This window comes from Lepisosteus oculatus, chromosome 10, assembly GCF_040954835.1.
Source record: "Lepisosteus oculatus isolate fLepOcu1 chromosome 10, fLepOcu1.hap2, whole genome shotgun sequence".
Classification (NCBI taxonomy): domain Eukaryota; kingdom Metazoa; phylum Chordata; class Actinopteri; order Semionotiformes; family Lepisosteidae; genus Lepisosteus; species Lepisosteus oculatus.
In genome coordinates this window covers 38,872,631-38,980,400 of record NC_090705.1, presented here as the reverse complement: position 1 = coordinate 38,980,400, position 107,770 = coordinate 38,872,631, and the positions used below count along the sequence as shown (strand labels likewise).

The 107,770-nt window shown below is 36.6% G+C and overlaps 1 protein-coding gene across 1 annotated transcript; it reads right to left on the bottom strand.

Annotated features, from left to right (window-relative positions):
- Nucleotides 1-45,279: 45,279 nt before the first annotated feature.
- On the bottom strand, nt 45,280-87,857 carry emc2 (ER membrane protein complex subunit 2). Its single transcript, XM_006635562.3, has 11 exons — nt 87,766-87,857; nt 85,434-85,547; nt 79,594-79,658; nt 75,168-75,253; nt 73,981-74,038; nt 62,823-62,908; nt 62,616-62,675; nt 59,878-59,959; nt 59,280-59,390; nt 55,918-56,022; nt 45,280-45,696 (listed from the first exon to the last, which is right to left on the bottom strand). The coding sequence occupies exons 1-11, from the start codon at nt 87,803-87,805 to the stop codon at nt 45,610-45,612; spliced, it is 894 nt and encodes a 297-aa protein (XP_006635625.1). The 5' UTR covers nt 87,806-87,857; the 3' UTR covers nt 45,280-45,609.
- Nucleotides 87,858-107,770: the final 19,913 nt, after the last annotated feature.

The window sequence follows — 107,770 nt, the reverse complement described above, 5'->3', positions numbered from 1 at the left end:
TGTCTGGCACCTGATCACATCTTCTCTGTTGCCATGGTTTCGCATGAGTACTGTAGAATTTGGCTCATCATCAGATAATATACATAGTTCATAGCCATATTTGCCACCATGTGTTTCATTTGCTGTCCCATAAGCGCAGACTTTGAACTGTGTAGTAACCAGCCTTCTGGTTTAAAATTAAAAACCATCGTAGTAAACAAAGTGGTTTGATTGTCGTTGAGCCGCTAAACACTTTGGCTGGAAATCTAAAAACTGTTTATTTTTCCATTGTAATATTTTTATTATATATTTGGAAGTTTCATGCTCTCCAGTTATTTGGATGGTTATGCATTGGGTAAAACTTGCAGCTGAAACTAGTACATTCTATCAATAGATATTGTTGGGTTAGTTCTGAAGCAGTACCACGTGAAAGAGGTTGTTTGGGGATACCAGACAGTAGCCCATCACTCCCTGTAAAACCTCAATAAATTACTAGTTACTCAGATATGATGACAAAATTACAGCCCAGAAGGTGTCCAGGGACTGAACATTGGATGGACCACACTTTTTGAAGTTACACTGAAAAAGAACAGCATATCCCTATTAACATCAAAGTACTTGAGGCTCTTCAGATGCTCATTGCTTTATTTTCTCCATTTACAGGATACAATTCCACCCTAGATGATTCTAGAGAGATCCCAGATTGTCTTAAAACATTTTTCCTTTCTGTTTTGTACACATATTTTCTAAATTGATGTTTTCCTGGATGAAATGAGATTAATCCCTCCTGGAGTCAAAATTATTTATTCTATATTTTAAAGACATCAGTCAGATCTGCTCTCAGTCATAGATTACATTTTTGCAATATGTCATCACGACCAGTACTCTACAGCCCTGAAGTAAATCTAGATATCCTTTATTTGTACTTCTGTACAGTATGTCATTATTGTGATGTAGCGACCAAAAATTAATTCAACCCTCCAAATGAGGTACTCCTCATAACCTCTGTGGACTTGAAACTTTCTGCGCTCTCTCACATACTGTACACTAATAAGAGCGTCAGTTCAGTCCACACATTCAGCCCATGTTGCTTGGTACTTTGAGAGCTAGGTGAGTCAGAAATGTATTCCAGCCATCTAGAATCAGAGCCTCAGCCACCTAAGTCTATTTCAAATACCTACAGATTTGTGTAATGAAAACTTTCCTATCCACCTTCCTAAATGAATTCCATTTTATTTTCGCAGTCCAAAAAAAGTGAAACATTAATTTGAAAAATGGAAAAGAAGTGGTTGCAGAAGTATTTGTTGTGGTTAATTAATGTTCTAATTTTGTCATATTCTTTGTGATCATGCTACTCAAAACTCAACACAATATTCTAAATAATGTCTTACTTGTGCATTTAAATTTTGTTACACTTTTCACCACACACTCAAGCATTTTTTGACAGGGTTCTACCAGGGATCACAGTCAAAATTGTTAATAATAATGAGGAATAGCAATGGAGCCAAAATGGATCTTTACAGAACAGGGATCAATAAAGGTACTTTTTTTGGTGAGAACTAAACATGACCAGGGTGCCGTTTTTCTCATCTTCCTTAATGTTATCAATAACATAAACAACTAAATCTAAGCTGCAAGATGTCCTTGCTTTGTGAGGGAAAAACTGTTCCATTATTTAATGTTCTGATCCAAGCATGACTCTTATTTTTCAAAATTGTAGAATAAGTTCTACAAGAAGGTTGAGATTTACAAATGTCTTTGTTAAAGCATTGCTTATTAAACTAATCACACACTAGAGAAAAGGACTACAGTCTTGCATTGATGAACCAAAACAAATGTATTTCATTACTCTGCTTTCTTTTTCTTTTGATGTACCTTTTCTTCCTTTAATAGAGATAAAAATGAAATAACAAAAATGATATGATGATAAAGATTATTATGATGGGTAGAACTGGATGGATAGATGGATAAATGCTTTTATACAGTATGTTCACATGTCTACTGTTTCATCTTTTTAACAAAAGTTCCCTTTCATAATAAAACATTAAGGTAGCTTAAAGACTCGCTGGTTGAAACACAAATAGTCCATTGGTTTTGTTTAATGGCATAAAGTATCTGTCAAATCTAAAATCAATCAGAAAGGGTGAAGCGGGGCTTTGTACAAAAGTGACTGCTCTGATCATATTTTCAATATTCTATGTGATACTTAAAGAGTTCACTGTACACAACACAATTGCTGATCAGTTTTCAATTTTTCTTCCAGATACAAGGTCTGCAAGGAGAAATACTGTATGTCTGCAAGAAATGTTGAGGATATAAATATTTGCACAGGGAAAGAAACTTTGATCATAGTTCATTACATTGTTATTTTCAAAATCAGGAATGGCCACCAACAGTACAGAATTTCAGTTGTTGATGTTATGTGGAATTAAATGAAATGTTAGAAATGATATTGCATGTGCAATATCCAGATTTATTACACACACTTCACAAATAACCTTTATGCAGACTTATCATGTTACATAAAAGATTTACTGTTATCTTTAAGATATAAGATATGCATTCTTTTGCAACTGAAGACCTGCAATCTATATTCAGACAGCCTCTTACTTGCACTTTTTTCAGCAATCAATTATGCTAAAAGCAAAAGAGAAATGGTCTTTTTTTATTTATGCATAGTATGAGGTAAAAGCCATCAAGAGCACAATAAAACTTAGATAATGCTTAATGCCAAGTCATTAGAAAGCCAGGGTAGTTGTCGACAACTATGAGGTCATTTTGACTGAAAAAGAGATTATCATAAAACAAAAAACTTGTCAGCAGCCTTCACACGGGGCAACAAAATAATCATAATAATGTAGCAGAGTAGCAATGAGGTCTGGACTGTCATTTCCTCTTGACAGAGTACTGTGCTCTAAAACTATGAACTTCACTGAGAGTCTGTAATTAATTGTGATTGCACACCAGTCTCAGACTCAGAGGACTGTGGCACAGTTTGATGCAATTCTAACTTGTGGCACAGTTTGATGCAATTCTAACTTGTGGCACAGTTTGAAGTAATTCTAGATCTTGAATGAATTTATGAAGGATGTGGGGTAGGGGGTAGCTTCCAAGAAAGTGTGTTCAAGAGTGAAGGGACTACAACCTGGAATGAACAAACCATCTGCCATATACTTCATATATTTCTGCCACGTATGTATGTATGACTGGTAGAAATTAATTGCAGTTTGGAATATGCCCTGACTGGTTCTCTGGGGTAGTATCATGGTGAAGATTCCATCTGGGGTTTAAAAGCCAAACCCTGTATGCAAATGTTTTCATTATGTACACGAAGGCCATCATTTGTGTGCTGATCTGGTTGAATGTTATAGGTACTGTATTTATTTAGGTACTGTGTGATTATGAAGATATTAAAAAAATATTGGGCCAACAAATGATCCCGCACTCCCCACCATTAGTAGGGCTAACAAAATGTTGCACATCGGTCTAATGATGGCCCAGCACCGTGGGTCAATGTATCATGCTGCTATCAGGCTACTATAGAATTTCATGTACCAAAACATATGTGATTATGGAAATACACCATGGGTCCAATCCTCTGACTCCACTGCAAATGTTTGTCTAAAATACATTACATACAACTTATCTTTAAATCACCCTCGAAACCTCTTTGCTGTTTAATGTATTAATCCCAACATTAATGCATATAAAAAAGAACAGACTCAAAAAGAGACCTACAGTAATTAGCCTGTCCATCGAAAACGGACTTTTCATAGTAGCCAAAAATTATATGATGCAGGTCAGCAATGAGCCCTTGTTGGCACAGCAGCAGCTCCACAACTGTATTCAATTTCCAACCTGAAAGACTTGCTGCCATTTTTGATTCGCTGTTTGCTGGCTATCTGTGGGGAATGGTTATGGTTTTCTGCAGATACAATGCTAAAAAAATGGATCAGGTAGAACAGATAATAAAAATACGAATCCTGTGACTGGTACAAAACACACAAGGCAGCCATAACAGGGAATATTGTGGTCATGATTTAATAAGCCTGAAACAGCTCGGCCACATTTTCATATCTTGTTAAAATATAACTTCTGGGACGTATATTTGTTTTCGTTTTTAAAGCGCACTTTGTAATATAATTGGCTCCACCAGCACCTGAGCTCTAGCACCCAGATGGTGGAAATTCAAGGCTGGGACATGTTGGTAGCCAACTGATTGTGACTGCGGCTGCCCAGACAGTGACACCCAATCAGCACAGCATGGCCAAGGTTCTAATGGGCTGCCCAGGGCTTTCTCAGTCCTCAGAGAATAAGCAACTCCTGTGTCTTTATGAGACACACTCTGCTCGTGCGATCAATGCTAAAACCTTCTATACGATATTGTGGTGATTGGACCATGTCAAGAGAGAAATTAATTAATGGATAGATGGGTGGGAAAAGCTTGTCTGGCCATCCTCTTCCTCCCCTTCCAGTACAGACAGTCAGTACTCTGAATTGAGATTTAAAGTACTGTAGGTCATAAGTAACAGTAAGGATTATTACATTTAGGCTTAAGTTATTTAGAGATCTTACTAATAGTTTGAAGACAGGGGCGTTTATAATGGAATCGGGGAAAAAATAAAAATATGGTTGATTGCTACATATTTAGTTTAACATTTAATATGCTTTAACATGGTTAGGTTAAAAAAGGAAACACTTTTGATTATTCTTCTACACATCAGTAGGTGTGACAGAAGGTACTTCATAAAGAAGGCACGCCGACAGAAAATGAGAGCTGTTCTCTCAGTTCTGCACTGGTCAGTTCCTGTCTTGTTTCAAGAGGGCAGGGGATTCCCTGATTGGGGCTAAATTTAATGGACCAAATATCAGGATGGCATAAAACAAATGAATTGGAAAATATGAACCTCCTTTCTTTGTGACATTTCCTTTTTTCAATTGATTACTGGTTTTGGGTTCATTTAAACACAAGGATTAATTTGGAGCACTATGCTAACATTATCCAACCCTTGCATGTGGGCACCAGATCATTTTCCAACACCAGGACAATTACAGATAGACCCAAATGTATTTATTGAGACGTCTGCACAAAACTTAGAATTTTTTAAAAACATATTTCAGTGTCTCTACTATTTTGAAAGACAAAGCGAATTTCTATGTGTGTTTTTTAGACAATTTGATCAACCTGCATGGTGTTTACACTATGTATACATATCCAATACTCATCTCTACAAAGTTGTGACTGCCAATAGCGCTCACTTCCAGTTATTTGCCCTTTCGGAGGAATAAACCACTTTTGTTGGGCACTTTAATTCAGAACCAGATCATCTTGCATAGCTAAATGTACTTTCCACACCTGTCAACTCCAATTATCTTTGCTTGATGCCACAGCTAGATGATTCCCTCATATTTACCACTTTTTACTATTAGTAGTATTATTATTTTCATTCAACATGTGAATATGAGTAGCACTCTGTCTGAATTGTCACAGGAGTTGCTATTTGAAACATAGGAGACCAACACCCATTGGATTGAATTGCAACTTGTCTTGTTTGATTGCCCACAGACTTTCCAACAGATTTCCAACTGTCTAGATTCTTGCAGCAATTAAAATATTTCTTTCATTCCCCGTTTCTTTCTTCTTGGTCCTCTGGCACACAGAATAACCAAGCTGGTCAAGTCAGCTCAGGGCACATGAGCCCATACTGACAAAATCAATTTCAAAAGGCAATGTTGATTTAACAAACAAAAGAACAGATTATTATGAAGGGGACATGGATAGTTCAGATGTAGTGAGAAATCTCATAGGGTGTGCCACTGACTGTTAACCGCCAGCTATATTCAGAAAAACATTGCATTTTTTAACAGAAAACTAAATGTCTTATTCAGTGTTTAACAAAAAAAAATAGTTCTAGGTCTTGAATTAATTTGTGAAGGATGTGGTGTAGGGTGTACCTTGCAAGAAAGTGTGTTCAAGAGTGAAGAGGATACAACCTAGAATGAAAAAACAGATATATATTACCATCTGCCTTATACAGTATTTCATATACAGTATTTCTGCCACATACTGTATATGTAGCTATGCCACCGTTATAGCTATTTCTGAAGCACCTCTGTTTGGGATAACAGTGTCCACTGGTGTGCTACACAAGAAATTAATACATTAAACTTTAAGGACTTTGAAACTTTCATGTAATTTTATACAGTATGTCAGCAATTTTTTAGTCTGCTGATTTCAGGTGTGCGCTATAAATCCACCTCTATTTGGAGTTTACAATCAACATTAGGGAGCGATAACAGTAGGCACAGTCAATTGACATCAGTTGTCCGAAATTGTAATGATTCCTGATGTAATTTCCTCAAGTTTGAAACCTATTAATACTATAGATAAGGTCTTTCACTCCTTTACCTTCATCTTTTGCATCCCTTCTCCACCGATTCTCCATGTTTGCAGCTACAGTACCCCTAGGTCAGTCCTTACTCTGCATGGAGGGCCCTTCTTCCTCGTCCTCTGGCCAGGAGGTTTTATACTTTTCTGAGAATGAAGAATGAAATCACAGTTTATCTGGTCCTATGCAAATGTGTGAATCATATTATACTCATATATAACTTATGTAAGTATACTTATAAATAAGTACTTACAGTATAAAAAACGAATAATGTTTTAAAAAATAATTGCATATTTCTGTCACACTTCCAATTTCCAGACTGCACTTAGTACGGGGGCCTCTGTCCCAATATATTGAGTTAAGATTAATCTTCCTATTGATAGCTAGTTGGTTAAGGCTGAATAATAGTGATTTAACCTTTAAAATGTCCTTTAAAAAGAAGGCAGAAGAAAAGCAGATACAAACAAATGTTTAACTGATGTTCTTAAAGAGTTGGGTATTTTGACCTCTACCTGAACAGAGTGAAAGTAATGAGATATATGAAAAAGACACACTTTGTCAATAACGTCTGTGTCTATTAGTCAGGAGATCCAGGACAGGGAGAGCAATGGTAATACATATGGGTTATGTCATACACTTTTTAATATTGTTAACTGTGTCCTTTTCTGTCAGCTGAAGACAGGAGGGCATGGAAGAAAAGGAAAGCCTGCACAATACAGATGGGAACTTGAGGATTCGTATTTCCAATGGTTATTTAAGGCAGGCACAGCTTTTTTCTAGTTCTCTTTGATCCTCTCTCAATGACAGCTAAACAACAAGTATAGTATTGATTCATTCTGATTTTTTACTTATAGTAGGACTGCCATCACGATTGAAAACAATATTTTAAAAATATTTTAATGTAACAAATACAAGTGCATACTTGGTCCAAAACTCCAAGTTAAATTACTAAAATATCTGTCCTTCATAATTAAGTTATAAAATCATGCATTCTTTCACATTTTCCTTTGGTTATAAAACCTATAAAAAAGTTGTTTTTCTCCATAGTTTTCAGACTTTACTGACTGGTCTATTTTTCATATTAATACTGTTCATAGCATACAGTACTTCCCATGCAAGGAAAACATTATAAAATGTATTTATTAATCAAAACAATGAATGAATACAGCCTTTATTGTACAGAAACCAGTATTCCCTCATAAAACTGCTGTGTCCTGTACAGTAGTGAGAGGACTGAGAGGACAACTGAAAGAAGTTTCTTACAGAAAGTAGATGATGAAAAAGAGGTAAAATGGGAAACTACCAACTTGGAGAGATCTTTAATAATCACTGCTCTGTTCCCCATTTTCTGATGTTTCTTATGTCCCCAATTTATCTCTAACTGTGTCTGTCTTTTCACTTGGTGTATTGATAAACTAATGTCTTTTTTTAAATCTTTCCAAGTATGTATAGATGTTGGGTATTCTTCTCCCAGACTACAATTTCTCCAGACACACTTCCTCAGCTTTCATTGTATTATTGATGTCAAATAGGAAAACCTGAAATTAGAATTCATCATTATTTGCTGTCTTTGTTAATGAAGGTATCATAAGAACATGTACAGTTAAGTCTTACTTGTTTAAATATTTAATACGCATTTTCTTACAAAAATAACTTTGGATTTACTCTTAAATGCACTCTTAAGTTACTGATTAAATGAAAGGTATGGAGAATGTGGTATTTTGGTATACATTTATGTAAGTACTTAAGTCTCTCTTCTTCAATCATAAAGGTAACTTTGTTTGACCTCTAAAGTAAATATGAACACTGTGACTCTTACCAGGAAAGTGGTCAAAAAATGGATTATTGGATGAGTGGAAGTAAGGATAAAATCTGGACCCAACTCCTAAGTTTTAAAACATACAGAGTAATTTAGAAAAAAAATCATGACAAAGATGAGGTATATTTTGAATAGGTGATTTTCTTATTGGAATTACTTGCCTTGTTAAGGAGAATGAAAAGCCAAACGGAAGAACCAGCCTCTTCCCACTTCAGAGAGGAAGCTGCTGTAAAGGAGAAGATGAGGTGGAGGGAAAGATATGAAATGAAAAGCAAATGTGAGGAACTTAGAAATGCAATATTTATTTGTAGGTAGTCGGAAGTGGGGGGGAATATAAACTCCTCCCAAACCTTGCCTGAATTAAATTTAACCTCTAACCTTGTAGATCATTACAATATGTTGATAGTACATTTGCAACACATGGCCTGTTCTGTGTATTGTGTGCTATTTTGCTTATTTCCCAGTTACTGATGTAAATTATTGTGTTATTCTGTCATAATACCTTCTTAAATGGGATGTAAAACAACATTTAACAGGACAAAAGTATCAGGAAAAAAAAGATCTACAATCAGACAGACTGTAGGGTGTGGGGTGTAATACTCTGAAGAATATTGTTTTAAACAAGGCTGATGAAGGGGTAGCTGGTGTCACGCCCTCTGCAGCCAGAGGGCGCTCCTTCTCTGTCCTGTCCCTAGTTTCCGGTCTGCTGTCCTTCCTGTCCCTCTCTTTCCCTTGGGCTATATATTTCCGGGTCTTGCACTCTGTCCTCGCTCAGCATTGACGTTCGGATGTCCTGAGACCCGCCTAGCACCAGGGCGCCCCACGTCCGCTCCCTGAGGGCATAGGTTTCTATACGGCATTCCTGAACTCTTTGCACTATGAGCCCGGGCCTTTTTCCCGCCTCGCCGCTACGCATATGGGTCTTTTTCTGCTCTCCTGCTCCCCACGGTTAGTCCCTTTGGACGTCCGTGACAGCTGGAGTATAACGTGCGAGCAAGGTGTCAGCGTTCATACTTAATCTCTTCCAGAGTTTGGCTCCAAAGATCCCACCCTAAAAATGATTCTATTGATGCAGATCACAAAGTGCTTCTGAGAGTCCACAAAGGGAATTGATGATATCTCAGCCAAGAGGCTGCAAGACCTTTCTTCTGCAGCTGGGTTTCTCGGGGAATGGGAAGACGGGCGGAGGCAACGGGTGGAAAATGATGGTAGAGAAAGGCAGGGGACAGCACCATGCCAGATAGGAGACCAGCAATAAAAGAAAGGGAGGCCGACCAGTTGCATAAAAAGGTGGAGAAGGGAAGGGAAAGAAAACACAGAAGACTTTGCTATGACCACAGGTGGGTAGGATGCCCACGATGAAGATGGGACGGGAAAGGGAAAACAGGAAAAGGGAAAGAGTGAACCAAGTGGGAGCCCCAGAAGAACCAAGAGAAAGTTAAGGAGGGAGCAAAAGGAAGGGCGTAGAGGATGCAATGCAAGGTGGCCCTAGAAGCACTGTTGCACTGGAGTTCCATGAAGGGGCAACATTCTCGGAACGGGCTTATGGAGAAAGAACGATGTCATGGGGACTGTGGGGCACATATTGCTCTCCACGACATGTGAAGAGGTCTGAGAGGTGTGGCTGGTTTGGAGAATCAACACAGCACCAAAGACAAATACTGATACTACAATATTGGTCAATGCAGTATCACCCTGGTTTCATGGTCATCCGTTTCTCCATCTCCCACATCCTGACCCTTCGTCGTGCCCCCTCTCTAGCCAGAGCCACTGGTCCTCCCTCTTCCTTCCTCCTTTCCTCTATCTCCTCCGGCCCACTGGTCTTTCACTATCTATCAATCTGTCCATGACAAAGCTAATCACAGAGTTGTACGTAAATATAGCTGACTTGACAGTGTAGAGCTGCACAATCTATACTGCCCAATAATTTCTAATGAGAGATATGGGATTTCTGAAAATACTCTATCCTAGTTACTCCCCAGATTTGGGAAAATTATGTGATGTTTGATTATTTAGATAGAATAAATACCCAAAATGGGACTTTTATATTTATATTACACCACTGCTATGATGAAAAATAATAGAGCTATAGTGACTGCTGAAACAGATCTTTAAGAATCTAGAAACAATGGGTAACACCTGGCCTGTGAAACCATTTCCAAGATGTTGTGAGCATCAAAGCAAGGAGATGTTAACTGAGATGTACTGTAAGGTTGGGATATTAAGTGATCAAAGCAATCGTAAAGTTTTCCTTGGTTTACGTTAGTTAATTTAGTCCTTGGTAAAGTATTAAAACTGTCATCAACAGTCTAGGAACACAGCATAAAAACAAGCAGGTACAGAAACACACAGAGGAGACAGAAGGACACAGAAAATAAAGTGTGTGTCGGGCAATTGGGTGCATTTATTGAATAGGGAGATGGGTTTCCCGTTAATTTTTGTAGCATCTTTGTAGCATCCAGATTTGTAGAGAGAGATTTAATTGTAGGTCATAGTTTGTTTAGTTTAGGTGTCAGCTTTATCTTATTTTGGCCTTTGTAGGCGTTATAAGAGTTGAATACTTGGTAGCAGCCTGGGGATTTTCTGGGTGGTCAGGATGTAGACCTCTGGAACGCCTTGTCTGTAAGCTTGTAAACAGTATAACATGTATGTTGTATGTTTATGTTGTTGTTTGGTGTGTCATTGTTATTGGTATCACCCAGTGTGCCCAAATTATTACTCTTTTCACAAAAGCTGTGAGAACAAAGAACTCAGGACAGTATATTAACCATTCTAGTATATTCTTAGTAGAATCTTTACAATTTGGGGGTTTTAATTATTTAATTGACTTATTAATCCATTTGGTCATTTTCTGATATTCACCATTTTCGTAACCCCTATATGTAACAATTTTTATACTGTTTGAATTTTACTGGTAGCTCATTTTCTTATCATACTTTTTGACAAATGGTACTGGAGCTTGTAAATATCAAAATGTATAGGTGTATCATGTCAAGGTACTGCTCAAAAATAATCTTGCAGTTTCATTGTTAATCAACTTTTTAATATCCATGAGGACTTTTCCATAGTTTAATGTATTCCTGTTTTTCAAAAATGTTTTTTGCTAAATCATTTGTCTGGTTTACAGTTAAGTGGAGGGGTTTAAAAGCACTATAAGGAGTTAAACATTGCCAATAACAATTCACCACAGCCTAGTCAATATAGTTTCAAAGTTATAAAGCTTTAAGTGAATGTAAAGGTTCCATTATGTCTCTTGATGGCCACAAAAGTACAAAATGCTGATATGCAACCAACAATTAAAAAAACAACAACTTTGGCTTCATGTCAATATTCTACTAATAACAATAACAATCATTCCTCTATCATTTTTATCGTATATAGGATGTAATCATTTATCATGTTCCAAATTGTATGTGACCAATTTCGGCCTACATATTTCTAATTTAGTAATGGTGAGAGCACTTTCCAAACACATCTCCACACATTTAGTCCATCAGCTCTGCCTTTATACAGAAGCCAGTATCTGATTGTGCATGTCCAAGCTGTCAGAATTTGACAAAAACTGATGTAGAAGGCATACGCACATTGAGGCTAGATATTTTCTTGGAAACTCAGTTTGACTAATGCCCTCAGTTCTTGCTGGCTAGGATAATACCTCATAATACTGCATTTTGAAAGATATGCATTCCCTTTCCAGATGTGTCTGTACTACTAATGATGTACATGAGACCTTTGAGGGCATGGAACAGGGGTTGTGAATATATTTTTTCCTGTATCCTTTACACAGATCCTATTCTTTCGTTGAAAACACACCCCTCTTTTAGTTAAAAACATGTCTAATCATAGCAGACGTACAGTATATCCTAACTAAGAATTTGCTATAGAAGCAAGGCTGATAGATTGAAGGGAAAAAAAAGATGTTCTAACTGCAGATTCTGTAGGCGTGACCAATCAAAATGGAATAATTTGCACAGCTGGCTTACCAGGAACGCTACACAGTTTTTTGCTCTGAGTGCCTGATTTGACAATGTCATCCCAAGTGTCTAAAGCTATTAAAGTAAAATAAAACAAAAACACAGGAGCTACAGAAAGCCCTGTTTAAACATTCTTGCAACTCCATTGCATGCTGTAATTTGACTGAAGGCATAAATTGTTTCCATTGTGGCGTATTTATACAGGTTTACACTCAGCGCTGAGGATTTCTTTTTACTGAAACTCTTTAATAAATGGACATATCGGACATAAAGTAAAATAGTTAGATAACTGTTGCAGCTTCTGTTAAACAATATAATATCAATAATATTCAACATATATTAATCGTTGAGTGAGGTGAGTAGCTGCATCAGCATGCGTGGTCTGCAAAGGTTGTTTATTCCATGGTGAAAAGAGAAGAGAGTAAACAATGTTTTGGCTGTGAAGCCTTCTTCAGGTGTGAGGGATATATATATACAGATATTCACTGTGTTTAATAAAGAGACATGGGGGTGCAAAAACTCAAACACAGAAGCTCCCTTTTCCCTCCTTTCAATGCCTACACGTGTTTCCTGTAACAGAGAATTACCTTGTATGTTCTATTTATGATAAACTATAAAATTATAAAAAAACAACAAAAACTTAGCTTGTTTGGTTTATAGTGCTAAATTGATCTGAGCATTTTATCTACCTGTTTCCTGGAAGAGAGAAATTTATGTACTTTCTTCTTATCATGCACTATATAATATATATATAAATGTGAAATCCTACATAAGGCATGTCTCCAAAATCATATTGCAATACAAATAATGCTCAGCCCAAGATAAACCAGCAAGTAGGCCTTTGATTTCTTTTTCCTTTGTTTTGCCTTCCTAATGTGGTTTAGATCGAGTTCTTTCACCTTGTATTCTAGTCTGCCTTTTATGGGATAAAGTTAGGATTTGAGTTGTACTCATAAAGGTGAAATCAGGTTAGCTTATTTATTTTTAGACCATGTTGTATGTTCAGCAAAGAAAATTCTGTTGCATTTGCCAGGGTTATGAAGCCAGGGGTAAAACAAAGAAGTCACAAGTTTCTTTCTCAGTTTTTCTTTTTACAACTGGAACATTTTCAGCAAACCGGGATAGGCTTTCTGAATTTCTTGAGGTCTGGAATTAGTGCTAAAATGGCCATAGACTATTACATTGTTGTAGACATCTTAAAATGCTAACGTTATATTAACATAATTATATTTCTCTCCATCTGCAATATGCCTGCTGAAGCATATTCATTCAATATATAATTTAACATCTATCACATACTTCAGATATGCAATATGTTTAAGGTTAGAAAGTTAAATATTTATATGTTCTCAATTTTATATTTATGTGATTAGTCCTACAAAGCAACATTGTTTTTCCTATGTTAACTAAAAGACTACAGCTGCCCCACAGCCACATTTCCCCTTTGAAAGATATATCAAACTAACCATAAATGCACCACACTCTATGCTCTGTGTTGTGTGTTGAAAGAACAAATTGGTAAGGCAAGAGCTACATGTTCTAATTTCATGTTGACTATTCCCTGGAATATTATTTCCATATACTGTAGGTGATCCTCTAGTTTAGTTCCATTGAGATGGAAAAAGGGAAAGGCAGTATCTGTAATTGTGGGCAAGGCCACAATTTTATCAAGAGGCCAGATTACATTTAATAAAGCCTGTCTTATTGTGGTAAATTTGGTCATATGAACCTCTAGCTGCAAACAGCTTAGTTCCAGACCAAAAGACAGGAAGATATTAGAGTCTATGTAGTGTAGTGTTATTCAACAAACACCTATAAAACAGAAGTATTAACAGGTCTATGAAAAGGGCTTTGCTCATCAGTCCTATATACAGTATAATGTCAAGCAAGAGAACCTAACTGGAGCTAAAAAATATGGTCAAATTCTGGACAGACCAAGAGCTTCACCCTTTATCTCCTGCATTTACTGTTATAGCTTAAAGTAGAAGGCTATAATAGGTGCTTTTACAACTCTAATGACAGAAATATGAGCAAAATGTTCATTTCTGCAGCATCTCTGAACTATTAAATGTTTGGGTGGACTGTGTTTATAGGACTGTCTATAGGAAATTCTGAATAATTGTTTTTACTGAGTTCATTTCCAATGCTGTGGGCTCAGAAAGCACGAGTTGTTATATAGCATTCTATAGGAAAAAGCCAACTCAGTTTCCAAATGAGCAATTCCAATAAGACGAGACATAGACAATTATCAGGCAAACACGGAATTTGTCTTTAATGAAGTCTTTGACTGCTTCCCATAAAATGTGATGGTCATTGATGTAGCCATGGACATTCCTCCAAATTAGCTTGAAAGTGCACCTAAAACATCTCTTTTTGTAGCAGTGTAGTAAAATACAAACAGAATCCAGTCAATCTGGGAGTATAAATTTAAGTCCACAAGCAAAAAGTAAGCACTTTGGTTAAGTACTACAGTACATCCAGATCATATATGCACTTTCTCAGAGCTGTAGGTGGTTCAGAAGATGGGGGTGAAATATTCCGCTCACAATGTACTGTAAATAGCAGAATATATACTGCTATGGTAGAATTACATGTAAAATATTCGTAAATATAGTAATGAACCAAAGCATTAAAATTTCCTTCACTGTCACCAAATTTAATTTGTGTTGGTCTGCACATTTGTAAGTTTAACCACCAGCTACTTATTTGCTACGAATCTAAACTAGTTACAATATATACAATTAATGTTAGCAGCTGGAGATTGTGTGCCACACAACCTTGTCAAAAACGGACATGTTCCTTAATAATATGAGAAAAGAACCACAGGAAAGTCCTAAGTAGTCCAAAGAAAGTGCAAAGCATTAAAAAAGTCACAGTGATGATTGCTTGCAGTTAAGATGTAGAATCTTGGATATTGAGGATATACAGACTCTCTAATGTATATTTTGTCTTGAGGAGCCAATTAATGGGTCACCCCATCATTTTCAAAACCACACTAGGAAATTAAGCACTCATTGGGAAACCAGTTGCATATTTCAAAAACAAGGTTAGCAAATTTTAAATGACAGCAGTAGATTATGACTCAATGCATACTACTCGGCCAAAGTGCTATGAAGGATTTAATCTTGTGTCACTAAATGTAAGAAACCACACACTTTTTAGGGAAACTTTGATTTTCCCTGCTGCTGTGGACATTCATGAAGTAATGTTTGGCAATGAGCAAGCACATAAAGTCAAATGTGTCCCATTCTCCAACAGCACAGTTTCAAGATTGATTTATAAAATATCATTTGATGTCAAGACACAACTAATTGAGAAATAGGAAAATGGTTAATAATACACTCCTGGCTGACAAATCTGTAGACATGGGGAATCAAGCTGAACTGTTAGTTTGCACTGTCTTTGGGAAAAACAATTGAGTATGTTTTGTTTGTCTTAAGATAAAAAAAAATCATCAACTGTAGGAGCAATTTGTGAATTATTCAATCAAGTACTTTTTGTGGGAGAACTGTATCCGCATTTGCACCAGTGAGGTGAAGGCTATGATGGGCAGCAGAGTGGATTAGTAGCTAGGATCAAGCAGGTTGCATCTAATGTAGTGTCACCTTATTGTTCTCTGAACAGAGAAGCTCTCACATTAAATGAATTGTGTCCAGATTTACATGATGTGTGCTTGTAGTGCAACAATCTATCATGACAATTGTGAATTTCATGAAGATGAGACCTTTGAACACATCCAGTCTTACAGCTGTTTGTACTGGAATACATGCACACTGTCATGGATTTCTCCTTCACACCAACAAACCAACAACAAAATCATTAGTTGGTGCCTCGGGTTAATTCTGGAGTTTGCAGAGGCAGAGTTATCGGAGACATTACAGTCTCCCGTTATACATGAGGTATTCATCTCTGTGTCTTCAAACTGTCAGTATATGTTTTGTTACAGAGAATAAAACTGAATAAAAAAATTAAAGTTTTTTTAACTGAAATACTACTTAAGCTTTCAGATATGTGAATCCCCCAGGAGGCTGATAAAATGCATACTTATTAGTATATTTACAAAACTATAAGTAGATTTATTTACTTACAATTAGTATGTTTACTCCTATATTATATATAATATATATCTCCTATATTATATCATCACTTCTCCTTCACAGCAAATTAAAACAACTAGAATGATTGAGAATTTACCCACATATATGTAAAAACAGGAACAAGAATCCAGAGAAAATACCCCCTGAGTCCCACTGGGAGTCCCTATTCCACCCAGAATATGCCTGTCAGCATGTGGGGCACACCAGGAAAGACTTGCTCATTTCTGCAGAGGTGTGTTTGTGTTGGGCTGTGGCTAGACAGTAAATACAGCTGGAGGCAGGATAACACAAATCATTCACTGGGCAATTATGAATGTACAGCCTGATTTCTTTGAAAAAATCTATGTTTTTCTTGAGAAACTGGAAGTTAAATACCTGGAGCTTGAAGAATCAGGGCCAGATTACCGGTTTGGTTTCAAAAGCAATTGTCTATCACAGAGGTTTAAGAATAAACTTTTGGGGCCTTGTTGCTGCCTCCAGAAGAGCAACCTCCATATGGTGTGTTCTTTATCCAACCTCTAATTTCAATGTGCCAGAGTTGGAAACTACATACTGATTTCTTTATTTTTTTATTCGACTGGATTATCTCATTCACTTTCCTTGCCAACCACACTATGCAGGGCTTGTAATGCTGGAGCAGTCTACTTGCTTTACCACCTAGTATTTCACTATTCCGGGCCTTTCTTTGCACAAATCTAAGTCTTGATTCGAGAATAGTTTCTGAATAGTCGACATGTGAGTTTCTAAAACCCACATTAGCAAATTGTTCATTCTTGGGACTCAACCTCTGTCAAACCCTTGGTAATATAGTTTGCAGTACAATTAAAGAACAAGAATTGATCCAATGAATCCAAAAATATGAGGTGGCACAGTAACACACACATAAGGGAAAACTACAAAAATGCAACAAAGACTGCAGGCAACAAGAGCTCTACATCTGATCTACCATTCCAGATACTGATCCCATTATTTCATCAAGCAATTTCATGAAGAGTTTTAGAGTTTATTCCATAAATACTCCATATTTTTGCATATAAAAACCTTTGTATTATAATATATATATATATTTTCCTTAGAATTATGCAGCATAAACTAAATAGGTCTAAGCAAAAAAACTTGATCATTCATTTTTTGTCCCTGATTCAGCGCTTTAGGAAAGGGACTTGATTGAGTCACATTTTTACAAAAAAGTAAATTCACTGAGTTAACAGAGCAGAAATACTATTTTTAATTCAATCTCTAATTGACAGCGCACGTCATTAGTTTATCATTAAAAAATTGTCCTCACATTATTATTGCCTTAAAAAATCTTTTCCCAAAATGTTATCATCTCCCTAAAGTATAATTAGTCATGTATCGAGATTCTCTATGGGTAACCCACAGCAAAGAGGAGCAAATTAGCCATGTTCAATTACACCTGTTTCTAATCCCTATGGCAGAATTATAACAATTATATACTGAATCAAAGAATGGTTCTTAGAAGCACATGAAGTTGTTTATGTAAAATGCCCATCAATTAAGGGGAATATATACAAAGCTACTTTTTCATCCCAAGACAGCCATTGCCGTAAAAAACCTAAGTCTATTCTTAAAACTGGATAAATACATTATTAGACTGGAGACCATTACTAATGAATGATCTCCATTATCATATCATTAAACTAGTACTCCAATGCCCCCAGTCTGTTCATTTACTCTTGCTCACATCCCTGAAAGTAAAGTCCTCACTTCAAATGAAATTATAAGAGTGATGCAAAGGATTAATAATGAGTAGCTAGCAGCTGTTCTTTCTAATGAATACAGTGCTTAATGAGAATATTTCCTGCACTGTTTACCTCAAATGTCCAGATGAGGTATGCCGACAATTGTCTGAATGCCAAGTATGTTCATTTTTGGATGGGAACAAATGTTCAATTAATATAATAAAGAGATTGAAAATGAATGACCGATTAAATATTGATTCAATATCTTAGGTGAAGATGTAGTAAAGATAGTCCCAACATGACTTCCATATCTATATTACTCACACTGTTTCATGTACCGGAATTATCCCAATGGATTGTATTATTAATGCACAGTAAGGCTGTTTTTACAGCGATGGTGAGCCATAATGTAAATTTATATAGTTCGGTCTTATTATGAAGGCATATTAAATTAAATTGCCTTAAGAGAATCAACAAAAGGGAACAGTTAAACTACAGTTCCAACATTCCAGTTTAAACTCACTAAAGAGATCAAACTATCCATAACCAGACATAAGACTGCTCAAGAAACTTTAAATAAACCAATTCCATCACTAGCAAAGACCACAAAAGATGTAAAAAAAAACGAAATGGGGGCATTTAAATTGTATTTATAATGAGATTACATTAAAATATATTCAAAATTATCAAGAGATGCAGGAAAAGCGGACTGGTCTGGACTCTTTGATAGTTAAAGTGTGAAGGTGTTTTTAAAGGGTATAAAGCCATAAACAGCTTGTGTTGTTGTGACACCACAGCCACAAGAAAAGATTAACATTGAGGATTGAGTGTAATTAGACAAATTAATGTATGTAAGTTTAAAATACCGAGTATCATAAATCTCTTATGACATTGTAACAAAGAGGTACTATTTTCCTGTTCGATCATAATATTTTTCAAGGTTTTGCATGCAGGAGTTGAAACCTGTGCAGTTTTTATAAGTAGGACATAAGTAGAGTTTTTAACTTTAAGAGGAAAATAAATTGTAATCTAATCCTTGTGCTTTTGCACAAAAATATTTCCACACGCTCAGTATCTTTCACAGCATCTTTTCTTGTATTTGGAATTTTGATCACGTCTTTCAGTGTTACTAGACAGCTAGACGTTTTCCTCAATCAGATGAATTAACACCAAATATTATAGTATAAGTATTCTAACCAATTATATTCATTACCTCATCACAATAATGCGACTTTGACCAAACTACTGAATTGTCCCACAGGTCAGTTTGGGCAAAAGAAAACAATATGATAAGGTTGCTAAACTATCTTTGGTTAAAGGTCAAGTGATTTTAAAAGCTTTCATAAACTTGTTAAGGTTAAAGTCTTTGTAGTTTTTCATGAAGAAAATTTGATCTGACATATGTTAAAGCCGAGGATTTTCACTTGGCCATTCAGTATCGATGGTTGTTTCCAAAGCTGCTGTCAAAACTATGGCAGAATTATTGGATCAGGATTGGGTTCAGTCTTAAGTGAACTGACAACAACAGTTTTCAAAGAAGCTACACAAAGTAGTTGGTTCACTTGTTGTCATTGTGAACCAAATGTCTGCTCCAATCAATGTCAACTCCCCTGTAGAGCTGTTGGGCACAGCACACTGTAAAATGACAAAATAAAATAATAAAAATAAAGTAAAATAATGCAAGGAAAATGTGTAGGAAAATGTGCTCTGCCCACATGCCAGACTCCGTGCTAATATGAGGTTTGTGTGTAAAATTAACATTTGGTAATTCCGAATTTGGTAAGTGCAAAAAAGAAAAATGATAGCACTTGCATTACTTGTTCGAAGTTGAAGGTGGAATCGGGATTCTTTGTTAGGTAACCATATCTGATACAGATAAAGTAAGTGAAGTTTATCTGATTGAATGAAAGCCTGGTAAATGAGAAACAGACCAGAAGGCAGACCACTGCCAAGCTGTCTAAAGATGCTGGAGAGCAAGAGCATTAAGTTCAACCCAGTCTTTCTTTGAGTCTGTACGTAAATTCCAGTATGACAACAATCTTTAAAGTTTGATGCTAGACCATACGAATACCAATCACGGGCTATGTTTGTTTTACTATACCACTATGAACAGCATTATATTGTTTATGGTCTAAGTACATTTTGAAGATGGTGGACTAAAACATTTCACCAGGCTCATAACAAAACGTTCATTGAGATAAAATGCTAAAATGCAGTTTTGAGAGAAAATTTGACAGTTTATGGAACGAAACAAAAGGGAAAAGAGCCATCTGCCCGGGAATATAAGCAAAACCTGGAAGACAATTCTGGAATGTGATTGGAGGAGAAACCTTTATAATTTGGAAAGAAATTAAAAAAGTGGTTGTGCCAGATGAAAACAATGTCGTCTTTTGCTAAAGTCACACTTTGCACTCCTTTTTTGACAAAAAAGAAATGTCATGTTTTAAAGCAATGAGAACTAGCTCCCAATAGGACTAATGAGGGCTTATGCTAAGCTTTGTAGAGGGTCTTAACCTTTAAAAACAATTTACATCATTTGTGCTGATTGCTTTTAAAGGTGCCGTGTGAAATGTATATTTGAATGGAATTCCACTATTCTGTAAACTTTGGCTTTGAGAACTACTATACAGTATATACTTAGCCTCCCTTTATTATACCAACACTGCCTCTCTTTCAACTACAGTATGCTTTTCCACAGCTAAAAATAATAAGATATGTATTATTATTGTTGATGTTTTTAATTTCATAAAATAATTTAACATTTATTACATATACCCTCATTTATAATAAAACCTAATTTAATGTGACTGTTTATGAAGTAGAAAAATTATTTCTCATGCAATATACATGGATGTGCATTAGGTGTAAGACTATTTTCATTGTTATTTCTTCCCATTATTTCCCATATAATGCATGGATTACAGCTACGTATACTAACCGTACCTGCTAGTCTTATGTGAAATGCCCTTGTGTTGCAACATTATTTCCTGAATATATCACTTCAGCTCAAGGGAAAGTCCACTACAGAAGCACAAGGATAGCAAAATAGATCCGACAGAGCAAGCACAAAAGTCAAACTAAATGATCATGTATTGATGGAATTATTCCCAAAATTTAAAAACTAAAGTGATCGAAAATAATACTTTTTAGATTAAAAGCTCACGCTTATTTAAATATTATTTGCTTTGGTAAACTCCTTACTCTGACATGCACACACATACTGTAGCATCTCACAGGGGTTTCCAGATATTTTGTTCTATCCGTTCCTCTATTTTTCAGATGACTCCCTGCTGAAATGAAGAAAACGTGTAGACCTATAGACAGCAAACCCTGGAATTAAATTAATTCTTTGCTCTTTCAGTTCTCACATCACTTTAACTGCCTATGCAGTATGAGGGATGAGAATTTTTCTTTTCCTGCACAGGCTGTTCCATGAAATCCTGAATCCTCTTCATGTGAAAATAAAATAAAGCAAGTCACCTTTCATTAGTGGAAAAACAATATTCTCCTTTAGAACATCCAGTACAGATCGGATATATTTAGCAAGGAACCAGGTTGTTTGCTGCTGCTCCCATTAAGCTTTTCTTGCAAAATGTTTATTTCAATGTTTTCTACAATTTCCAAAACGGTTCTATAGTGTCATCTGATAGAATATAAAACATCTGCCATTTTGTTTTCTCTCTCCTGTGTAATGCTTTTGTTTTTAATGGAATGTGAGTGGATACTGTACTGTTACTGTCCTGGGTGCTAGATTTAGATTTCAAACTGGTGCATCTTCTGTAGGGAGCTTATACATTTTACCTTGTGGGTATTTTGTAAGGGTGGTGATTTTCTTTCACCATCCAAAGACGTGATGGTTTCAATCACAGTGTAAGTGTGTGCATGCCCCGTGAAAGACTGGCTTTCCATCAAGAGCATAGTTCCGTCTTTAATGATAGACTTCGAGTTGCCACAGCCCTTACCATGACTAAGAAGCTTTATGATAATACATGGAGGATATGTACTGCATGTAAATCATATTGCAAGGCTCACAGAGAAAATAAATCATATCACTGGAAAAAGTACATCAGATCATTTAAGAGATTCTGTGAGCTAAATGACCTCTCTCTTTTTTGTGAGAATAGTTTCATGGTGAATATTTCACATACTCCGAAGATAACACTGCCCAATTGTAAAAGTCATGGTCGCTGCAGTGTCTTGGCATTTGTTGTTGGAAAACAGATGGAAGTGATTGTGATACAGCGCTCTATGGCAAGTATACAAGCCATTTTGTCAGTGTTTGGAGCTGCCAAGCAGGTGCGAGTTAAGCAGAAGCAATGCTGATCAAAGTAAATAAATTAATAACTGACATTTAATGGCAAACCGAGAAACCAAGTCTTTGCAGTAGTTTGGAAGTCTTTGCTGGTTTGGACGGCTTCGCTAAAAACATGGTACATTATGTGTCTGAAGTGATAATTGCCTGAAGATGAAGATGTGAGCTACTATATACTTTAAAAAAATACTTTATTTTTCAGTGTAAAAAAAACACATTCAATCTCTGTCAGAATGCAATTTGTCTAACAAAGTGTTAGTATATTATTAACTGCTGCTATCCTTTAGATTGAGAATATAAATTACATAGAAGTAATGTTTAAATGTGACAAAAAGCCCATATTTCCTGAACATATATCATAAAGGCATTTTTTCAGATGTGGTCTCCACAGCTTTCCTAATAACAAGGACATGCCGAGGTGCCAGAACACTTAAAAAATAATGTTGAAGATGTTTTGAAGTCAGGTGGAGTCTCCTTAGGCCTGCAAAAACGTGAGAAATGAACAACTTGTGCTTACTCCCCGTTTTGCTCATTTTAACCACTGCTTCCACCCTTTTTAACCTGTTGTGTGTAAATCATGGGAGACCAGCCACACCGTCTGGTTTTGTAAGAAGCTGATAAGGCAGACAGTTGAGGTGGTCAGATGGAATGAGGGAGAGCTGAGAAACTGGCACAGGAGAGCTGGTCTATCCTCCCCCTCCATCTGCTCACACCCGAAAAACCTCCTTTTAGGAAAGACAATGTTTCTGATCACTGGGTCGCCATCTTCAGGGGGGGCAGAACGTTTTTTTCCTCCCATTTTATTTACCCCAATACACCCAAAGTGTTTCAGTCAAAAACAACTGGAGGTTTGAAAGCCATCGCTGAGGTTTGAGCTCAAAGGGAATATGAAACGTAAGATTGCAATGAGCCCAGAAGTGCTTTGGGAGAGGATTACCATTGTATTTATAAAAAGCTGGACGTGCTGCTATAGTTGTGTGACAGAACTAATGTTCTTATCAAATAGAGGATGACAATGAGAGAAGAGCATCAGGGCTGTTTAGCTTGTTTGGTTGCTGGTAGATGATTGAGTCAAAGATTCCAGAATTACACTTGGTGTAAAGAAATGGCTCAGTGCAATATTTCAATGGTGTTAAATTCCAGCAAAACCTTTTGATTTGCATTTTATATTGCGTTACATTTTTTTCTGTTTAATAATTTTAATATAATGTTATATTATAATATGATGTTTTTTAAGATACTCATTTTTTCCTTTTGCTTAAGTTTGTCTAACTGTGCCCATGATGTTCTTTTCTGTGTGTGTTTATGTTTTGTTAGGAATTATTGTTGTAAACTAAGATCGCCGCTTGTAATAAATCAGAGGAGCTTTTGTTAAATGTAAAACTAAAACTCCTGACACCAATTTAAAACACCCCCTGCAGTCAGGATTAGAAACCAACCAAGCGTATCATGTGGTTTCCCTTTTGTTTCTTTGGTTCTGTGTGATGAGGAGACACAAACTTAAAAGGCAACATAATGACCCTGGTTACTGGCTTGTATTGGAAAATGGTACAGAATGTTGAATTGCAATCACAATCTATATTTGTAGAATTAATATACCCCCACAGCATGCAACAATATGTCATCTCCAAACAATACCATCGCTCAATAAGAAAATCCAATTAAAAATGTTTATTAAGGAGTACAGGCTTAACCCAGCTGGCTGAGGGCCACGCATCTGGCCACAGGACGTGGGCAACCATACCCCCATACAAAGAGAAATGTTAACCAGGGGTAACTGCAAAGGTGGACACAGGGTGGAGGAGAGAAACAGAAAGATAAATGAGATGGAAGCTCACATTAATATTAAATGTTTTTAAGAAGTGATGTGATGAAGAATCACACATTAGAATAGCACAGGTCATCTGCCTCATACTTGTGTTGAAAAACTCCATGGAAAAGGCAATGCCTTCCAAAAGTATTCAGCCCACTTTTCCTATTTTGTGGCTTGAAAGATTTGCATGACACTTGGAAGTGTTTGTATAATCAACTTACTCCCCATATCCAAATAAGAAAAGCAAGAAACGAAGTCAAAAAGTAATATGAATGAAAAACGGAAAAGTTCTGACTGCACAAGTATTCAAACCCTTTGTTGTGGCAAACCTGAATTAATTTTGGGGCACAAAATTACCTTAACACTCCACACAATTAATTGAGTGAAATAATATTGGTTCACATGATTTCAAAATACTTGCAACTATTTCTGTAAGGTCTGTCAGTCAGGTAATGAACCCAGCTGCCCAGCCAGGAGGAAACTGGTTAGGCCAACTGTGAGACAAGCAGTGACTTGGAAAGTACTACAGTTTTTAATGGCTTAGAAGGGAGAAAATGTGCATGAGTCAACAAGATCCCAGTCACTCCATGAAGCTGGTTTGTATGGCACAGTGGAAAACCCATTTCAGACCTTGCATGCAGCTTTCAACAAAGCATTTAAGGGATACGGCAAACATGTGGTGAAATGTTCTGTGGTCAGACGAAACAAAATTAGAATCTTTGGGTTTTAATGCAATGCATTACATCTTACTCAAACCGAAAACACTGCAGCACTCAGTCAACACCAACTCATTGTCAAGCATGGAGGTGTCAGCATCGTTACGCCTCTGCTTCTCATCAGCAAAGAAAGCTTGTCGAGGCGGGTAGGAGCATAGATGGAGAACATTATTGCTAATCTTTGAGAGAAAACCTTCTTCAGATCAAAAACTTGGACAAAACTTCACTTTTCAGTAGCGCAATAGCCCAAAACACAAGGCCAAAGCTATGCTGGAGTTCTTTAAAAATAAAAATAAAACGTCAATGGCCTTGACTGCTGTCAAACATGCTTCCACCAGATATTGAGTTCATGGACCTGAATCCTCATGTAATCACCATATTTCAGATTTTCTATATTTTGGCTGATATTAACTAAAAACATGAGCATACAGGTTTTGAATATTGTATTAAGCCTAAAAAATGGTTATGCATCATTTTATAATTTCACACAAAATGAACACCATAGGAAGAGTCTGAATACTTTTTCAGGGGACTACATGTGAACGAGAGATATACGCAACCACTTCGTATGTTGAACATGTTTTCGAACAGTGTACTACACATGTCCTGCTTTGTCTTATCAAACTAAAGCATGTAAAACGCTAAAACACCACATACTGTGTCACAACCTCTGAAACTCACCTTATTCATTCACCCATTCACCTCCAATGTTTTGCACGAGCTGATTATAGCTTCTGCTAGCACCGGTGTTTGCATTCAAAAATAATGAAAATTGGGGGAGGATGAAAAAAAATAGTAAGACAGGAGTATAAATTCCTCAAGACCATTCATATACACTAGACGTGCAAAAGGAACTACAATGTTGTCTATTGGTTTTAATCGAGTATTTTTTTGAGCATGGATACCAACCAAAAGCTCACGGAATGTGAAGACAAATACACAATCACGACTCCTATCAAAGAATCATGATTAGTGTTCAGTATAAAATGTGGCACTTTGGTACATAAACCTGAGCAGGCTGCTGTGGGATGTTCCTCTATTCTTCCTGTGCAGCTGCGGCCAACTGGCAAAGCTTGGCTGACTGTGGTTGTCCCCTGTTGAAGGCATGTCCTGCAGATGTTCAGTTGGATTCAAGACAGAACTAAAAAAAAAACTTGATGTGGCGAGAGTCTGGTATTGTTTTCTTGAAGTCGTTCCACTGTAATCCTTGCACCGTGCGTAGTGCCGTTTTGCACAGCATTGTAATGCTGACACTTCCGAAATCGGAGTGCAGAAATGGAAAAACCGCTGGCTCCAGAACTTCGGCAGTGTACTGTGTCGCTGAGCTGTAACCTTGCTCTTGTGGTGACGCACCACAGCCGTTGTTGTGTAAAAGGAGGCTTGAACAAAGCAACAGTCGGCAATGACATCTCCGCCCTCCTTCAATATAATAGTCCTTCCACAAAATATATGTTAAATATATGGATACATAATGAAACTCTCCATTTAATCCAATAGATCATTGGTGCAGCGTGGACATTATCACCCTCCATAGGCCACAATTTTGAAGCAGATTCAAGAAGCAGCTGGGTGGGGTCTTTGGATCGATAGGCAACTAGCAAACAGTCAAGGTTTCTTTTGTTTTCAACTTCTCTTACACTTTGCGTGTCATGACCGACAGAGCCATTTTCCAGATTTTTCAGATTGGTGGTGCAGATGAATATTTTTCGTAAGAAAAGTGAACTCCTATGAACCGGATAGACTGCTTCTAAAACCTGATCAAACCCACACATGAAGAGATGGAGGGAGAGTATAATTGTACTATATAGTTCCCTTCATTAGTGCTACTCTATATGCTGTGCGTAACTACGGTTACAATAAGTTTTTTTTTGTTCAACCTAAAATATTTATTGTTTTATCTAAATCAAATGGTTCTTCAGTTGCTCTAAATTACTGCTTTTTTACAAGTGTAGATAGTTTTTTGAGGGAGTCTCTGCAAGGGGTGTCATGACAATATCTTGTGAATATGCTGTAACTCCTATCACGGACGTCCAAAGGCACTAACCGTGGAGAGGCAGGAGAGCGGAAAAAGACCCATCTGCGTAGCGGCGAGACGGGAAAAAGGCCCGGGCTCGTTCGTGCAAAGAGTTCAGGAGTGCCGTATAGAAACCTGTGCCCTCAGGCAGCGGATGTGGGGCGACCTGGTGCTAGGCGGGTCTCAGGACATCCGAACGTCAATGCTGAGCCAGGGCAGAGTGCTAGACCCGGAAATATATAGCCCAAGGGAAAGAGAGGGACCGGAAGGACAGCAGGCAGGAAACTAGGGACAGGACATGAACATGAGTCATTGATATGCCAGTAATATCCCTCTAATATCTAATAAGATATCTCTAAAATCTAATTTCATATCTACTTCTAATAGATATTAGATATTCTAATAAGATTAGAAATAAGAGTCTAATTCATGATGTATTGCTTTTATTAATATGCAGTTGTTGTGATTTGCATTACTAGCCAAATACTTAGAATAATCAATTTTAACTTAGTAAGATTCCTGTTGGCAAGAAGCCTTTATTCCTGGATTTTTTCCACATCTTTTTAGATTTTTTTTTTTGTTGTGTTGTTTTTTGTTTTGACTCCTTTCTCAGTTATGAAGCTTATTATCATCTGTTATCGTAAAAATGTACTGGGCTGAATCTAAGCATTCAGATGATTTCTCTCACACTTAAGAACAGTATTCGTGCAGATAGTAATCTGTCCTCAGCTTCACAATAACCTGCCTCCTGCTGTTCTGTTTCTGCTAAAGTAATTGTTTCATGGCCATGTCATTGTTTGGAAATTCAATCCATTCCTCTTCATCCAATACTTCTTGAGTGCCAGACTTCACTGGCCAATAAACTGTGGAAAAAAACAGTTTGTGAAGATTCCCCTGGATTCATGCATCTCCTGATGATTTAAAACTGACAATAAAAGAGTAAAAGTATAGCTAAATTTAAAAAAAATCCTAATTGAAGATAATGATTATTTGAACTGTGTTTAGGACCCAAGCTGATTAGTCTAGGAATCACAATATGGAAGGAGATTTAGGGGGATAATACTGGTGTTAGGTTAGCATTGCTACCTTGTAGGACTGGGGTCCTGGGTTCAATTCTGGAACTGGGGTGCTGTCTGAGTGGATTTCCTTTGGGTGCTCTGGTTTCCTCTCATAGTCTACAAACATAGTGGTAGGGCAATTGGCTTCTGGGAGAATTGGCCATAGGTGTGAGTGTGTGTGTGTGTTTGTGAGTTTGTGTGTCAGCCCTGTAAGGGACTGGAGCCCTGTCCAGAGTATACCCTGTCTTGTGCCCGTTGCTTGCTGGGATAGGCTCTGGCTCTGCAGGAATCCTGAATTGGAAGAAGGAATGAGAAAATTGATGGATGGATGGTATTGATGTTATGCAATAATATAGTTAGAAAGGGTCTTGGTTTTTATTTTTGCTACTCAGACAATGTTCCAATTATTTATTTCCTGCAGGGAAATTGAAATGGAAATCTGACAATGATCGTTTTCTTGTTTTATAATTAACGAAAGGATTTATTAAGAGCGCACGTTGATGAAGTTAGGAATGTTGATTATATCACAGCATCTTGCAGAATTGTACATGTTGTTCATGTACTGTGGGAATTCAGTAACAGAAACATAGACGGACATTCAGAGATAAATGCTATGTTATGATGGCTTGGCCTAGAGCGTATTTAATAATGGATATATGGTACAAATGTATACTTTATAGTATACGATCATTTTACTCGCTAATGGACATTCATACCCAGGGTCAGCCTGCGACATACTGTAACAATAGTCAATTTATTTATAATAAAGTTAAGCATTCACTCTCTACATGTGTACAGAGAATATCTTGGCATGTAGTATATTTATGCTTGATAAAAAAGAGGCCCATAAGGAATGGACTGGCCAAGTCCAAGACAGCCTGTCCAAGTTCAAATTCAAGTTTCTGTTCTCTGCAGAGCTACTGTATTCTTCAGCCAAGTCCCTGCCTTTACTGCCAAATTGACATTCTGTTCTATACACCCTGCAGAAAAATATTTCCGAATTTTGTCTTTGTTTTACATAATTGTTTCTTTCGATAAAACGCCAGACAATAAAGTCAAGTGCAAAGGAAAAATAGTGAGGCGTCCAGTGTAAACTGAAATACAAACAAGCAGTTGTTGAATTTGGGAAAAGTCATTGTCTCGGGTTTTAGCTTTGTTCTCTGTCTCTAATGGAGGGAATGCAATACCATTGGAATGCATAACTCCTCTTGCCCCCTTGATACTAAGAGATTGTGCAAACTTCTTTGTCCCTCTCAATGATAATTGACTCTCCCTCCAACAGTAAAACTAGTGCACCACACCCCCCATAGCTAGAAAATATCTAAAAATAAATTCAGAGGTGATAAACATTATTTCACTGGTAATTCACTGAACTAAAACTAACTTACAATACTGTATCTCAACTCCTTTTGTGACCAGTGCAGAAAAAAAAAAACATTGAATGCAGAACTGACTTGATATTACTCCTGTATTCTAAAGTGTAGTATCATGTGCAACTAATCAAAAAACATTTATTAAAATGTTTACATATTTTAAATTGTGGTTTGAAACGTAAGACATTGTTTTCAATTCTTGTCCAAACCAGACCACTTGTAAGCCACGACTATTCAAATGGGTAGTCTTCATGTAACGGAAGTTTCATTGGACCATGCAGAATTTGAAACATGTAAGGATAATATAATCTTTTCCTTTTCTTATCCTCTCTTCAACAAACAAACAACACATAAACACGGAACTTAATCAAGCAAATCCTTTTGTTGACTAATGTGGTAACGTCTTCATTCCATGAGATGTGCTGAATATACTAGTTCCATATATAGAATTGTTTTACACAAATAATTTTATCTGTAGGTAGTACAAAAATTTTACTCACAAATACTGTATGACATTACTAAATTAAATTTTAATTTTGTATGATTCATAGGGATTTATTTTGATCATATTTCATGCTTAAAGGATAGCTTAAAGGGGCACAAAAACTATAAAGTTATAAGCATAATAGAGTGATCTGCACGAAATTGTCTAGAACAATTACACATTACATTGGTTCAAACATTATGCTAATAACACAGTATTGTAAGGAGAATGAATAAGGAGCTGGTTTGAATTTGAAATGAAAAAGTGTTTGTTATCCTTGTAACTGAATGAAAAAGGGATGCTATACATTTTTCCAGAATCTCTGGCAGATGTGAACATCTGCCTAATTTACATTATCTGGGAAAGATTTAATTCAATCAAATTAAATATGTTTTGCATATTTAGCTGTCATCTAGTCCAAAAGTCTCACGCAGACATTAAAGTACAGTAAATGCTATGATATAAACAGAATGAATGCAGTTAGGAAGTGGGTAGTGAATATTTGGACTTCATCTAAAAACAATGTATTTCAGAACTGAACTTTTATGTTAAGTTCAGAAAACTAGCACCCACTGTTTTATAACTGTGAGATCATTAGTTATTGTACCATGACAGTAATAGAAAAATTCTATAAATGCAGCATCATTAAATCCATTCTTAGCTGTTAATAATTTTATCATGGCTATCTAAGCTGAGCTCCTCATTTCACTCTGGTAAAAACATCCAAATAGGATATTGGTTTTTGGAGTGGAATTGAGTATAATTTTAAAATTCCCTTTCTAATGCAATAGGAAGCAAACATACTGCTTAAACCTGGTATGAGGCAATGTTTATGAGAAATTCAAAGGTGCTAACACATTTCCTCAAAATTGCAATCCAGAGAAAGTGTGATAAACTGTCGCCCGTACTCGAGTTTAGTGGAATAATGTGCTTTTACCTTAACATATGGCAAATATGGCATTCTTTCCAGCGTTAGGCTGTGAGTCTGTCTACTGTTGAGTGGTTACTACCTGCCTCCCAGCTGTCAGAAACAATAAGAGGTATTTCTGACAAAGTGCTTGTTTCAACAAGATCATGCTGCAATACCATAAAGATCTCTCAGATTACCCAAGAAATATTTCAAAATCTCAGCCAGTGTCTCGGGAAGATACCGAAATGCTCTTCCACACACTTCCGTTCAACTGCAAGTAACTGTAGCTCTTCATTTTGTTCCTGAATTTAACAGTTGTTCTCTCAAGATTAAGTTTAACTACTTCAAAATTCAGCAGCAACAGTTTTCAGCAGGGGGTGAATGAAGTATATCATCTTCTGCCTTGAAGTATTTTTAAAGAGCTCTGGTGAAGCCTTGCATTTACTTCAAAATTCATCTGTTGGCGTGAAAATCTTTGCAGAGTCTGGTCTCTTCCTGACTGTCTAACGCTAATTTTCAAGACCACACCACGTACTGTACTTGTCTAGTGCTCGTCATGCACAGGAGGCTTTACACGTCCACCTTGAATTACTGTTCTGCAGGCCCTTGCTGCAGTTTTGCTGATGGTTGAAATGTCTTCCCTAAAAAAAAGACACGTTTGGAGTTGCTTTTTCAGCTTGATGTATGGGACCTGAACAAAGAGCATTATTTCACAAGAAGGAAGTTTGAAAGTATAATATACATTAATCGATTAACAAAGAAAAATCATTTGACACCTGAAGAAGGCTCCACGGCCGAAACGTTGTGTTCTCTTTCTTCTTTTTTTCAGCATGGAATAAACCTATTACTTGTTCCTTTGCAGCCTACGCATGCTGACGCAGCTACCCACCTGAAAAATCATTATGTTGATTATTAACAGTTATAGATATTTTTGACTAAATGATTAAGGACATATTATTGGCAGCTCCAGTTTTGAACTCCTACGTGATATGCATTTTCCTCATATATGAAGCTTATGTTATTTCATTCTTCTGGATATTCTGTTCTGTTGTGTAGCTGTCATCTTGTCCAAAGGTCTTGACTTAGTATGAGTGGAATTTTGACAGGAGTGTAAATTCAACAGTGCTGTTGATCTTGTCGGATTCCTCATTTCTAATGCGTGTGATCTCTGCAAAAAGGGAATCTCTGACTTTACTTTAACAATCTGACAAGGGTTGTGGGATCAGAATATTAGCTAGTTTTAGCAATTGTTTTTCCATTTGAAAAACTCTGACATGGACACAACTGGGCTTTGAATTAAAAAAACAATTAGCCTGATGGAAGTGCCTGGGAATTGCCTCATTTTTAAAATTATTTAATTATATCGCCAGTTGTTTGCACTGCACTCAGTCAATGTCTAAAAATTAAAGCATTACAGATGGAATAAATTGATAGTACGTGTAATAGATCCACAGTTTCTCTCTAGTTGGTGTTGCAGCATGCCAAAAAGTGACATAGTAGCGTACATTCTGTACGTTAATTGGACTAATGGGATTCCAGTTCCCAGACGTCAAGAACACATATACCTACATTAAATTAATGTAATGCCCAGAGCAGACTGGTGGAATAGTTAGTCACACTGGTTTTCTTCAATGCACGCCAAAGGGAAACTATTGTTATGTTATTGGATACTGTTCTGAGGTTCGGGGACTGCCATAAAAGAGGGTAGTCAGTGTTGTGGTTGTGGAGGAAACAGGAACTTAGTACAAGTCATGAGAGTAAAACATGGGCTGGGTGAGGCAGTGTACAAGCAAATAAACAGCCTCTATGGTCAGAAAACACAGTGGTTAGCGTTGACATCTCTCAGCGATGAGGCATTGGGTACAATTCTGGACCTGGGGTGTTACTGTGTTGAGTTTGTTTGTTCCATTTTCTCTAAGTGCTCCGGCTTCCTCCATCCTTTTTCTAACGGCTTTATCCAATACATAGTCTGCAAGGGAGCCAGAGCCTATCCCAGGAGCAACAGGCACAAAGCAGGATACACCCTGGATGGGACGCCTGTTCATCACGGGGCACAGTACACACATTCACACCAGGGCCAAATTTCCCTGAAGCCAATTAACCAACCAGCATATCGTATTTTGTTGAAATATGTCAATTTAATATGTTGGTTTTCCTAGATTCTTAAATGCTGCTGATTTAATCTTTTATTGGACTGTTTCAGTTTTACTGGGAACTTTCCAACACATCAACATGACCGTGTAATAGACTTAATCAGTTCTTGAGGTGCTGACATTACCTCCTCCAGTCATGACAACCAATGAATTTTCGCTGTTTTCTTAATTTGTGTTTTATTCAATGTACTGCTGTTCATCCTGCCTGTGCACAGTAGCAGAGTTAGTTGCAAAATTGAAACCTATTACATATTACTATATCAGGAGCATTTGGAGCCCTATTCCTATGCTCTTAGTAAAAGCTAGCTTCCAGCTAAATCCCTAACACTAAATCTCTAGATCTCTAAAGCCCCCTGTACCTCACTAACACTCACAATGGATTGCTAAAGATGTCCATTTTCCAGAACCAAATCAACATGCAACAGGGAGATGTACTGTGGGAATGGATATCCTTAAGACTCAGTGTTTCCAAGAGGATTCTTAAAATAATGCTTATAAAAACATATTTGCAGACAACAGTTCATAAAGTTACTGTAAATGATAATCACTGGGAGTTCCTTTTTTCTACTGTTCCCCATGGTTGGTTCACTTTAGGTAAAAGTACAACAAAGCAGATGTTGTAATTAAACTAGACTAGACATAATTATATTTTTTTTCTTTCCTGTTTTAAAAATAAACCCATTTCGTTTTAGCCACTGATGATTATGGACAATTCCATGGAAAAAAAGTTCATTGATGTTATTTTTCATTTGAGGCTGTGGAACTGTGCTATTTATGTATTTCTCTGTTTGATCACTGTCAATCTTAATGGAAATATTCAAGTTTAGTGAAAGAAAGTGGGGTGATGGAGAGGCAGTACCAATATCCAACCAATATTGAACAACACTGGCATTGCAGCAATGACTGTTACAGTATCTTTAGGTTTATCACATTCTTTTGTCTTTAAAATAGAGGCTTTTATACATTTTAAATAAAACTGAACTATAGACGCCTATGTAAAAACAAGCAAACTGGCAAAGCTTTCTGTGATTTCTTAGTGATTCTTTTAAGCGACGGGTATTGTCGACTTACATAATGGATTTTTCACTTTCTTGCACCAAGCAGAATTGCATGTAACAAATGTGAACGCATTGCCTCAACAAGCAGTACCAATTACTGCTGGCATCGCAAGAACAATACTTCACTGTCACATGAAACATACAGTAGACATCTTCACATTCTCCTTCAAAGTGTGTCCCCTGAGAACACCCCCCCCCCCTTTTTGCTCTACACATTGTTTCTTTGTTACCTTGTTAGTGGGGGGTTTCCTACAGGCCCAATTAACTTTATGTCACACACAGACTTTACCTTAATTCTTTATCTTTTGTATTCATTTTCAAATACATAAACTATGTGTGATTCTTTGTCTTCCAATATAATGTTGCTTTGTGCTGCAAACTGTCCTTGATCTGGAAGGCTTCCATGTGTTGTTATGTCTTGCAGACATGAAAAAACATAGACGTTCAGCTCAAGAATCTGAATGTTACAGAAAGGTGGTTCAAATGCACATAAGTTAAAAGAAGTTTATAATTGAATGTACAGTATATTGGTGTTTTGATTGGGTTCAGTATCTCTTCTTGTTTTTATTTTTCAGAATGAAAATTACAGAGATCCAAGAAACTCTAATGATATTTCTAATGATATTTACAAAAGAAATTCCATTTATTTCCATGAAAAAGTAGTACTATCATATATTGTACCCTTTGCCTATAACATAAATAAGTTTGGATAATCTAGAGTTTCCTCACATTCATACAGTATAAGGTAAAAATACATATATTTGATCAAATAAATAAAAATATATAGTACAATCACACCAACCTTTAAAATATAAGAATAAAATAGTGTGATTTTGTTGCTTGTAAGATGAGTGACAATAGGAGGCATAGAATTCAGTCATTAAAAAGAAAACTTGTTGAAAATCAGATCTGTTGTACATAGCTGCAATATCATATGGACCAATTACAGATTTGAAAAAATGTATGTGTGGGTCCTGAGCACAGATAATGACATTATCAGCTAAACCCCAAGTTGGAAAAAAAAAAGGATTAAACACAAAGAAATGCCACTGAAACAGAGGATGTTGTTGCTGGCTGAATAACTGACATTTCTTTGTCTTTTCAACAGAATGACAACATTGTTACTGTAAGAACAAAAAAAGGGTCTCCACAGTGGAATGCGATCACCATCGTCGGGTTTGAAAAAGTAAACACACGGGGGAAAAAACAAAACAAACGGCAGAAAAGATGGCTCTTGGCATGTAAAAGCTTGAATGCCATTCATAGAGTTTCAAAGTCGAGTGGGAGGTTACCAAAGTCCTTGTTCAAAATCCTGACGGAACCAGCCTGAGTAAAAAATATCCTTTGTGGTTGCCAATGATGCTCACCCAGGAAGCTCAATCAGTAGCCATTCCCTGCTTTGTGTAATTAGGTTTCAGGCCTTGTGTGGGGTAAGCCACATGCCTCCTGGCCGCGAAGATGATCTGCAAAGGGATTTGTGGTTTCTGAAAGTAGGGTAGAAAAACAACCATCTATTGAAGTTGGTAACTTGCTTTTCATCCCAGCTTGCTCCCCCCTATAATTTGACACACGCCATATTACAAGTGAAGAGGCAGACAGGATGCTGCTTCACTGAGAGACTTGTTGCCACAGTCAAACGCCAAAGCACAACCATCCTCACTCAGTCTTGCACTTGAACCCGGAAGCTGCTTGATTCAAGGGCTGATGAAGCCAAACGCTTTTTTGCCTAATTGCCTGGACTACGGCCCCGTTCGAAGTGATTGACCACTTCCTGGTTGGGTACGCTTGGCGCTGTCAGTGTTCACTCACGTCCTGGGTCAGCACGTCCTGTGCAGGAAGCCGCGTCGTGTGACCTTCCAAAACGGCTTTGTTCACTATTCCATGTGTTTGGTAATCTTGCTTTGCCACATTTTAATCTACCAGCCCTTCCACAAAAACGGAATTCACAACTAAACCTCGCAAATGACTTGGGAGCGATGTAAGTGCTGCGGTGTTTTAAAGCTCCATTATATTTTTACAGCTCTCCCTTGAGTGAAAAAGCATAAACAAAACAAATACTTTGCTTCACAATACCTCTCTAGGTTTCATGTTGTTTTTTTCCAAACCTCATAGTCATTGTTTCAAATCCAATGTGCTGGTGTAAAAATATAGTTCTTAACTACACTTTACACTGTTTTAACACGATTTTGGTTAAAATGAGGTATAAAAAGGGGAAAATAAGAATGCAGTTAAGTTATACAGTGCAGGTTTGAAAGCAAGATTGTAAATGATGAAAAATGCCACAGAACCAGTGACCCAGAGCTTGCTTCTACACTATAGACAGGACTAAGAGAAGCTGAGTATCCTTCACGCCCAACAGGCTCCCCTTGGATGAACTTAAAAAGTAAGAGAATGAAAAACAGCTGTTGGAATACCTTAACAGTTTGTGGAACTCCTTTATAGTACCTTGAGAATAGTAGTTCTGGACTTTAAAATATGGAGCACAATTGTTGAAGCCAAAGGGAGTTTTACGATGAAAGCATTAGACTGACCTTTTGAAAGTATAATAAAGTTAGATGGCTTTTCTATGTTATTAGTCATTTAAAATTCATGTTGAACGAGCCACATCCACCTACTTTACTGCTATTGAAAACACATAATTTACTGTAATTGATGATTTACAGTTTTTCAGAGTTTCACACTTGAACCATGTTTTATATTGAGGTTGAGAATTCAAACAGTATTATTTTTACATAAAGAAGTATGCAGAAGCTGAAATATTATCATTATTCATATTCCAAGTAGCCTCCCTTCTTTAGGTGATACAGTATATAAGGTTCTTCTTTGTTTTTTACACAGATTTTAATTCAGAAAAGTCCAAGCAAAATCTGAATCCTACATACTTTTTTTTTTTCCTTTTCAAGTGATGTTCAGTGCAGGAGATACATGTCTAGACCATTTGTGCCTTCATGATAGTACTGCATTCTCATTCAAACTTCTCCTTCAAGTTCAAAATTCTCTAGCTTCAGTGGACAGGCACCAAAAGAACTGACTCAGATATTTCAGTACCGAATGTCCTCAGCAGTAGGTATAATTCATTCCTCCATCACTATGACCTCAGGGTCTAGATTCAGTATGCTCTTCGACACACCGTCCGACTATGGAATTAGTGTCAACCAGTAAGCAGCAAGGGATTTTGCTGTCTCAGATGATTTACAGGTCATTTTTACTTCATTTCTCAGGGATAACCACCATTCAGGTCTGCTAGACATTAATGAGTTACCTTAAGGGCCAATTGAAGCACCGGAATAATGTGGTGAAAGTATACAAGGGCAGAATATGTTTAAACGCTGTATTGATTTCTCATTTCATTATTTTGTTTTTTTTTTATCAAATGAGTACTCCGTGCTAAGGTATTTTTCGGCCTGTGGTGTCTGTTTTTCTCCGATTCCAATGTTTTGTCAATTTTGCTTTGAACGTAATCATGCCCAGACCCAGACTAAAATAATCCTTCATCAAGGAGCTTTTCAACTTACAATTTATCTTTACTTTCCAATAACAGCAGTAACTGAGGTGTCCGTTTTTCGCCACTTCCATTCAAAACAACATACAGTATAGTGATTAATTCATTGGGATCAACCACAGTCCAGCAGTTTATACAGGTTTCTTTAAATTATCAATAGCTTATGACTGAGGTCATGATAAATTATAATTGATCTATACCTTCTCCAAAGTGTAGAAGTGTTCATAAGACAACAATGCCTTATAGTAGAAAAAACAGGTCCTGACTACTTTTTTTTTTTTACTTTTTGAAAATCAAAATAATTTACTCTGATTTGTCCAGTTTAAAGGTAGAAGCAGGGGAAGAGGCATTAGGTCATAATATTAGCTCATACCAGACTTTCTTCATCTTGTTTTCGTTGAACATAAATCTTTTAACATGTATTTTCTTCATGTGCTAAATTTGCACAAAGTCATGTTTTCTATGAGTAACAGGAGTCTGAGGACAACCATCTGCTGTGGAACTTTTAATTGTTATATTTTAATATGGTGTATTTTTAGAGCTTGTAAAAGGTGCTGGACAAATATCACAGGAGTAACAAACATCATCTGCCTTTTTTTCTAGCTAATTCGCTTTATGTTCCATGTTCTAATGTGTTTTAGAGGTTCTCTGGTTTTATTTTTTTTTACTTTTCATGTGAAGCTTCTCAGACTATCACTTTCTCTTCTAGAAAATCCTTCCTTTTCAAGAGTTTTATTGTTAAGAAAACTAATAAATTGTCCAGGGATTCACAGATTTATTTTGTTAAAAAGGGAAACATAATCTTTTAAAACTGTGATGGCAGAGTGTGCAGATGAGAGATGATGTGATTCATAACAACATTTTTCCTTTTTATGTAACTGCTGAGTATTACAAGATATATAAAAAATCATGCACAAATATTATCTTTCTCTCACCTTTAGTTCATTTGAGTATGTATGGGTTCATATTTCTTGAACCACTGAGCCATAGTAGAATTGCAAACTACATTAGGTCAGCTTGTATGATTAGTTGTATTTGTGACTATCTATCTTTTCTTGGATGAAGGAACTGAACCATTTTAGTCTTGAAAAGAAAAGTCTAGAAAGGGATGTGATCAAAATATTCAAAATTTGGAAAGACACTGACAAAGTCAACCCACTGTAGTTCTTCAGAATGATCAGCAAAACACAAACTTGAGGCATTTAATCATAATCCCACAGACAGTATCTTCACACCATTGGCTCCTCAGCTGAACACAAACACCAAATGTATGAACTTGAGGTTCCTCTCGTACGGAGCCATGTTGTCGATGGCGATACTACTTTCAAGAAACAGCCAGATTAGATTGAATATTGGATTAATTAACGTCTAACTTCCAAAGAGGCTTATTAGAAGGCTTATTAGGCTGAATCACCTCTTCTGGTTCATATCATTTTTTTTTTTGGAATATTTAAGGGAAATTCTGATATTTTAAAATCAAATTTCTCACAAATGTGCAAAAGGACCATATCAGAGAGTGGATACTTTTGCATTCACTGTCTACAGCTAGCATCATTATTTTGTTTAACCATTTACTACTTGAAAGTTAAAATTCTGAAATTTAACTGACCGGTATCCTAGATTCCCTCCACCTCTTACCTTTGGTTCACAATTTGAACTGCTGCCTAAAACTGTCCTAAAAACTCTTTTTCTCTGTGAAAAGACCAGCATTCCACTGCTAGGTGTCAGGCGTGGTTTAAGTAATCCGTTATCATTCTCAGTGTCCCATTCCAAGAAAGAAACGAGCTTGCTTTGGTTATAATACAAACACTACCCAATCACTTCATCATTTAACGAAGTCTTGACTCAGCGGATAGATTTGAACACTTCAGACGTGTTTATGGTTCAGGTTTGCCTTACACTACTGGTTGTGTATCATTTTTTAAACAAGCATGGAGAGATCATTTCACTTCATCTGGGCAATCTCTCTACCTAAGAATTGAAAATATATTTGCACAGGAGGCACCAAGAGTTGACCCATGAGCCCCTTTCATCCAGAGAATCACATAGTTTCTTCATTCTTTCATTTAGTATATTTTTCAGGAACTAGAGTTAGAATAGTGCTATTTTCATGAACCATTCATTTTTGCTGAATCATTTTCTGCTTACCCCTTTAATCTGCAGTATTTTACTAAATGTATTTTACTATCATGTTTAAATGAGACATTTAGTATTTTTGGTGTTATGCTGGTGAGAATTAAAAGGTGCAGGAATGTACTGTCATCGAGGAACTCAGATGTTAGTGTCCAGTAATTCCTCCTAGAACAAGAGCAGAAATGAAAACTTCCAGTAAAACTCAAAGAGACTTGCTACGATGGCCTGTTCCTTTTCAGAAGCTTGCTTTGAACTTTTCCAGAAGCATTCTGGTGATCATGTGGTAGTTACTATATTTACAATGGTAAATTTATAGCAAAGCCAATGAGAATGCAATTATGAATAGCTGTGCTATTTAAAGCGTTCAGGATATCAATATGTCACATTATTAGGAAATAGATAAATTTGATATTAGTGGTGAATCAGACATGAGCAGTGGTTTAGACTGTTAAACAATGAACATATACTAGGTTCATTTCTGCAAACATTTCTTTTTCCATGTTTTTAATTCATAAATATTAAAGAACAAAGTGGGTGAAATGTTTATGATGTGGATAGGATGTTACAAAACACTTTTTTTTTTAATTTTGCACATTTCTTTCTCGTGTTTCATTGGTTTGGTGTTTTCTGTCACAGTTAACTTACTCCCCCAAACCCAAATGCTGTTTCAACTGCATTTTCCCCGAGAACACTGCATACCAAGGTTTGTCTAATTTTTAGTTTATTTTTATCTGTGTAAAACCCAGCTGTGTGAAACAGTTTTTTAGCATATTAGGTTCTTTCACGCTTCCTGTTTTTATGCTGGCACGGTTTTCCTGACTCTTCTAAGTCTGTATTCCAAAGGAGCTGTATTCCAAAGTTAGGGCAGCCCGGTGGTGAGGTTTTTAGTGGTTGTTGCCTCACAACACTGGGGCCCTGGGTTCAATTCCAAACCTGGGGTGCTATCAGCTTGGGTGTTTGTGTTGTCCCTGTGTTTGTGTTGGTTTCCTCTGGGTTCTTCTGTTTCCTCCCACAGACCAAAGACATAGTGGTAGGATAATTGGCTTCTGGGAAAATTGTCCCTAGGGTGTGAGTGTTTGTGTGTGTGTTCACTGCAATGGACTAGTGCGTTGTCCAGAGTGTACCCTGTCTCGGGCTCCAGCTCCCTATGTATTTAGACAAGAAAAGTCGTTTGTTGGACGCGACGGCTAGAGAGTTTCACTTCACAGGAGGCCTGCTGAATCACATGGACAATTTTAGGTTTTCCACAGAATTACTCACATTAGCAAACATGACCTCTTTTTGGTCTAGTGGGTCATTTCCTGATGTAAAGAACTTGGTATGGTTTTCTTTGAAACAAAAGTTTTTTTTTTAACAAAAGGGGAAAAAAACGTATAACCTTTTCGGTTCGGGAACAATTTCACAATTAGCACTTTTTCTACACTATTTCTAAGATAAATCTGCTTTGAAAGATCCTTAAGTGCATTTCCTTGTAGAAGTGATTGGGCAGATTTTTAAGATGCTTAATTGTTTCCTGAAAACTGAAGCAAAAGTTATATTTATATAGATTTATTTTTATAGTTCCAAAACTCCATCCTGAGATGACATTTTAATTTCCTGGGTTCTTTTGTTTCCTAAAAATACCAGTGTCTGTTTAGTTTTACAATGCTTAGTTCTTTGGAAGGAACACATTTTCATTATTTGCCACCATTTGAAAATCTACACCTTTACAATCGGTTGAAAGAAGAAAATCAGTTAATTTAGCTCATAATGAAATTATAATGATAATGTCAATGTTAAACAGTGATAATGATCCAGATAATGAATCCATGAAGAAAAAACATGTAATATGTGTATTTGATGGGGGTTTTTTATGATGAAGAATTCAGGTTACTCTTCTAATACGAATATAGACACTTTTTCTTTATGGTCAGATAAACAGTGACAGAATATTGTTTTTGAAGCAAAAGCCCATGTGGGATTTGAGTTTTATTTAGTCCCATACAAGCCCTTTTGGAGTAATTGGGATATTGTTGACCCACAGACATTTTCTCCCATCTCAGCCACTGAACTCTGTATCTCTTTGAAAATTGCCATTGGCCTCACAGTTGAATCCCTAAAAAGTTTCCTAATTGCCTGACTGCTCTGTTTGGAGAGACAGCCTGATCTAGGCAGTGTCTGGGTGTCTTCCAGTTCTTAACGATGGATTTCACCATGCTAAGGTTTTAAGGGTCTTTGAAATGTCACACAGGGTTTTTAGACCCTGTGTGTACAGTGCACTTATACAACTTCTCCATAGTTACATCTTTGCTTAAAATGCACCACCTTATTCCAGGACCTTTCAGAAATAGGTGTATTTATTTGAGCCACTATTATTACACAAAGATTCAATTCAGCTACTAGTGTCATTTGTTAAGGTAACTTTGTCCACCTAAAGAACTGTAGGTTTGTCACCACAAACTGTTTGAACACTTATGCTATTGCAATTTAAACTTTTTCTTTCATATTCTATTTACTGCTATCTTTGTGTTTTTTTGCTTTGAGTATTCCTACTTTAAAGTGTCGTGACTAATATGACTAAAATATGAAAAATGTGAAGTATTTGAAAACTTTTGCAAGGCTAGACACTTGAATTGGAGTCTGTTACTAATCCCACAACATGAAGTAGCTTTTGAGCCATTTTGAGCCAGAAGACATGCAAGAAATTGTGGTTGTTTGATTCCAGAAAGAGTTTAAATACACCTGTTAAAAAGGTCTACTTAGAAGTAGTAAACTTTCAGAATACTGATATTTTTTAGATTTGCAGTCCTGTTGTATTTATGACTCATCATTGCTAATAGATCAAGCCACATCAACTAAAAATAATGATACAGAAAAGAAGTGATAAATCCACTTAAAGATACTATGCAAACTACTTCAGCTTTCAAGTTTGATAGGGATTTAATATCTAGCTGCTTTTGATGAGAAAATATATTTGGCTCCACAGGTCGTGAGGTATTCGTGACATTTCTTGACTTGAGAAGCACCAGCATTCTTAACATTTTTTGTCATTGTCATTTTCGGAAATCTCACAACTCTAAGTACACTATATCTATATCTTTTTAATGTTATTAACCTGCAATTAATGACAGGATGGGCTGAAACAGAAAAAGAAAGGACTTAACTGTAATTGCATGGTTTATAAACTTAAATTTACCAGCTGCTAAAGCTGATTAAATTTGTTCTCCACCTGATGAACAGTATATCATTATTTATGGTTCTGAGCCGATTTTTTGTTTGAAAGTGCATTGTATTGCCTAAACATATATTTATATTATTTAGTTTGCACTGCGCCGGTTTTGCAATCGAACCTCATCTAATTTATCACTTAAACAGTAATGTTTGCATTCAAATGTGAAAATGAAATTTTCATTTCCCATGAAACAGAGCTGATAGCTGAAACATTGGTAATGCATTGGGTTTTCTCTTCACTGTCTGTCTAATAAAGAATATTGAAGTGAAAATAATTGACCGTTTGATGAAAGGCCAAGAAGTGTGTTGCTTTATATATAGACCGCACTACAAATGAAGTGGAGTGCAGAACTCCCAAATTAGACAGCAAGAGCTTGCAAAAAACACGGCAATGAACCTTAATGAAGAACAGCCATCTTTGGTTTTTCACGTCAGCTTTTCTTCTGGGTATATTTAGTCCTGCAAAATTAAAACATGAGAACTGACTGTTTCTCACTTCCAACCACAAAGCGCAGATGCTGTCAAACAATGCTTTAAATGTGTGGCCTAATTCCAGCTTTGAAGTCTGACGCTGTGTCCAATGGTCTATTTTAATCGAAAAGTTACAATTGTTTTTTTTGCCCCATGTATGATTCTTATGGACACACTTTGCAACTTGGAATGACGAAGAGGAGTTTAAATAAGCAAAAGTGCTACCTATGAACTACAGATGGCACTATTGTATCAGGTTGAAACAGCGATTAAACATGAGTGAGAGGCAGGCTGTTGTAACACAGCATCTGCAAGCAAGTAATAATCTTTACAAACTGCGCACTTTGATTTGTTTGACTGAGGGGCCACAAATTACCTCTCAAATCAAACCTCTTGCATTCTCCAAAGATTTGGTTTGGTGGCTCCTATTCACATAACACAAGCTGTCAGTCGCTAAGCAAAACACGTTGGTTCATACCAGCACCTCCGTGAAAAACAGATGCCTGCAAACCATTTCATTACAAGCAGCAATTAAATTGGTTTTCCCTTATTTAAAACAAATCACATTTTTCCCCAGAATCCATATGTTCAGCCATCAGAATTTCTCACTGAAGTGTAACAGCAGTAAAAAAAAATTAACCAACATGACTGGACCCAATAAACAAACCCAATGGATCTAACAGCTCTTGTGAGAGTGCAAATGATATAGGATGTTAATTAGACATACTAATTATACAATGAGATATAATACAGTAAGAAACCAGACATTTCTTTTGGTTACCATTTTTTGCTTCTAATGAGTGGCAATATGCTATTCATTACTAACTAACTTAAATTACAGACCTTTCCTCATTCATGTAAAATGTATTTGATACAACTTTTTTTTTTTAATTGAAGGGTGTGACTTAAAGCTGGAAACTGTGTGAAGAGGACTTTTATATGCTGGCTGGATATCTGTGTTTTAATGAGACTTTTTTTTCTTCTGAATTATTTAAGCAGATTCTGTTTCTGCCCATTTAGAGTAGCTGAGTGGCAGTTACATTGGTTCATATGTGGAACAAACTGAAGAGAAATTTCCAACTTGCTTATGGAAGAATAAGATGACTGGAAATCTACCCAGAGCTCAGTGATCAGAACCTTCTTCCCTTTGAAAACACAAAGGCCTTCTATATAACTATACTTTATATATAAACTCCAAGTAGGTGCTCTCTTGAAGCACAGCTCGAGACCCATATCCTCGATTTCTCTTGTTATATTGCATTAGGTGACTAACCAAGTCTGTATTGCCTAGCTGTTTATTGGAACTAAAAATGCATTTCTCAAGTGTTCACTAGATTTGAGAGTACCTGATATTTCTGAAAAAGGCTTTCACACAGTCCTGAAGATATTTAGTTTCCGTTGTGCTGGGGTTTCCAAAATCCAGCAGGTTTTCTACATCTTTAAACAAACAACTTAAAGCTGAGAAGGAATAAACTGGTCTAATTAAAACTGAAGTGGATTAATTTAACTCAAGTTCCAAGTGAAAAGCTGTCTTTTCGCAGAAAGACAGAAAACCTGTTGACTTACAGACTTCCAGGATTTGCATTGGGAACCCACTGTGTGTCCTTACATTAGTGCCTGATACATCATGCCCAGCAGGTTAACAAAAAAAGACTAAGGTCTTTTAAAAACACGAATGATAATAAGGTTCCACAGACAGACAGAACTCACAACTGTGATGGGGGAACCTGGGATAGGTGGCTGCCCTGTACTTTTCATATAAAAAAGGGCACTTCCCTAATTGGTCATGTGCTTCCGCGGCTGGGTTTGCTGAAATCGACATACCTTTCCCCAGCTGACGGTACAACACTGACTGTGTGGATCTACTCAGTGTGTTAGTTTACAGTGACGCCAGGAAAATGCTTGCTTGTCCTTCGATCTTTGGTAACGTTCCCATAAAACCCTGGGGTTATACAGCATGCCATACAGCAAATGGCTCTGAAGAGCAATATTGGAAGCAATAGTGGTATAGGGGCTGATGTAGTACAGTATGTTACATGTACGTATGTGTAGACGTGTCTATCAAATAGTTTATTCCAACTGCATTGAAAATAGAAGGCTGAAGGACTCCCTTTGGACCTTAACAATGTGTGAATTTATTGTTATATCTGCAACAAAACATAAATTAATTCACAAATATACTCAATGTCAGGTCTAGAAGCAGCTCCAAGAGGACAACATTGAGTCGGAAACGGAACAAAGGCAGATACCGTCTACATGCTGTTCACACAAATGCATTCTGATCTATGGTCTTTTTTCCATTTAATTTTCATTATTAAAAAAAAAATAGAAACATTACGACGACAACAATGAGCCGACGTAGCTCCGAAAAGAAAAGACATTGCGTACGATCCTGAAGCTGGAGTCCAGCTCTTCATGCTTGTGAAGAGTCTGATGGGGCTTTAGGATTGTGTAATCTGCATGGTTTCCAGCATCTCCTCCACCGCCTTCAGAGAACACTTGGTCTCCTTTGTTCCTCGTCCCGCCAACTGAAAAGAGGGAAAAAAAAACTTTAACAGGGCCAAGATCGTCATAAACGTCTCTTGGTAGTGGATTTCCATTTTGACACGTTCATTCCCAAGGGAAAATGAGATGACACTGTCGTATGGTCAGAACATGAGAACAATCGAGTGTTCTTGCTGGAACTTCACTGCTGGATCCTGTTTGAATTTTAAGTACCAAAGACAAACGGATAAACCAAGATCAATTTCAGTTTTCTTCTGAATGCTCAAAAAATGTACAATGCTGTGGAAATGCTCATTTCAATAGTATTTCAATAGGGTTTTTCAATAACATTTTCAATAGAACTGCCTTACATAAGATGTGATACATTAAAGAGCATTGTAGGAAATTACACCCCTTTATTTTCATTTATAAGTGCACCAACTGTAATACTCCCCTTTTTGAGTTTAACAGACAGTATTCAAAAATGTCTTTCAGAAGCAGTCTTCAAATAAACTTCCAGCCTGTTCCAGTCTTTCATTTATGGTAATTATACTTGATAAAATTAAACAACATGAACATAATACATGCCAATTTGCATAGTGTATGAGGATATTTAAACGTACAACACAAAATGTGAAACACAAACTTCTAAAACTGGTTTAAAATAATGGCATACTTATACTAGAAATTCACAATTTGTACAATCAATATCTTTTCCCTTTATAAAAAAGGGAAAGAGTCATTTTCAACTGGAATATTATGGAAGATGTTATCTAGGGTTAAGGATTCTGTTGCCTACACCTTTCTGGTAACTTAGAGTTTATTCCATTCATGCACACCAGTGAAAAAAACCAAACACTCCACTCCTGGATATAAATGTTTCCATATTTTAATCTTGTTTTAATTATTTCTTTAAACAAGCTTTTTCACAATGTGCATGGAAGCTTCACGAAGCTCGGAATAATAGAGTGGGAGGACTGGGAGGTCACTGCAGTCCCTGTAGCCCAGAACAGAACTCAAATCAAATACGAAGAGAAGGGAAGCTATTCTGCACATCAGAAGAAATAGGTTTTAGGCAACACAAAGATGGTAAGAAAAGAACCTGATTATGCATCGGCTAATTAAATGCGGTACAATAATCTTTGTAAAAGAGCCTAGTCCAAATGAGTCACCGCATAAAGTCTTGGCCTTCCACCACATGCTCTGGGCTCAGTCCCAGCTCCTTTGCTTTCCATCTCAGTAGCTCGCTTTCCGCCTCTGTCCAGATAGAGGGTGTGACGCACTTTGACTATGCCTTCAAGACAGGGCTCAATTAAAGCACCCATTTACAATGAAATCCAATCCCCTCAGTCCCTCGATCTCTACCAGGGCTACTTTGAACCGAGTAAACTGGAGATCAACAGAAGATATCTGAACAAATGATTTTTCGAGCTAGGCTAGAACTTGGCTAGAACTTTTTCTCCCCTGAAAGGGAACCTGACATTAGCCTGGAAAATATGTCATGCAAATGGCAGTCAAGTCGGTTGTGATTACCGTTTCACCACGACAGCTTTTGGGTAGGTGGAGTGTTTAACTCCGTCAGATTGAAGGATGGCCAATTGTAACATGTGTGCATCAAAAGAGGCATCTGCACTTAAGTAAAAGAAAGCACTTTGTATCTTGAAATTGATTTTAGCATAATAAATTAATACACTGAGAAAAGAGGATTAGAACCTGAAACTACAAAAACCAAATATTCACATAGTGAACTATGGGTTTCTGGCACTCCAAAGGGGGAATTTATGAACATTCTTCCACAGAAAAGTCCTTTAAATCCTTTGGTTTCCATAACTGAATTGCCATTTTGAGTTAGAATCACAAGTGATATGTAATTTTTTTTTGTTATGTGAGGTTTATTGTTCCTATTTCACCAGGGACAAGTAATAAATGTATATTTGGGAGCTCTTTTCTCTGTACTATCTCTCAAACCTACCTCTACTTAACACCTAAGAACAATAGGGAAGGTTACCCACATCAAGAGGCCCATTTAACCCATCTACTTCATTTCATTATTTTTACCTCCTTGATCCAAGGATCTCATCTGGCTGTTCCTTGAAAGAAGTCAAGGTATCAGCTTCAACATCATGGCTGGCTTAGCTTGTTCGGCTCCCCTAACCCTTTAAGCAAAAGCAGTAAGTACCTCCTGTTCTGTTTTTAAATGCACAAATGCAGTCCTGTAAAATGGTCTACATTTTAAACTGTAGAGTCTGAAGATGATCACTGAGTTGACATCATCAGTAACTTTTGAGAATGTCTGAATCAGATCGTCCTGTAGCATTCACTGTGCAGGAATAAAAGAACATCTCAAATCTTTTAGCCTTTCAGAGTAGGACATTCCTTTGAGTCCAGAAAGGTATCATGCCGTTTTTCCTGAGTAGCGATACGTTTTTCGTAACGTGCAAACCAAACTATTCTAATTGAGGTCCTATAAGTGTTGGTGTTAAATGACAAGAAGGGATGTGAAACGGAGTTGAATACCTATCAGCATACTACAAATAGATTGGTAGTTAGTTCCCTGCTACAACCTGCAGGACATGTATCCTATGTCACCATATGGAATCATCGGGAAATGATTAAACCTTTGAAATAAGAGATCCCATGTGGGCTCCTTCTCAGCTCATAGCTGTTGCACTGCACCATAACCATTGAAACCAGCAGGTCTAGGGGACGGGACGGGACGTGCAGGACAGCACAAACGGGGACAACTCAGTGACTGGTGATACAGAAACACTATAGAATGTCTCCCATTTGGTTTATGGAAGATGTAGTTCGCACAGGTAGTGAAACGTCTCTGAGTCAACTTAACCTATACCAGGCAGTTTTCTGAACCCAGCTCTCTGAAATGTATGTAAATTTGTGCGCCGAGGCAGGCAGTGTATAGGAACAACTATTGCCTGCTAAGTGACAATCACTAGGAAAGAGTTACACCAGCAGATCAGACATTTTTAACATGACATCGCTTTGTGATGTCTTGACTACTTTGTCTAGTTTGCTAACTACATAAGTACCTAGGACACTGATAAAAGTTAAGCAGAACAGTAGTTGAAATACAGATCCCTGTGGTACATCACTGATTACACAGCCCCAATCTGAACATTCATACTTATTTCTACCCATTAACCAGTTTCCATCTTTTATGTGGACTGGAGCTTTATAAAAAAGCCTTTGAAAATTCAAAATATATCATATGCTTTATATGTATTAATTATTGCTGTTGCTTATTCAAATAATTTTAGTGAAAACAAACATGCTGACTATCCACTATGATCCCATAGCTACACAGTGCTCTAGTTCTAATTAATATTTCCATAAGCTTACATGTAGTATAACCACAGGTCTTTTTAACTACCTGGCTCAGTTCTGTCACCCTTTTTATGGATGGGTGCTCTTAGTAATTTTCCAGTCAATGGGCATTACCCCTGTCCTGACTGACTGTTGGAAAAGTTTTGTTAACAGTCTACAAAGAGCATCTCGTTCCCTTAAGTACAACTGACAGAAGTCAGACCCTTGAGATTTATCTTAAGTGCTTTCAAGACCTGTAACACTTCTTCTCCTATGCTAATACTATTTAATATAGAAGTCTGATTTTGCCAACCCCAAATCACATTATCATCTTCTCTGGTAAACACCCAAGTGAAATCTTAATGTATTAATCTTTTCCCTTTTGATGTGTTTCCCAATTTCATCTGAGATCCTTCTTCATTCTTTACTGATCTGCTGTTAATAGTGATTCTTTTTACCTATATTGCAATGTTATTCTCTCTCTGTCTCCCTTTTTAATTTCTTACCCATAATTGCAATTTATGCTACTCCATTTTTAAAGTTGCTCAAGAATGCCAAAAATTTCACAAGACATTTCAGGCCACTTCTTTTGTAGTCTATGATGTCCAGAATTCCGTAGTTTGCATGTCAACTAAAAGTACTTCACATCTCCACATAACTCCAATTCTTTATAGTACCTCTACATTACAAAACATCCAAGTGAAATTTAGAGGTAACTTCATGGAGATTTTAAAAACACCTGCACATTTTTAAGACATGGCCGAGCACCAGATTACTTTAAGGATTTACTGCATGAATACAGCCCAACACTTAACCTAAGATTTCCTGATTTAGACCTTCATACTATGTAATAAAATTGTATTATTTATACTGGAGATGAATCTGTTCTGTGCATCAAGCAGAATTTCTTAAAAATTCTACCCAGCACTCTCTACCGATTTCACATCTATGCCATTATCCTCTTAAAATTTCACAATTCTAGGAAAGTAGAGTATTGATATGTAAGACAAACTGCACAATTTCCAATCATACCGTATAATGATCCCCATTCCCTAATAACTCTCTCATGTTGGTTTTCCTCATTCATTCTTGATTGTCTGAAAATGACAAGATCAATACAAGCTTTGCCTTTATTAAGGTTATCGGACGACCTGAATAAGGTACTAAAAGTAAGCCAGGTCAGTCATTTCAGGTTCAGCTGCGGACACCCCTGAAGGCTTTCCTCAATCCATACAAGGCAAATGAAATTGTCCCACAACTACCAATTCTTTCTTCATGCACACATTCCTGATTTTGTTCAATAAGACTTATTATTGATAACTGAATTTGATGGTCTGTAGCATAAACTACGCAGGCTGAATTCCACTGTGGATTTTTCTGGCCTTCCAAAAATTCTTAATGTGGGCTCCCTCCTCTATATTGAATGCTTTGTAATTTTTTGATAAAATGTACCTTATGCATGCAAGGGATTACTAATCATTATGATCAGCAATCAGTCGAATCAAGCAGTTCATAGGTTCTTTAAATAGTTTGTTCCACCAACACAACATGCAATATGACACACTGAACACTTTATTCATTTTACTGTCCAAAATGATTCTGCAACAATTTGGTAATTTTGTACTTGCATGATTTAAAATGAAGAAGTATCTATTCATAAGACCCAGGATCAGGATCAGGAAGCATTGAAGTTTAATTTTCCATCCTCTTGCTTAGAAAAAGGAAAGCGTGTTCTGGGTCTGTGACTGATCCCTACAATGCTGCACCATCCGTTGCTTAAGTATAATTTTAAATGAATGATGTATACGCACATATGTGAACATGCTATATATTTTCATCTTGTTGCTATGGCTATAACTGTATACGGTTGTTTTTAATAAGGAATTTCCTACAGCCTTAGTGAAAGTAAATGGCTGGCAGCATAATTATAGTATGTGATTCATCCACACCATTAAAGGATGATAGGCACTGTATTTCTGACTCCTGCTGTAAGCACATTTTTATGTAATTATTTAATCTGCCCTAGGTAGGCATGACCAAGTTATTTTAAACTTGTGTAATACATCAATTGGCCTGTCTCAAAATCACTAAATGGTTGAGAAAGGCATTGATAAATTCAAGAACATTTAAAAATGTTCTAATGTACAAACAGATTCTATTGAGAATCAAACTTGAGACAATTATAATTCAGATTTTTTCAAAAACTGTTGATTTTTATTTTGGAAAATATAAAAATGTTTAATTAGTAAGTTTCCTGGCTAGATTCTACATGGCTGTTGTGCTATAGTTTCTCTTCAGAAACGAGCCAAAAATAAATCAAACTTATTATTGAGATTCATATTAAGTCAAGTATACAGATACTAAATGAGGAAGTTGTACCAGTCAATGGTGACTGTGCTGAGGCATGAAAAAAGACGCGATCAAGAATTAATAGTCCATTCTTATGGTGGGGAGGAACAAAAGAACTGAAGCTAGAAAAGCAAAAGTATGCAACCATTTCAACACTAGATAACATTCTTTTCTGATGTCCACCTAGGGTCTTTCAATGACAAGGTGACGCAAGGTTTGAATGACAAGACATGCCACAACAAATAACTTTCCATACCTGTTTGAAATCCAGGCACCGTAGTGCCAAAGATCCTCGCTTTCGCAGCTCTGTTAAGAGAGTAAACAACTCCTTCCATTATAGTGCTGATCTGCATTTATACCCTGAAGGCAATGTCTTTCAAGCAACGTAGCACACAATGTCATACCTCAAAATACAATAGCATATGTATTAATGTAAATAATTACACACAACAGAAATGATACCACTTTTTTCAAGCAAGGCCTTCTATGGCTGTTTGGTATTCAGTGGTATATAAGTTAGATGTAGTGTAATGAACCCCAGGACTTAAGATACAAACGTCATACAATCCCTCAAGAATTTAAGTATCTCATCAGAAAGAAACCACCAAAAGACAGCTAAATGAGACCAAATAACACAGACCTGTATGCCTCAAGCCTGTGGTCATCTTGACAAGTTTGTATTAAAGACTTTCCCAAGCAGCTATGACCTCTGCCTGACCTCTGTGCGCAGACCTATCCACTCCTGCTTAGCGTACAATTTTTCTCACATTAAGGTATGATAACCACCAGGTACTGCAATGCAATAAAGTTAAGTACTGGGAAACTGCTACCTTTAATGTTAAACATCAATCAGTAAAATATCCCAAAGCAACAAGTTGTCCTGAGCAAAAAATTTGTACAATGGTACTTGCTTAAAGCCTAGAGGCACCAAGATCATACCCTTTAATTTAAAAAAAAAAATTTAACCAGAAGGTATAATCTATCTACCTTTTCAGGCACACAGTAGGTTCCCATAACTGCCTGGTGTGATTAACAAAAAAAAAAGGTAAAACAAACAAAAAAGCTCAACATCTTTTAAGCAGTAGCAGAGACTACTTATTACTTCCTTTCCCCAGCTGATAAAGAAAGTTATGCCTGTGACTTGAAGGGAACAGAAGGTCTTTTCTTTTATGGTCCTTATTCCCAGGCACACAGAAATGGTCCTAATCAGATGTTTAGGGAGTTCCAATTCCTCAAGAATGAGCTTTGATGCAGGGGGAGCTTAAATTCCATTATGGTTCTTGGGAACCTCAAGATAAAAATCATCGAAGCTTGAAAACACAGAGGTCAAACGTCCTTGCCTTAACAGCTAAAAGTGAGAACTTACTACTTAAAAAATTAAGGTTTACCTTGTAAAATATTAGCTAGGTGAGAGAGAATGCATGAAAAACAAAACAGCAAGCTAAACTTTTCCCAGACTACCCTGGAACATGCTGACTGATTCTCAATATTCACTGTATTTTTCTTCCCTTACATCACAATACCATACTGTATTGTAACCGCTGTGAATATTATTACCCAATTGTCTACTCTCTTGCCACAGAAATTAATTAAGGATTTTTTTGTTTCTATTATTTAAGAATGGATTTTAAAAAAACATCTGGATCAGGTGCTGGGCTTGTTTGTCATGACATTCCCAATCTTCAGAACTAGGACTCCCGTCCGAGCAAGAAAAATCTCTCTCTATCATTAATCTTTAAACAATGTAAAATCTGACTCAGTCCATGTCTGGAGGCCCCATGCTTGCCTTTTCCTTAAAATAAAAAAAAAATAGACACCTATCGCCAATAAATAATAATTAAAAAAATCCTGCATTTACATGTAAAAATAAAAAAAATGTTAAAAGATGTAGGCAATCGTTAAAAAGATGGGCTTTTTATGTGACATTTTTTAGAACACCTCTTTAAACTTTTCAGGAAGTAAACGGCAAGCAAACCATGAATCCAACAAATATGGAAAATACAAGTCAGCACGAACATTTTCCAAAGATCCTCCAAAGACTGACAGAATTCTTAATTGAATGTGCCCTCTCATTAAAATTTTAAAACCGGTCTTAAAATAATTAAACCCGAGATCAAGCTCTTCCTATACACAGACCGAGTGGTGTACACACTCAGTGAAGACCGAGTAATGGAAACTTATCAGTTCCACATTTTGTTTGGCTTAAGCGCGAATTGGTGTGCTTATACACAAAGCCAGAAGTGCTCAGTGTGTGGCAAATCTCATCTGTTAAATGTTCTGATGGTTTGGTACAACGTTAAGAGCGCACTTGCTGAGTAAGGAACCACTTATTACATATTTAACTCTAAATGCCTAAATAAGCAATGTATATTCAATACTAGTAGTTAAGATTTCTATTAAATACTAATTTATGCCCAGCATGCCATAGCAACACTGTAAACTACTTTAGTGATACCATCTGAATATTGTTTCATTTTTTCCTCTTACTACCACATAGCAGTGGTAGATCTAAATAGTTTCCCCTTGGGATTTAATGAAACTTTTTTTCAACTACATGAATCATGAACTGATAGAACTGATAGAATTACATTAACATATAAACCATCTGTGTGAAACGCAACCTTTTCAACAAACAAAATAGCTTTGTGGAACTGAAATTCTACACTATTTTTCTAATAAATTAGTGTATTACCAATTAAGTGCAATGTTGTATCATTCCAAAATGTATTTATAGATCAAGCTATGTTACAATTTGCATTTGAACCTTTAAAAAGGTTCAAAGAGCAAGAAGGCTGCATTTTAACTTCCTTTTTTAAGTTCATTTATCTCACAAGCTCATGAGTAGTGGGTTAAAGTTATTTCTTAGTTTAAAAAATTTAAATTATTAATCCAATCTAGAATATTTCTAGAGCATAGCAACAAATGAAATAGCACTGAAATTGAAGCATGGCTCACACCAGACCCTACTCCAGAGCCTTAAATGTATGAAGGATTTATACAAAAAGGGTATAACATAAAAGCTACTGAGTGCATTGAAAAAGGTTTATTTTTTAGAGACGGATACTTCAGTTGACATGTTTGTCAAATTGAATGAGTTTTTTTAACTTCATGTTTAAGATATTGTTCTAGAAACCAGCAATCAATCTTATCACTGGGTGTGGTTTTTTTTAAACAACTTTTGTCTTCTAAATTAAATGTCAATTATCCCCAATCATTAAGAATTTTAATTTCGTAAAAGATAAAATGGAACGACACAAAGTAGAATTTCACTGTTCGCTTTTATGAAGCGAAATATAATTTTAAAACTCAAGGGTAAGGAATTAACTTGCATGTTAATTCAAGTAGACAAACTGATTTAAAATGCAGCAATACAGCCAACATAGTTCTTTGTAACTTTTTTGTCTAGCTATTACTGGTTAATTATTAGCAATTTTAATATTGGTTATAATAAACAGACATTTCAGAGAACAGTATAGTTTGTTTTAAGCAAGTGTTCAATACATGTACTTCAGCCTCACTTGTATCTCTACGGCAATGAAGTAAAATCACATCCATCAATGTGAATATATTGCAAATATTAAAAACAGATCGCTTGAAACAGATTTTTAATACAATAATGGAAGAGAACTAAAATTCAACCCAGATGAAGATGATGCGATGACCATAATACACAGTAATTTTGTATTTTGCAAAATACGTGGAAGCACATATAAAACTAAGATCAGGAGGCACTTTTATACAAGGGGTTGTGGAAGTATGGAACAAGCTACCCAGCCACGCTGCTGAAGCCAAAACCCTGGCTTCTTTCAAGAAACAGCTGAAAGAAATTCCCAAAGCAATTAGCTGCTAAGAACCGAACAGCCTAGATGGGCCAAATGGCCATCTCTTCTTTTGCAACCTGTTAGGCTCTTATAAATTACAATCTAGTGAAAAACTAATCATGACTTTCATAAACACTTCAGGCACTGTGTAGAGCTGTGCATGTACGAGTTCACTGGCTCTTTTTCAAAAGAGCTTGATACTGGCTCCGGTGTGTTAGAGAAAAAAAAAAATGTTTTTAGCACAGACTGCTTAAATGAATGAATATTCCAACTAATTCTGTCAGTGTTCCCAAACATGTTCTTATTTCGCCCCTCCTGCTTTCTCCTGATCAAAACTGAAATGTAAAACGTGACCAGAAATATATAAAAAAGTAAAGAAGCGTACCATTCGTTTTAACTACACCTTTAAAGGGTGTTGTAAGGAAAGGTGAACTCCCACTTCAGAACTATTATTTGGCAATTGGCCTAACGGCACAACAACAGCAAGGCTGCTTGCAGAGGTTATTGATATTGGAGAGACTACTGGCATTTATTATGTACACACTGTAACCATTATTTAAAAAAAAAATCATTTCTGGTTTTACTTGAATCACTGAAGGCCCAAGTGGAAAAATCTGCAAAAAATATTTTCCCAGTTTAAGAAGATCTTGCAACAGCGATAGACTTTAAGTGCAATAAACGTCTTAAGACAGGCCAAGCACAAAGATACCCAGGCGATGAAGCAGAACGGTTCGCAAGAAAACATGGGGATGGGTTAGGGTCCTAAATACTAACCTGGTAGGCTCTGTTGATCTGGCTAGCAGCCCAGGCAGCATACTTCACATTGTCCTTTTTCACTTTTGCACTCACTTTAGGGTTAGCAGCAATATGGCTTGCAGACTGTAGAAAGAGATGGCACAGAGATTGAAACCAGTTTTTGAAAGTCAAATCAAGCTTATGCACACTTGGTTTACAAACGCGTGGACTGTCACTCCGGACAATTGGTTATGTAATGCAAACTGATGGACCGAAGAATGTTACGGCTCACATGAACTTTTCAGATGATCACATCTTGAGTAAAAAATGATAAAAGGTGTGGCAACAAACACATGGCACATGGGAGTCGACTTATCTGGTTCAATGACACTGCAGTGAAAAATAGGAAACATTTAGCTTAAACATCAGAAAATGAGGACATTAGGAAATTCAGTTTCTGTCTTCCAAAATAAATAGGCACTACTAATGAAGCCAACAGACAGGACCAGACCCTGTCAACCACATGAAAAGATTCAGAAAGGACTGTCTGAGGAACATTTTGACACCGAAACAACTGCACCTAACTGCAGTTAACAAAATTAAGAGTCACGTAAGACACACAAACCCAATTTTCAATCAGAACATTCAGAAGTGCCCGTATCAAATAGAGACGCCCTTACAATATTAATCCCATGACTCAACATCGCCTGGCTGCACTACTGCACGTTGTGCAACAACATAGAGAACTCCTCCCAAGATGTTGGCAAAGATGGTGCATCCTGATGAATTCTGGTTCTGTCTCCCATTTGCCAGTGGTAAAGCCCATTTACACAGCAGAGGTAGGCAGAAGCTTTAATGGAACATTTTGGTAGTGGCAGTAAAATGGCGTGCCAGTTCAGCAAAGAAAACCTCCAGTGTTCTACATCGCAATTTTACTGCATAAAAGGTAGGTTAACAATGTGTGGCTGTTTTTTTAAACTGTTTCCTCACATTGGTCAGGCAAACTGGGTAGTCAGGGCTGGTAAAGGACTACGAAGTTTGTCTCCCTAAAGAGCCCTGAAATATTTTTGGGTCCTTTTTTATTTGTAAACTTTTTAAATGACATCTAGGAATATTTATCGTGTTGTAAAATTAAATTCTTCTCAGCCATTTGATTTCCAGAGAAAAATGCATCATATAACAGTAGGTGCTTATCCTCTTCCTTAATTGAAGAAACATCCGAAGAATAACCCTTCATTTCAGATTTGGCTGAACTGTTATAATATTAAACAACTCTTTAGACAACTGTTCTAATGTCCGTTGTGACAATTTCTTATACTGTATATACTATTTTCTTTATGATAGTAATACAAGTTTCCTTATTCATTGATTTACATTGCATTGGACAATTTCTTATGGGCTCAAAATGCAAGCCTGTTCTTGGGGATGTGTCTTGAAATGTTATATTAAATATCTGCGTTCCAAGAAATCCATCGTTTTTTTAATGTTTCATCATGCTCATGTGAAGTTTTCTCATCTGGAATTGAGTTTAATAATGGTTAACACAGAATACCAGTGGTTTTAAACAAAAACATTTCTGTTATTTTCAATGGTTAAAGATTTTTTAATTTGATCACTAATTTTTGCGGAGTATTTAAAATACAAGATTAATATCATACAGGGAACACAAGATATATAAATATTTTCTTGAATTAATACGATTTTTTCCAAAGTAGAACTGATTTATGATAATGGCAGTAAAGAGCAATATTTATTCTAACAATCTGACAAGAAATACGACCCGACTTAATTTGCGATATGGTGAAAATTAAGGACTGTGCAATGTTTGGCTGCTTCTGCTAGTTCCAGCAGTGTATGGAGACGACACTGCTAAACACAGAACCACAGCGAGTCATTTCCTTCTCTGCATGTTCCCGAACGTAAGGACATGAGGTTTTCTTCACGGCATGCACTTCAGCTGCTGGGTGTTGTGGTGCAGACTGTTTATTTTTCCTGACTTCCCTCTGAAACAGCAGCAGTCAGATCTGCACATGTAACTCCCACCTACTGGTATATCCAGCCTTTAGTTTGTGTTGCTTTTATGAGACATTCTGCTCTGGATAAATCTGGACTGCAGGGGGACAAAGGATTTCAGAAGAGCCTACAAACACAAGCTGTGTTGCTGTGCTAGAAAATTCTCTCAGAGATGGTATTAAGCACAGAAAAACTACTGGGGAAACATAACTGATTCTAGTATGGAGTATAGGTTGAAAAGAAATGCCTGAAACAGGTGGTCTTCTTAGGACTGATTTTGCTATGGTTTGATTTGCAGGACTGCGTAGTTATAGTCAAATAAATCAGTATATGCAAAATATGCATACGTTCCTTTTATCACTTCAGCTCACAATCATATACAGTCAGCAGAGGTCCAATTTATTGGTAGTTTTGCCATGACTTAGTTGAGGCCCTAACTACAAAGGAACATACCCTCAATGGTTTGTAACGGTACAGTCAGATCATAATACTTGTAATTATTAGCAACAACACTGCATGATCTCATAATGTACTGGCTATACAGCTGCTTTGAAAAGTTTGTGTTGTACAGGAGAAGGCATATCACCACTTGATGTGCTTTAATTTACAAAACACTACAGATACCAACTGCTGACAAGCTTGACAATTCCTAAAAAACGTGTGGTGAAAGGAGAAAAATGTGAATCATACTCTTCAGCCACAGAACAGCTACACTCTTAACCACAAATCCTATGTCTTTTATATGTTATTGCCATCATCTCTAAGACACAAACCCCAGAAAACTGAAATGGGCAGAACATTAAAGATTTTTCTATGTATCTGCTGAAATATTAAATACAGTAGCATGGCTTTTCCTTTTCTTGCTTCTGGATTTTAGAATAAAAGTTATTTTTTTCTATTCCCTCACTCTGATGACATTTTGCTGAATAGGGATTCTCATTAGATGTCAGAAAATAAAAATACAATAGGTGTAAACAAAGCAGGCACACTAGAAATATTAAAGAAAATCAAACAATTACAATTGAACTTTCTAGCACAACAACAAACGTTTAAATTCTGGATCTTTGACCTATTATTTGCACTACATGTCTTCTATAGTTATGACTTACAAATTAAAAAAAAAGATTTTTATATAGAGAAATTTGCATTTTAATTATATCCAAAAAGTAAAAAAATATAGGGTGTCAATATTATGGAGTTCTAATTAAGCATATGCGATAAAACTATGTATTTATAAGATGTCCAATGTCTCTTCTTCACTTTTACCTCCATTCCTAAATGGACTGAAAATATCTCCACACGCAATAGCCAGCAGATTAGAATAAAACTGTTAACTTGATCAGAACTAATGTTTCAGAGAAGACGCTGTGACTTATATTTGAACTCACCATATAAAGGCCAAACAAAGCTCTCACATTTCTATTGTTTAGCTTCAGCGCCTGCGCAAAATATTTCCGAGATAGTTCCAAATTTTCAATTCCACCTTGAGTGTACTTAACCTAGAAAACAAACAATGAAGAGTTACAATTCACGTTCCCTTAAAAACATACTCTAATACATTCATATGCAAATTGTTGAATATTCGACAAAAATCATCTGCTACTTTTTATGTTTGGAGCGGTGGCTCTGTGGCTAAGGATCTGCGCCCCATCTGCTCCAGGGGCACTGTACAATGGCAGACCCTGCGCTCTGACCCCAGGCTCTCTATCTGTGTGTCTGTGTGTCTCATGGAGAGCAAGCTGGGGTATGCGAAAAGACAAATTCCTAATGCAAGAAATTGTAAAGGGTTAATAAAGTGATATTATTATTATTATTCTCTCAGAAAAGGTCCTCTATCACAATGCGTCAATTTTTGGAACGTTTGTGTGGCATAAACTTAGCACTCAGTTAAAGGTTAACAAAAACATAAATAATATCCTGCAGGGTTCTTTTTCAATCTCAAAATAACATTTCAGAGGTAAAGGACTTTTTTGGTCAAATACGCACCTCTGCATACTGTTCACAGTATAAGTGATTGTGAGGATTTGTCATCATCAGCTCCTCCAAGCAAAATGCAGCTTTCGCATAGCTTGAGCACACAAAAAAAAACGTTAATGTTATTAATTTTTTCAGTTAGAAACTATCCTACTTTTTTACTGTGCAGTGAGAAAGCACAACTAACAGCACAATAACAGTGACACTGATTTTCAATAAAACATCATCCATCCATTTTACTACCATCACCCCTTACAGTTTTTATATGGATATTTTGTTTTCCCAAATTGCTCCTAAAGGTCTTTCTAGTACAACTCCCTAAGGAAACTATAATCTGAAGTGCAGAATTTTAGTTGAGGCTATTTAGAGGTGCCAGGAAAGTCAGTGTTAGTTGACGAGTATAGATGAAGGAAGGAGAAGCCCATTGTGTTTTCTTATTCTCAGGCCATTCCACTGAACGCAGGAATCAGTCATATTAAAGAACTTTAGTCCATATTTGAATTATTATAGCCCACAACTGTAGAACATAACAGCATTGTAACTATCAACTACTGTAGTGTTAAAATTCAAGCAAGTATTCTTAGGCATTTGCATTTAAATAACGCAAAAACATAAATCATTCGAATAACCCGAAAAGTGTATAACTACTGTAATTTAACACAGAACATGATGTTAACACCAAGAAACTACTGTAGCTTTAGAAGAAGATGAAAAAGACAAAACTGGTATGTCAGATTGTACTTCATAAACCCTCTCTTAACCACAATCATTGTGCAAGTATTTAAGTACTGTGTACAAGGTGCATGCAACTCAAATTTTACACAGATAGAGTGCCTGCATATTGCCAGTTCTTATGTGACCTCACATACATGTGAATTTCTAAAACTAAAATGGGACTCAAATATGCAAAGCTAATCCATGTGTAATCTTATCACCGGGCAGTGAAAATTTCAATCCAATGCCCAAGCACTTCAGCAGAACATGAATGTAGACATTATGCTACATGAAATGCAGTGGCTATTAGTCCACTTAATGTCCATTTAACAGACTTCAAAGTTAAGATTGGTTCAAGGGAGCTGATCAGCTCTGACGACTCTGAAGGTCGCAGCCTGCTTACAATTATGGCTTCCTTCTCATAAATACTTTCATATGTTCTCCTGCAGCAGTTTTAGTTGCTCAAAGCTGCTTATCTGTGAAACACCACAGCCAGTGCTGTGCATATTGTCAGGACACTGTACAAATAAAACTTGATATACTAACAGCTTTGTATACTCCAAACTGGTACGTACTAAAAAAGGTAACTCTTTTAACTTGAAGTAAAACTAACTCCACATTTGATGCCACTTAAATACAGTAAAAAGATCATGTATGGTGTTTCAACATACTCTTTCAAGTTAATTTGCAGGCAATCAAATACTGGAGGAAATAAAGTGTCTATGTGATATAAAAGTGCACAGTGTAAACCTTTCATTTAAACTATGTTTAAAACATTCCGATACATTCAGTCCCTTGCACTATTTTACATCATAGCAACACTGTACAATCTTACCATAACTGTTCCTTCACAGTATTTAAAGACATATTTTATGGTAAATTTAACAGGAGTACAAACAAATCATTTTAATTTATTTTCCTTGCTTCCTATAAAACAACTTTTAAATCCTGTTTAACGGTTCAATTATAGCAGACTATAAATAGGGACAAGTTTATATTTAGCGTCCTATGATCTTTTTGCAAGAGTTGACTATTTGTTTCTGTTCTTTCCTTCTCAGCCAGTTTTTTTTTCTGGTTTGGAAAGGGCCTCCACCTTCTCTTGGGAATCTTGCCTGGGCTATTCTCTCCATGGAAAAGGGAGGCAATAATGTGATACAATCTAGAGCAGGAAAGTAAAGATTGCGACACACAAAAAAAAAAATTGACACGCCTTTAGATAGGAGCTGGAATTAATACTGTGATATTAGAAAACCTGAACTAAGCTCTGAGCTAATCCTCTCACACTGGGATTTCCTCCTGCCACTACAGCAATAAAAACCTCTGACAAAAACATTAAATATCCAATAATCAGCTCCTTACTGCAGTCAACATTCCTGGAGTTGTCAATTCCCTACCTGGGTGACCGACTAGGCAGTGCTGAAGGCCTTAAATACTAATTCTTAGCTCTAAACAATTATAAGGGATAAAAAGTGACACATACGAAATGATTTTCTTACCATGCTTGTCTCACAGACAATTCCCCTAGCAACTCAGTTATCAGCAGGACTACAGGAAGTTCTTTCTTACCCTACAAGTATGAGGGGCTTAAACTGAAATCCTATTAAACTCTGATTCCACGAAACAAACACGGACAATCCTCAATATGACTCCAGCAGAGCTTGGCATTTCATGGCCTATTGTGATGTCTAACAACCCGCTTGGATCAAGCTGTTGACCACTGTAGTGGGGTTCAGAAAACAACCTGTAAAAGAAAACTAAGCCATTTTTATGGCTACTTATCTTAAAGTAGGCCTTGCACTACGCTAATCAAAACCCAGATTGTTATCGGAGACATAAGAAAACAAAGACAACTGAAATAACTGAGAATTTTATACAAATGTTCTCGGTATTATCATGTAACAAAATAAAATGAAGTGGGGGCAGAACCGGTTTGTTATTTTATATTTGTGAAATACTGTAATATCATAAAGACACAATCTGAAATTTTCAGTGCAAGCCCAACATATGAATCGTATGGGGGAAAAAAAAATAAGTACTCGTGCTCATTGATGTAAAGTTCTGCAAGTTCGTGCCATGCCTCCTGGTCTCCAACAAACCTGCAAGAGAGAAAAAAATATGTCATACATAAACGAAGGGAGGAGGTGGTGGGGGGGGGAGGGGATTATAAATAAAATGCAAATTTCATTTTAATTAAAAAAGGTTTATCAGAAATACACAGCTCAATCCTCTTGTAAAACACTCACTGCTCCAGATACTCATTCAACTCCCGGATGGCTTCTGTGCTTCTCCCTTGTGCTTTGAGAATGGCAATCTTGCGTTTTCTAGCAGCCTGTGGATTGACATTAGTCGAGGATTAAGGTCTCAATTCCTCAAGTGTTTGTTAAAGAGGGGTAAAAAGAAGGTAATTTGACTGAGCAAATTATTATCTCAATGTTAGTGGAATTCCACGGCTTGGGTTTAGAAGCATTTCCCCATGACATCCCTCAGAGTCACAAAATCTCCCTTCTGCAATCATGTTACATGTGCTATGCCTTCGATGCAAACGCTGCATGCATCACTTCATCCTCATAAATGATCTCTCAGATTCCAATAATTAGAAAGCAGCAGGGGGGCCTAATCTTTATCCATCCCCAATGTCTTTCAGTCACTCACAAGGCCTGCATCTCTGGGACAGTGCCCGGGGATTAAAAGAATTCACTCTTTCTCGCGGCACAAATTAAAACTCTTCTTGCATTTCGAAGTCAATCTTCACAAATCTGACTTGTATCCAAAATAGGTTCTTCTAATAAAAATCAAAATAAGTCTTTTTCCTATTTGCAACTACAGTTAAAACATCTTAAAGAATCAATTAATATAGTTAAATGTAATTTGGTCTTATAATCTAATTTAAAAGAAAGAAAAATGTTGACTTCTGACAGAAGAGAGGGGTTTTACTTTGAATTCCAATATTTAGAAGCTTAAACATGTACACATTTCATTAACAGCAACAAATGGGTAAAAATAAATATTTAAAATAACAACTATACAATATTCTCTCAGTATAGTTGGAAGCAAACCAACAGATTCCTACCCCCCCCCCAAAAAAAAAAACAGAACAATATATTTTTAGTGAAGCAAAAATTGCATTATAAACATTTAAATTGCAAAACATAAAAAACTGAAGACATGGCATACAGTATATTGCAATCTTCTAAACTGTCATTTTCTAAAGAGACATGATAAATAAAAAGTCAAAAGTTTTGTGACAAATACAAATTAATTAAATATATTGCACACAATCAAGAGAAATAATTCCAAATGACAAATTTACTGTGTTAAAGCTCTAGCCTAATCTTGGAATGGTCTGGTTCCAGGTTCAGTCTCTTTTTTTGTACTTGTGTGTACTTGAGTACACAGTAAATACACATGCATTAATGGTGTTAATTACTGCATACTAATTAACAAGTAATTATACAGAGACTTGAACTTGAACAGTATATTCCTGATGTAGTCACAAGTAGTCAGTAGCTAAAGCTGTGTGAAAAAAAGACCAAATCTCTTTCAGCTTCCTACAGAATCATTGTTTCCTTTCCCAACCCATCAATGAGAATCTTTACAGGTTGCTAGGGAACCTAGTTAAACATAAACAGCATGGGAAACGAACCCAATGACTTTGTGGTGGGAAAAAAATGTAAAGCTTAAAGTTTAAATTGTAAAGTTAACATGATACACTCCACAAATCTGAGCTTAACACCTCAAAATTAATATAAATACTTGGTTTCGAAGGGGCAAATTAAAAATATGTGCAGTTAAAAAAAAACAGCAGTACTAATGGCAACAAACCATTGTAAAAAACATCAGCCGACAGAATTTTTAACCTTAATTTATCCAACCATTAGTGCATTTCAAAGCTAACTGACTTATTAGATGTGTATGCACAACTGATTAGGAGGTAGCAGGCTCAAATTCCAGTGCAGATAACATCAGAAACATATAGATAATGGAATATTACTGAAACTTTCCACAGAGAATTTGGAAAAGGATATGACAGGTGAAAGGCAAAGACTACTTCTTTGTATACCTACAGGACAGTTTTCTCCATGGACTTTGGAGACTGTGCAGTCAGAACAGAACCCATGCTTAAACGTAATATTTAGGCCGTTTATAAAACTATGCCTAACTTGCTCTCTTTCTAGGTAATAATTCAGAACAAATGACATATTTTGAATTAAAAGACATATCGTTAGAAAATAAAAGCATTGTAAGATCAAAAAAGCTTCAATGTCAGAAGCTGATTATTTAAAAGACAATGCCACAGATGTTACTAAAAGATGAAAGCAGACTACCTCCCAAAATCTGGGAAAACAGTAAAGTAATAGTAAGCAGGTTACCAAGTGTAATTTAAAGCAGTTCAGGAGTTGGTATTTTATTGGACTTAAAATTCAACATTTTTTTTTTCAAATGCATTTCCATCAGCATCTGCTAATTTAAACCACACAAACATTCAGGTGCTAAAGCCAAGCTGCTCATTTTCTTGGATGACATCACAGAAACCATTTTCCACTGTTACTTCCACCTCCTCGGCATCTCTTCAGACTTTTAAGTCTTTTTTTTTCACTGGTCTGCATGACAATTTTAAGACTTAGTGTGAAGGTTAAAAGAGCAGAGAACAGCTGTTTGATTTTCTTTTAGATCCGGCCAAGCAAGTTACATTCAAGAGGGGTTTTCACCAGGAATGATTTATGAGATATATATATATATGATGTTAGTTATATAGGAGCTTGTGTCTCCTCCAATTAACATTTATATTCTTTAATTAGGGTCCTCTGTGCAGAGGGGATGTTATGTATAAGACTGCTGAACTTCCTAATGAAAAAGTCACATTAAGGGTAAAAAAAAAACTTATGAACATCAATATATATTCTGCTTTTAATTTTTATGACAGCCCAATGCAAGACATTTTTAGGATTATAGCTTCCTTTATCAAAGCATATTGAAAGCTGTTGTGATTTGCCCTTTAAACAGCTTCCAATCAAAGTTAAGAAAGATAATCGAGCATATACAGCTAAATGCAAATGATTCTACCTCCATCTCAGAAAGTGAAAAAAGCATAAACCGTAAACACAAACCTGAAGAAGTAGGCTAGTAGTATCAAGACTATGTCATACTAGTAGTATCAAGACAAGAACCTATAAAATCAAGATCAATTTCCAAAACATAAAAAACACACACATTTTCATTCTAAACATTACCTACAGCACAAAACGTTCATTTTTTCTAACAATTCATCTTTCATTACTACTTTATTCCATGGGGATTTGAAACTGTGAGAGCCACTGTGAATTAATAATCACTTCACTCCAAATTCTGAACATGTGGATATCCTTGCCTGCACTACAAAAACGTTACAACATATTTCAAATGCACATCTTCCTCTTGGGTTTTAAGAATCACTTGGGTCTTTCACAAACATATGGAAGTAGGTAGTTCAGAATGTCACACAGTACTTTATTAAATACTGAACCCTTCCAAACCACTTCTTTTTAAACTTATGATCCAAAGCCTGGCAGACAGACTAATACGCCGGTTGTCATGATTCTTTTTTAATTAGCATTCAGGGAGCTTATTGTGAAAATCTGAATGCTTGCATCACTCCTGGTTCTCATTAGAAAGACATGGCAGCACTGTCCTTGGATTATCCCAATACCTCTCATTTCCATCGACACAATGAAACATCACGTTTGCAATCAACACAGCCATGCAACTGAGATTCGGAGGCTATTCAGTTCAAACTCAGCTGCACAAATCACTGGCAGACATCCACTCACATTTCCGTTTTCATTTCTTTCCGGATGATAAAAACAGACGATGAAGGATGTCAAATCAATTGTCATCAACTTTCTTTGTACAATGCTATGTGTTGGGATCCTTGACATTTAAGAACATAGCAAAGGTTAAAAAATAAGAGGTTCACACCTAGCCTGATCTTTAAATAAGTCAGGGCATCAGCGTCAACTACATGGTGGGGTATTCCTTTCAGTTTTCCCCCACCAGCACACTTTGGGGTAAGGAAGTGCCTTCACAGACAGCCAGTTCTACTTGTGTTTCACTCTTATTCAAATACCTCAAAGATGTGGACAATTTGTTTCAGGTCCCTTCATTAATTACTCTGTCAAGATTTAAAAGGCTTAAGCCCAATGCCGATTCTGGTTGCTCATCTCTGGACTGATTCCTGATCAGCAATATTTTTCAAAAAGGTACATAACATTCAAAGTGAGGTCTTTATAGTGCATTATATGATTTTAAGGTATCGTCCCTTCATTAAACATCTATGCTTTACAACGTTTTCTGGGCCTTTTAAATGCTTCCCCACATTGTTTGGAGATGTAAATGATGTGTCAGCAGCCTTTTCAATTTAGCAGTTTCCCCATTTGGTATTTATAGTTTATGTTTGTCACCTGTAAGCCAGTCCCTACACTTGTCTACATTAAATGTCATCTGCTAGATGTATGCCCAGTCTTGAATTTTATCTATATATTTTCAACTTCACTGGCTACTTCTGCAGTGTTTCCTATCCCTCTTAATTTATCATCTGGAGACTTACTAGACTCTAGATCATTGCTATAAATTACGAGAAACAGTGGTCCTAGTACAGATCACTATGATCTTCAACTAATTTGATCACACTAATTCTAGTGCTCCACCCTTCCTCTTTTGAGAATATGCAACCGAAGGCCCTATTATTTCAGGGAGTAATTACTCTTGACATTATTCTATAGAATAGACTCTATTCCAGGACATCAATGTCTGAAACAATGTTTTTCAACAAATTAGTAATGTTATCTGTATCGGTGTGCTTTGGAAATCCTTCGAGACCATAACAAAACACACCTGCACATTGGTGGGTTCCGTAAGCAGAGAAAGTCAAGGTGGGTCTCTGACCCTAGAGATGCAGGGGAAAGGTAAAAAATATTTGAATGGTGTGGGCATTACCCTGTTCAGGTAGTGTGCTGAGGGAACACACTGTACACAGCCTCATGCCTCAAATTTCTACACTGGCGCCTGTTTTATTTTAATACACAGAAGATCTACTGCTGTGGCATGCTGAGGCTTTAACCAGTCTGTCTAGGAGTTGAAGATCAACTCTATACAACCAATGACCTACACTGCATTATTAATTAGTTTGAAAAGGCATGGCTCCCCTAGACATGTCTGTATGTGCTTAAATAATTAATATCTGATTTTGGCCTTTCTAAGTTACTTTTAAGCTGATTTGCCAGATATCCCCCACCCAGCTGCACTACATGGGAAGAAGCAATGCTTGCTGGTAAGAGTGTGAAAATTACCATACGCCTGTTCTGACCTGTGTACAACCTCAACTATATGGCTGGAGACCCGAAAAAGCACAACATTATTCTGGCATTCACCTTCTTGTTCGAGTGCAGCCAAGTGATGCATGGTCTACAACCAAAGTCTGTGCCCCTGGGTAACAGCATAAAACCTCAGCAGCCTATGTTCCAGCCAGGCATTCTCATTTAACCATCAGGCAATTTTTCATCTATGGCACCAACAGTCTACCAAGAATAAAGATACAGTCAACTTCACCAGTTCCAAGAGAATGGCCCCAGTCCAAACTCAGAAGCATTGGTCTGCAGAAAGAATCACTTCAAAGGAAACGTTGGAGGCCAGACACACAGCAGTCTTTAACACAGAAGACCAATGGATTGTGTCGAGGCCAACTTTCTGTAAGTCTCAGAAGGAACAGGTGGTAGCAGTCTAGTAGCTGCAGGTTAGTGTGGGGGCTAGGGCAGTCTTTTTCTTTGGCAGACGTGATTCATGTAATTTGCCAGTCGCCTTCCGTATGGTCAAGAGTGGGGAGACACTTGACTGTGCCAGGATGGTCAATGAGTTCATCTACCCACTGGCTACACGTCAAACATGGACACCTCTGTGAGGCACTGAAAATAGTTGCAATATCAGGACTAGCCCTGCGAGATTGGACTACTGCTTAAAATCTTTCCTCATGTACTCGTACCATGCACTAATTGTATTTCCATACTGCGTGTTTCTTGCCGAGATCGCTTCAGGGTATTTAAAGGCATAATCGACAGTAACCAAGATATGTTCATGTGCCCTAGGCATCCTGGACAAGATTTCTCCCAGACCCATGGAAATATGCTCAAAAAGAAGGTCAATTATTGGTAGAGGTGATATACAGGACAAGGCATGAAATATTTAGTTATCTCTGCTATTGTGCCAAACCACAAATTAGGCCATACCACACTTTCTATGGTTTTCCATTGCCAAGATGCCCCCAAGCAGATGGGAATGTGCCAGCAGTATCGTGGTGCCCTATCATGTTTGTGGAATTTGTTGCTGTGCTCCTTCTCTCCTGTAGTTTACCCCAGTACAGGAGATCACCACTGACTTAGCACACTATTTCTTTTCATCTTCTAGAATGAATCCCATATTACCTCACAAACTATATTCTTCTTCAACCTCTCCTCCTCCTTTCCTCTGTACTTGCCATTATGTAAGGCTGCAGAAACAAAAACAATAATGTATGTTTCTAAGATTTAGGCTAGAAAGACCCCTTTCACTTTCTCTCTGAAGACTTTTCCTCATTCTTTGTGAAGACTGCTAGTACAGAGAGCACTGCAATGATATATGAATGCAGAAAACAGTACAGCTACTACTGAGATTAGCGCTGGCACTTATAAACTCCCTCACAGTAAACACACAAACTGAAACAAATAAATTATAATACTTGGTATATTTAGAAGTACTGTTTACTTATTAGTTACTTCACACAAAGCCGTACACAAGTGTACTGTATTATCATTAGCTCCCTGGGTACATATCCATACTAAAAAGATATATCCATATTAATATCAAATAGGAAATCCAAACTGTGCAATGCTGGCTGAACTTATCAATAATGATAATTCACTAGTTGTTGTATACTATAACATTCTACCATACTTGTAAAAATAAATATTTTACATTATTTTTTCCATTCAATATGCAATCCCCATTTGATGTGAATTTGAATTCTCATTTGCGTCTCTATTACATACATAAGACATAGTACAGAGTACAACTGTAGCCTGTACACTTTTCTAAATTCACATTTCAATCAGTAATTTCCAAACCTTGCTCACACCTGCAGAGCTGGAGAATACAAGTTTCTAAAGGGATAAAAAAACAAAAAAAAACATTTGACATGGAGTCAAATGGAAATGTACTCTGGGTACTCCACGGGTGGATTTGATGAAAAGGACATGTGAACCTTCCAAATTACTCTTGACCTGTTTGTTTAACGCCTCACCATCTACAAGTGGTTTGCTTCAGACTGTCAAAGGAATTGATTCAAAATGATTTGGAGGCTGATTCCTATGATGCACCACTGGTTATTCAAAACAAATCACCGATGAGCTGCTCTTGAGCAACCTACGGCGAACTTTCAAAAAATCCCAGAGAGATTCAGATCTGGCGAACCCCCGGAGATTAAAAAATACTACGACGGACTTATCCGAGTATCTGCAGCTAAGCACTACCCATAATTGTCCCACTGTGGTATACCACTTTTCATACTACAGCAGCCCTTTTACACTGGGGCTACATTGGCACGACCGATAAAACCTCTATGTTTTCAATATTCCCAAGACAACACAATCCAACAGGTTAATCAAAATGGAGTCAGGAAGAAAATGTCGTGGTGTTAACAGTTAGGTGATAATGTGAAAAATTAATAGAAATGAATATCAACAGCTTGCCCAAAATGGAGAAAAGAGTGGCGCCAAGTCCTCTATCCTCTGGTTCATGAAAGACGTAGCCATCTTCACTGTGGAACACCCCCAAAATTTGCTGCATCTCTTGGGCTTGTACTAACCCTTTTCGGCGGCTTTTGATACGTAGTTTCTAATAAAACGCACACAATATTTTATCAAATTTTAGGGTTCACCTTTTTATTAAGTGAAAAATGTACTGCGTTCTTTGTTGGAAAGAATTGTTATATACAAGTTGACCGCAAAATAGGCAAATCATTGCTGTAGGTACTGGAACACAACAGCAGCTGAGAAGCGAAGAGTTTGAACATTTCTGGACACCACCGTGGCAAAAACCTTGAATATTTTTTGTTGATTCAACAATTTTGGTTAATGGGTACCACATATATTCTTCAGGCTATAATTACAACAGCTCAATTTCGAATCTCAACCAGGAATTCTGGGATGCCTCACCAGTCTTTCCTGTGGTCACCAACTTTCCAAGTTTTTATTTTCAATATAAAACCATATTAAATGAAGATAAGTGTCACTTAATTTCTGGGTAAAGACAGGTGGCCCAAATGATGTAATTCCAAACTGATGAAGGTGGTATTGGGGGGAAAAAGGACATTTCATTCACACACTGATGCGGTATAGTTTGTTCCATTAATCTTTGGTCATGAAACCCAGCCAAGGTCTCAAGGATGGCTATCCCTGTGGAAATCAGGAAACAGTAATCTCATCTGGTTACAGCAGAGACATGGGTAGTCCACACAGAACACCTCCTGTTTTCTTTACCTTTAAAGTAATCATTCAAGTGAACTGCCTCTGAGATTTAATTTACTGCTCACGATACAGCGATACAGCTTTGTTGTGTACTTCCATTTTAACTGTAAAACTGAAACCGTGAAAGAAAAGTCACACTACTATTTAATATTTTTGCTCCAGGATAGGATTGTTTTATATTTGGAGAGCTCTCAATGGCATTCACACTCAGTTACAATACACTTGGTTTACATATCATCCTTTTAAAAAACGTTAAAATGTTCTATAGTGGGCGATTTTCATGAAAACAAACCAATACTGATTTTTTAAATTATTCTAGATTTAAGAAAAGAGAGATGTACCCTGAAAGATCATTAATTTTATGATACACAAGTTTTCAAAAAACTATTTTTTATAATCAACTAGATCGAGATCGTGTTTGTATCCTTACCTATACAAATGAGAAAAGTCAGATTTAGTTCTATTTATATTTTACAATTTAATATACACATATACGTGTTTAAATTAAGATGGAATTAAATTGCAGATTGCATTATATATACTGTATTTGCATACATGTATCTCAGATAAAGTGAATAGCAGGACAAGGTAATTTTTAAAAGAACAATAATTCAGATCAATTGACAGCATTGCTAACTTATTTACTGACACTAAGGTTCTTGTACACACCACAATGTGCTAGTAATTGAACTTGGGACAGAAAAATTAAAAGTTCTCATATGAAGTTCATTGCAAGCAAACAAATGATACACTTTTCCATCCCGTCAAAACTCAGAAGAATGTTTTAAAATATAGAAACAACAGCTCAACTAAATTATAACTATGCTAGTAAAATGTAAGGGTAAGTGAACTACACAATACCACAGCTGAATGTAATTCATAAGGAAGTTAATTTATCGCACTGGACAAGAAAGGAGGTGACTGTATTAGTGTGAACAAGAGTTTATTGACTTTGTCAGTAAGGTTCTATTTGTCTGAATCAGACAGCCAGTGCGATACGGAATTCTCACACGGGTTGCAAGAACAAACGTCTATGCCTCATTTATAGCACTTGCCAGCCTAGCTAAAATGTTTAATATTTTTAAGCAACTCCATGTGTCAGCGCAATAGAAGAAACTGTTGAATGTCTCCAGGAGTGCCAAAACAAATAAGGTCATGGTTTCTTTTTGAAACTCTTTAAACATTTATTTTTTTGCATGGCCACATGTCCTTATGGAAACAATTAGCAGCAGGTACCATATATTTGGGGGAAAACAAATACTTAAAGCACTGAATAAATTTGGAAATCACAAACATTTTGACTGGAATATGATACAGGTCAGGAACAGATCAGGGTAAAAGCAGCACAGCCAATTGAAGGAGTGTATCATTCTATAAAGAATATTACAAATAAACATTAACAGACTGCAGCCAAGTGGTTGTAACCTTGTGTAATTATAATTACCAACACTGACAAGTAGTTCATTGTAAAAACAACTACCAGCTGTTGTAAACAGTCCCTGTGACTGAAGTAAACAATATATATTGAAACATTCCCAGCAAGAAACACATTTTAACATGTAATTATTAAATGTTAATGATTAGTAACCAACCTAATTTGAGTATTATACTATGAGAGACTTGTTTAGACCATGTCTAAAAAATATCAGAAGTGTTTTGTGCTCATTACCTATTGAGAATGGTACAGTGGCTATCAAAAGTATTCAGTATTCACCTCCCTTGGACTTGATTTACATTTTATTACAATACAACATAGAGTGTTGATAGGGGGTTTATTACGACTGATCGACACAAAGCACTTCATAATCTCAAAATGAAAACAAAATTCTGCAGATCATCCCATATTTATTGCTAACATAAAACAGATCTCTTGTGTTGGTCAATAGCAAAAAATTCCAACTATAATACATTATGATTCCATTACTCCAACACAATAAAATGTGAAAAAGTCCAAAGGGGCTACAGCCACTGTAAGCGTATGTTTTTGCGAGTCTGCATGTTCCATGGTTATATAATAATAATAATAATAATAATAATTGCTTACACTTAAATAGAGTTTTTCTGGACACTCCACTCAAAGCGCTTTACAGGTAATGGGGATCCCCTCCACCACCACCAGTGTGCAGCCCCACCTGGATGATGCGACGGCAGCCATAGTGCGCCAGAATGCACAACACACATAAGCTATCAGCAAGGAGGAGAGCAGAGTAATGAGGCCAAATGTATTTATGGGGATTATTAGGAGGCCATGATTGGTAAGGGCCAATGGGAAATTTGGCCAGGACACCGGGGTGACACCTCTACTCTTTTCGAGAAACGCCCTGGGATTTTTAATGACCAGCAGATTTCCCTTCCAACTCGGTTCTTAATGATCTACATCAGTTAATTATTGGCTTAATTGGACCAATTTATCATTTCTTCCTCGGTCTTAAGGTGCTAGTGCTAACAAATCTGGCAATATACCAGCCCTCTAGGACGAAGACTGGACACCCCTGCACATATTCACAAATGTGACTTTTTAAGACCTGTGTACCACTCAGTATTACAGAACAATTAGCTTTTAATTTTTCAATAGAATTCTCTCTTTCAATGTGACATGAAATATACCGTATGATATTTATATAATGACATGTACATCAAAATAGTTTCATTGTCATTAGGCAAATGCTGCAGTGATACAATTGTGATACACAATTAACAAAACATTAGTAAAATCCAATCATCCATCCATCTGTTATCAGATATCCATTTAATCCAGATAAGGGTCACTGCACAATTCCTGATGCACAGAGCACAAGGGGGAGAACTACACCCGAGATGGACTGCAGACAATTGAATAAATGTTTTCAATAAAATAAGGATTTCTTACTGTATTTGTTGGGTCATCTTGTAATATTGTGTCATATACTTTGCAGGCTTCATCATACCTGGGTAAAGAATTCAAATAATTACATGAAAACATGTCACATACACAGACGTACAATGCTAGAAGTGTGGGAGCAGATTTTCAGGGTTTGGAACTTGACAGTATGTAAGAGCACTGCACCAAATATTTTCTTATGCTTTCAATTATATCCTTCAATTTGATTAATTCGATTTACTTAACACCATTGTACACAGGTAAAAACTGTATACTTAAAACATCACCTGTATTTATCATCATCTAAAGACAATTTCTTACTTTGCTCATTTATGTCTCAAGACTGCTTCCTACCTTGTCTTAAAAGAGGCTGAAATCTGTATAGACCTATACATCTCTACTTGTTTTCAAACTTGCCTATATATAATCTCATATAACATCTACTACGAAAAGGATAGATTGTCTAATTTTAATTTGAAAACTATTTGGATCTGCGTCAATAATTCAGATCCAAACTTGTGGAAATGTACTGTAACGGCCCTGAAGCAGTACAGCATTTGTCAGTAAGACGGGAAAAGTTCTAAACTTTGAAAATCATGGTCCTAATTGTGAGCAAAACAAACGTGCTACTTGTTACATTAAATACACAAGTCAGGATGAATTCTAACTTGTTTTTATTGAAAGCAATCTGCAGCGCTTACGGTTTTACAGCCAAACAGTCCATGATCAAAAACTGTTCCGCCCGCAACCCACACAGAAGCACTCTGGTTCCCATTAACACTGAACACCAACGCTTACTATTACATTCCTCTTTCAAATTCATTTTATTACTTGACTACACATTTTGGATTTCTAATAGCAACAGGCAGAAACACAGGAAGGGGATTTGATTTTCGTCATTTAGGGCCAGGAGGCAATCTCGTGTCCAGCCATTCAGTCATTCATACGATCAGTCATGGAGCTGACATTATGTATACACTACAGTACACACTACAGCACACAATGGTGAATAACTGTATAGATGCTACAAGACAGGTGTAAGTCTAAGGGCCTAACGCTCCAAAGTAGTGTACAGTATCATCAATATTTTATGTATCGTGCTGCCAGTGTCAAACTCTTCCACAGACTGTTTTTATGTCCGATCTTTCTGAAGTTCCATTAGGAAATGGACTAGACAGTATGATAATGCCAGTTACCTTTCCAAAGCCTCAAGCCTCATGCCTGCTAATCGTTTCACTCTGTGGCTACCTTGGAACTGCTTCCGCAATTCATGTAGACAGCTCTGCAAGAAAGAAATCAAGTATTAAACCTGGCATTAGAGCATAATTCCCTGTATAGCAAATTTGCTAGCTTCCTTCCCTGCTTCTTCTCAGGGAAAATCATCCTTATGTACACTGCTAGAATCCTGATCCTTCACATCTCCAAGTAACGAAACGAGAGGCCCTCTCATGCAATTACTTAAGATGAAAAATAATCAGTGACATTCAAAGTTTGGGCCAGCCAAAAAAAGTCAAATATTAGTCAGCCACCCACCAATTAGAGAAAAGTGTAATGTTACTGTAACATAAACCAGTAGGGAAAAACTCCTCACTAAGGAATGCAGTCTGCCTGAGCTACAGCACAAGCCCAATAATAGTGAGGCATGCTCTTAATTATGGAGCTAAAATGTTCATGTGGGATTTTCATTCACTCTTTTCTTATGGCAGTTCTGGAATGATTTCAGGTGACTGTTCCTTGATGCAATACTTCTAACAAGAACATTCCCCGCATACTGAATAGGTTAATTCAGGTAACTATACGGACTCATCTATTCCGTACTCCCCAGGGAAATGTTCAACCACCTAGGATTTCACCTTTATCTTTAATTGAAACATGGATTAACAGATGCCAAGAACGCATTTGATTAATACGGCTTTCTTGTCCGTGAGTTACGTTGGTGAGGTAAGTGCAGAGTGCCTTTTGCAGACTACAGCTTTAAAATGGTGATGATCAAATGATCTATATATACACCATATGTAAATATCAAGAATCACTCTACAGACTAGGCTATAATTCACTGGTCAGGACGACAAAGCTCCACTGCTCGATGACATAAGCTGCAAGGTCAGCAGGTAACTCTTTCCACTGCCTCTAATAGTCTGGCTGCAAAAAGACACAATAACACACTGACTGGCACAGAGCCTTGCATAGCTCATTCTTGATTACCTATATAGAAACAGATCTTTCAGTGAATTCTATGTTTGTCCATTACAATACCCTTCAGACGCTACCTGGAGATTTTGCCTTGATGAAAGGAGCACATTTCATACATCTGCCGCTGTGTTGTAGTGTACACAACATCGTCCTTTAAACCCTATACGCACACCTGTTGTTCATGAATATAAACGACACACAAGACATTAAAGCTTAAATCATAAATTAAATTAGAATTAAGTGAACTGATGTATTTTCAGATTCTTAAAGTCAGTACTGCAGTTAGATTTTAAATCTCTCTCTTAAAAATATAGGCCATTTTCATCTAATGTTAAACTGTAATGAAAAGGCTACATAAATATCCCAATTTTGTGTAAATGTGTTTACATCTGTTCCAGTGAGTTCTGAGCTAAACGTCATTTCCAAGAAAAGCAAGCAGAAGTTCACTATTAAGCATCACACCACCTGCTATAAACAGATTATATCCCATCCATCATTCTGAGCTAATGGTTAACATAAAAATAGCAGTTGCATTATACATGACAAAAATGAGACTTTCCATTGCTGTTGCGTGGGCATCTTCTATTCTACATTCTTGACTGTTAAAAGCACAGACAGGATGCTTCTTCAGAATTTTCCATTTTATTGTCTTAACAGTGAGCCCTAGGTTTTATTTTTCACAAATTTCTAATGGAACTATAATCATGTCAAATGCTTAATTCATCAAATTAAAATGAACACATTGCTGAAAATGGTAGAGGTTTAAAAAACTTTAAAAATGACAAAAAGACAAAGAGGTATCACTCTATGTGCAGATAAATGATTGTATGCATGCAATTCATTATCTGACACTCTTGGCTCAGTATTTGCATTTCAATGAAGAGAAAGCCATATCCTCTGCACAAGCACAGAAGGAACTTTCATTTTCTGATAACTATAGAGACCATTCCATCTTTTGTGCCATTCATTTATATGTATATTAAATTTAAAGCACAAAAACAGTATCTACTGTATGTAGCTTGAGCAAAAATACCAAGAAAAAAGGGCAAATGCTCCTTCCACCAAATATTGAGTTCAAAGGTCTGAATACTTAAGCAATCAATATATTTCAGTATTGTGTGGAATTTACGGTACCTTATCTTACCCTTAGCCTTCAGTTTGAGCATACAGATTTTTAATAAAATAATAGGTAAAATAAAGGTGTATGCATCAGTTTTTAATCTCTCAAAAGTGGACATGAAGAAATACAGAAAATGTGTCAAAGTTCTACTGGGAGAGAAATACTGATGACATTTTAAGCTAAGCTAGGACACCTAGATAAACATGAGTAATACTTTAATTCACTTACATTCTACAATGAATCACAACCAAGCAACTACTATTTATCTGGATCTTTTAGCCAACAAACAAGAGCATCACTTGGTTTATAAGTTAAACTGAAATTTCACAAACAAAAACATCCTTTTACATGCTGCTAGTTTCCAACTGAGATCTCTTGATGAGAACCTGTCTAATGTTTTAGGATATGCATAATTAGTCCCACCTTACAAAATCTAAAGAAGTAAAGGTATTAATACACAAAGAAGAAGGATGTGAAAACAGAGTGCAAAACAGGTCTTCACATTGCCTATAAATGACAAGCCGGAATAGGAAAAAATAAGTTTGCAACAAGAAATACAGTAAATGGTGTAGTGAAATGAAAATAGGTATTTTGAGGTACTGTAATGTTTTGTCTATACAAGATTTTTTCTCTTTCTCTCATTACAGAAAGATCAAGGACCTGCCCTGTTGAGGAGTCTAGCCTGAAATTATGCATTTCTTTCCCAAAAAAGGCCATTACCCTAGTAGGAGATACACAGTTTGCTAATGTTTAAAGTGAAATATTATTCAATTAGGCAACCATGCTGTTGGGATTCCACATATTGTTGGCTGAGGCAAAAATTTCAAAAAGTTTCAAAAACATAGCTTTCCAGTGTCATTTGATCTATGTTGGGAAAACTTGAAGGCATGCAAGATCTACAGTAGGTACTGTAGATGACCACAGAGATAACATCTTGTACCCATTTCATTTCAACAATGCCATATGATTAATGGTCTTAAACACACAGTTTAAAGCATAGTTAAACCATCTCCATAGGGAAATGACTCTGACAGTTATCCAATTGATCCTGACAAAAGGGATTCATAAACTTAATATAGCTACACCTCACTGCCTTAATGAGTAGGCAATGAATGCCCATATTTCTCTAAGTCTTCTGTTCAATTTGGCTTCACACACCAACCTTGATCTCTATTTCCACTGAATTGTGGCTCACAGAAGCTACCTGATTCCTACTATGAGTTATGGTTGTTTTCTTTTGATATACAGTATGTCTAGCCATTATTGCATCTTTTTTCATTCCTTCTTATATTTGTAGTCTTTTTAAAGTTTAACAGAAATTAATATAAAATCATACCTTCCTTTGAATGATTTTAATTAAGATTCTTCTGTGTGAGTTTATGGCAATTTAGAATATTAATAGAGGTGTTTGTTATTTTTTATTTGTTATTTATTTTTAACTGTTCTTGACAACAGAACAGTTCCCCTGGTAAAAGCTGCATTGAAAGCACTTTACATCTGAACAACGCAAGGGTCTGTGTGGAACAGCATTCCATTAGATTTTAAGGATGAAAGTGCTGTAGCATTAAAAGCTTAATCAAGTCTCTTGTACATGATAAAAGTAGATGTTGAAACCTTTAGACTGACAGCAGTTAGAAGCTTGAAAAAATAATTGATGACCAAAAAATACCTAAAACAAACCACGCATTTATTTATATTTTTGAGCATTTTATATCGTGTGGCAGTCCAAAAGCAATGAAAAAAAAAACAAAATTGTAAGAGAAAAATGGTTAGGTAAAGCAGAAAGCTTAATACTATAATAAAAAGCCTAAAGCTAGGAATAGCAAGATGTAAAACAGGAAAAAAAACTGTGGTCCTTTAACTCTGATAAAAATCAACATCAGGAAGTTTCCAGCATTTAAACTTCTAAGAAAGAGTTGTGTTGCAAAACGTCCTGTGTCATGCTTTGTACGAACATGATTACAAAATAAAGGAACAGACTGCAAACATACAGAAAACAACTGAAAGAAAGCATAATTTTCAGATAGGACAATTAGATAAAACAGAGAAATTAAGAGTTGTTTTTCATTTGGAAAAATCTACGAACCTGCACCTAAGTTCATAAATACAAAGAGGGATTAAAGCAAATCTCTTAAGACTGCTTTGCCAGCATAAGGTTTTCCACAACTCAGATAAAGTGATATTTTTGGCAGGGTGCTTTGGACCAAAAATCAATCATGTGTCTCTTCTGGCAAATAATACAACAAAGTAGCAAGGGCCATTAAAGGGTTGTGGGGTTGGTGAGGGGTGGAATCGGTTGTAAAACTTACCAGGGCCAAGTCATCCCGACTGCAGTCCAAGGCAGCTATCATCACCTGCTCATAAATTATCCAAACTGGGCAACACACAAAAAAAGAGACGGTTTCAATATGTGTTCCATTTTAAATTCAAGCTCAGTATCAAACATGATGAATTTAAACAGTGCCTTTTTCTCCCCTGTAAGTAAACTATTAGACAAAGTGAGTTTTGTTTTAAGATCATATGGAAAAAATAAATGGTGCATTGAATAGGCTTAATCACTTAAAAGTATTATAAATTACCTCTCTTAAAATGAAGAGGTAGACAAGCATGCCAGGCTTACTAGTGGTAACTGTAATAGTACTGACACTTTGATAAATAAATCCACAGATGTCGTTTTCCTGTTAAAACCACAATGTAGGTCTATTCATTATTTTTTTCTGTTCTATGCACTGACAGTCAAAATTGAGATGATCACCATGAATATGAAAGTCAGAGAAAACATACATGAAGACTTAGCTGAACAAATTGCAGACCTGGGTTATTGACATATAAATTATGACATGAGCAACTGTAAATAAATAAAACATTATTAGATTTTTAATTGTTTAATTAAACCATCATCCTTTCTGGCAGATTCAAATTTCAAACATGTATACCATTCACATTTCTTTGTGTTTAAACGTCTTGAATTCAGATCACTGCTAATCTTATTAAACAAATCTCATTACAGCAAAATACCATTCAAAAATCCTTTTTCAGTCCTTCAAAAAAAAAAAAGATGAACGGGTTCTTTGCCCCAACAGGTACTGTTGTCACAGTAGTATGAAAATTTACATTGTTTTTTTTTTGCTTTCATTGCTCGGAATTTACTACGCTTACTTTAAAAATCATCCAACGGCAAGATCAAGTAAACATAAGCAAATAAAACAGGCCTTGTCTACTTCAAAATACATGTGGGTTACTGCAAAGACAAAACCAAATTAAGAATCCACTGATGTAGACGAGTTAATATATTGATTCTTCTTGCCTAGATTATCAGATAAATCTGAAGCATACCTGAGCAGATAACCCACTGTTTTAAAAATAATCTGTCATTTAGCCATTTTTCTTGAGTGTTAATACTACAAATGAGAGGTGACCTGTCAGATCAGCTTGCTCATTTGCTTCTTAGTAGCCTATTCTTCCATGAGTCTTGTCCAGTCATCCATTAAAGAAACAGAAACACTATATTTCCACTTGAGGCTGACTAGCTTGTCCCAGACATCCACAACTGTGCAAAGTAGTACTTCCTGGTTTCAATCCTAAATAAACTTCCTATAACTTTAAGTTTCTAGATCCTTATTTCATTGCTTATGATCCTTAGGCGGCCCACTGCCTACTACATTATTCATTTGTATAAATTATAATGTATTATGTATTTCAGCTTTTACTTCCTTGCCTTAATTTGTATATTGATGTGTAGTATCAAAATTTCAGCTGCTTCTCCACATTGTTTAGAGAAGGGGAAAGAGGAAAAAGCAGTTTGTGTCTGGTGCCTTCCACCTTATTGTAATATTTTATTGAAATCTCAGTCTTTTTTCCTAAAAAAGCTTTATAAAGTAGCAAAGCACCACATTTTTTTAAGATTCTAATTTAAGACACCATATATTTATGTTACAAGTTTTTCTTGAAACATCCGAAAGTTCATTTCTTCCTTTACAAAAGAGTGCACAATATATTCACAATTAATGATAAAGGGCCTCATAGGTGTAATAGCTGCTACATATGTACTGCTTTTACAAGACTAGCTACAGGGTGCAACTGGAAAGGGTGTACATGGTGCATCATATACCATGTGTGAGTACTAGAACATTAAATATAGTCACGTAACGCGAAACAGCTATGACATTCTTTGAGTAAATTCAATTCAGATTTGCCACTGATTTCTAGAGCTGCAAATATCTGCACAGGTTATAAAGTGGACATGAGACACACCCACTTCAAGAAAGGATGTCTACTCTTTTTTACCTGTGGATTTTTGTCAATGGTTTAAGACAAACCTGGTGAAATAAGCTCTGATCATGTTTATTGATGATTCAAAAACCATTAACTGAAGGCTTTGATAGGTCATTTAGACAACTTAATGATTCGTTCAAGATAGCCATTAAGAGATTGGGAGGAAATAACCAAAAGAATGGTACTTATGGCACTCCAGGTTCTGTGGGCGTTAGAACGTAATCTGGCATTTAAGAAAATCAAAAAAATGATACCCAAGAAAATTCAAACTCGCTTAGAAGCATACATAGTTTAGTAGTTCTTTTTTTTTAACCAGACACAGGCAGAAAAGTACTCTAATTGAAATCAGACAATGATTGTAAAGTCCTTGGGAACAGGGAAATGAGGAGCCTGAAATAAGAAGCAAAAATGAAAGCAAAACCAATTAAACCCCACCATTTAGGGATTATGACAGAGCAGGAGAGGAATCCAAATTGAGTGCAGAGCTCAATTTGACAGAAATCCAGAACACAATTGTTCTGATTTAATCACTCAGTTAAATCAGTCCAATATATTTGGATTACAACAACAGTAGACTTTGAGGAGGCCACCCAGATTCTCAGTCCCTGCTTTCGCAAGTCACATACTAGAACAGTCCTTTCCTTCAAATCTTCTGAAAGTCTTCTGAAATAATAATAAAATAATAATGAGCTAACTGCTCACTGTAATCTGTTAACCTAATGAATAGTCCGCCATCCCTACATCGATCTGTTTTTTGTACCATATAAATATATACGTCATTTGACACACATCCAAGAACGTTTCATTTGAACCTAAAATTTGTGCACTGCTAAATAGCTTAATTAATTGTGTAGTTGTAAATGCCTCAGAAACTATTTTAATAATCCTCTGGCTTGGCTTAATAACTGTTAAGTGTTAATTGAAAAATGACTATAAAATCCCACTGAACATATCTAATTTGCCAAAACAAACAGGCTAATGGCTTATGTTTTTCATCCACAGTTTTATGATTCCAGTTCTGCTCTGGTAATTGCCTGCTTGCTTCACAGCCAGTTGTTTAAAGCTGGATTAATAAAATCAGGCTGTATAATGCACTAGGTTTTAGAAGGCTAATTGTTATTCATATCATTATGAATGGATAGGGAAAAATAATCTAGATGCTTAAAAGAGAGCTCCAAACCCTCAAACAAAAACTAGTCCACTGTCCACCTCATTAAGGAGAACAGACCAGCTTACAGGTCAGCATGAATACCAGTGCTGTTCTTTATGTTGAAAGATGTCAGCTCCACAGATAGGCAAAACTTCCCAATGAGGGAACCTCAAATTTACGAAATCCCATTGGCTCACACCGCCCCATAAACAATCTCGGAAAGTATAGGCATATAGGGAAGGCATAAGCAAACAAAAAATAGATATTTCATGCATGCAGTTAATCATTATCCACCTGGCATATTTCATTCTGACATAAAAAAAGAAACAAAAAACAGAAACTGACAACAGAACTCTAAGTGTAAGACACAATCTATTTTTTAAGTTGCTGTGTTGCAGTAGTGGTGTCTTGTACCTTTCTATGCGCTCTGACACAGCTCTATTTGATAAAGAGGTATATATGATTTTTTTTAGATTCTGCCATTTTTTGCAAATGTTGAGAGTCGTGCAGGTTTGGGGGTCTGAAACCACTCACCAATTGGAAATCTGTTACCTAGACAGATCTGAGTCACCGAAAACAAGATAGCAGTTTTCAGGGACATGGGAAGAGAAAACTGGAACAGAAGCTCCTCGGTCAGATATATTGAACCCATTGCCCTCTGACACGTGAAAGGTGGTCCATTGTGGAAAATTGCCAGATGAGAAGACCAAGAAAAAACATCAAGCTTTACTCATTCTCCCATCCTCAGGAACTGAAGAAGCAAGGCACTGCAGGTTAGCTACAACTTTACACGAACCAAACCTTGAGCAATTCAGGTCTGATCTTGAACGACTGAGCCTAATTTCTGGGCTCCGAGCAGACCACAAGTAAATTTAGGGTCAAAGGACAGTTTGTTAGATTTGAGTTCGGATTTCCTTTTAGTACCCACCAGACAGAGCATAAATCTCTGGAACACATTATCTGGTTTGCAGAAACATCTCTCCCTGTTTTGCATCACTGTTTTTGAGAGCACAGTCCTTTGAATGGTCTTTTGTTGTAAACATACCAGCATTACTATCATAACCTGAGGTTTTGTGGTTATTTTTCACTAAGGTTGTTCCATATTTAAAGGGACGAGTTCAAGTAGTTTGGGGCAGCAGAAGGCTTGGTCTTGGGGACTCATGTTCTAAGAAACAGTAGCTTCCATTTTATTCATTCAGTACTGTTCTTATTTTAATGTAAAATAATATTAAAATGTTGCTGTGAAGATTCATGTTGTCTGTGCTCTTAAAAATACTTTGGAAGTGGGAGTTGTGGCTTGCTACTTTTGCAAACATTGTGAAAGAGAACTTTTACTTTTTCAGTGATGCAAAACACTCCACAATTTGGCACACTAGAACAATTTAATGATGTTCTGAGACAATTTATTGTGCCGTCAATATAATTTCCAAATGCCTGGAGTATAAAGAAACACTGTTGCCACAACTGAAGCTGCAAATTTGGTTCAGTCATCAGGTGTGAGATCATGCTGATTGAATTTGTGATAAACTTTTAGCCCTTAAAAAGTTTTGCATGCTTTTATAACAAATGCAGTCACATATTGGTCAGAGAAAATGTCTATAATAAAAGGAATATCTGAAAAATGTGGTTACAACTTGTCTCTTAATTACTTCAAGACCACCTAAATTACATTGCCAATGGAAACTGATTCATTAACTGCTTGATTCACTCACAGTAAATTACAGAAAACATTTTTATATTTCTTGTGCCAGTTTTCTATTGTCAGTTTTCTATTGTTTTAGTTGCCAAGTTATTGTAATAAATAAAGATTACAATATGCTAGACTAATCACTTTCTATTATACAATTGGCAGCAATAGTCTATAGTTGATTTGGAATGCAATAGGAGACTTGAGTAAGATAGGCGTTTTAAAATTTCATTTAAAATTATAAAAAGTGGTAGGATTTTAAAACTATTCAGCATTAAATTTAGTATTACAATACAAATACGTATAGACAAACTGTTAGTCTTTTTAAGCTGTGCCCACATGCCTTTTAAAATAATTACATTGACTTTCAATAATATAAATAACTAGCAGATCATTTTGGAACCTAATGACTTTTTTTTAGCAAACTGACAGAACTCAACTACAACTGAAACAAAATACAGAATTGTGCTACAGAATCAGGTGGCAGAATATCGCTTAAATCCAGAAACAGATACTGTGCGCTGATGATGCAGGTTATTTTTTTCTCTAACTCTGTCATTGATTTACAATAATCAAAATATAAATATTAGTTGCAACTGACGAATACTGTAATGGTCTGCTCATAGATCTTATTTCTCTTGATACCTGATCAGTGTTGACAAGACTATTCATTGATGTGAGACCAAAGAAAATGAAGCTTCAAAGTTAGAAAGATCTTCCTTAGATAAAATATGGAAGTCAGGAGAACATAAAAACATTTCCAAAAGAGAGGAGGCTATTGAGTCCATCCAGCTTAATGGGGTTTTATGAACATATTTCTCCAGGGCAGCTTATTCTGAAAATTCAACACGGTAAAGGAGTGTGAAACACATTAACTTTCCAAAGCTATATAGGCAAAAACTAGTGCATTGTCTACAAATCTTTCCCCAACACCGTAATCTTTTATCTTTTTTTTCTGGTATGTATATAGGAAATAATAATCAGATACATACAGAAATACACTGGACTCTGCTGTACTTTATAGGTTGGATACTTACTGTCATCGCCCAGCTTGGACATGTGCTCATGAATTAATTCTTCACCAACTTCCACTATTTGTTCACTGTTACGGTAATTTTCCTCTCTCCATTTCCTAAGCTTGTCCCGCATGTCTGTCAGAAAATAAAGAGTTAAAAGTTACAACATCTGAGATAAAACTAACAACCCTAGCTGATGAAGAACAGTAGAACTAGAGGCTTGGTGAATACATTTCAATTTAGCCTCTTCTTCACAGCCTCCAGCCTCTACATACTAACCACAATCATGTACTTATAACTAGATTACCTATGTCTACTAATTTTACCCACAGAAACTTGTTTAAACACTACTTAACAAATTAACCAGACTTATGCTGGATACTGTGGTATATCACGTTATAAAATGGCAATAGAGACAAATCTGAGCAAGATTTAGCTAAAAATACCAAAGTTGTCCATTTAACACTGCAATGATTAATGGATACTACTTAATATTAAACAACTGGCCTTCTATATAGCAGAGGCATACCTCATGAAGTATTTTATCCAAAACTACATCAGTAAAAACCGTCAGGAATATTTTGGCCACGTAAAATGATAAAAGGCAGCCTAAACACAGCTCAATGAAATCACACAGAATTTGAATGATCATGAATTACGTGAAAAGAGAAATGCTTGAGAACCATTCCTAAAATCCAAAAATTATACTACAAAACACATCGATGGACAAGTAGGTGGCACTCTCTCCTGTGGACCAGAGTTTCCAGCCCAGTGCCCCATCATGGTTACTGGTTATACTGTGCCATCATTCAAATGAGATGTTAAACAGAGCTGGGGTCCCATGGCACTCTTCTCTGGGCTTAGACAATCTGATCTACCTAAACAGCCCTCCTCATTCAAGAAGTGAAGTTATCTCTTACTTACTGAGCTGCTGCAGGAGCATAATGTCTGCCGTGTGAATCACCTAATCTCACCCTACTTATGGGTAGCAGGTGAAGTGGATCCTATATATGCAGTACTTCTGAATGAAATGTTATGATTTATGAAAATGCAAGCTTTACATACAATAGGTAGCCATATTTTCCAAGGAGGAAACTTTCTAGATGAATCATTGCTGTGTAGGCACCTTCATACTTGAAATACACCTCATTTTGGTGCGATTTTGAAAATCTAGTAATTATATTAATACTGGCAGCTGCCCTAAGAGTGTATCTGTAAAGACAGCTAGGCCTTCTGCAGAATTCATTAAAAATATGACTATGTTAGTATTTCCATATAACTGGAGGACTTCGAAGTGTCGATTAAAATAGGTAAACAGCAGCAGAACTTTATACAGAAATCCGTGTATATTAAATTATGAGCACATCTAGGCAATTTCAAATTGCCATATTTTCTACTTTAGATGGAACAACATTTAAAACGTCATTTTAAATATAATCAATATCCGTTTAAAGCATGTTAAATATGGCTACAAGTTTTCTTCCCCACAAACTGTTTGATTTGATACAGATTGATTGAGCTTTTTTGGAATTAAACTGCAGTTAAGACAGATGAGAGGAGGTATTTGGATTTTCTTACCCTACAAAGTATTCCAAAGAAACACACCCCTAAGCCATTTTATTTTTTCTATTTCATTACATAAAAATGTTTTTATTAGGTTCCAAAGTTTGGAACAACAGCTCACTATAACATGTGATAAACAACAGCTACTAGGATACACTAACAGAATACCATTTAAAATCAGTGACAGAATTCACAGATAAAGACATGAACAGGCACACAACAGGATAACAACCTTACACCATAACCTTTTGGTGTTGTGATACAATAGTTCACAGGGCAAATTTACTATAAAATTCCAGGGAAAAGTAAATACAAAAATATTTTGATTAATACAGAAACGTGATGTATAGACAAGCTGCAACATTGAAAGGTGGGCGTGAAATGCCATATTCGACTTCAGAAAAATCCAAAAAGACTTGTTAAATATCTTTAAACTGTAAGACAGGTATTCTAGCATTAAATACAAACCAAGAATAAAAAAATCATTTACTGAATTCACCGAAAAAAATGATATACAGTGCTCAACGCACAAATAAGGAAATAAAAAAGAATTCGAAAATACTTTGTCTTGCTTTTGGTCTGCTGTTGTTTTTTGATGAAAATCTAAAGCTCTGTTCCGATAATATCAAGGCATGCACAATCAACAAAGGATGCGATTCAACCACAAATGCAATAACAAGTCTGACAACCAGCATCCTAGATTGAGTATAATATACCAAAATGTAGTAATGTCCGTTACATTTGTTCAGATTTTCTTTCTTTTCCAACAAACAAACTAATTTATTTTTACCTTCCCAGGTCACATCGTACAACTCTGAAACAGACGCCATGTTTATGCGCACACGTTATGACGTCATCAACGTGCGTATGCCGAGGGTCACGCAATGAGGGAGGTGATAAACGTGGTGCTGCTGGGAAAGTTCTCTGTCTATGGAGCTATATGGGACAGCGACGTGTGATTACTTTTGTGTTTGAAAGATACAAATAAGTCGTTTTTGCTAAAATATATGGTTACCAATATATACATTTGGAACCAGAGCTCCAAACACACATTGCAAGGCTATATCACAGCGCATTTCCATTTATAAAACGTGATAACATTATCAAAGCAGGAATTCAACAATTACCTTGTAGTGTATTTCCTCCTGCAGTGATTCTCTTTTTCTATCTTACTCATTTTAGTTTCTTCTTATTTTATTCCAAATACAGTATATATCATTCTACACTGCTTTTCCCTATTTGAAATGTCTGCTTCATTTTTGTATTTCAGGGTTCAGATTTCACTTCGAAATGCATCAGTTGAAAAATGTCCTTTAAGGAACAAAGTATTTTTCCATTTTAGAATTATACTTCAAGCTCTAAAAGCTCCCCATCCCATTTTGTGTTTATTTTATTATAGACGGGATTAGCAGTTTATGATATTAATGGACACAAATACACTTAATTGGTTTATTATACTAATTGACACAGATACACTTAATTGTTTGTCATAAATTGACAGATTTTTTATGACTTATCTGCTTTTGATAGACTTTGCCTGGGCAGGACTTTGCTGGGTTTTTTTTTAAATGTCTAATTTGGGAATAAAAGCCTCAATCAGAATACAGGGTGTGCCCTGTAGCCTTGTTGCCAGAGGTCATGTCACAACGCCACTGGCCAACCTTAGTCATGAGCTCAGAGGGAGCAGTGAAACATCAAAATACCTCCTGTTTTAAGGTTAAATTGCAAACTCTATATTCATGGAATTCCCATCATGCAAAGATGTTAAGCAGTGATGACTATGTCACTCTCCGTCCTATCTGGAAATATTTTGATGGTTGCTTGGCTAAAAAGAAGAGATTAACTGGACAATACAGTGTCAGCACATACAGTCATGCTGGACCTCCACAGTGAGGAAAGCTCTCAGGCACCTAAATATCTCAATTCCACTTTCTCCCATTACATGTATCCTTGGTGATTTCTCAAAGGTTAAAGTAGCTATTCAATATAAAAATACTTTTTTGACTCTTTGTATTATTGCTAAGAAATAATATTGCGAAAACAGGTGGACTGTACAGGACCATCGTACAAAGAATGGAATAAAGAGGCTGTATCACAAGTTAAATTTGAAAAGTTTTCATATAATGTACAGGGGAAACTTAATGAGTGTCTGGAATGTTTGGGGTCCGTTAGAGACATACTTGAATGGCACTGGATGTTAAGAATATTAGTAGGAAGCTTTTGAATTAATATTTTCTTTTTGTGAATGTAAGATTTTTTTTGTTCTTGTCTAATATGAACAAAAATGAGAGAGTGGGAAAAAAAATAAAAATAAAGAAGTCCTCCGAAGTTGGGGGGTGGAGGTGGGTTAAAAAAAAAACTTGACAATGCAGGAGCTTCCAGGGGGCTGTACAAATGTTGTCTTAAACTCCCTGAGGCAAGAGCAAGGATTGTAAACTTCATGTACAGATTCTAAATTTTAAAAATGAAAAAAAGATGTGAGATACATTTCTTTGGAGAGAGTATCATACATCTGAAAATAATAAGTATGTGCGTAGTGCTTCTGTTTCAGTGATGGCTCAGAAATCATTGTGCATTGCTGCGGATTTTGTCTGCACTGCTACTTTGTTACGCACAGTTGAGGTGCAGTCAGCATATTTACGACAGCAGCATTTTTGGGAGATGATGTCATCCAACTGGATGCATTCAGACGTTTAGTTTAAGTCTTTCAGTACATTCTCGATACACTGCGCATTTGAATTGTTTAAGTAGAATGGGTTTTCATATGCAAGTATCACTATGGCCTAAAACAGAATGTGCTTGTCAATGGCCGACTAAAAGTGCACATAAGGATTTGAAAATGTCATCATCTCTGTTAAGGCACAAAAAATACATTATGTGTGGTTCATCTTAAGTTAAGCTTCAGTGATCCATAAACTTGTAATTTTAAAGTTCGCAGATGGCAGTCAGTCGATATGTGGTCAGTCTTGTTGGAAAACCAAACAGTGTGGGAACCACATAAAAATAAGCAAACGCTGCCCTTTGGGTAATAGGCTTTCTTTAACTGCCAGGGATGATATGAAAGAATTACGCGGCTCAAAACCTGCTCTGCAGATCTGACTCAAAGAATCAAGTTCCTGATGGACATGACCTGGTTTCTGAGATTTCACAAGCTGTCTTTAGACATATTCAGATTGTGAACATATTTGCCCATTGTTTATCTTGGAAGCTCTTTCCCGTGAATCCTGTCATGATAAAAGAGAGTAAAAGCAGCCAAATGAAAACAAAGTATTGCTCTTTGACTGCTGCTTACGTAGGTTTCCATGCACAGTTTTTGTCTCTGTATATTGTGAAAAGTGAAATAGGGCATCACTTTTAGATTCTGATCGAAATGACTCCCACTTCATGAAAAAAATGAACATTGATTAATGTGTTTCATTTCCTACAAACTAGCGGCAAAACTCTCATTTTCCATGATTTTAGCTTTTCATCTTTTGGCGTGGCCTTTCCTTTGTGTTATTAAAAGTGGAGTGCCATATTGAATACATTTTTAAAAAATATACAAATGAAGTTTATGCTCACTTCTCAGGATCTTCTAGTCTACTGAATGTGAATACTTGCACTTCTGGCGCTGCCTTCATGTTTGAGCAATGTTTTGCAGTTAATGTAGGTTTGATGAGCTATACGGTATACGAAGAAGTTCAGTCCAAATTCCCCTTAATTCCCTTACGTAGATATTACTGTGGTTAATGGTGGAACGTAACCATTCTGTTTCTACTCTGCATCGTGTAAGAATGCCAAAAACAATATGAATTCTCAAGGCATTTGTAAACAATGTTCCTCACTTGGGTCACGTTGTGGATATATTGCTCCCTGGATATCCTACATAGTGGTCAGATCTTTATTTATTTTTTTTCAGTGTATTGGCAGTAGTACTGCAGTAGGAACAGTTTTTCAATGGTTTGTGTTCTGCCTCATTAAAAACAATTTAAATAAGAAATCTAAGAAGAGTGATATATGCCATATGCATATGTGAGCTCCTAGACCAAAATAGACACGTTCAAGTTAACATAGTGGGCCTCTTGTATTTGACCTTACCTTGATGCTAATGATCCTCAACCCATCTCTGGAGAAGATAAGATTACGTCTTTTGTCCACGCAAAAGAACCTTCTGAAACTGTCACTATATGATAAAACATCATGCACATACAGCATCTAATTAATCAGCCGATACTGAAATCAAATATTAGTTAGAAATTCTGTGCTTCCTTAATCCATAAGCCGGAAATGTATATCTTAGAGCAAAGAAACTTGGGAAGTTGCTTTGAGAGCTTACTACATTGCATGCAATCATTCCAAAACTCAAATTTAATGGGATTGGCCATGCAATTTTTGGGCCTGTGCGTTCGTAATGGTTTGCATCTATGAGGGAAGGTCACACAGAGGCCAGAGAAAGTTTATAAAGGGAGCAGATGAATTTATTTTGGTTGGCATGTGTGAACCATGATGACCGTATGAGCTATGTTATGTTATAAATAAGATATAGTCTCTTTTTCATTATTCAACTTTATGCTTCCAATGTAAAACATTTGGCTTCTCCATAACAGACTGGGGCCTGTTTATGAGTCTCCCTGGAGTGTCTTCTCTAACCACCAGTTTTCATCAGGCTTCTACCACTCATATGCTGACTCAGTCAGTCACAAAATGTGGATGGTTCACAGTCTTAGTACTCAGGAGTCACGTTGCGTTTCATAACTAATTCCCTAATATGATATATCAATTATTCTAATAGCTGGACTGCAGTCAATGAGGAGCTTATTTCAGATTAATACAATAACATTACAAATATTTAAAAAAACAATAAGAGTGCATTAATTAAAAAACAAATTAAACCAAGTATAGAGACAACCTCTGTTCTGTGTGTTGTTGTTCTGTAAAGCACTTTGAGAAGCAACCTTTAAAGGAGCTATTTAAAATAAAGTTTATTATTATATTACTAGTATAAGCTGTCATTTATCTGTATTTCAGAAATGTTTCTTCTTTAATGAATGTTTCTTTCTTCACTATAACATTTATGTTAAGAATTGAATATGACACAAAGCTATGGTTATATCTTTCATTTCTAGAAATCATTGCTTTCCTTTGTTTTTAAAAGTAATTTTTTCCTAACTGACTCTCCCCACGGTGATGTAATTATACAACTGCAATTATTCTAAAAATTAAAAAAATCGTTATGGAAAATTATATCCCCTGATTGGAAGCATTCGCTAAATAGTATGATCTCAAGTTATCAAGTTTCACCTTTCTTTTCCAGTTAGGATTCTCAAGACCACAAAATGGAAATAGTAATGCAAGGCAGTCTATGAAATAGCATCTCTGCTCAAAACAGTTGCAGGAAGTGAAGAACAGACTCGATAAAAAAAGAAAAACAATCATAATTTAAAGAGTATTTTAGAAAAAAAGTTTTAGGGAGTTTACAAGTTCAAATTTCTGAAAAACTTGGATTTCATGTAATGTTTTGTTTAACAGAAAATTAAACAATGTGAATAATGCCCTAGATGCTTTTGGCTAGGTTTTTTAAAATGTATTATTTTGGCTGAAGAAGTGGATGAAAGAATTTGAAACATTGGCTTTTATTCATATACAGTAGGTGTTGCCACAAATTTGTTATTACTGAAATTGAATTGGACTTACACACATCAGGGAGAAAGACAGACTCGCCATCTTGCATGTTGCTCCTCGTCTGTATGTCTTTGTCTGTTTCGTGTTGTGGGCTTACTTTTAATAAGCATTTCATTACACCTGTGCCTACTGTATGACAAATAAACAGAACTGAACTGGTGGCTCCCGGTGGCCCAATGCCCTAATAAAGCACTTTGCTGTTTCCTTTATTTTGGTAGTAACTTGTACATTGGTTAATACTGTATATACAAATGCTGCTAATGTCACAGTATCAAAAAGAAAGTTTGAAACTTCCTGTACCTCTATTATTGCTATTAGCTACCAAAATGTGTTTAACCATTTTCAAGTTCATTGGATGGTTCTTTCAGTGTGAAGGAGTACACTAAATAACTTAAATGGATGAATACTGTACATGCATGATCTGTGGGCAAAGTTTATTGTCATTTATTAAATCTGTATATTAAATCCATACCAAATATGCACAAGGCCACCCTATTCAAAACACATCCTACAATGTCCCACAAATTATAATGATAAAAAGTAACAGTCAGTATTTTCCATGCATGCTTTTTCCCAGTTGAGTTGCACAACTTTTATGTGCTGATATTGATGTCTCAGTAAGAGCTCTCCATGACATACCTAATGGAAATACACAAAGCCATAAGAAATGGATAAAACATTCACTCTTCATTAAGATAAAAGAAAGACAAAACCTTTTCTTAAAGACTCTGAGGTGAGAGAACACTTTATATTCAAATTTCAAACATTGTTTATGAACATGTGGTGTACAGATGTTTTAGTAGTTGAGGTCCCCTTTGTATTTCGCATTGTTTGTTGGCTCTGCTTTATTAATATTGCTATGGATTTATTTGACATTTAATATCAGCTGATGTCAGCGATATCCTTAAGTTTACAAGCTTGATATCCAAATTGGTTATGTATGTGAGCAGCAGTCAGATACCGCATACGGAATGCCAATTTTGAAAAAGAATGCAATATCTAAGAGAATAATGTTTACATTCATTATTTTTTGCTGACATACTGTAAGTCTGATGAGATTTTGTACCATCTTGTATAGTTTGCAGCAGACATACAAATGAAGAAGACGTTGACATTGGCTGGTACCTTGGATTTATGCTTAACTTTAAATCAAAAGACCTTCAGTGGTGTGAAAGACAGGCTTTTCATAGAATTTAAGTATCACTTCCTGCTTGTCAATTAGGTTTTCATTAGTAGGTCTGTTACTTTTTATCTTAGAGCCTTTTTCTGCATTTAGTGATTAAGATTTTTTTTTTACTTTCTACACAGGCAATACTCCTCAAATGCTTTTGCTTGCTCTGAGCAACCTTTATACACCTTCATCTCCTCCATGCTCTGCATTCAGTAAATTACTGTTCTTATCTGCAAAAGGCTTTGTTAACAGCCAACTGGAATTAATGTAATTTCTTACTAGATTCCTCCTGCTCATCCTTGAACAATATAACCCTGGCATTTTAACCAATAAACCTCCTAGGATTGGAAATCTAAAGACAGAGCTTTTTCTTATATTTCCCTAGTTCCAAAGAGCTGATAGGCATACTGTGAAAACTGATCTATAATGAAATGGCTGTTCATTTACCTCAAGGTCCTACTGTACAGTAATGGATTAGTTTTATCTGGCATCTGCGGGAAGAATTTGCTATACAAGCTTATGAGCAAAAGCTATGTTTTTTTATTATAAAGATGGAACACATCTTCATGTCAAATAATATTTGGAATATCATGCTAATCAGGCCTGTATTTCTAACAGGAGATTGTAGAATTAGCTCTTAAGATCTTGTTAGGTAGCAATGGGTCCTACTGTAGCTCTAGCAGGGATTGCATTAGGTAGATTCTCAGTGTGTTGAAGCATAACAGCCACCCATGGTTATTCGTGTGCATTTGAAGTCCTCCAGCTGGTGTTGTCATCTCATCTCTGATGGCTCCTGTGGCCTACTGCTGTGTTTGTCTTCCTTTCTCTCAGGGCTGTAGAGTAAGACAGTAGCGAGCTGGACTGGAAAAAAAGTGGCATTTCTCAGCACTGGAAGAAATGAGGGAAACACACACTTACACATTCTTCATTTACATTTTGAATGAAACTTTCATTTTCCAGTAGCGTAAATTTTAGATACCTGGATTTTTTTCCTCCACAGAGGCTCTTTTTTCAAAAGCATGAAATAAATAACTTTGCAAATGTGTCTGGTTGTGGGTACCAGGGAAGTGTGGTTTTTTTCTATTATGACTAGTAATGCAGTTATTTTTCCTTTTTTTTTTTTTGGTGGTGCCTGGAATATGTGAAGAAACCATGTGTAAAAGTGTATATTTTGGAATATGAAAATGTTTTTATTATGTCTAAGTGATTAGTTTTGAGCTTTCCTTTTGGCTGGGAGGGAAGGTATACTCTGTGGAACCATGCAATACAAGCAAGCCGAAATAAACTCCATTCTTTCATATGTCCTGTGAATATTAGCCTTCTGCATGAGAGTCTATGTCAGACCCTGGAGGATATATAACAAATAAGGATATTGCTGCAGGCTATTTTAAGAGACTATTGAAGCGTCTTTAAGAATCTGGATACAATGGTCAACACCTGGCTAGGGTAAACATTTGGAGCTCATTTAAGTTATATAAGGAAATAAAAATGGTGTATACTTAGTTGTGGTGGGTGTGAGATATATTGATTAAAGAAATCGATGCTTTGCCTTTGTGAATTAAGTTCTAGGTAAAGTGTCAATCAACAGCCCAGGAACACAGCATAAAAACAGATAAGAAGTCCATAAAACAGGGGGACACTGTCACGATTATAGTCCCCCCTCCTTAAGGGTGCTCCAGCCCTTTCACTTTAGACTTAATTCTGTGCACCTGATCCCTTTTCCCAGCCCACCTTAAAAGCCAGGCGCTGACGCTCATCCTGGCTCTGCTGCTGGTTTCTGCACCGTGCTAGTCCGGGACCTGGAAGCGCCTGGTCCCGTTAAAGTTTTAATCTCCGTTCCCGTTCCCTGTCCGCCGGTTCCGACCCGGTTCATGGTTTTAATTCTTTGTTTGGATGGATCACCTGGCAATGAACTTATTCTTGTGTTTTGGATTCCCTCTATGGATTGTTTTTTGGATTGTTTGCCTCGGCCACACCTTCCCCGTGCACCAGCGCACTTTGGACACGCCCCCCTGACTTCAGCCCCGTATCCTTGCATGACGTTTTCCTGGTGTTTCCCCACTTCTTCGGATTGTGTCGTCCGCATAGGGTCCGGAAAGAACTGTTCGTTACAGACACAGGAAGAGACAGACAGGGTGGGAGTTCGTTGTCCAGATCACTCATAAAGATCAGATCTGAGTTAAGTATTTGAACTTTGGTAAGGAGAGCTTGCCATTCTGTTCTTTTTAGGAAACCTGGATTACCTGTGTAATCACAGGTTAAAAACGGCCTCTCCTGGTTAGTGAGTCCATTTGTTGAATAAGAAAGCAGGTTTCCATCCATTTCTGTAACATTTTACGGTTTACACACAGATATTTAACTGCAGGACATATTCTGTTTAGTTTAGAGGGCAGCTTCATCTTATTTTTTTTCTGGATGGATAGGACATAGGTCTCCGGCCACCTTTTTTGTGTTTGTACATAGCGTAACATTTATTGTATTTGTTTAACACGATGTTAACCCGAATTATTGCTCTTTTCACCAAAACTGTCAGAGAACAAAGAACTTAGGTGCCTCTAATTATACCAAAAGTTTGGGTATATTCTTGGCAAAATCCGTCAAATCTGGGGGTTATGATTATTTAATTTACTTTATTAAACCGCTCAGTTATCTTCTGAGATTACACTAGTTTTATAACCCCTCTTGGTAACAAACCAAACCATAATACATCTCAATACAGCAGAGAATACCATGTACAATAGATAGAACACATGAAATGTTAGTTTCACTGCATGCCCCATTTGTTCATTTTATTGTTGGGGTACAAAAACAAGATGTATTATTTTGCAGAAATACAATTTTCTTTCCACGGTTTAGTTTGTTTTTGAGATCGCAGGAGACATGTTTCCCAAATAGAAATTCAAGTCTCCATGTACCTGCCTAATAGGAGATTACTTCAGCTAGGGGTAAGGAAATTTAGCCACTCTGTTTTGCTCTGTTACTGAATTTTACTATTACTTACCATTTTAGTTTCTGACAACATGTTAAACTAAGCAGCAACATCTGATACTGAAAAACCTATATAAAATATTTTCTAGTTATAAAAATATTAAAAACAATATGTAGCACACCTTTGAAATTCTATTTTTATTTTGTTGCTCCCTCTTTAATATTTGGCCATTTGAAGAGTGCAAGCATCTTACTGAGTAATCTTTCACTCATGTTGTTCAGAATCTTTTTGATCAGCCACTAAAGATAAATACTGTAAATAATGAATAAGAGCTCAATATGAAGCATTGCTGCAGCTAATCCATCACTTACACCAATAAAATCTATCTGAGTCATTATAAGGTACTTCTCATCGTTAACAAAATTCCTCCCCTTTTACATCCATAAAGCTAAAGATTACTTTTCATATTGCAAAAGACAGAATTATCACTCTTAACAATCAGTGTAAACAACATCACTACAAGTTCTATAGAAAACCAGCACAGAATTGTATCTCTGCATAAAAAAGGATAAATATGTCCTTAATCTACTCTGAATACTCCAAATAAGACACCAGGTCTGGTATTGCAGACTTGTCCTCCTTCTGCAACAGTTGTGTAAGTCTTTCCTTCAGGATGTGCATCACTGGAACATGGATGTGTTCATCACTTTTACCTTTCAGTTTCCCCACAAGAAGAGTGAGACACAATTAGCCACATCTCACAGTTCAGATTTTAAAATAAAATGTTGTAGTAAAAATGGATTAGTGGGAAATCCATAATACTTGGAACTCATCATTTCCTTGTGTTTTACCTTACCTGCAATGTTACTTAAATTCAAAAAGGCAGAATTATTCTTCTACCATAAAATACGCAGCTAGTCTGGATACTAAGTGCAAGGATCATTAAGCACACCAAAAACAGTAAAACGTTTCTGGTGCAGTTTCTTTTAATGGTAGCAACCGTTTCCAAAATACTCGACTTCGCTGCAATCAATGAATTGTTTGTGTCTCGACACGCTTTTTTTATTTTGTCACTATAGTTATAAACAGTACATCTTTTAAAGCTCCTACCAGGGGTTTTCAGCCTGTCATTCTGGAATCTAAACAGACTCATCCTGAGGAACAGCCAATGATAAAGCTATTTTAGCCCCATGGTTTGAAGAAAATACTTAATGAAGTCTTAATGAATGGCCAAGTGACTGCTGGCGAAGGGAAAATATCTCTTGAATGTCTCGGTGAGGAGACACATCCAGGAAAAACAAATGATAGACTCTTCACAAATAAGGAGAAATTGTAGAAACGGTGGTACATCATTTAAAAAAAACTAACTTTTTAACCATTGCCAGGCTCCAAGTAGCAGCTCCATGGATTGACGTTTACATGCCTGGCATCCACTTTTTTGTATATTCATTTAGAAATGTCAATTATTTTTATTATATACCCACATAAATTGGATTCTTTAATTGCGTCTTTACAACTCGAATCAACACAACAGCCCCTGGTCTATACTCAGAAAGCTCACAAAGGGGGAAGAAACAATTAATTACACGTAATTAATTAAAACATTTGCTTATACTTCTATAGTGCTTTTCTGGACTCTCCCCTAAAAGCGCTGTACAGGTAATAGGGACTCCCTTCCACCACCAATGTGCACACTCTTGGAGAGTGGAAGCCAAGTTCTACTTGTTTTGCTTTTCATTTTTTTCAGATGTGACATGAAATAAGAACTGTGCACTTTGCTAACATAAGTGTTTCGGGCAAAGACATCCTCTACTGTTGTACATTATACAGCTCCACATTATACAGCTGCATTCTTGAGATTTTAGTGTAGCAGTCTCCAGAGCAGTTTTATTACATCTTTTTCTATAAATTGTATACCTGTGACATTTTGATTTGTCTGAATCATGTGTATACTACTGTGACTCATCCAAGATCACACAATGTCAGAGCCCTCTTTTGAGATGAAGCTGCATATTATTCAAGAGGGCAGAAAGCTGTGTTGGAGGAGTAAGCATCATAGTCAGACATATAAGTTCCTGTTTTGAGATGTTAAAATAAATGCTTTCTCTTGGTGGCCTTCTGTCCTCATTTTTTTATATCAATTTCTTTTGTGTTGTACTAAGTGTAGCTGGCCTTCTGGGCCAGGAATAATAATAATAATTGCTTACACTTATATAGCCCTTTTCTGGACACTCCACTCAAAGCGCTTTTCAGGTAATGGGGACACCCCTCCACCCCCACCGGTGTGCAGCCCCACCTGGATGATGCGACAGCAGCCAGAGTGCACCAGTACGCTCCCCACACACCAGCTCTCAGTGGGGAGGAGAGCAGAATGATGAAGCCAGTTCAGAGATGGGGATTATTAGGAGGCCATGATTGGAAAAGGTCAATGAGATATTAGAAGCTAAGTGATTTCAGGATATCCTCCATCCAGTTCTTGATAGAAGACAGGGTTTGGCCTTCAACAAGGTGGTTGGGTAGCCTGTTCCATACTCCCACAACCCTCTATGAGAAGAAGTGTCTCCTGTTCCTAGATTAAAATGCACTTCCATGTAGTTTTCACTTGCAGCCTCTAGTTCCTGTTTCATTGTGGATACTGAAGAAGTTCACTGGGCTGACTTTGTCAATGGCTTTTTGAGGATTTTGAATACTTGTATCACCGTCTTCTCAGTTTGAGGAAAAAAAAAAACGTTGAGCTCTTTTAGCTTGTCAGCAGAGGACATTCCCTTCAGCCCAGGAATGTCTCTGGTTGCTCTTCTCTGGACTGATTCCAGAGCCGCAGTATCTTATTTGTAACATTGTGACCAAAATTCCAGTTGAGGTTTTACTAATGCTTTGACGATTTTAACACAACATTCCTTGCAATCTACACGTTTAACTATATAGTCTAACATTTTATTTTGCCTTTTAATTGTCAACCCGCACTATCTAGAAGATGTAAATAATGTGTCAAAATCAATGACAAAAAACCCTTTTCATAAGTAACCTTTTCAAGCTCAGCATTTTTTAATTTTATGGTTTAGATTTAACTACCCTACCTGCATCCAAACACCCTGGAGATTTGTTTCACCACTAAAAATACTTTCTAAATCTAGTTTAATATAATACGCTGCTTCCACAGTTTTCGTAAACTTAATTAGTTCACTAACTATACCAGAATCTAGAGCACTGGGAAATAAAATATAGATCTGGAAGAGAAGTAGCAGTAATATAGTACATCCCCCATGTTACTCTGCTAATTACATCACCCCAGTTTGAACTTTCTCTCATTGTCTGAGCTCTCTGCTCTCTATCCATTAACCAATTCATAATCTAAACATTTCCTTGAATTCCTACCACCTGCTATCTAAGAATCACTCTTTATTTATGTACTCGAGGAAAAGCCTCAACACTACACTGCACTGAAAATTTACATTTAGAATATACATTTACATTTCTTAACAGGTTCTAGATTGTTCTTCTTTCTTACTTATATTCATCAAATACAGTGAGATGTTCCTAAAATGAACAGCTAAGGGAAAACACACTGAATTTACTGTCCACCCTGATTTTATACATTTACAAACAGTTGTGATATATAAGACAGCTAGCAAGTGTGACTCATTCAGGATTTGTGGGTTTCATTTATATGGAAAATATGCTGTCAATGTTATAGAAATTCCATGGAAAGGTGGAATATAGGGTTTTAAAAAACATTCATTAAAATCTTAAAATATTATTGGGACTTCTGATATGGTTTCATAAATACAGTCTGACATTTTTATTAAATATATCATTTTATATTCAACATATTATTGACTATATAGAGAAAGTTAAATATTTTATTTATTTAGAAACCCTAGATAATGGCAGACAACATTTTAACATTCTTCAAGAGTAAACAAGAAAGACTTAAGCACTGTATGATTTTTTCCCCAGAAATGTAAAATTACATTGCGCATCGTAATGACAGTTTCATTGAAAGACATCTTTGTTACCTCCAGAATTTCAAAGTGAAATTCAATTAAAAGTAAAAAAAAAACTTCTTTTTTTTTTGCTTTTTAAGAAAATAAAGCTTTCTGTGTTGTAGGAAAAATGTATTCCTGTATGTGGATTTTCCTACAATCTGATCCCAGGAGTTCCATCATTAAAAATGATTGGCTGGTTGAAATAGGAGAAACCCAAAGCAATTTGGCCTCCAAATCAGGATTTCAAATACAAGATTCTTTGTCAATTAGGATTGAGTTGCGGTGTTCAACCTATGGCTGTAATATATTTATTGGCTGCATTTTGTTAAGCTTTAATATTACTCTTTCCAACATGTTCTGCCAATTTGAGGCTGTTGTGTTTTGTCTTACTTTATATAAAAAAGCAAAGTTAAAAGGGAAACCTGCTATCTGTCGAATGTTTGATTCCATTTTAAAAGTAAAACAAATATATAACAGGAAAAACGATCGCGATTTTTATTATATATTGTTGAATGTTAATGTTAATGTTCTATTAAACTTGTGAGGAATATGAAAAACGAAATTACTATAAAATAAGGGAAAATTAAATCCTCTGGAGAAATATGATATAACCATCATATGAATACTTAAAAAGGAAATACATCCCTAAAGATCACTAGTAAATTAAGTTTAATGTAACATGATGTTCTTAGTCACTGTGTGTATAATAAAAAGATGATCAATAATTTGATATTCCCATGCAGAGTAGGTATGGATGACATGCTCATTGTTTTTTTCCAAGAGACTGAAACACCAGCTGATTGAACACAAAGAAACCCTCAATAACAACAGCTGAATCTTTTTTTTATTGTGAATGTTTCAGAAGTGGGACATCTGCAGGCAGATGAACATCCAGGCGTTGAGGCATGGATACATGCTATGTGACTTCTGAAAACAGTCTCATAGCTATGGGTTAAAAGTTAATGGTGTGCCATTATAAATGGGCAAATTATACAAATGGGTAAAAGTTACTTCAAAGTAGCTAAGGTAAGCATGTAATATCAGTACATTTAACCATCTGCACTGTAATTTGGTGCATTGGTTAGTACAGTATATTAACCTGCCTCTGTGTATAAAACTAAATATAAGAAAACAGAATGTACACTAATAGGTCTAACTCTGATGTTCTCATGTATTTAATCTCTGAACACAATTATTGGAAACACAACTAAACCTGTTATCCAAAGCCTTCCAGCAGACAGCCTATGGAGAGCAAAGTATGAAGTACATTGGTGAAATGCTATGTATTGAAACCTGGGCAGAACTAATATGCTCTCTTCTTACATTTTTGAAAAACTGAAAAATACTGTATATAAAAAAACTATTCACAGAATCATATTGACAGTTTTAGTTATACAGATGAATAATTCCATATACTGTAGATAATCATAAATAGAGACAAAACCTGAAAATTAAGAAGATTACATTGGCTATCCCTTGTGGTTGAGAAAGATTATTGTCAGTTTATCCAAAGCTGTCTGATAAGGCCAACAGGGCATCTGTCTGACAAGTTGAACAAGTTGTCCTCGGAGATATCAGGTTGTGTACTGTGGTCTGATGTGTACTTCAGCTCTCTCATTTTGCTTCCTCATTCTGATATCACTGGCCTGAAAGTGCTGGCATCCTTTCCATCTACTCCAATCAAAGCTATCGGTCTTTGAAGAACTGATAGCGATGTTGTATTTCTTTATGTTTACTTCTGTCATATGGTTGAAATGATTCCTCTGGCCTCCTCTGATTTCTTGGCAAAGTGGGGAGACGAAAAGCTTTTTTGGTCTGATCCTGGATTCTGATATTTGAATGACATGACCAACTCAACAAACTCAACTCAATCAACTCAGCTGATGGAGGATTTTCATAGTTTGGCATATTAGTGTTCTTGTTTAAGAGGCAGAAGTACCAATATACTAAGATATGAAATGTCTGGGTAAATGAATGTCAGGATAAAGCTGTCAGTATTAGCTTATGTTTTTGTTTAATCATTCGTCACTGCTACAGTATATCCTTGTCATTTGCACACAGGACTTACACAATACTGTTTGAAAACCTTTAAGAAAATAAGGTAAACATGAAACTCTGGTGGATGTGTGTAGTTAAGAATTGCAGTAATATAGCTTATTTTACTATAATCATTGGTTAGCAAACATGCCTTACTCTCATTATGGTTCAGGCAGTATGTGAAGTGAAGGATGCATGAAGGATGCTGAATATTATGTATTCCTACCAAAGTAAAGTGGGTGTAAAGTTATGGTTGCCTTAAATTGAACTTTTAGGTTTTTTGGGAAAATGTTTTTATAACTGGTAGCAAAATTACCAAGTTTCAGTCATCCCCAGTACATTACCGTGGTAATGCCAAAGGAAATAAAGAAAAGCATCACTGAGGTTCAATGCAGAAAGTTAAAGAATCAAAATCCAATCAAATTAAAGAGAGAAAGAAGCAGCTGTTCTGGCCCCTGATTTAACATTTTTATGACTCTGCAATACAACACTAAAGAAACAATGTGGACTTCAGCTCCTGTCTCCAGGGTTGTATGGGTTTTCCTGTCACCAAGTGTGACGGCACACCGACGAGCAGCCAAAGCGCGCTGTGTTGTAACTCAGTGAAACAGAAAACTCCTAGCTGACTTGTGAGTGTATATGACTCACGTCTACCTGAAGTCAGATGCGCAATTTCATAATGACAAGGCTGAGACTGTTTCAGTTTCAGGACAGCAAGCGGAGAGGATGGTGCCGTGGGGTTCTCACGAAAACTGGGGCTGGTGGAACCTGTTAGAAACGGACCTTTTGGTAGCTGACATCGGCTCTCTGAGGGTCAGTACGGCCGGCACATGGGCAGCTTTCCAAAGCAGCTGTTGGATAAAACACTGGTCTGTGTTCACATGGGCAAAAGGACGGTCTTAAACTGGCATATAAAAGTTTTACAAGAGACTACATTTTCTTATATTTTATAAACTTAGGTAAAATTACATTTAACTTTATAAGTAATACAAAGGAGCAAGTAAAGGTTTATTCCATGCTGAAAAGAGAAGAAACGAAACACCGAAAGAAGGCTACACAGCCGAAATGTTTCTTTTCTTCTCTTTTCAGCATGGAATAAACCTTTACTTGTTCCTTTGCAGCCTACGCCTGCTGACACAGCTACCTCCTTTAACTACTGAGTCATACATACAAATATGTTCTTATATGTTCTTATAAGTTCTTACACCTACTGTTAGTACATATTGTATTTTAATTCATTTTTAATTTAGCTTTTGTGCAAAAATTGAATGTCATAATATTGTATTATACTAACATGTTGTCAGCTGACCCTCCTGAAAAATCCTCAATGTTTCACAAGGCCCACCACATTAATGTAGACTATGATTAAATCCAGCCATTTCAGAACAGCTTTATCCACTACAAGGTTGTGGGGGAGCCAGAGTCTATCCAGGTATGCACTTGGCACAAGGCTGGAGACAGCCTGCATGGGACACCAGTCCATCACAGGGCAGACAGGGAGACGCAATCCTGCACACACTCACATTCACACCAGGGCCGATTTTCCCAGAAGCCAATGAGCCCACGAGTTTGCCTTTGGGAATGAAAGGAATTCTTCAGTACTACACAACGTGGAGAGGGCGTCAAGAAATGGAGGAGAAAGTCCTTGCGGATCTGAGGAGGGACATTTGCAGGCAAGGGCTTCTCCACAGAGAAGGAACATGGACAGGACTGGGGGCTTTTCACAAAGGCTAAGGACTTCACCAACACACCAGTCTATCTGAAATGGTATGTGTGAACGATTGGACATTCACAGTTTAAGAGTCAGGCTGGAGCCAAGTGGACACAACAGGGGGTTACCGTGTCCCCCAGCCAACAATTATTGGAAATGTAAATCGTGAACAGAAAGGGTGAAGGACTTGCAAGGCCAAGAAGGAGCGTTTTCGCATCTCTAATGGCCAATCTGTTATCAAGAAGTCTTGAAATCATTGTACTGCATTCAAATAACTTTGTATATATATATATGTCATGGTTGTAATAACATTTATATTTGCAAAAAAAAGGGATATCTTTGAAAGGAAACCCACATGAGCACAGGGAGACTGTACAGATAGCACCCAGTAATTAAACCCCGGTCCCCAGAGCTACAAGGCAGCAATACCAATCACTGCACCACCATGCTGCCTAATGATTCCATTTTAGAGGTCCAAACAGGCATTATGGCAGCTGGGAAGGAAATCTCGCCTTGAAGGAGGATGAAAATCAAAGCTTGACAGATCACAGCTTCACGTTTCATCTAATGCTGTGTGTAAGACACAGAGGGGACTCATGAAAGGGATACTGTGATACTGTGTGATAGGATGTCTGTGTGACACGTGTCACACCAGGTAGCCCAATTGTAAGTACAGCTGTTGACATTTCTTCAACAATAGTCACATACACACTAGTTCAAAATAGGCTAAACTGGTGTGTAGCTGCTCAGAAACCTTTGCTAAGAATAGAAAAGAAAACGTGAAGGAGAAAGCAACCAAGAACTGTATAAAATGCCACTATAATACTGTTAGTTTTGTACACAAAGAAGAATATGCAGGTGCCTTTCAGATCGCAACAGGTTTTGTATTGGATATAACCTTTACAGCTTTTTTGCATTGTGGATGTTTTGCTTCTTGTAAATTGACAATGCTTCGCGTAAATTTTTAAAAATGTGAAGTTCTTGGAACTGGATACAGTGTCTATCATTTGTTAGTTTCACATAATTTAGTTCTTGGAAATGGTATTCTTGATTGTACTTTCCACATGCCTATTCTCCTGTACGTTTATTATCCCCTGCGGTAATCTGACTCTCTGCAAAGTGCTTTGAGATGATGCTCACTGCGAAAAGGTGAAAATAAAATTTGATCAACTCGATTGAAAAGTAACCTGAGTTATGTTATCAGGAAATACACGCACCCTCACAAGTTACACAACTTATAAAAGAAACAGACTGTCCTCAGAATTTACTTTTACTAGCTCAAAACCTTTGTTTTTTTAATGTCGCTCTTTGTAATCTCTTTTAAAAAAATGTAGCAAAATCAAAGGCAAAACAGACTTCAAGTACAACTGCACTGCATTTTTTTTTCCACGATGCAGGGCAATTAACAAGAAATACCTTTTGAAATACATTACTCATATTAATTTCCATTCTATTTGAAAGAATATTGTCTTGTTCTTCATCTGGAGAAAATGCAGGACAACATAAAACAATTAAACAGTCTACAGGATGTGGAAGTCAATTTTACAGGGGCCACGAATGTCCTCCGCTTTAAAAACAAATGGAATGAATATGTCCTGTACATAGCAGCAGCCTGAGGCTTCCTCTGGCCAATACCAGGTATTGATAACATATTGATATTGATAGTGATGGCTGGTGTATGATATTGTGTAAATTATACTGTATATAATTAGCTCACACCTGAAGAAGGCTCCACAGCCGAAACGTTGTGTTCTCTTTCTTCTTCTTTTTTTCAGCATGGAATAAACCTATTACTTGTATAATTAGACATGCCAGGCAATCGCCTTTTATGGGAGCCACGTAAAAGAAGTCCAATAACGAAATAATTATAGATCGATTCAATATAAACCACAAAAATATATAAAATCTGAAAATACAAGATGACTCAGCAATTTCCATGGATGGATATACTGAATATTTGCATAAACGTTTATTACAAACATAAGGCAATTACACAGACCTGTTTTGAAGCACTGTGCTTCAATAATGATACCATTATTGGATTTTTAATTTTGCTCAGATTTGTCTTACATAAGTCCTATCATTAAAGTACTGTATATATACTGATGGAAAAAAGAAACGCAACACCCCCTCCTCCACACTCTGGCCCTCCCCTCTGCGTGGAACAGGCTGAAGAGTGACTCATCTGTGAAGAGGACCTGATGCCTCTGCTGACGAGTCCGTCGCAGCCTCTGTCTGGCCCAAGCCGGTCGGTGTGACGTCTAGGAGGTGTGAGCAGAGGGCCTCTGACAGGTCACCTTGCTCTAAGGCCAGCAGCATGGAGCCTCACTGTCCTGTCACTGATGCGGGCATTGTGTCTGCTGGCAGTTTCAGCAGCAGTACGGGCGACAGATCTGAAACGATCTCTCAGGTGGACCAGTCTGATATGTCGGTCCTGCTCTGGTGTGGTCACTTGAGGGCGACCGGATCTTGGACGGTCATCTGTCCTGCCGGTCTGCTGAAACCTTCTCTGCAGTTGGGACACAGTGGAGCAGCTCACTCCATAGTGTCTGGCAATGCTGGCACATGACATGGCTGCCTGCAGCATGCCAATGGCCCTCTCCCTTGATTCTGGTGACATTCGAGGCACTATGGGATGCACAGAAAACTGTCTGGCCTTTTTCTTGCAGTGACCTAAGCTTTGAATTAAGGACTTTCAGGCATTGTTCCACCTGGACCTCGTTGGGTAAAAGTGCACCTAACGAGCTTTCGTGTGATTGGCAAGTTACAGTGCCTCACTGCACAAGCTGTATTGCTGGTCAGAGGGCTTAAAACAAGTTGACAACAGTTTGTGAAAGAACATCAGCTATGACTATAGTATTCTCAATTCAGAAAATGTTGCGTTTCTTTTTTCCATCAGTATATTTTGCTGAATACCCTGATATAACGGCAGTTTCCAGGTGAAATGAAAAACCATATAACAGCAAGAGCAACAGTTAAAACATGGTGGGTAGCTGCGTCAGCATGCGTAGGCTGCAAAGGAACAAGTAATAGGTTTATTCCATGCTGAAAAAAAGAAGAAAGAGAACACAACGTTTCGGCCGTGGAGCCTTCTTCAGGTGTTGACCTCAACACCTGAAGAAGGCTCCACGGCCGAAACGTTGTGTTCTCTTTCTTCTTTTTTTCAACAGTTAAAACATGTTTACCCTGAAGTCCCCAGTAAAACAGCAGGGTAAAACTAATCTGTCATTGCTATTTTGACTGCTTGTTGATTTATGAAGTTAAAAACAGAACTGGATTGTGTGGTTTCATTTTTTTCTT

What these genes read in the sequence shown, in the direction of transcription:
- emc2 (XM_006635562.3), bottom strand. Translation starts at nt 87,805, where the DNA reads ATGGCGTCTGTTTCAGAGTTGTACGATGTGACCTGGGAAG. An exon ending in ACTGTGAACAGTATGCAGAG is followed by an intron (nt 59,391 to 59,877) that starts GTGCGTATTTGA and finishes TTTGTTTTCTAG; the next exon opens with GTTAAGTACACTCAAGGTGG. An exon ending in AGATCAACAGAGCCTACCAG is followed by an intron (nt 45,697 to 55,917) that starts GTTAGTATTTAG and finishes CCCTCTTTTCAG; the next exon opens with TTGGCGGGACGAGGAACAAA.